This window comes from Arvicanthis niloticus, chromosome 1, assembly GCF_011762505.2.
Source record: "Arvicanthis niloticus isolate mArvNil1 chromosome 1, mArvNil1.pat.X, whole genome shotgun sequence".
Lineage (NCBI taxonomy): Eukaryota > Metazoa > Chordata > Mammalia > Rodentia > Muridae > Arvicanthis > Arvicanthis niloticus.
In genome coordinates this window covers 119,677,550-119,811,793 of record NC_047658.1, presented here as the reverse complement: position 1 = coordinate 119,811,793, position 134,244 = coordinate 119,677,550, and the positions used below count along the sequence as shown (strand labels likewise).

Sequence of the window (134,244 nt, the reverse complement as noted above, 5' to 3'; positions counted from 1 at the left end):
CATGTACATTAGATAAGGTTCTGAGTTCTCAGAGGAAAAAACTTAAACCAGAAAAGAAAAAAAAAAAAACTAAACAAATAAGCTGTGAGATCTGGAGTCAGGGCAATATCAGGTACTGGGGACATTGCCCTCCACGGATGCACCCAGCTAATGGTGAAGACGGCCAGAGGGAGGATTCTGTTTAAGCAATAAAAGCCATGATTTTGTGCTCAATCCGTGTGTCAGCTACACAGAACTTTCTCTGGCTTGGTGATTCATTCAGTAGAAGCAAAAACCAAAACTGCCAGACTTTTGTTACTTGAAACGAACTTTTATTAGATAATTAGGGTCTTGTTTCTCACAATAGAGAGATATACAGAAGAAAATAAATTAGGGATACCAACTCAAATGGTTTAAGAGGCTACATGGTCACATTACAGGGTGTCTGCAAGGTGGAGACCCTGGAACACCAGTAGTGTGGTTTAGTCCAAATTCTAAGTCTCCAGAATCAAGGAAAGCTTGTGGTGTATTCTGTATCTCCTTAGCCCTTGGAGATACCAGCTAAGCCTAGGAGTACACAACCTTCAAATTCCTTCCCGACTGTAATCCAGGACATAGCAGGTGCTCCACAACTTGCTTATAGTGGGTTACTATCTTTTTAGCTGTGTTTCAGTCAATCAACTAAATGAGCTGTTAGTGACCTCCCTAATCCCCAACCTAAAACATTATATTCGGACTATCTGCTTAGAGAGTTCATATCAATAAATATATGTAGAGGCAAATTCAACCATTCTTTAGCTGTCTTCCTGTACACATGTAAACATCTATTCTCACACACAAACTTTTTAGACTCTCCTATGTAATTATAATGTAGAAAACTCAAGTAGTTATTTTTCTTTTCCCAGACACCAACAAATTGTGCTGCTTTAAATGCTTAGTTTTCATTAAAACGATATTTATTTATTTATTTATTTATTTATTTATTTATTTATTTTTATTGTGTGTATGGGTGGTGTCTCTGTGTTAAGGGGCATTGTACACATCAGACTGAGACATCTGGTGTTTTCCTCTATTTCTGTCCATCTTATTGCCTTGAGACAGGGTCTCCTGCTGAGTTGGTAATTACGTTCACCTAGGTTGTTTGGCTAGCCATCTTTTGGGCTCCACATATCTCTACTGCCCATCTGAGGTTAGAGACATGTGAAGCCATGACCAGCTAAGGGGTAGTAGGGGGTACTTTATTACTTTTGAAAAGAAGATAGTTTTCATTTTGCTCTTTATTCTGAGATCCTCCTAAAATTTAGTATACATTCCATTAATTTCTTGCATGTTTACATATGCCAGGCTCTGCATAGCAGCCAAACATGTCACATTTATAAGATGGGATCTCTTCCTCCTTCTTTTTAGAAAGCTTTTTAAATCTTTTTAACATTTAAATTTTTTTAAAGTTGAGATGCCTTGAGAGATGCCTCAGTAGTTAAGAGCATTGGATTCTCTTCCAGAGGACCCAGGTTCTATTTCTAGCACCCATGGCATCTCACAACCATCTGCAATTCCAGTTCCAGGGGATCCTATGTCCTTATATGGCCTTAGCAGGTACCAGGCATGAGTGTGGTTCACAGGCATATAAGCAGGCAATATGCCCATACACATAAAAATCAAAATTATATGTATATGTTTGTATCTGAGTGTAGGTTTGTGCATATATGAGTACACTGCCTTCAGAGGCCAGAAAGGGACATCAGATCCCCTGGAGCTGAAGTTATAGGCAGTTCTGAGCCTCCCAGTATAGGAGTGGGAAATCACTCTCATAAGTACCCTGTTTGTTTATTTGTTTGTTTGTTTGTCTGGAAGATTGCTGTCTTCCTTCCTTACCTGTATGAAGTCCACCAATAAGTCCTTGATGGCCTTGTTCATCTCTGATACTGTTTCTCATTGTTCATTATTCTTTAGATCCTCCTGCCCAGCTTTGTATAAATTACCCTCCAATTCTGTATATTTTAAAATTCCATTCTATTTTCTCATAGTCATTTAAAACTTGGTGTCATGTGGTTCCAACATCCACATCATATCTGAGCTTGATTCTCAGTTTATTAGTGACCTATTAGTTCATTTTCATTTTAAAAATAATCTTTTTTGTATGCCTCCTAATATTTTGTTGAAATTTGGACAGATTCTTGGGGACTGAGAATACTCAGATACTTTCTATGAGCAGAGGCAGGAAGGGGTGTGTATGAATACCTGTGCTGTGGTTGCTCACTTCACAGATACCTGCTCTCCTTTGGTGATACCTGAGGGTACATGGGGTGGGCTGGTTCACAGAGGCTCGTTTCTGGGTCTACTTTAGCTTTGACTTGCTTCTTCTCTTTTTGTTGATTGCTATAAAGACACTCTTGCATCCTTAGCTGTTTAACTCAAGGTATTTTTCTTTTCCACTAAGGTATGTTGAGGTGAAAGAGGCAACCTTAAATGTTCAAATTGAACCTCAGTCTCAGGCAAGTACAATTAACCTGGGACTCAGGCCTGTGGCCTTTGCAAGTATATTGCACTTCTTTCAGTTGTATTGATGGCCTCCATGCTCATTTTCATCCCTTCCAGAGGCAGATTTTTGTTTATTGATTCTCTCTTCCAGGAGATGTAGATTTGTATCCACACCTTCAATCCACCTGCTTTTATTTTCCTTCCCTGGATTAAAATGTCTTGTATTTTCTTAAAGGTGAAGAGAAATGATCTTCTTTGTCTCATGTAGAAAAAGCTGACAGAGATCTGTGAATACATTTACTCTGGATCTCCTAGTCTCCACTACACTGTATTTTATAAGATTCCTGTAGGGAAAGCCTACAAGGAATTATGAATCTCCATTCTCTGGGTCTCTCAATCTCCATTACATCAAGTCTTCTTTCAAGCTTATGTCTTTGGAGATGTGAGCTTTGGTCCTGTGCGAATGGTCCTGAATGAACCTCTCTCCCTCTATTTTTATGTTAATGGTGTGTTTCCTTCAGACTTCATTCTCTAAGGGTTCCATGAACCAAGTCAAGATTGAACAATTGAGCTGAGAGAAAGGTCAGAAGAAACCACAGTGTGTTAATCACAGAAAAGCAAAATCAAGAAGGGAATGCGGAGAAGATTGCTCAAGAGAGATCATGGGTTGCAGAAGCTCTAGAGGGAGCTTTATTTTTTGAGATTAATCTCTCCCTCCTTTTTAGATGTAAATTTCAAAATGAGAACAGAATGTCACAGAGCTAACACTTGAAGAGATAAGGCTAAGGTAGGTGAAAGACATCAGGTCATAAAGTAAGAAATGCCTAGGAATGCCAAATAACCAAAATAAGAACACAAAACCCTCAGTCTAAATACCATAGACCAAAGGAAGATAACCATAAGGAAAAGATGCTGATCAGACTGGGATTCATAAGGAAATGATAAAAATCACTAAGTAGTTGTCTCCTAACTGTGAGAGGAAATTACACCAATCACTAGAAGTGACTAACATCTGTCTTTTTAAAAGTTAACTTACTAAGTTATTTACATTTCAAATGCTGTCTCTCCTCCTGGTTCCCCCTTCAGAGTTCCTCCTTCTGTCCTCCCTTCCCTTTGCTTCTGAGTGGATGTCCTGCCAGAAAAGGCAGTCCTCTGCTACATATGTGCTGGAGGCCACGGATCAGCCCATATATGTTCTTTGGTTGGTGGCACAGTCTTTTAGAGTTCCCAGGGGGTCCAGGTTAGTTGACACTGTTGGTTTTCTTGTGAAGTTTCCATCCCTTTAAGGATCTTCAATCCTTCCCCTAACTCTTCCATAAGAGTCCTTAATCTCTGTTTAATAGTTGGCTGTGGGTATCTGGACCACTTTCAGTTAGCTGCTGGGTAGAACCTCCCAGAGAACAGCTATGCTAGCTGGGCTCCTATTTGCAATCAGAACATGGCATAGTAATAGTGTAAGGGATTGGTGCCTGCCCTTAGGAAGGGTCTCAAATTAAGCTGGTCATTGGTTGGCCATTCCTTCTGTCTTTGCTCCATTTTTGTTCCCTTATTTCTTTTAGACAAGACCAATTTTGGGTTAAAATTTTTGTAGGTGGGTTAGTGTCCCCATCCCTCCATTGGGAGTTCTGTCTGGCCACTGGAAGTGGTCTCTTCAGGTTCTATATCCCAACTGTTGGAGCATTTTGGCTAAGGTCACCCCCACTGAGTTTTGGTAGCCTCCCCCATCTCAGGTCTCTGGGACTTCCTAGAAATCCCCCAAACCTCTGGCAGCTACATAATTGCATTCATTCTTATGGCTCTCTGGGCCTCTCTCCTGTCTCTCTCCATACCTGATCCCACCCCCCACCCCCCATGCCTCCTCCCTTTCCCCACTCCACTTAGATCCCTTCCTCTGCCTTCCATGACTATTTTGTTCCTTCTTCTAAATGGGGTTCATACATCCTCCCTTGGGCCTTTCTTCTTTAATTTCTTTGGGAATGTAGGATGTATAGTGGGTACCCTGTACTTTATGGTTAATATTCACTTATCAGTGAGTACATACCATTCATGTCCTTTTGGGTCTGGATTACCTCATTCAGGATGATATTTTCTAGTTTCATCCATTTGCCTGCAAAATTCATGATGTCTTCATTTTAAATAGCTAAATAGTACTCCATTGTGTAAATGAACCACATTTTCTGTATCTACTCTTCAGTTGTGGGACATCTGGGACATGGAGGTAACAGAGTGCTCAAAGCACCAGTGGCAGCAACAGCAACTTATTCTTGCCTGCCCATGGCAAAGTTCATCCCCTCCCACTCCTCAAGAACAAATGTGTTTTCATTATGTGTATTTTCTTTTCTTTTCTTTTCTTTTCTTTTCTTTTCTTTTCTTTTCTTTTCTTTTCTTCTCTCTCTCTCTCTCTCTCTCTCTCTCTCTCTCTCTCGCTCTCTCTCTCTTTCTTTCTTTACAAATCCTGGCTCATATGATTAAACACCATAAATTGCAGTCAGAATATTAGCCAAACTATTATGGGAAATACCAACCTGCTCATGCAGCCCATTTAGTATATGGTAGACTATGGAATGAGAAAGGCTTATCTGGCTTCCAAGGGGTGGGGGTGGGGGGACCCGAGCATGAGGATTTTAGACGTTTTCTAAGTTCTTACTGTTGATCTAGGTATCCTCTTCTTTCCTACCTATCGATTACTGCATTAAAAACTTTATCATAGAGAGGGAAATTCAGGATGCCATGGGGCCTCAGGAAGGAGATGTCTGTCCTTAGAGGGAACAGTCTCTGGCTGGCATTGAGGAGGTTAGTGTGAAGAGAAGAAAAAAAGTGATGAGCACTGACTTCAAGCTAGTCTTTCTTCTGTGTCTTTGTGAAAATGCCCTGCAGTATTTGTGGAGTTGCATAATGTCTGTCCAACTTTTACATCCTGTGCTGGTTCTACATATTCATTATAATGGTGTTGAGGATAATTCTACTTCCTGTTTAGAAAAGGTGTCCTTGTAGATTATTCTTGTCTTGTAGATTGTAAGAGGAACCACACTGAAAAGCAACATTATCTCTCCTGGTTCTTTTCCTTTCTTAGTCAGAACTTGATTAGATATATAATCTCATGTTTTTATATGATCATTTGCCTTTTCCTCTTTTAGTTCTCATTTGTTCATAGTACAGAACATAAGTATGTTCTCTCATGTCCTAAAGCATTTAATATTTAAGCACTATCTTGTTATGATTAAGCATCTTTTCTGGTGGTGTTTTTGCAACAAAGGGGAATTTCTCTTAGTGGGATCAATTGACGTTTAATCAGAGCTGGGAAGGCTTCTGGTTGCTAAGTGCCTATGTGACAAGCAGACAGACTTGATTTCAGTTTCCCCAGAACCCATATAAAATATCAATGCCCAGTGGTACATACCTACAGTACAGAGCTGGAAAGTCGGAGACAGGAGGGTCTCTGGAGCTTACTGTAGTTGTAGTCAAATAGGTGAGTGCTGAGAGCCAAGACTTCCCTCTGCCTGGGAACAAATGTCAGTTAAGTAAATTGCCTGAGTTAAGGAATACTTTATTGCACTCCTGCCAGGGAGAAAATATTAATCAGATAAGCAACTCTAGCTGAGAAATGTTTTAATTGCCTTCTTGCTTGTGAGAAAATATTTAGATAAGTAATTTGGGCTAGGAATTATTGTGGGCTTAGAGAACTCTGCAATTACAGGATGACCCTGGACCCTGACAGTTAGATGACCCTCCTGCCTGCTTGCCTTTATAACTGCAGCCTGAACAATAAAGTTTAAGCACTTGATCAGACATTTAGACAGGTGCTTCTTCTTTGTGTCTCTTGTCCCATCTTTCGCCCCCTTCCCTAGGGTCTCGTCGAATTCCCGCTGGCCGAGGCAGGTGAGCTCCAGGTCTGGAGTGAGTCTGCAGTATAATAACAAATAATTCACCATCTTATTAAGTGTAGATAGAAAGTGGGTGATCAGTACCAATGTCACTGCTGTGCAGTGAATGTTTGGGTCCAAGTTGAGGCAATGCTCTTCAGAGTGCATGAAGTTTACAGGAAGAAAAAGCACACAGCCCCTGGAGGCTGTCTGTGTCCAGATATCCCAAGGATTGTCAATAAAAACATCATGCAGCTGGTCATGTTGGTGAGGGTCTCCTTGTCTTGACCAGAAGGTATCTACATTCCAAATTTGAGGATGCAGGCTTGGAATGGACATGTTGTGGGTCTGTGCCAGAGATCCTGAGATTCCTCTTGTTGCTGTAGTAACTCTTTTGCTCCCTCTACTGGGAAACTTAACACGTTGTTCCCTTTAGAGGAGAACTGCTAAAAGCCTTTTGTTACCATCAGGCACTTTCAGAATCAGCTAACACAAACAACATATATTTTGCTAATTGTTCAACGTCCAGCACCAAAATCTATTCTTGTGTCTGGAAAATATTATACAATGATTAACATATTTTGGTTTAATAAACATTTTTCTTAATAATGATCATACAAAAAGTCATGTCATAAGTACTACTTTCTACAATGATTTATTAAATTTCTTTATATAGAGATTTTGTATTGGAGATTGATTCTGGGGCCTTATACAGAGAGGGCAAACACTGTACCCTGAGTTGTATCTCCAGCCTTCATTTTAATTTTTATTTTCAACCAGGCTCTCATTGAATTGTTCAGGCAGGTCTTATATTTACTCTCTAGTCCAGGCAGGCTTTGAACTTGTGAGGCTTAATTCTTGCAAATATCTAGTATTATAGGCATATACCACCAGGTCCATCTGATGTGAGGACCTGTTAGTCATTTCTACTAGAAGATATGAATGTGGACATTATGTCTACAAGTCACAATTAAATTTAAAAATTAAGCAATTTAAAATTTAGCAATAAGACTAAATTACTATTTTATGCTAAACTGTATTCCTTAGTGCATCTGTACCACATGCCAAGTGAAATCAGTCAGGCATAGAGAAACTAACACTGTGTGAACAACACGTCCTTGTATGCAGAATCTAATGAAGCAAACTTAGAGGAGAGAAAGAAGTCAAGTTATAGGGCCAGAAGTCCCGGGAGTATGAAATGAAGAACTACTTGTCCAAGGAACATAAAGATGAATAATACAGCAACATAAGATGAATAATGTTTAGAATCATATTATGTAGTCTGGTCATCATTTCCTAAATAAAATATGTTTAGAAACCCTTAAACTGTTAGATTTTAAATATCTCATTAAAATCAGTTGACTAGAATGTAAAATGATGGGTATTTTATTTATCCTCATAAGTCATCCCAGAGATAACAAAGCACTACATACATAATTATCGTCTGCCAATTAACAGAAGAATGATACACTTTTTTTTCATTTAGAATGTACCAGACTTTCTTCAAAATTTAACAAGTGTAAACTTGACTAAATCATTTTATTATGTAACAAAGACGAATTACCGGAACATGGTGAACAGCTTCAGAGATGAGGCTGCGTTGGAATGACGAGGTTGCCGTGCTGATCACTAAAGATCATTCCACTGAGCAACATGTTTCTCTTTTTTCCTTATCTTCTTTCTTAGGAAGTCTAGAATTTATTATTTTTGCACGCCACTCTGATTCTAGCATCTGGGAAAAATCTCTGAAACTGGAGAGTAAATCTCAGCCGAGTGACTGAATAAATGAAATGTTTCCAGGAGTCAGGACTTCAGTGGTGTGGCAGAAAATCTTTCCCTCCTACAGTTACTGCTGAACGGACGGAAGCACCACCGTTAGGGGTTGCTGGTGACATCAGGTTCATTTCTCGTTCAAATCACCCAGGACTGTCAGTCATACAGAAGAGGCAAGGGAAACAATTCACTCATTCTTGTACACCATTTCTCTAAAGGCACCCTGACCGAAGATGAACATGAGGGCATGCTTGAATGTTTCGGGCAGGCCTCGCTGCACAGGGATATGATTGGCCATGTGCAGAATTATGGATGTGTGGCTTCTAGATGCATGTTGGAGGATGGTGGGACGTGAGGGAGTCAGCCACTAGGTGGTAAATGACCATGGAGCTAGATTCATCTTAGTTCCTTGGTTTCTGTTTCCTACTTTGTGTCTGCTTCTCCATTTCTGAAGAGGAATAAATAAAATTTCCTCAAATTTGACAGACCTTCTTCTGCAGCCCCTAGAAGAAAATTCAGCTAAAACCAAGTTGAAAACTGTTGGCAATCAGGCACATCCATGGACAGCTAAAAGTAACTTCAGGAAAATCAGGCATCTTTATAGCTAGCCCACGAGGGACCCAGTCTAGAGACGAGTCACCTCATCTCTGGCGGCCCAAGAGGCAACAGCTTCGCTCCTGTGTCTGTCTCTTTGCACATGCTCTTGGCCTCTGTCGCACGTCCCTTTGCTCGTGCATCATGGGACCAATAAAAGCCTCGTTCTCCCTGCTCCCCACAACCCCTTCTCTCTTCTGTCTCTCAGAGGCTGCTTCTGTTTCATCCTCCCAATAAGTCTCTCACATGAAACCTGCTGCATGGTGTAATTTTTTTGGGATTCGTTGCTTACTTCTACCAAAAACTATCTAGAGGCAGAGCACCTGTCTCCCACAGCAGGCATACATTAGATATTACTCGATTCAATCCCATATAGTGAGTGTGTGTGTGTGAGAGTGTGTGTGTGTAGGTATGTATATAGATGTGTATAATATCGTATAAGTAGGTGTGTATGTAGATATGTGTTGATGTGTATAGGTGCATGTGTATGTAGATGTATGTAGGGTATATACGTGTATTTATGCATATGCATGTGTATGCACATGTGTTGGAGCCAGATGTCAACCTCAGTTGTTATCCCTCAGGAACTACCCATCTTGTGTTTTGAGACAGGGCGACTTGCTAGGATCTTGAGCTTCTCCAGAAGGTTAGGTTGTTTGGCTAGTGAGATCTAGGTATCTGTCTACCTGTCTCTGCCTCTCCAGGATTACAAGTACTCACAGCCATGCTTGCCTTTTTCATGTGGGTCAAACCCAGGTCCCCACTGCAAGTGCTTTATCAGTGAAACTTTCTTTCCAGTTCCTGGAAGTCCTGAACATGACAAGATAATTCATCCATGCCATCTGATAAAAACAACAAACAATAAACAAACACCAAATCGTCATCCATCTGCAAACTAGAATATCAATGCTATTCATCTGGACAGCCCACAGCCCGTATTCTAGAGCTAGTCTAGAAGGCCAACTTGAGAGACTTTTCTCTTTCTACAATCAAATGTGGGACTGTATTTTTTTCAGCTACACAGAATTTCAGGCTGTAAGAGGATCAATATGACAATCATTTGAAGAGAGTTGGCTTCTGTCATCAAGTTTACAGCACTGTCACACTCAATTTCTCTTCTGGCATGAGAGCATATTGAGGTTGGGGTCAAGGGTCTGTGAAAAAGTGAAAGAACAAGTGACATTCAAGAGGCCAAAACTGGCCAGGAGTTAGTCTATGTCAAGAATTGTAGGAGGAATGGCAGTGGAGACCTCTATGTAAATGCTGGGGGCAGTGCAGCTGCAAAGGCATCTCTTGCAGGAGGACCTAATTGAGGACTGCCTGAGAGACCAAGGATTGTCGACCCAGACAATGCCAGTCAATAGGGAACAACTGTTTAGAAGAGGTGCTTTCTTGGGACCAATGGGGCACGAGTGAAGGGTATTAAAGGAGCTTGCAGCAGTGTTCAGACTGGCTCCTGGAGTCTCTATCATTGTTTCCGTGTCACCTCACCTCCAACCCCCAAGGGCAGGCAGGGTTGGGCAGCCAGTAGTTCAGGGCACAGGCAGCAAAGAATCATACTTCCAGACTCTGGCCAGGTCTTTGTCTCTTTGGGTCTCATCATCTAGAGGATGTTTGGAACTTAGGACTTCCATTTCTCACATTCCTTTGTATGAATTTATTTTTAGAGTAGGGATGCTCTGTGGTCATTTAAAGTACAGTGGAGGCCTGTGTTGCTGTGCTCCCCTCTTTCCTTGGATGTAAAGTGACTGTTGGAACCCTGGTAGGCCGAGTAGTGGACTTCATTGGAAGATGATTCAAACATTTTCTATTGCATAGTAATCAGTTACACACACCTAGGATCTTAAAAAAGAAAATCACCACATCTTTATTGTTTGTCAGCCTCCATGTGTCAAGATAGGGTATGGTTTTGTTGAGTCCTGGATTGTAAGTCATAGGCTATGCTTGTGTTGTTGGCTAGATTGTGGCATCCTATGGAGATTCTGGTCCTCTTTGATGGTCACAGGACAGAATTCATTTCTTTTCTGCTTTAGAATGAATAATAGTGTATTTTCTTTGAGAAAGTAGAGACGCAAAGATGTCAAGTTCTTTGAGTTGTTTTTAATTGACACACATAATTATTCTAGGTTCGTGTACAATAATATCTTTTATGATAGAATCAAAGTCAACTGATCAGTGTGGTGATTAATCTTTTTTGTGAACTTAATAAGGTCTGGAACCAATGAAGAGAGATACTGAAGGGGAGTCTTTAAGGGAATTTCAAAGGAGGATTAACTGGGTGGAGAATACTCTCCCTGGTTGTAGGAGTGCATTATCTTCCCACAGAAATCCAGAAATAGAGGGGTCCAAGAAAGAGGTGCTGCCACCTGCTGGTATAATTTTGCACATCTGCTCTGTTATTGCTGCTGCTTCTGTTACTGGCTGCCAATAGAGCCCAACTTCTTTGGCCTTCCAACATAGACTAAAGACTAGCAGCTCTCCAGGAGTGTCCCAGGCTTTCAGTGCCAGATTGAGATTGTGGAGACATCCATGGCTAGTAAGCCCCAGAGCTGCTCATTAACCTTATTACCCCTGGATCCAGGGACAGATATGGGTCATAGCCAATAATAAAATAATAGTTTCTGCTGTGTCACTTGTGTGTCAGTAGGTGGCAGAGAGGAGAGAGGCTTTGAGGTTTGAACATCTGAATGATTACTAGCCTAACATTTCTTGAAAAAAAGTGAGCCTTAGACGACCACCAGTCCAATCCCAGGCAGGCCTGGGTGGGTTCCCAGGATGGGGAGCAAGACAGAAACTAGAACCCCACATTGAGGCTGAGAGACAATAAAGATGTGGGGTTTTAGGGGCTTTTGTTTGTTTGTATATTTTTGGTTTTTTTATTTGTTTGTTTGTTTGTTTTGGTTTTTTGTTGTTTTGGGTTTGTTTGTTTTTTTTATCCTAGCTTTGTGTAACTGATTACTATGCAATAAAAAGTGTGGTCAGGCCAGCTCTCCTATGCTCCTATCCTTGAGGGCTGCTCACTTGCAACTCCTCAAGTGTGTGCCTACTCTCCTGAGTACTTGAGCTAGCTAGGGGGCAGAGTCAGCTCTCCTGCTGTTAGCCCACCAGAGCCAGCTCTCCCATGATGCCCAGATGAGCCCTCAGACAGACATCAACATGTCCCCAGGCAGCAGCCCAGACCAGATACATCTGTTTGGCCTTGCTGGTAACAGACTCCTGCTGCTATAAGGCCTCAGATCCAGATGTAGTCCAAGGCAGCAGCACAGGCCAGGACCCCACCATGGTCCCAGGTGGCATCACTAGCTATTCATACCAGGCTGTTCCTCACTACCCTTGAGTCTCCAGTTCTGCCTCTCTTCATTGTGCCCACACCCTTCTGTTTCTCTTTCTCTTCAATTTCTCTTCCACTTACTTGCTCCTTTTGGTGACGTCAGGGGTCTGAGTGTATGAGCATCTCAAGAGTGGTACCAGGCAGGGATCATGTCAGTGACAGTCTACACCCCCATGCCTATGGAGCATCAGAATGATGGTCATTTCAGGCTAGCTCCATGTCCAGGCCCCATGACACTAGTCTTTTGGTCATCTTGGGCACACTCCTTGCACCCCCAACCCCAGTTATTCCTTGCAAGGTTTTTCTATCACAGGCTCACTCCTTCCCATTCTGGTTTAGAATGAATAATAGTGTATTTTCTTTGAGAAAATAGAGAAGCAAAGATAAATCGCTGGAGTATGTCAAGGGAATGGTCCTGTAGATCCAAAGCTATAGGATCTCCATGACAGACGGCAACAGGGTATCTGACAGGAGTCCCAGTGAGATTTTAGTATTGATAGAGTAGCAGAAGTCAGAAGTCTCATAGCAGACCAAGAATCATTGCAACGAATATTTTCAAGCAAAGAAGTGTAGACAAAAGGGTATACTGTAGGACACACTGTGACACACTACAGCTTCCACAATGAGATTTTTTTTTCTCTATTGGGAAGAGGTTGCAAGTGTGGAGGGCAGGTATAAGGGGAAGAAGGATAAGTGGAATTGTGGTGCATGATATGATATTCACAAAGAACCAATAATAGGCTAAAAATGTAACAGTGTCATAAGACCATTGGATGTTCATGTTTATTTTTTGCCCCCCCCCCACCTTTTTTGATTAGGGGTGTTTCTTGCTAACTAACTACCGAAGAAAGACTTAATTGTATTCTCATGGTGATCTATATTTTTGAGCTTCTCAGAAATCATTAAATATTTTGTAAGTTCATTGATCAAAGCATTTGAAAGTGTAGAATATTATTTATTTACCCATAGATCTTCGTTTTTAATCACGCATGCATGATTCCTCTAGCATGGAGTAGTTACAGAGCTGGGATAGCTGCTCTTACTGACATTCTACTGAACTTCACTTGAGCAGTGGCCGTGGGGAATCTGATGTCAAACTCTATTCATCGCCCTTGTTCCATCTCTGCCACAACCAGTTTTATGATTCATGAGTTTGGGAAGAACAGAATGTTTTCCTTAGTTTTATGATACTCATATCATTGTGGGCCAACATGAAATGTGCAGAGGTCCACTGATGCTAAGTCACTGATGCTATCATTAACAGAAGCAAACCAGCTCAGAAGAACACCTTTGTCAGTTTTCATAACAACGTGGTGGTTCACTCTACTCATTGGCACCTAATAGACATGTAAGCATAACGCACACTGAGGACCAGCATCCGAAATCAACTTCTCTGATATCCTCAGCGGGTTCAGCTCTTCCACTGAATGTGCATTTTAGATTTAGGATAAAATGTCAGTGCTGGCGTGGTGATATTTTATGGGAAGGGGGAGGAATCCACACAGTCTCCCAGAACTTATCCAATTAGTCATTTTCCTGGTTACTGGAAGTCTATGTAAAAGGAAGTGCAGGCACATCCACATGTCCACAGACTGAAAGTACCACTTCCTGTGCAGTGAGCACAGAAGAAGGAAGGGCTGGGGACAGTTTGAAGTTCACAAGAAGGAACCAAGGATCAGACTGAGAAAACCCAGAGTTAAGGTTCTTAGGGTTCCTGAGAGCTCAGCTGGACGTGACTGAGTGACAAGGCACACAAGCTCAGGTAGGCAACCCTGAAGAGGCTTCCCTCTAAACAGCACTCTATTTCTGGGACTGCATTATAAGAAATTGCTGATGCTTTTGAAAGCAATGGAAACACTGGGACACTTCAGAACTAAATGGGCAAATGAAAGGAGTATTGGGTTTATATATGTCCTGGCTGTTTCTAGTTCCATGATCTTGGTGGTCACTGTCTAAGATCACATGATTAACAAGAGGAGAGCTCTTGTACCTGCAAAGGCTTTTAGGCCATTCACTAATTGGGCAACCTAAGCGCTGAGAGTGGAAAACAGAAAACAGAGGCAAACTGAGCTCAGAAACGAATTCCACAGGCAACTTGGTCCTTCCAACTAACAAGGGCACAGTTCTGACTTTGAACCTTAGGTTACGACTCAACTCCAGGACTTCTCACACTGCATTCAACTGCTTCTCCACACTGAAGAGACTCAGACACAGGCTGTCTCTGGCAGGTGGGAAAATAGAAAGAGGAGCCAGAGTCAGAGACAGCTGAGATCCCGCACCCAACTGTGTGTAAGCAATTGCTTAATAATGAAAACCTTAATATATATTTATATATTTATATAAATATATATTTAGCATCAAGTCTATGTCATTATAAAACCATGTGTTATTTTCACACATAAATCAAAATTTACCTCTGAAATTCATTTTTGATTATGACTTTACTAACAAATAGAATTACTGTGAGGATCCTAAAATAGGATAAAATATGCATGGTAGATGCTGAAAACAGTGCTATGAGACAAACAATGAACAAATAGTTCTCAGTAGTTTGGGTAGTATGTAATGTGAATTGGAGAATTTTAATTATATCTCAAGACTGGTAGAATAACTTGAGGATCAAACTCATCAAAATAAGGGCCAGTGCACTTGAACATGATAGCAACTAGGAAATGAGTGCTACATTTTGAAAATCTTTTTGTTACAGTTACTTGTGTGTATATGTGTGTATGCATGCATGTGTGTGTGTGTCAAGGCAAATATGCAGGTCACAGACAGCTTGCAATGGATCTCTCCTTCTGCTCTGTGGGCCAGCAAATTGAACTTGGGCCTTCAGGCTTGAAGTCAAATGCCTTTGTCCTCTGAGCCATGTTGACAGTTCCATTCTACAAGTTTTATGTGAACATTTGTCTCTGCACACTAGGATCAGTGGGAGTTGTTGTTGTCATGTTCTGAATATGTTCATTGTCTAAAAACAACACTCTGTCTCAAACAGAAAAAAAATCCTCCTGAATCCAAGGTTTGGGTTTTCAAATTTTCTTTAGTCTTCTAGTTCTATCCCCTGTAGGATAAGTCAAGAATGAACTAAGGTACTCACCTATAGATTTGAGAGTGTGAAGCTGGGTGTGCAGTTCTTTGTAAGAGCTGAGTCCATTTTCTCTTCCAGCCGTGGGAGCTCCATCATGATTCCACAAGTAGTGACCAATGAGACTGTCACAGTCATCTCACCAAATGGAATCAGCTTTCCACAAACAGACAAACCCCAGCCTACCCAACAGAAGAAAGACAGCCTGAAGAAACATCTAAAGGCAGAGATCAAAGTGATGGCGGTAAATCCCACTCAGAACACCCTGGGGTGGGAGGAGGGCAGAGGGTGAGGCTCTATATATTAGAAACAGAGATAAATTTGTGGTGTGGAAGCCTTCAGTTTTGACAGAGTGATCACAGAGTGGTCTGTAGACTGGTGGAAGCCCCTTGGGAAGTTGCTTAAATCTCTAAGATATTCCACAAGTTGGCAAGTATTTCCCATTTCAATATACCTGGACTGTAATTCAATGACCTTATTCCATCAGTCATTGAAGTTTTGTTGATTATTATTTTTTATTTTTGGAAAGTTCTTGCTCATTATTTTATTTATGAATAAATAAATGTAGCTACATTTTATGTGCTCACTGAGTGCAGAACATCCTTTTTCTCTTTAGTGAGAAGAGATGATACAAAAAGACCATTGATTTGCTTCTCCATGCTCATCCAGGAGATACTAAAGGGACTTTTGGGTATAGGGAGATAAGAAGGAATTTATATTTTGTGCTATGAGGAAAGATGAAGGTATTTTGTCAGTGCTGTCTGTACGAAACACTATTTGCATGGGCCTTTATGTTACTCAGTCCCAGAACTTAGTGGAACTGATGGTCTTGTCTTGGGCATTCAATCCTCTGGAAGCTCATGTAACAAAATGTTTATAAATTTGCTTAATCAAAATTACAACAGTTGTGAGTCTGTGAGGTGAAGAAAAGTGTCAGGAAGATAAAATTTCCCTTTTAATATGGAGGCAAGGGATCACCAGACTGGACACCTGGACTGAAGCTTGACACAGAGAGAGGCTGGCCCTATGTGGTGTTCTGTGGGATCTGAGTGATGTGGAGTGAGGTTTCCACATTCTAGTGCTGAGTGGGAGGGCATTCAGATGCCTCTTCTTCCCACGAGAGGGAGCAGGAGACTTGTTACCCATGCGCTTAAGTACAGCCCAGCCAGGAGATGCCAGAAGAGGTGAGCATGACAGAAAGAACTGAAGGTGACCTGAGGTTCTAGCAGACCCTCATCCCCTCCAGAATGAACTTTCCTCTCTGACTGCAGAGCTTGCACAATGTCTGTGTGCTCACTGGGATGTTGTAGAAGATGTCAGTTGCATAGGCACCAGGGAAAAGTGGAGAGGTCCTTCTTGTCATTGCTGGTTTAATCGCCATCTCCCTTCTTTCAACAGGCAATCCAGATCATGTGTGCTGTGATGGTGTTGGCTCTTGGAATCATTTTGGCATCTGTCCCCTCCGACACAAATTTTACCTCAGTGTTTTCAGCCCTTTTAAAATCTGGTTACCCATTTATAGGAGCTTTGTGTGTAAGTAGACTTCTGTGGAGAATAAGATGGGGAGGAGAGACAAGGGAGTTGTCACCTAGCTGCATTTCTGTCTTTTTTTTCCTTTTTTCTTCTGTCATTTTTGTTCCTCTGTCTGTCAACAGAGAAGGCCTTAGTGTAGAAGGGCAGCAGTTATGTATGTCATCCTCAAGATATTTTCATGTAGTTCAAATAAGCATTTCTTGTTAATATCACCCTTGCATGACATCTCTTGAGCAATGATGAGTTTAGTGGCTTCCTGGCTTTAGGGAAGCATCTAGGAAGTGGGGTCCAGATGATCTAGAGCTTTCTGTATCATGCAGGGTTATGCAGTGGTTCACACTGCAGGAAGGAACACTTCCATTTTTAAGATCTGGCTTTGTTGGAGGCATTCAGGGCGATAGACTGGATATTCCTCTGAGACTGCTTCATGTCTGGAATCAGGAGGTCATGAAGGTTCTTTTCTCAGAGGACAGCTCTCCTCTAGACTGATGTGGTCAAATTTCACTCACAAGTGAGGTTTCCTGTCACTGTGGCTTCCCATCTGATTATTACAGCTCAGTAACATTTTTTCCCATTCTTACATTTTTTAATTTGATTAATCCATATCTCAACCTTTCCTTCTGTTCTGTCAATGATTTCTACTTTAGTCAGGCCAATCCATTGACTTCATCCATTGTCCATGAATATTCTTCTTTTGTCCCAGGGTCTAGGACCCTTAGTTGTTGTCCCTTTTTGGTCCTCTCCTGACTTCCTCATCTAGACCTCTTACATTTTCCTTATGGTGACTCTACTTGATGACTTTGATAGCTGTTGGCCAACATTTTGTGGAATGTTTGCAGATCTAATTGAGGCCAGAATGGTGAATGAATAGGTGATGAGAGAGGGGAGGCACCTTTCTGCCAGATCATGTGAAAGATGCATACTGTCAATACCATTTCACTGCTGAAATAACCCTCTGCATGAAGTTATGTTGTTTTTATTCTTCAAGTTTTCTTCTTCTCCATTCTGTGATCTTCTCATGCCGATCAGCATTGTTCCCATGGGAAAAGTTCTTGAGTTACTTTTAGTTTAACTTTAAGAACACACACTTAGAGCTATGCAGTAGCGCAACAGTAGAACACTTGAGTAGTATGTATAAGGTGCTGGGTTTAACCCCCAACATCACCAAGAAAAGGAATCACTTATGTGTATGGGCACATTGATGAATTCTGGAGGCTGAAACATCAGATGGTCTTGCATTTTAAAATTCATCATCGGAAACATTCTATTACTTAACTTCTGTAAGTCTATTGAGTCTGAGAACATATTTTGCTTGCCTTTCTGCAGTGTGTAAGAAAGACTTCATGCCATCCAGCCCTCCTGCCTTTTGTTCTCATTCACCTGGTGTCTGGAGCCACCAGCTAAGAGCAGATTTTCAGCTCTTGCACTGCAGTTAACAAATCGGATTCTGTTTTTCTTTAAAACAAGTAGATCTTATTTTCAAGCTCTTACAAAAATTGGAAGGATACATGTCAGAAGCCATTTTGGGAGCTAGTATTATTCTTACTCTAAAGCCAAACAAAGGCATCACAAGAAAAGGAAACTACAGATGAAATTCTCAAGAATGTAATTTCAAAATTCTTCATCAGAATAATAGCACACTGAGTATGACAGTACATGAAAATATTACTCAGCATGGTCAAGTTAGATTTGCTTAGAGATTTAAATGTGGTTTAATGTATGCCACCGAGTAAATGATATCCCTTTATTAATGGAGGCACAAATCCAAAACAGCAATTTCTTGGTATTTTTCATTCCAAACCATTATCTTGTATTTTTCTTCAAAGTTCAGACTCCCAAATTTTTCTTTCCCATAAAAACAATCATTTGCTATCTTTTAAGGTGCTCGTTAATTTTAATGGTATAGATTCAAGCTTGCATCTGTCTTTTCTCAAAACTTTCTAGGTATCACATGGGCAAGGGGAAAATCTACGCACCTACATGTGTCTTAAATTACTGGTCAGTTTTTACCAGGGCTTTTCCCATTGGAGTGCTTCATAGGCCCCAGATACTAACACTGCAGCCATTCTATACTTGCACTCAGGCTTGACAATGTTTTTCTCTTCCCCGAGCAGTTTGTCATCTCTGGAATTCTGTCTCTTATCACAGAGAAAAAGATGACTAAGCCTTTGGTGAGTACAAGAGCTATAACCTACAATTAATGGGAATGGAACTTAGAACACTTCCAAGCCAAAAAAAAAAAAAAAAAAAATTCAAGCTAGTTTCTCCACATTGAAAGTTAGAAGCTAATTTTAGAATAGCTATGTCTTAGACTCAGGAGCTCACTCTGAATTCTCTGTAACCTTGTACAGAGTGTGTTCTTCTTGCCCTGGTGCCCAAAATTAAAGCCTATATGATATTGACAATCAGTGCCCAAGAATCTCATGCAAAAAAAATCTGCTTCCTTATGATGCTGTCTATAAATAACAGGCTCTAGTATCATCAATTTAATTGTATTAAGGCATACCTAGGAGATTAGTAATCATACCCCTGGGACCATTTATAAGCTGAAAATTCAGATGGTTTAAAAGGAAGCAAAAGGAAAGAAACCTCTTCTCTTTGTCTTTCACTGACATGTGATCTTTTCTGCTCTGCCAACTCCTCTCTGTAAATGTAACTTTCATTCACCTGATGTAATTGTCATCTTGGAAGCTTACTGCAGAATAAGCTCACCTTTTCTAGTTCTTTCTGAACTCTGGCTGGTCAGTTCAACTCAGCTGTTTTGGCTCAAATTCCTCTGCAAATTGACTGATTCAATCTGGCCTCTAACTGAATTGCTTTGCTTGGCCTCAAACTAATTCTGGCAATTTGTTCTAATTTGGCTCCTTAATTCTCTGGCTTCAGCTGTCTCTGCAGACCTGCACTGAACTACATGAACTCATGAATAAACACAACTCCACTGCACTGCACTCACAGCATGGACTCCCTGCTGACTCTCTCTCTGCACTGCTCTTACATAGATTCTCTTTCTTGTGCTGTTCTCATGAGAGTTTGGCGTATGCTTTCTCTCTTTCTGTCAAATCTTTCTCTGATTCATCACTTTGTCTACCTCACAATTAGTCATCACTTTTAAACATGTTGCTTCACTCTACAAATTAATTTTACCTTTATTTAATTTTTTTATTTATTTTTAATTATTTTATTTAATTACTTTTATTTAATTTATGTACTAAGGACATGCCTGCATTCCAGCTAGTTTACACAGAGCTAGGTCTTTGGATATGATCACTTGCCAAAGCAGCCATATTGCTGAATTAAAATTCCTCTACACCTCTCCATGATCATGGCCTGATCCATGGCATGAGCCAAAATATTTCATTATTCCCTCAAGCTGATCACATGAGGCACTTTGTCAAAACAACAAAAAGTCTTCCACAAAAGTATTCAAATTTTATTTATCAGTGATGGAACAAAAAGGCTTATAGAAAAGGTACATCTGTTGTGAGTTTGCTGTATAATTTCACCCACTAAATGAAGAACTTAAGAAAACAGATTAGATGTTGTTCACATGAGGAGTTTTCTTCCACATTTAATCTATAACACATGGATTATGACACTTTTGTTAGGACTCACTTTCAGCATCCCAATTGTGACTATTTGGTCAAGAAGTTAAAGAGTATGACTTGCTAGTGTTCCAAAGCATCAGAACTAAGCGATCTATTTAATCCTGAAAAGAAAGGTGGCCTATTAGGTCAAATCATACTTTATCATATGACAGTTAGGTATACTCTGTTACTTTCATACATATATCTGTAACCCATAGAAAGGTCTTAGCTCAATTCTTACATTTGATAAGCCAAGGAAGAAAGGAAGCTGCTTCTGAGATCAGTTTATGCCGGGCGGTGGTGGCGCACGCCTTTAATCCTAGCACTTGGGAGGCAGAGGCAGGCGGATTTCTGAGTTCGAGGCTAGCCTGGTCTACAGAGTGAGTTCCAGGACAGCCAGAGCTACACAGAGAAACCCTGTCTCGAAAAACAAACAAACAAACAAAAAAGAGATCAGTTTACTTATCTCCCGAAATTGTGACTGGTGTAACATGAGATTCATAGTGACAGCAGAAAGTCAATGAGGAACTGACTACTTGAGAACACTAAGTCTAGGGATATCTGGTCTTGTCTTGACATTCATCCAGTCTTGACTGGTTTTCTTCTTCCTCTCATTGTTTGTGTTCATACTGTATTATCCCATGTCCTGTGTTGACAAAGGATAGAGTCTTATGTACTTGACCCTTAGCATAGCCAGTCCTATGCTTATACACACCCCAGAGCCTGGTTGATGCTACAAACCATGTCCTCACATTTATCTTCAGGTGTATGTGCTTTTGAGAGAGAGGTAGTGTGCCAGGTGGTGGGAGGATTAACTACTTTACCTTTCACTCCTATGTTCCTGAGGGTTCCATGGAGGTTTCTAAGTGTATGAGTCAGATTTACTTTTCTGCAACAAACACATGGGATGAATCAACTTATGAAGAAGAAAAGTTTATTTGGGCTCACATTTTAAGAGGTCCTCATGCATGGCTGTGTGAATTTGTTCCTTTGGAACCATTAGAGAGGCAGAACATGTTGGGAAACAAAGTATGACAAATCTTGAATCAGGCCACACTTGCTAATGGTTCTACCACTTCACACTAGCATTGACCTGGGAATTAGGTTTTCAACACATGATTTTTTAGGGGGTAGGAAGCATGCCAGATCCAAACTATATCACTGAAGGTATTGGTAGATAGGGAAAATTTGGGTTCTGCACTTTCACCTTTGGCAATAGAGATTTGGAAAATCTCTATTGGAGATTTTCCAGGCTTATCTCACAGGACACTACTTGGAGTCATGGATGAAGCTGTTAGAAAGCCAATATTTTCTTTCCTGCCTCTGAAGATTTACTTATCCAATCATAATTTACCTTCTGGGTTTATATGTTTGTAGACACTAGAGGGCACCGAGAAATAAACCATTGTAGTTTTAGATCCTGAAAGAGATAAGCAGCTGGGTCTATTATAATGTAGTGAATAAGAGGCATATGTGATGTCTGTTGTCATTCCAGGTTCACAGCAGCCTAGCCCTGAGCATCCTGAGTGTTCTCTCTGCTCTTACAGGCATCATTATCCTCTCTGTCAGTCTGGCTACTTTAGAGCCTGCCTTGCAGCAATGTAAGCTGGCTCAACAACTAGCCACAACCCCACATTATTATCATTTCTTTCGTCCTTTGCCATCAAACAAGAACTGCTTCATAGCCAAGGCTGCTCTGACTGTAAGTATTTCAAAAGAAAATGTTCGAGGTTTTAAAGACTTTTTTTGACAGCTGATTTCTTCTGTTCCCTGTTTCAAAACTCTCTGTTCATTCTCTCTCTCTCTCTCTCTCTCTCTCTCTCTCTCTCTCTCTCTCTCTCTCTCTCTGTGTGTGTGTGTTTTAGTTTATTAGTTTTTAAAACTAACATATAAAGTAATTGGTTTCATTGTGGCATTTTCATAGACTTTATTTTTATTCTTGTTTGCGTATTTAGGATAAAGCCAGAGCCATTGAAGACAGAGGCAAGAATGAACATATTGTTAAAATTCTACACAGAGGGAGTCATGTAGTAATAGCAAAATATTGAAAGAACTTGCCAAATTAAGTATAAAACTATAAAGATAAAACTATAAAGATCACCCCATATTTTCTAAGAATGAAGAAGATACTGCAGTTTTAGTGATGAGGTTGTCAAACCAAGACTCTTAGTTTATGTAGTGAGTGAAGCTAGGAAAGCATATCAGAAAGAGCAAACCAAACAAAACCCAGATGATCAGGAAATGCATGAACCTTGGTGCATGTGTGTGGTGCAGGCATGAGGGTGAGCTGAGCAAACCTCAGCCACACGCTGAGAAACAGTGTGGGAACTGAGGGGGTTGGGGGAAGTCAGGGCATCCACTTCCTCCAGTAATTACAGTAGCAAGGAGCACCAAGCCTGTGTGGAGGTGTGCTCACTGCTGCTTTCATTACATTTAGCATAAAGAGATGAGCTTGTAAAATGAGGAGAAACGAACTACAGAGAAACAGAGAAGATTAGCTGACAGTGATGTGAGGGCCTCCATCTTATCAGAAACATTCATTGTCTTGTAACCATAAAAGTCAGATGAGCAAGAGACAGTTGGATGAGTGACAGATAGTCAGTTCTCCTCAACCCCAGGCTTTCTCAGTTCCTTATGGAGCTGGGCCCAGGGAGTCTTCCTTAGTTATGAAAATCACAATAATAAAAATAATATCTGCACTAGTCAGAACCTCACTAACCCTCACAAATCTTTGCAGAGGAAATATTACACAGGTGTGATACAGAAGCTAGAAGAGCAGAGACTTGCCCAGCCCCACACTAAGCAGCAGAAGAGAGACAAGAGCAGGAGCTGTTGACTCTGCCCTGGGGTCACTACTCCTCTCTGCTCCCTCATTCAATGAATAGTCGGGATCCATGATCAAGAGGGATGAGAAGTGGCAGAAAATGGCTTTGTTGATTTAGTTTGTCCTCTTCACCCACTTCCTCCAAGGAATGAAGGGACCAGACACCAAATTTAGTCAATTTGTAGGTTTGGGAGGATCTATTTCCCTTCTCTGATGGTAGAGATGATTTCATCTCTACAATCACCTCCCACCCAGGTGTGAGGACTTCAGTTGGCTCAATCACACTGACCTCTCTTCTCCTGAACTTAGGGAGTCTTTTCACTGATGCTGATCAGCAGTGTGTTGGAGCTTGGCCTGGGTATCCTCATTGCCATACTGCGGTGGAAACAGAGTCGCTCTGCTTTCTCTGGGGTGAGTATGCTAGAGGCTTCTTGAACTTGCCTGGTGTTCCTCTGGGATATATTAGTCAATGCCACTAAGAATATCAGACAGAATAATCAGCAATATTGAAATGTACACTATGTGTTGTTGTTGTTGTTGTTGTTTTCATAGCAAGGGTCCTCAGTAGATATTGGAGAGAGGAGACAGAAGTAGAGATGACGAGGGACACCTGGACAAGAAATAGTTGTACATCACATATATCTTAGTTCTTTTTTTCCCAAAAAAATCAATCATAGATTTGAGGAAGTTAAATGTATCTCCTGGCAGTACAGGGAGTTTGCCTGTAGCTAAGGAACCCTGACTATACTGATCACTCAAACTAGAACACAGCTGCCTCTCTTCTGATCAGGAAAACTTCTCTAAAAATAACTATCCTCTAACCAACTTAACTCCGCGATGGCTAGTTGCACACTTGAATGTGTTTAGCCTTCTTTGAGATCTTAAAGATCTTCCTTATCTCAAAGTATTAAAGAAATGTTGTTAAATCAAGTCACACAGAGCTTAGCTCAACTGAAAACTTTTCGGCAGCCAAAGTCTTATTATACGTTGTGAATAAATACTATATGATGAACATGAAATAGTTTTGGGAACTTAATGGGGGCACCGTTCTCATCTTTAAATAAAGATGAAGCCTATATAAAACTTCAAAGGAAATTATATTTATAACTGTATCTATTTATATGTAAGTAGAGGTAAATAGCTACAAATCTATTCAGTTAAATATGAGTAAAGTCTGACACTTGATTTATTTTCTTTTTTCTTTTTTTTTTCTAGAATGTGGTTTTCTTATCTCAGGACTCAAAGAACAAATCCAGTATGTCTTCAGAGTCCCTTTGTAACCCTGCATATGAGAAACTACTGACTTCATAAAAATTAAGTAGAAATTATATAGCAGAATATCAGTCTTTAACACAATTTTAAAAAGCCATTAATTGTGTGACAGCAATGCTTAATATCTTAAAATGTGTGTGTGTGTGTGTGTGTGTGTGTGTGTGTGTATTAGTTAATAAGCAACAATGAAAACATGTTCACTGGCTGGGTTCAGTAGAATGCTCTTGATTTTGCTTCAGCCAAAGCATAGACCTGTAAATTCCAATTTATGTAGTGGTCAAAGAGCCCCAGAAGTTTCTCAAAAAACTAGAAGAATGTTTCATAGGCTCAGAGTGGAGCAAATGGGCTACATTTCTTCTTATCCTTTGCCCTTGGCTGCAGGAGGTACTGGTTAGCGCCTGAGATCTTATTCTGGTTCTGTGGCATGGGACTTTATGGTGTCCATTGTATTCATAAGTTCATGAAGACAAGTCACCTGTTATGAAATCCCAAAGAGCATACAAGATATTGGCCTCCATAGAAAGTCCTTATGTAAACCCATATTTTATTTGTATAGTTTTGTTTTTGCATTTAAGCACATGGCATATCACTTGACATAGACATGTCAAGATGAAGTTCCTTACTTACGTCCTAAGTGCAACCAAAAGTTTCACAGAAAATCTAACCAAGAATACTCAACATTTACTAAGAGGTTATCTCTATCTGATTTCAAAATAAAAAGGAACTGTTGTATTTTTAACTTTTTCCTGGTGTTTGTGCACATTTCTTCTATTTTGTTTTCTATTATAAATACTGTCTACAAAGCTGAAAGAAATAACATCAAAATTAAAGTGTGGATTAAACTGAATCTGAATGAGCATTCGATATTTAGCAACACTGTCTGGGTACCAGTTGGGATACTTGATTTTAGGATCAGCAGTGTTAACAGGATAATGGTCTTGATTTCAGACTATTCATAGTCAAATATGAGAGGTGGGTGTAAGAATAAACCTGGGATTGTACTGTACATGGAATTCACTCTATCTCAGCATAGAATAAAGTCTAATTTATTCTGCCCACAAAATGTAAGAAACAGGGAAATAGTAGGTAAGAGAGCAGAAGTGTAAGAAGAGGAGGGAGGAAGGGAGAGAGAGGTGTGGGGAAGGAGGGGAGAGAGAGACAGAGAGGGAGGGGGGGGGAAGGGATTCTTCTTTAAGAAATTTCTCCATTGTCAGTGAAACCTCACTGACTTACTGCTCAGGATAGAGTACCTAGGAACTACACTTGGTGATTTTATCTTCTTTATCGTCTCTCTAGCTAATTTTATTCTGATAAATTAAATGTTTAATTTGCTGAGTTGAAGGCTAATCATACTTGAGGGTATAGAAAGAAAATGCAGAAATTTCAACACCAAAAATTCATCGCATTTATTATTAATTATAAAAAGACATAAAATACTACACCCAAACACAGCCCCACTAAATGGTAAAATGGACAAAGATCGGGTTTGGCATACTACAATGTTATGTCAAGTTAGAGAAGTGAAGTGCCACTCATCATAGTCATGACATAGAGCATTTGCAGAGAGGCTCTGTTCAGTGAAGGGTATGTCCACTAGTGCCTGTGGAGAGATACAAAACATACATGAGCACATGAGGACAGTTGCCCATAGACCTGCATCTCCTTTGGCCTCACCTATCTTCATGACATCTAGAATTTTCTATGTTTGAGTCAAAATTTATAACTGCCAAATGTGAACACTTGGGAATCAAAAAGTTTTATGTTTGGAAAAAAAAAAAGCCAATGCAATACCTGTTAAAAGCTTCCTGATTAAGTTTTTTTCTTTTAAACTGACATAAATCACATGATTGTAAGTTTTCTATAAAATCACAGAATAACATAAACTCGGACTGTGTATCTTAAATGGCATGAGATACAGTGATCTGGGCTGACCCTGTGAATTAGTAGAGCTGAGATGTAGGCATCATATTTAGGGAAACTTAGAAACAAGGAAGAATCCCTGTCTAGGGCACTATTTGCTTTGATCCAGTCTTTCTTCTATCAGTTTGAATTTTAGTTTTTAGTTGTTATTTTAAACACCAGCAAATGTAATACAGGTTAACGATATTTACTGTGACACGCCCATACACAGTACGTTGTCTATGTCTGTCCTGTTTGTTTGTTTCTTTGTTTGTTTGGCTGTTTGGTTTTTGTTATTATGGTTGTTGTTTTTAAATTACCACTAACTAGAGTTATCTGGGAAGAGAAACCTCAACTGAGAAAATGTCTCTATTAGATTGGCCTTTAGGCAAGACTGTAGAGAACTTTCTTGATTGACAATTGATGTAGGTGGGCCTAGCTCATGGTGGACAGTGCCACTCCTGACCAGGTACTCCTGGATAGTATGTAAGAAAGCAGATTTAGCAAACAAGAAGCTAAGCAGCATTCCTCCATAGCCTGTGCTTCAGTTTCTGCTTCCATTGCCTTCCTTGAGTTAACTTCCTGATGGACTATAACTGTAAACTAAAAATAAACCCTTTCCTCTCCAAGTTGCTTTTGGTCATGATATTTATCACAGTAGCAGAAACCTTGATAAGATGTTATCAACTCACTCTTCTATGTTACCATAGAACATACCTTCCAGCCTCCTTTCCAGTCTCTAATTATTTCTTGCTGGAGACCAGCTCCAGCTGCAAGATTCAGGTACTGAGACTGGGAAGGGGCTTTCTGACCACCTGTTGACTTTCAAGCAAGTGGCCCCAAATATCTCGGGCATCTTTATACAACCACAATCCTGCTTCCCTGAGTAGTAATATCATTGGACATTTTATTGAAAGAAATCATAACATCAGCACTCAAAAACTTCCATCATTACAAAAGCCCCCAATAGTTTCCCTTCCTCCTTCCTCATTCCAGATGGGACAGTTAGCACTTAACCTTATTTTGCACTACATAGCATTATGTCAGCAAGCCAAAAATAAGTGTGTAGCCAGGTATGTCCTGTAGACACGGTAGACATGAGCATATACCCAGTTGGTAGCTGTTGAGTTATATTTTCCAAAACTTTACTTTAATAAGTGGACTTAAATGATTTAACCTCCATTCTAGCCCACCACCAACCAGGTGTAGCAGAAAGGAAAGGTTAATAGGGCATAGGAGGATATGGACCCATTTAGAAATAGTTCCTTTGAGCTAATCCAATCTCTCTTGTCAGGATATCAGCAGTTCAGTTCACATGAATCAGCAGGGATAGCTTGATCCACTTACAAAGACCATTCAGAATTTAGCAACAACAGTTAAATCAGGAAGAAGCTGTGAGGCTCTGCCATTTGGCTCAAGAAGCAGCAAGAAGGCTTCAGAACAGTTCTTTGGTGGCGTTTCTTTCTATGAAGTCACAACAAATGATGACCAGCACAGAGCGGCAAGGGGTACCAAAAGCACAAAGTATTGTCAACTGTCTGTTGGGTTCTATTTATACCCTTTCCAAACATCACATGCTCTCTCAAGTGTCTGCTCTAGGAAAATATCACATACCCCTTATCCAGGCTGCCTTCAGAAAAACACCAAGTGTCTGTTCTCAGCAAAACATCCTTTCATTTGTCTGTTTGAGCAAAAACATCCTTTCAAAATACAGTTTCTAGAAAAGTATCTCATGATCTAACTGAGTCTTCAAGGAAACCAGAAATTTACTCTTTAGGTAGGAAATGCAGTGAAAGAATTAATTTGTGGGTATAAGTCCAGTCATCACATAGCACCCCACTGTCATAATGCTTTTAAAATTGCAGACAGGGACATGTATATTGTACCAAGTCACCTTTCCTGATATGCACCTATCAATTCCTGATACCAGCTTTTCACCAACCATTTTTAAGTCTCTATTGATCAGACATAGCTTCCCCATTTTAAGTGACTGTTGATTGCACATAGCTTCACCACTTAAAGTCTCAGTTGATCAGATATATCTTCATCAAAACAGTTATACAAACAAGACTCACCACTCTCTACTACTGGAACAAGCTTATTCAATATGACTTTATCTGTTTCTCTAGTGACATGATTACATGTCCCCAAATACCCAGGATTAATGGTCATGTCTGGAGGATCTATACAGGCAAAAAGAGGAGAGGAGGGTTTTACCCCTTGAAAGAGTATTAACAAAAACAGAATCATCCACAAGGCTTTCAGCCTGCATGATCCTGGCCTTGTCTGTGACTGACAAAATGAAACTAAATTTTGCTATGAGTATAGGTAGAAAAAAAGAAAAGAAATCTTGTAGCACATACAATCTAGGGAATAAGCATAGAGGCCACCAAATTTACTACAGGCCCTTGGCAAGTGGGAAGAGGTTTCCATGGGCTTTGCCACAGTAGAATCTCAGGGGTCTCCGTGGGCCTTGCCACAGTAGAGTACATCAGTGAAGCACTCATATGCTGTTCCCTGGAGATGCTGCATGCTCCTTGCCAGTTTCTTTCTACTTTCATATCATTAAGTTTGTTTGTTAACTTCTATCAGAGAAAAATGCAGTACTGTGTTCTAATGTCTTTCTTATTTTATTGACTCAATGGCTCTATATTCTATACATTTTTGTACAAATGAGAGGATTCAATTTTTCATTGTCACTCCATTCTGAATGTATGCCATCAATCCCTTATCTGTTCACTTGTTTATGGGCTTTGAGGCAGCGTCATTAGCATGTAAGAAGTGGGCAATGATCGATGTCTTACAAATAGAGCACTACGCTTGCAGTTTCACAGATGCTCTTCTGTGAAGTTGAATGGAATAGTAGGAAGCAGATGGCCAAAAAGGACTCATGGTAACGTTTCTGTCATATACCCACATCAGAGCAAGTCAGTCTTTTTGAGGACTGTACAGAGTCTATGTACCAGACAGGACATTAAGTGCTATAACTTCACTATGAAAACATGGAAAGGTAAGAAGCAACCCTATCTATTCCTCCGTCTTTGCTTTGCTCTGAGAAGGAGCCCAGTGTGGAGAGTGTGAGAGTGCCTGGGCTGTGAGAAAGTCAGTGTACAGAAAACCAGAGGAAGTAAGGAGTGAAAAGTTCCATACCTAAAGCCTTGTTGTGAGTTTGCAATTTGGTTTTGTTTGTTATTTTTTTTTTTTTTATTAATCTGAGAAAAAATTACCCAGTCTCTTAGGCTTAAGATCATTGCTTTACCATCACTAACACAGTTCACATTGCAGAGGTCAAGTGTATAAAAATCATTCATGATTTTTGAGCTGATTTCTTAGAAAGACATAGGAATTAGGCTATAAGAAGATCTACAACACACCTTTAGTTAAAACAGACAGAAATTGCATATGATTCTATCTGTTCTCAGAAACCATCGATCTCTTGTGGCTGGACATTGACAATGACGGTAAAAGAGATTTGTAAACACTCTGCACTGACAAATGCTTTCCTTCTTGGTGCCAAAAGTATCAGTGGATATGCAAGGAATACACAGACAGCATACTACTGAGTACGAACTTCCTAAGGTGTGAGGAGGACTTCCAACCAGGGCAACTGGGTGATTGACTCTTGGCCTCCCAGCACAAAAGAAGCTGTTGGTCTTTGTGAAGGCATTCAACCAGGTGTTGGGGTAAGTGGGCATGAGACTGGAGCATGAGATCATTAGAAGAGTGATACTTGGCTCATCCACAGTGGCAAGGAAATTTACTTCTCTATAGCCTATCCTGATCTGAAAAAAAAACCCTTATTATGTGATTTAGTGTGTCTCAACCTGAAGGATGTCTGCAATCAAAATGAAGGCACTGGTTGGAAAAGAGTGGCATCTGGAAATCGGTGCTCAAATATGTGGGAGTGTCCTCATGGGACAGAACACTGAACTCTCAGATAATGATGGGGCTATTCTGCCTGAGGAATTGCCTCTCTCGTCTTTGAGGCAGATACATTCCCCGCCTGACTGAACTCCCACTATGCCCTCTACCCCTATGTTAAAGACTTAAACAATCCTGCAGGAAAAAGAAAACATAAACATGCCCTCTTCCCGATATTAAATACCTAATCAGGATCATGCCATATGCCAGTAAGTGGATCCTTCCTTTTCACCTAGGCATAAGTATGCCTAGCTGTAGGGTGCCAGAAAGTTCCTTGGCATCCAAATTTTTAAAAATTTAAAATAAAAAGAACATGATTTCAATAAACTTGTGGTGTATGGGGATATACCTCCCCATTTTTTTATTTTATGAAGATATTATTTTAAAGGTCCATAGGACCCTTCCACAATACCTTGTCCTTGAGGATTAAAAGGAATCCCAGTAATATGGGTAATATTAAATTGTTGACAAAAAGTCTCAAATGCTTGACTGCAATAGCCAGTTTCATTATCTGTTTTAATCTGATTTGGAACAGCCTGCATAGAAAGACAATATAGGCAATAACTAATTACATTTTCAGTTGCTTCTCCTGTTAAAGCAGTTTCAACTAGAAAGCCTGAGAGAGTGTCAATAGTCACATATACATATTTTAATAGTCCAACATCAGAAATATGAGTAACACCGGGTGGTGGTGGCGCACGCCTTTAATCCCAGCACTTGGGAGGCAGAGGCAGGCGGATTTCTAAGTTCGAGGCCAGCCTGGTCTACAGAGTGAGTTCCAGGACAGCCAGGACTACACAGAGAAACCCTGTCTCGAAAAAACAAAAAAAATTAAATAAATAAAAAATAAAAAAATAAAAAAAATAGAAATATGAGTAACATCCATTCGATATAATTGATTAGGTGTGAGTCCTTGAGGATTAACACCATTATGTGGTACAGGTAGAAACTGAGGACATTCAGGCCAAGTCTTTACAATTTGACGTGCACTTACTTTACACCAAATTTTGTCTCAAGATATTACTATTTTGATGATGTAAAGAATGAGATTGTTTGGCTAACTGTTCCTGTGTAATCGGCCTGGTATACAAGTCTGCTGTGGCATTTCCCTAAGGGGTCCAAGCAATCCAGTATGACCTCTTAAATGTCCTATAAAGTTAAGAAACAGTATGTTTTCTTAAATTGAGCTGTATTTGCATAAGTAATTGCAAAATCTGAGAACTAGCAGTATCTAAAAAAGGAACAGTTCCAAGTAATTGTGAACCATGAGCTATATATTGGTTATCAGTATACAAATTAAAGGCATTTTTAAAAGTTGGATATTTTATTTATTTACATTTCAGATGTTATCCCCTTTCCCTATTTCCCCACCCCAACCCCCCATCTCATCCCCCCTCCTTCTGCTTCTATGAGAGTGTACCCCCACCTACCCACCCACTCCTGCCTTCCTGTTCTTGAATTTCCCCACATTGTGGCATCCAGAATAAACAGGACCAAGGACTTCCTCCCCCACCGATGCCTGACAAGGCCATCCTCCCCTACATATATGGCTAGAACCATGGGTCTCTCCATGTGTGTTCCCAGGCTGGCTGTTTAGATCCTGGAAGCACTGGTTGGTTGGTATTGTCACTCTCCCCATGGGGCTGCAAACCCCTTCAGCCCCTTCAGTCTTCTCTCTAACTCCTACATTGGGGACCCAGTGATCAGTTCAATGGTTGGCTTTGAGCATCTGCCTCTGTATATGTCAGACTCTAGCAGAGCCTCTAAGGAGACAGCTATATCAGGTTCCTGTCAGCATGCACTTCCTGGGATCCACAACAATGTCTGCATTTGGTGACTGCATATGGACTGAATCCCCATGTGGGGCAGTCACTGGATGGCCTCTCCTTCAGTCTCTGTTCCACACATTGTCTCTGTATTTCCTTCCAAGGGTATCCCCCTTTTTTATTTCATAAACAAGACTGAGCCTGTCTTAGGTCATTCTGACAAGAGTGTCTTCCTTATCATGGAATATGCATTATCGAAAAATGCATTTCTGTCTTAGGTTGGTAAGGCTCTGTGCAGAATCTTACCCATCCTTGGCTTGCCAGCCTGTTAAATTAATAACTCTTTTTGTGAGTCCATTTTCAGTTTCAAGCCATGTACTTTGGCTGCCAACATGTTAATGCTGTTAAAGACAAGCTCCCTGGACTTTGTTTATTGCCTTGCTTGTTCTTTAACTATTTGTGTTTATTGTCTTGCTTGTTCCTTGACTATTTGCATCTAATGTATTGATAGTACCTCAACCTAGAACTGATATAAAAGCCAAAAAAAAAAAAAAAAAAAGCAAAAAAAAAAAAACCACCACAAAACTTAGAAAAAATCTTGGGAGTTGGGTATGTATTATCAAGATACATTGTATACATTTATGACCTTTTCAAAAAGCAAATTATACTTTTAAAAGAAAAAATTTAAACAACCATTCTATGCAGAAATAGCAGTAAGCTTTTCTGAAGGAGATTCAAGCAAGACAATGCCTATTGTCCACAGGTTCACACTCACAACCCAGATTTGTTTCTAAATATATAACCAGACTGTGTTTCTTCAGTTCCTATGTGTAATTGGAATATGTATACTGAGGAGTTGACAAAAATCTCTATATTGTTTCCCAGATTTGTGGTTTGAGGAATGTCATGTTTAGAAAGGCCAGTAGAAACCATTATATGTGCCTCTACTTGGGAAAATAATGAATCAAAATCAGTAATCATTCACTTGGAAAAGTTATGAAGAGAGTGCTGCCATCAAGAACATGAAAGATTCAGGGCAATAATTCAACCAACTCTCTATGTAACTTTCCTGTTTGGCCTGTGCAGAAGACAGACAGACTTCAGGACATGGCAGTCTAACTAGGTGGTGGATCTAGTTGTTGTTTCTGTACCATATATAATTTCCTTTTTTTCCCCTTGTAAAACAAACTAAGTTATCTCCTAGTACCACATGCAGAAACTGATCTAGCAAATGCTTTTTCCCCTCTAGAGCTGTTTTTAAGGCCCACCAGAACCAATTAACTTTCAGATGGCAAAACTATCAGTATACCTTTACTGTCCAGTCTCAAAAGTATATTAATTCTACCAGAAAAAAAATTCTTTTTGTGTATTGTGTTTTCTTAGACATGGATTCTTCTTCTGTATTGATACCAGATGTCAGTCTTTGTTCAGTGTTGCACTAATTCTGCTGCAATCACCTAAAATAAAAATTTAATATCTAAGGTGTTAGAGACTTCTAGTGACTGTACCCCTCACACATACATACATTTTGCACATATACAGTTGTCACACTTGACCTGGTGAATCATTCTTAGAGACCTCGGTACAATCTCAAATGGAGGCCACAAACACACACACACACTCATACCCACACCACACACAGACACACATGCACATGTGCACATGCACATAGGCACACACACACACACACACACACACACACACACACACTTTAGTTAATGAAATTCTCTGCTCCAACAATAAAAACATATTCTGTAAATTTCTCAGAGAAATTTAACAAAAGGAGAGACTATTGTTTTACTGCTTTTTTTCCTATGGAGGGATTATTTTTTTTCTATGGAGGGAGTTTTTGAGATTTCTATTATGTTAATTTGAGTACCTAAGTTGAAGTCATATAGTTCTGAAAAAAACTCCCAGATATTGAGTATTTGGCTCATAGCCACATCGTATTCATGCATTTAATATTGTGTAAACTGCCCAAATACATAAATTATAATTTTATAATTATATATAATATAATATAAATATAAAATAAATATAAATATAAATATATAATATTTAATTTTACAGAAAAAAGCATAGAACAGAACTTAAAGAAAAATGCTTAAATTTTTATTGACATAAAAATTAATAGCTTGGCTTAAACATGAGAATATTTAAAAATGAGAATAGTTAGTCAAATGCAACAATAACTTAAGAAATTACTGAAAGTGCTATAAAAATTAGTAACAAAAAAATAATAATAAAGATTGTGATGCTCAAATCCTACTAAAGCCACAGGAGTACTACCAGTGCCAGAGTGAAGTTGGCTAAGAGGGGCAGAAAGGAGATTCCATGTGGTATGTCTTTTGCCCAGGTTGAGATTGTCACTCTGAAAAAAGACACACTGACGGAATAGATAGGTGTAAAATGCACTAGAAGCGAATTTTTCCATAGCTCTAATCATCTAATGTTTCTGTATCAGGACACTAAACGCATTAGAGCAAGATTGGAGTGTCCCATCCTCCTCTCTTTTTAACATCCATTTGAAAATGATTGGTATAGTTTTCTTTAAATAATGAAATGAGTTGACTGGTGACGCACTCTGGGCTTGAGTTTCCCTTGCTGGTGAGGTTTGTGACTATTCCTCCCATTCTTTCACTTGTTATATAACCATTAACCATTCATATTTTAAATTTTTTATTGTAATCATTCTTGGGTGGCTTTTCACAATTTATATCTTTCAACTATTTGTTCTCATTTCTCTTAATTCTATAAACTGTTTGGTTCACTCTGTGACTTTAAGTGCTTGTAGTTTCTGTAGAGTTGGTAATGATGTCTCCTTGTTTCATAAGAGGTTTGGTAATTTTGATGCCATCAGTGATGCCTGATCTAGACTGGGGATGTCGTGATGAAAACATTAACTGTGAGTTCTTGATAGTAGGCCTTTTTTCTTTAAATTAGGATGAATTACATGATTGAAAGTAGATAAGGGTTGGGGATATGTCTCAAAGAAAGACTCTCTTCTTCTGCAAATGAGTTTGGCAGTAGTAGTAGTACGAAAAGGAGGAGGAGGAGGAGGAGGAGAAGTAATAGTGGTAGCAGTAGTAGCAGTAGCAGAAGAAGAAGAAGAAGAAGAAGAAGAAGAAGAAGAAGAAGAAGAAGAAGAAGAAGAAGAAGAAGAAGAAGAAGAAGAAGAAAAGGGGGGAGGAGGAGGAGAAGGAAGAGAAGAAGACTTTATTATTGTGGACTCAAATAGACCTCAATGTCTTATAGAATATAATCGTAATTGCGCTGTCATTCTCCACATTCCAAATTTTACTACTAATTTTATTTTAAACAAATTTTATGTTTATGGGTATTTTACACGGATGTCTGTCTGTGTGTGTCCTACATGTGCATCTACTGCCCACCAAGGCCAGAAAAAGACATCAGATCACCTGGAACTGGAGTTACAGTTGCTTGTGAGCTGCAATGTGGATGCCGGTAATAAAACTCATGTTCTCACAGGAACAATCAGTGCTCTTAACCTCTGAGACATCTATCTAACCTCCCATAAGAAGTGAAGAAATGTCTCTTACTTGCTCTGGAGATTCTATAAATAAGTATATTATCTGGTACCTCCAAAATACATTGCTAAACTTTGAATGTTCATTCAGTTTTAGTTTCACACATGCACACACACACACACACACACACACACACACACACACACACACTTGTCTTTCCTATGCTTTTTCTTGGCTGGTAGAGAACAAAAGAATAACAGACACATGTATTTATGTATCACAGAGGACTTGATCTGTGCATAAAAGCAAAACAACAACAACAAAAACCAGTACAAAAAGAACCTAAAATCACAACAAGAGTTTATTTTGAAGCAACAACACATACACTTCTTGAGACTTCATTGCAGTTCACTTGTCTCTATGCACCAGTGAATAAAATTGATATGATAAAAGACCCATGCTATAGCAGGGATTCTGAATAAAAAGATGGTTAATGGTTAACTGTTGCTGTTAATTGCAGGGGACAAGAAAATGTTGTCCCTTTGCTCTACTACAATGGCCTGAAACATTCTGATAGTTTTCTAAGAAATATCTGGGACTCTGGCTACTATTTGTATGTCTGATCTTTGGCTGAAGCCAAAGTCATGAAAATCAATAGGGTGCGACTAACATACCCATTCAACTCATACTGATATTCACTGTATAAATCTACATTTTAAGTAGCAAGCATTACTACCTTTTGATGTTTGGATTGTTTGCATTATCATGAAGACATACCCTCTGCTGTATAGTTACATTTGTTTGGGGGTATTTTGTTTTGTTTTTCTTAACAAACCTATTGTTCCTCATATGCAGGGTTACAAAGTGCCTTTGATTCCACGTTGGATTCATTATTTGAGCTATGAGGCAGGAAAATCACATTCTAGAAAAAAGAAAATATGTGGTTTCAGATTACAAACGAATATATATGTACATATTAATACATACATATGTGTGTGAATATAAAAAGGTAGATAAATACATAGACACATGTATATACGTGATAGAATTTCATTCAGTGTTGTAGTTGTCCCATGATGAGAATAGCACACTTTATGTGATGTACATATTTGATGTATATTATCTCCTCTCCTTTTACACACTCTAATTAAAGATCTGGTGAGACAAAAATTTTGGTTCAGTTACTGAAGCCATATACCCTGAGCTGGCTGAGAAGGGTTGCATGAAGTTACCAAACATTATTTCCTTAGTATCTTTAATGCAAGAAAAGCATGTAAGATCAGAAGGAAGGGAAACAGATCCTAAGACCTTGACTGAATATATTCCAGAGTGCAATTGGTCTTTATCAAGTCAAGACTGGTAAAGAGAGTAGTCAGTATAAGAAAAAGTATTTTTAGTTAGTGGGGAGGCAACCAGGCTCCAGCATCCTGAATACAGACAACTCCATCACAATGCCAGGAGATATATTTAACTTCTCAGAACCTCAGTTCCCTTGCAACAGGGAAGGGAAGAACCAGGTGGTTTGTCTTTTTTCATGTCTAGATAATCCTCACCAGCTACACAATTACCTTCTATTCTACATGATCATCTACTGTCCCACCTCCCTGTCCAAATCACCTGATAGTCATGTCATTGTGACTGAAGTCATTTTATCTCCCACCATGACAGCATAGATCAACATGTCCCAGAAGAACACCAAGGAAGATTCAAAAAGTCTCTATAATACTCACCCCAGGGAAGTCAAAGTGACACTGTTTCCACCGCAGCATGGCAATGAGGATAGCCAGACCAAGCTCCAACACACTGCTGATCAGCATCAGTGAAAAGACTCCCTAAGTTCAGGAGAAGAGAGGTCAGTGTAATTGAGCCAACTGAAGTCCTCACACCTGGGTGGGAGGTGATTGTAGAGATGAAATCATCTCCACCATCAGAGAAGGGAAATAGATCCTCCCAAACCTACAAATTGACTAAATTTGGTGTCTGGTCCCTTCATTCCTTGGAGGAAGTGGGTGAAGAGGACAAACTAAATCAACAAAGCCATTTTCTGCCACTTCTCATCCCTCTTGATCATGGTTCCTGACTACACTGTTCATTGAATGAGGGAGTAGAGAGTAATGACCCCAGGTCAGAGTCAACATCTCCTGCTCTTGTCTCTCTTCTGCTGCTTAGTTTGAGGCTGGGCAAGTCTCTGCTTCTCCAGCTTCTATGTGATCACTTATCACGTGAGGTAGTACTTCCTGTGCAGAGACTTGTGAGGATTAGTGAGGTTCTGACTATGCAATCTCTTTGTAAAAGTTAGCATTGATAGAACCTTCTTCCTTGGGATAAAATTTTTTTGTGTGTGATGGCAAAAAGGTAGAAAAGCAATCCAGTTTCTACTGTCTGCAACATCACAAATCAACTCAAAGAAAGGTCTAAGGAAATACACATATTCCATGACCTTTGTCCTGAGGTGTCCTTCATGAAGACAACTTGGTAGGAAGGATGATGAATGTTACATTTTAAGCTCTTCATTCATCTGCACACATACAAGCATTGTGAAACTGCATACAGTGTGAAACTATCCCATAACGCCATCTTACTTTTCGATCCATGAAAACTTCTTCCCAATATTTCAGGCCTCTAAAGTCAGGCTTAGTTATTCCAGATGTTAATTTACTCACATTATTATGTGAAAGCCTGAGGTTGACCAGACCTGACTATCTGACCATCTTGGAGCTGTGGGTTTTCTTACATTAATTTTGTCATAAGAGAATGAATATTATACAGGATCTACATTGTTACCTTACCCAAAAGTTCTCTCCATGTGATAGGGACCAAGTGTATGTTCTTCGATGTTTTAATTGAAGGCATGTTATTCCTGTTAGTCAACTTACATTACTTTCTTACAAAATGGAGGTCTCTCATATCACTGCTGGTTACTCTTCTCCATTTCACTGTATTTCTTTTCTCATTTAACAATCTCATCTCTTTGAGTGTAATGAAAGCAACAGTGAGCTCACCTCCATATAGGCCCAGTGCTGGCTACTTTGAGCACTTGACGGAGCAGACACCTGACACCCCCACTCTACTTCTGTTCTTCCCACAATCCATTTATTTCTCAGTGCTTAGTTAAGTTTTGCTCAGCTCACTTTACACCCTCTAGTCCACATGTGCCAGGGTTCCTTGTTGGCAAGTCCAGATCACCTGAGTCTTTTGGGTATGAATCTTATTGAGCTAAATAAATAAAATACAATCTATAAATAAAATTTATTTATAAGATAAATAAATTTATTTGTTTATAAAATAAATCCAATCTATATATACAGCCCTCTGGAAAAAGGTGTTAATGCTTTTAATCCAGCTTCATTTCTGGGCTAAAAATGATTTGGGGTTAAAAGCTTTAACATTGTTTACCTTTCCTTTATTCAGCCTTGACTATTCCCTAAGATCTCAAACAGACAGAGTGATTTTCAAAAGATAGAAAAAAGATGACTATTTCCCCATAACTAAAAATAAAAATATTCAGTGCGGCCTTTAGAAATACTTACAGCCAGAACAGATTCAGAGACAGTGCACTCATTCTCGTCTGAGTCATAGGAATGGCGATAGTAATGATACTCAGTTGGTCTAACTTCCTTGTTCTGTTTGCACTGCTCTGAGGCAGGATGCAAACCAGCCAGGCTGACAGAGATGATAATGATGCCCATGAAAGCAAATGAAACACTCAGGATGTTCAGAGTCAGGCTGCCATCTACCTGGAAGAAGCATCAGGTTTCACTTATACCTCTCTTCCAAAATAGAGCACCAATTTTTCTTATGTAGCTTCAATAACAGCTGAAAGATTAATAATTTATTTCTTTATTCTTCCTAATGCATAATTACAATCACTTGAAAAAGCAGATTCCCTGGTTTTCCATGCCTATTTGCCCTATGCTCCATTTCCCAGATGTTATTTGCTAGGTTACTCTACCCAACCACCGCCACCACATGTGACTAAGGATGTTGTCATTTGTGAAAACAGTGTGAGGCAGAAAGAAACAGAATGGGACTATATGTAGGTAAAGAGAGGCCACATTGGCAGAGGTTTTTGGAGTCTCAGTGATCTGCATTACGCCGTTCCAATGCTCACTTTGGATCTCTTCTCTATAACACTTATGGTGTCAGTGAAATAAAGAAACTTTTCTTGATAGTGGCTTCATTTCTTTTTCAATGTATTGAAAATGAAAATTGAGCTAAGATCAGTCTGAAAGCTACAGTTACATGTAGGTATTTCTTGGGCATACCCAACTGTATGGTACTTGAGTGTGATTTAATTTCAGGTCACTTATATTTTAGACAGATTATATAAATCCCTCAGAACTTGGTGCTTTTGGGTGCTTCTTTTCACAAATAGTGACTAAAATCAAACTCTTGGACACCTTAACCAATATTTGCAATCAGGATACTGATAGTGTGTGTGCTCTTGGAATATACCACATTCATCCTAACTGGCATTCTTCTTTAGTCTCCATACACTGTGTGAAAAGAACATTCTTCAGCATGGGTGAAGCATCTTTTGTGAGCCTTAATCTACTTACAGGCTACCTCTATTCTCAGTTGATTTTAGTCACGAAATTTTACCACAGCAGCAGATAAGTAATTAACATTCAGATCTTCCTAACTAAATCCCTAAGCTATTGCATCACGTGACACTCTCTCATGACTTCCTGAATCAACCTCTTGAGGAACATGTGATGACTGAATCTTTATAGACTAGGTGAATCTTTATATTGTTCAAAAGCTTCTTCCTATAGTCCAGCTTTCTTCTGACCAGGACTAGTTTTTCACTGGAAAAAGATAAAGTAAAAATATTCTTAGCTGAATTCTTAGCTAAAACAATAACTACTGAGACATTCAGAATTCCATCATTCTGCTTCTCAGTTCAAATTGTATAATTAATTTAGGCAAAAGCCTTTCCTTTATGGAGAAATAGAGAAAAAACATGAACATTTTTTTCTAGGGATTCTTATGAATTTTGGTAGTGAGATTGCATAGTATATTGACAACGAATAAAATTTTTAAAAATAAGGACATTAGCTTCAGTACTGAATAGTAACGTGTGTTGTTAGACTTTTCATTGCCATGACAAAGTGCCTCCCATAAACAACTCAAAATAAAAATATGTTTGGATCAGTTTCAGAGGCTCAGCTGACCATTGTGGGACTTAGGTGGCAGAGCAGAACAACTCACAACCTGGTGGTCAGGGAAGCCTAGTGAGAGGATACCTATGTTAACCACATTTCAATTTCTCCCTGTTATTTCATCTTAGCCTTTATATTAGGGAATGGAGCAATCACATTTTGGAACTGAAACATCCCAGAGTTATGCTTTATTAATCTTTGAGGCACTTCTCAAGCCAGTCAATTAGATGATCAAAATTCACCTCATTGCCTGCTGCCTACACAATGGCATCACAAGGGAGCAGGATTTTACCTGAGATTCCTTGTCACTGGTCTCAGATATCAGGCACATTATAATTTTGGCCACCATGATAGAAAGTGTGTGCTCCATATAAGGATATAAAGAACCCAGAATCCACTCACAAATCAAAAAAGTAATCACTGTAGGGTTTAAGTTGTAACTTCAACATGAAAAGCCCAGCCCCGAGGCATCTCTCTGGGTTTTGTGTTCATCAGTTCTGGGATATGGCTCTTGTACTCACCAGAGTTTTTGTTGACTTTGTCTCTGTGATGATGGACAGAATTCCAGAGACAATAAACTGCTCAGACAAGAAGAAAACATTGTCAGGTCACTTTCTATGTACAAGGTGACTGTGGTTTACTCTATGGTGTTTATGACAAACTCTCATGGACCAAATGACCAATGACACACAAACATAGGCTCACAGGTGTTTGTTTGTTTGTGTGTGTGTTGTCCATGCACTATTCAGAAAAGTCAAAGAAAACATAGATAAGAGTGAAATCTAACACATTAAAATTCATAAATACTTCAAGAGATAGCAGAAGGATGTTTTGTTAATTGCAAAAGAAAATATGGATTTAGATGATTTTAGAGTCTGAGGCATTGATCTACAAGGAGAGAAAATGGAAAATAGCTATGGGGGAGGTTGTCCCTTCTTTGATCAATAAAGTTATAGCACTCTGATTTGCACATAAAAACCATGAAAACTTCCTTCAGTAACTCTCACTTGAAATGTTGAAGTAATTTTTCATGTGTAATTTTTCAGCCTGTTGGTATCTTAGTAAGGAATTTTAGAACTTCATCCTCTAAGATACTGGCCTGTACCTTGCATTTCTTATCATGCTCCTGGCTGGCATTACATCATTATCTTGGCATCAAGATAATGCTGGCATCCAAAAATGATTTTACAAAATTACCTTTTTCACATTTTGCTAATAGTTTGAGAGTAATCTGCCCTGTTTTTGGTTTTTGTTTCTTTGAAGGAAGTAAGGGAAGATATTAACAAACACAAATAAAAAGAAATTAGGACTTTCAGTAACTGATTCTAAAGATCAAGATAAGTGAGGACAAAAGAAAGCATAAGTTTGCAATTCCAGAAGCCTTTAGTTGTGAGTTTTTAAAATCATGATCTTATCATGATATATTTTTCTATTATCCAATAAAGTGAATGAAACTGAGTAACAAACCTTTTAGTTTTTTTTTTTTTTTAAGTAGAAAATTTGTGATTTCTATTCTCCAAAGTCAAGCAGCCTGTCCATATAAATAAATACTGGGTCTTTATCTATGCAATGATAGGGATTGACCTCAGGGTCTGTGGAGTCTATGCAAGTGTTTTGCTTCTTAACTACACCCACAGTTTCAGAGATAGAGTCTTAATAAAGCTAAAAGAACTGAGTGTCTCTTCTAATGCAAGACATGCTCAGTGTAAAAAGCACCCAGTGGTGAGGAGAGAAATATAAAGTAACAGCACTGACCTAGACATCACCACATCAGCTCTATGATCAGTGTTATGTCATCAGTGATGTGTCGTAAATAATATGCATCCTTCATGGTACCTACAGTATGGCACGTCACTGCTGTCATAGTCACCTACACAGTCACCACTCCCTGCTTGATTAAAGATTAACAGGATATCAGACAAGGTCAAACTTAGAAATATTCACAAAAATCTAGGCCAGCACAACTCTGAAACAGTCAAAGTCACCAAGGACAAGGGAAGTCTGAGAAGGTCCAAATAAGGACGTCTAGTAAAGATTCTGGACACAGAAGTGGTGGAATGCACTGTCTTTGAATGGAAACTGGGACAAAAAACAATCATGGAAAACTGATAAAAGCAGACAATGATTTGGACTGAGAAGAGAAAATCAGAAATCATTGACACAACAGAAAGATTCAGCTGTGATGAATCAAGGCAGAGATGCAGGAGTGGGGAAATAACTGTAGTAAGCAGATTAGAAACCCCAGTGAGAGGAATCCTCACTTGTGAGACTTGTCCACATCAGTCTAGAGAAAAGCTGTCTTCTGACAAAAGGACCTTCATTACCTTTTGACCCCAGAGTGGAGCAGTTTCAGAAGAATATCCAGTCTGCCTCCCTGAATGCCTCCAACAAAGCCAGATCAAAAGAATGAAAGTGCTCCTTCCTGCAGCGTGATCCACTAGATCACCTTGCATGATACAGAAAGCTCTAGATCATTTGGATCTAGACTTTCTCCTAAACTCAAGAGATCAATAAAGTCATCATTGCTGAAGGGATGACAAGAAAGGGTGAAATTCTCAAGAAATGTTTATTTAAATTAGATGGAAAAATCTTTAGGATGACATAACTGCTGCCCTTCTACACTAAGGCCTTCTCTGTTGACAGACAGAAGAACAAGGTCTACCACTGACCTCCTTTTCATAGTAGACAGAAATGCAGCTAGGTGACAACTCCCTTGTTTCTCCTCCCCATCTTATTCCCCACAGAAGTCTACTTACACACAAAGCTCCTATAAATGGGTAGCCAGATTTTAAGAGGACTGAAAACACTGAGGTAAAATGTGGGACAGAGGGAACAGATGCCAAAATGATTCCAAGAGCCAACACCATCACAGCACACATGATCTGGATTGCCTGTTGAAAGAAGGGAGATGGCAATTAAACAAGCAATGACAAGAAGGACCTCTCCACTTTTCCCTGGTGCCCATGCATTGACATCTATAACATCCCAGGGAGCACAGAGACACTGAACAAGCTCTGCAGTCAGAGAGGAAAGTTCATTTTAGCAGGTATGTGGTTCTTCCAAGCCTAGGTCACCTTTAGGCATTTCTGTCCTTGAACCCACTGCATGCTCATGACCCTTCTTGGCATCTCCTGGCTGGGCTGAGCTTGAGTGCATGGGTAACAAGTCTCCTGTTCCCTCTTGTGGGAAAAACATGCATCTGAACTCCCTCCTGCTCTGAGCACTAGAATGTGGAAAGCTCTTCCCATATCATCCAGAGCCCACAGAATACCACATAGGGCCAGCTTCTCTGTCAAGCTCCACAGCACCTTCAGTCCAGTTGTTCATTCTGGGGATCCCTTGCCTCCATATTAAATGTAAAATTATGCCTTTCTGACACCCTCCTCTGTCACCTCCCAGACTCACAGCTCTTATAATGTTGATTAAGCAATTTTATAGACTGTTGGTTACATGTACTTCAAAGGAATCCAGTGGATTGTATGTATGCCCAAGGCAAGGCCATCAGTTCCATTTAATTCTGAGACTAGGTAACACAGTGGCCCATGCATATAGTATTATTACAGACAACATTGAAAAACAACTGCATTCTTTGTTACAGAAAAATTTTTTTCTTCTCCCTTTACCCCAAATTGTTGTATTAGTGAGTCTGGGATGAGCACCAAGTAGCAAACCAATGGTCTTTTCTATCATCTCTTTTCACTAAGGAGGAGAAGGGTATTCTACACTCAGAGAGCACCTAGAATGCAACTACAAATATTTTCATAAATAAAATACTTAGCAAGTACGTCCCAAAAATAAAAAAATGATAATCAACAAAACCTCAATGACTGATGGAATAAGGTCATTGAATTACAGTCCAGGTATATTGAAATGGGAAATACTTGCCAACTTGTGGAATATCTTAGAGATTTAAGCAACTTCCCAAGGGGCTTCCACCAGTCTACAGACCACTCTGTGATCACTCTGTCAAAACTGAAGGCTTTCACACCACAAATTTATCTCTGTTTCTAATATATAGAGCCTCACTCTCCGCCCTCCTCCCACCCCAGGGTGTTCTGAGTGGGATTTACCGCCATCACTTTGATCTCTGCCTTTAGATGTTTCTTCAAGCTGTCTTTCTTCTGTTGGGTAGGCTGGGGTTTGTCTGTTTGTGGAAAGCTGATTCCATTTGGTGAAGTCACTGTGACAGTCTCATTGGTCACTACTTGTGGAATCATGATGGAGCTCCCACGGCTGGAAGAGAAAATGGACTCAGCTCTTATGATGTAGTGTGCCCATTGTACATTGTACTGGTTTGATTTTGTTCAGTTTTGGATCTGTTTGCTTGGTTGATTTATGTTCTGTTCTCTCTCTCTCTTTTTTTTTTTTTTGCCTGTGTATGTGAGAGAGAGAGAAAGAGAGAGAGAGAGAGACAGAGAGACAGAGACAGAGACAGAGAGGTAGGAAGAAGAGAGAGAGAAAGAGAGAGAGAATGTAAATTTGGATAGGTGGAGAGGATCTAGGAGGAGGGAAATGGAAACCATGATCAGAATATATATCATATAAAATTTCAGGAAGTCATTAAGTGCTTTGTCTTTGAACATAAAATAACAACAATGAAAACAAACAGTGCTTTTCACTTCTGCCCCCACCTCCCAGACTGTGCAGCTTTGTGGGTCCTTGACCTGTCCTTTGGCAGAAGAAACTGGTGGTATAGGGAAATGACCACATCTCAGATTCAGCAGTTCTTTCCCCATAACGTTAAACACATCCCAATGAATTTAGATAATAAACACCTCATAGGAAGGGAAAGCCTGAATTCCTAAAGGTTTCTGTCTTCATGCCCAAACATTCACACAAAATTTGTTAAATGTAGCTCTGGCTCTTTCCCAATTTCACCTAGAACAAGTACATTGTCTTTATTCAATGACTTTCACTTTGCTACCTATGAAGTATTGGAAGTCAACCTTCAGTACTTTCCAATCCATGCTATGTACCACTCAAAACATGTAACCCCATTCATCTGTTTTGTGTGTCCAATAGGGCCAATTTTAGGAATACCACTTCACATTTCATCATATTTTAGTAGACAATCTTCTAATGTTTTTATTCCTCAAGCTAATCTTTTATGTTAATTAATAACATCGCAATCAGTAACAAATTCAGAATCAGAAGTTTGATGTAGATGAGGAAGTAATTCATGCTTTGTACAGCAACATCAAATCAATGTTGGATAAATAGCCAAAGTTCTTATTATTGACCAGTTGCCTACAGTTGGGTGCAGGACCCCAGCTATTTCTGACACTGGTTCTTCTTACTTTCCCACCTGCCAGGAGCAGCCTGTGTCTGAGTCTCTTCAGTGTAGAGAAGCAGCTGAATGAAGCCTTATCAGAAGTCCTGAAGTCCTAAGCTGTGGTTCAGGTTTTGTCAGGATCCTGACAATCATGTCACTGTTAGTTGGAAGGACCATGTTCCCTGGGGAATGGGTTTCTGAGCTCAGCTTGGCTCCCTTCTGTTCTCTGTGCTATTCACAGCCTTTGGGCTGCCCTATGAGTGAATGGCCTGAGAGCTCTGCTCCTTATATCAGTGATCACCAATATCATGCAGCTAAAATATCCAAGACTGAGGTAAGCCAGAAGCCCTGTCCCTTTGCCTATTTAGTTCTAAAGAGCCCCAGTGTCTCCATTGCTTTCATGAGCATCAACAAGTTCTTGTAACTCAGACCCAGAAACAGAGTGCTACACAGACAGACGCTTCTTCAGGGTTGCCTACCTGAGCCTGTGTGCCTTGTCACCCAGTCACTTCCAGCTGAGCTCTCAGGAACTTTAAGAACCTTAATTCTGGGTTCTCTCAGTCTGATCTTTGGTTCCTTCTTGTCAACTCCTAATTGTGCCCAGCCCTTCCTTCTTCTGTGCTCACTATGCAGGAAGTGGTGCTTACAGTCTGTGGACATGTTATTGTGCCTGAACTTCCTATATCAGAAACTCCCAGTAACTTCAGAAAAATCACCAATGGAACCAGTTTTGAGAGAGTGAGGGGTGAGGTAGTGAGTTCCAACACCCACCAGCTCAATGTAACATCCAAGTTCTCTTTCTTGAACTTTAGGGTTTTATGTGTTAATCAGAGAACAGCAACACACTGGGAAAAATCATTAGATTTCCTGAAAGACTCATCTTCCTTCTAAGTAGTATTTAATGAACTGTCTTGATTACTAACAGTATTATAAGTCATAGTAATATTGATGAATAAAACATTTCCCAATGTATCATAAAGTATGATAACAGTAATCATGACCTTGGGTTTTGATATGTTACTTTATTATAGGCTAATACATTACTGAACACATTGTAATATAGAACATCTGTAACAATCGATCATTTTACAGTATTTTTGGTACTTTGTTATTCATACATTTTTTTCAGTAACTCTTCAGCCTCTGGGGGAAAAAAGTCACAGAGGCTCAAGTAGGCAACCCTGAAGAAGCGTCCCTCTGTGTAGCACTCTGTTTCTGGGACTGAGTTACAAGAACTTATGTATGGTCATGAAAGTGACAGAGGCACTGGGGCACTTCAGAACTAAATGGGCAAAGGAGCAGGGCATCTGCACACAGTATTTCAGCACTTATCGGTTAATTCTACACTTTTTAGAGCCTTCCTCCTGTCTTCTAACCTTCTAGACCACTGGATTTCTCTAACAGTGGATGTGTCCAGGGAGTTCCTGGACACTTCTAGAAAAGTAATAGATCAGGAAAGGAACAAGTGGAGAAGTTTCAACACACTAGGAATGACTTCAACGATCCTGTACCACAAATACAGTCATGAAGACAGGTGTCCCTGTGGCTTCCTGGCTCTTGGGTGGGCACAGTTCAGGAGCTGACTTTGAATAATTAATTTCTGGGGAACCAGAGCCAGCTGCAGCAACTGGACATCCACACTCTGTAAACTTCCTTCATTCCTCTGAGTCAGCCAGAAGGAACCTAGGGAGTCAGTGTGAGTTGCTGAGCACATCAGAGGGTTGTCTTGTAGTGATTCTCCAGAGGCTTCACAGGAAACAGGAAAACCAAAAACAACAGCAACAAAACAATTCAGGAGGGACAAGAATAAAACTTAGCTCAGCCCCGTTTTGTTGTAAATGTGCTGGACCAAGACTTTAAAGTTTGACTTTAGCCATATTTAAGCACAGCACAATTTTGGAACAAAAGGTACTCAGAGAGCAATGAACTCAGTCTCAACCTCACAACAGTTTAACGTTACACTGAGATCAACTCAGTCCCAAGCTCACAACAATTCAACATTACATTGAGATCCTTTACAATGTACACCTGACTTTTTTCACGAGTATGGGTACTGTTGACTCAGAGATACTGCCGAAGATTTAGGCTCTAGGGAGCTTGACTGAGGTAAACATTATGCCTGCAGGTTTCAGCAATGGCCTGGCCCTAAGATAATGTAGACATCCCTTAGGCTGTGGGAAAGCACAAGTAGCATCACTCAGGACAGTGGGTTTTATGGTCTAAAAGCAGTGCTCAAGATTTAAGGTAAAGGTCTGCATTAAGTAAAAACAAATTCTAGGAGATGTGGGCAGATCCTGTCTATCAAAGAGCAAAGGATCACCAGGTTGTAAACCTACATCATTCCTGACATTCTCTGAAGAACAGCTACTCATCTCAATCCAATGAAGGTGTAAGCCACCTGTTTACCTATCCTGGCTTCCCCAGTGCTTGTCTGTGTGCACAAGGCCTTTTTGTCCTTTACAGTTGTGAATTCTACAGTCCCTGCATGAACTTTTCTGCTGAAGACACACGCTAAGACACATTATTTTATCATCTGGAAGTCATCTTTCTCAAGGCCAGAACAGCACAGAGAGAAAAGCCTGCTTCTATTCAGACTGAGAGACAGGTTTCTCTAAGAAATCTGTCCCAAACAACTGGAACAGGGGCTATGCTAAAATCTGTTGCCTGTACCTGGAATGTGTTCTTCAAGCTGGGTTGCTGTGTGGTCTCAGTGAGTGAGAAAGCCACACAGGTTTAAAGTGCCAGGGTGAGAAGTTACCCAAAGGGGCCCCACTCACTCAGAGGAGAGGGGGAGGGGAGATGAAGGAAGGGTTGTGGGAAGGGGTGTGCCTAGGAACAGGGCATTGAGCAGAATATAAAATGAATAACTTTTAAAAACATCTGGTCTTTCTTCCCCTTTTCCTGGATGCCTATTGTCACCGTTTCTTTCACATCATGCCCTATGCCCTCATCACTGTCCCAGAACCTAGTGAATTAGTGAGGTGCAGCTGCTCTCCTGAGCTTTAACCGTGGAGACTGTAGCCTCTTGAGGGCAAGCATACCCACTTTTGTCTGCAGGGGAATTTGCTAATAAATCAGTTGAATCTGTCTACCTAACATTCTTTCACCAGTCTGTTCTTCATTTTACATTCTCACAATTTGAAGTTTATGTAAAGACATTTAATAGGGTACATGAGACAATACATGTCAGACTACTATAACTAAGTCCTTCACACTGGACATAAGAATGATGGTTTTGCCAAGTTACCCCATACCTTCCCCACCCACCCATTCTCAGGATCAATCTTTCCTCTTTTGCCAAATTAGGGCTTTTGAACTTTATTTGGAAAAGGTACATCTACAGTCTGAGCAAAAAGCTGCTCTCCCTAGTCTGACCTAATTTCCATTCTGCCCTTACATTCTTGGTGGTCTCCAGAGTCTGAGCTCTGCTCCTCAACCTGAAGATAAAAAGACTAACTAACAATAATACACTATGACTGGTCATCTAGGACCTTCTATTTTAATTGCTCAACACATTTGCAAATGTTCCGGTCCTCTGCCCATATCCTCTGGGAAATGCCTCCTCAGAGTTTACATTCATTTAGACTTGCTATTTTCTCTTTTCCAAGCCAATGTGTGCAGTCTCTATTGGTTAATTATTTTCTCCTTGTTTAACTTTTCTCCACTCTAGCATCTGCGGCCTAATGTACTATGCTTTTCTGACCAATTGTTAGGCTTTCTACCTTTGATCCTTACTCCCCCCCCCTACTAAGTACAGGCAAGTGGAGTTTGACTGTCTTAATTCTATCTCAAAATAATTCTCCTGCTGTCTTAACCCTCTTCATTTAATGATGATCACTCTCATAATCATCTCTGAACAAAAGTCTAAAACTAGGTTTCAACATTTCCCCTGTTTCTGCTACTCTTCCATCATCTGGACTTCTGCATTACCGCTTCCCTCCCCCACAATGTTATTCAGTCACTTTTATTAAAGAATCAAGCACTCAATGTATCAGGCAAACTTCTGTTTGTTTAACTATCCTTTAAGGTGCTAACAGTTTGAACCAATTTCTTCTTTGGTCTTTTGATATAGGATCTCATGTAGCCCAGGCTGGGCTCTAACTCACTATGTAACAGAGGCTGGCCTTGTGCTGAGATTCTAGGCATACATGGCAATCTCTTCCAACTTTTGGTAGATATTTACCTAATGTGTTATACACAATCATTTCTTGTCTTTCCCGTTGACTACCTTCCAGCTCAAGTCTTCATCACTTTATTCTTCATTCATCACATGTGTCTTATGAAAGGATGTACACATTCATAGTGATCTTGATTTTATCTATCCATCTCACTAGACTGAATGATTTAATAATATTCTCTATTACCTACTACTCACCAATTGGTAAACACCGCTGAGCAACAACCATGCTAGTGAAAAGACTCATAAATCAGAAATCTGTCTTTTCATAAGGATATACATATACATACATATACATATACCATGAGAAAATAGCAAGTCTAAATGAATGTAAACTCTGAGGAGGCATTTCCCAGAGGGTTTGGACAGAGGACCAGAACACTTGCAAAGGTGTTGAGAGATTAAAGTAGAAGGTCCTAGATGACTAGTCATAGTGTATTATTGTATATATAGAAGCTGTGTGTGTGTGTGTGTGTGTGTGTGTGTATGCTAGACAGACAGACAGATAGGCAGAAAGACACACACACACCCAGAGACACACAGAGAGACACAGAGAGACACAGAGAGACACAGAGAGACACAGAGAGAGTTGTTTATGGTGACTCTTTTATCTAAATTTGGTTCAATTCTTGGCACACTTCCTCCTTTTTCTTTTGTTTCAGGTTTTTTTGTGTGTCATGGTATACAAGTAAAAACAGGTCACTTATATTTCCATGACTTTCCAGAAAGGATGTATGCAAGACTTACATCTTACACAAAACAATAAAACAGGAGTAGATTCTGGAACATTTTTTGAGATGTATCTTCTTTGGTTTGTGTGTGAAATTTCCAAATTAAATCAGTTCACTGTTTATCCTCTAGAACTCAGCATCCGAAGTGATGTCTGCCCACTGTAGAACCACAGTCACCCCTGTAGGGAGACACTGGGACTCCAACAGGACATAAAAGCTGTGTTATCTCCTGTCATCTTTCCGTGTTACAGAAAACAGTCTCCTAGACTGCCTCACTATGGGGTATGCATCTTGTCCTCGAGAGAGAAGCTCAGAATTGTGTTTTCTTCAAGTGTGCTTCCAGAGGAAGAGTGCAGACAGGATAAGAAAAATTGAATAAATTCTTTATAAATTTAGGAAATAGAAATTAGGCAATACGAAAGATGCAGCTGTGGATACAGCCTGGCCACTGCTGTGTGCTGTGACCAGATTCAGAGAACAAAGGGTTGAGAGCCTAGCATAAGCACTTTCAGTAACTGACTGGGACATCCCAACCATAGCTGAGTACTCACTTCCTGTAATGAGAACGAGGAAGCAACAGCACACAAAGAACAGAGAAAGAACTGCATGGAAGGAAAGTGGGAACTGAGCAAATTATTGCAATCTTCACGAGTGTGACCCATTACCAACAGGAAGCACTGCTGTGGTGTCTGACTCTATGGTTGGGTATTTGAGGAACCCCAATGAGGGAAAATGTTGTTTGTTTAGTTAGTTTTTGTTGTTGTTGTTTTATTTGAAACAACTTCAGATCAACCATTTTCTTATTGGTATTTTGTCTTATGCAGTATTTTTTTTTATTTTTACATGTATTCTTTTCATTTTATGTGTTTTTTGTATGATATGTGTATGAGCACAACTTGTTGGCCTGTGCTGGGACTGTCAGAAGAGGGCTTTTGATTTTCTGGAACCTGAGTTAAGATTGTTGTGAGCCACAATGTGGTTGCTGGAAACTGAAACCAGGTTTTGTTCAAGAGCAACAAGTGCTCTGGACTGCTGAGTCATCTCTCCAATCCAATATGTTATGTTTTCAATGTTTTATTTCTCAAAACTGTCTTGATATATCTTGATATATCTATATTTAAGATAATAATTTTAAGATAAAGTTTAATTTAAGATAATAAGTGAAGAAATAGCACCTGGCTTATGATTTTGGCAAGATTTTGGCTCCTGGAACACATGTAACCCTGGCTGCTTGGGAACATGCAAATAATTTAAACCAATCTTTGCCAAATTAATGCAGGATCTCGACTTATTCTATAATGAATAATAAATACTGACAGATACTTAGAATCAATTTATCTAGGAATTTACTGACAATTATTTCTCTTTGGGAAATTTAGCCTGATAGCAGAATCTTTGAACATTGCTTTGAACCAGAAAGGTAATGTGAACATTCAACTGGAAGGCAGTGAACCTTTAAAGCCAAACTTTAGTGATTTAGTTTCACAAGTTAGGCCTCATATTGAAAGATTCAACAATCTCTCAAAAAGAATGGCACTACTTGGAACCAAGTGTTCAAACACGTGAGCCTGTAGATGAAATTAAAGTTTCAATCTATAGTAATAAGTGATTTTTTTACGTCATATATAATATATACACATATATGAGTGCGTACTCCCCATAATCTCCACAACCACACTATTTATATACTATGTATATACAGAGAGGTGCATTAAATTTATATAAATATACACATGTATATAGGTATATGAATATGTATGTGTGTTTAATGATCAGGTCTTCTGATTTCAATCACTTCTCTTTACTGTAATTTTTTACTATATCAATTAAAGTATACACTATGTTATTATATGATGAGCATGCACACAGAGATTAAAATTGCTTGCTACCATTAGTACTTTAATACACCTGTTGTCTTACATACTTTACATGTCTGTTCATGATCATGAGTAGCAAAATCTACTTATTTAGCAAAATCCCCAAATAAGATGTGGACTCCATTTCTCACACTTTGGAGACCTTACTTCATTAACACAGTTTTTTTCTTCAATTTTCATTCAAAACTTCTTTGTCAATTTAATGCCCCTTGTACTTCCAATGAATGGAAGATCTTGAAGTGTGCTGTTGATCTAGTAATTGCTTAGCTTACATATTTTCAGCATGTCTGATATTCCCCCCAAAAGCCAGTGCAATGAAGTGTTAGTTTCCCAGAGAAATACTTTCACACACACACACACACACACAGAGAGAGAGAGAGAGAGAGAGAGAGAGAGAGAGAGAGAGAGAGAGAGAGGTAAATCCTTTCTCCAGGGTGGTTCTTGTATAGATTTTCTGGAACATTTTTCCCTTTGGGTTTTGATGGCAGCAATGGTTGAAGTGTCATGACAGGTGCTGTCACTGTCACAGCAGGATTTAGTAGTAGCACTACAAGTGCCTGTGGAATAAATCAAAATGTCCTTGAGTCACTGAGTATAGTCAGTGCTTTCATTTCCATACCCTATAGTGTCACTTTACTGGTGTCTACACTGTCAGTACAGAGTTGAATTACACATCAAACTGGGTGGTTTCTGGGCTACTTCTGTAGAGTGAAAAGTTATAAAGGCCATTTTATGAAATATGTGTAGATTCTTTGCCCTTAGACCTGGGCAGAAAAGTGCAGATTCCAGAACAAGGAACTGAAAATAAGATTTCAGGCCTTCACTTCCCCAGAGCACATTCCAGGTGGAGGACATTATTCCCTAAATCAAAGCTCAGGCAGTAGGCCCGCCTCTGGGTGGAAAAGGCCCAAGGCAGGAAGGCATTCCTGACCACAGATAAAGATGCAAGCCACCTAGGTGGGGCTATAGCAGGAAGAAGTAAAGATAGTTAATCTGAAATAGTTGATAAATGACAGGGTGGGACACAGTGACATGGTAAACCATTCAGGGTGGGTTTCTCTGGAATGTTTCACTATTGTTATGTTATATATCCTTGGCAACCCCTTACCCCCTTCACACTCCCCTGGTTTGTGGTTTTTCCCTTTAAAACCCTTCACGGACTGGACGTTGGGGTCGAACCCCACTCCTGCTCGAGTGGGTATGAGACTGCTGGCTGCCAGGTTTCTTCCCTAATAAACCTCTGCTGATTGCATCCAGGTATGGTTTCTTGTGATCTTTGAGTGGTCGTGATCTCCTGAGACTTGAGGAAGGGTCTCCTGAGTATGGGAGTCTTCACTTCTTGAGCCATCAAGTGTTGCAGACCTAGAACACTCATTGTGTGGCAGTGATTGAATAGAGTAGCTGGTGTCTGCAACTGCATCTTAGAGCATCAGTCTTCTGTGTGAATGGCTTACTTGAACCAAAGTGTCACAGAGAATGACAGTAGCATTCTTTCAAATTAGTTTGCTCCTGTTGACAGCTGCAATCCAAACCTTGACATGGTGTCCTTGAATGAAGTTCTGCACACATGACAGAGGCTCAGAATGACAGAAGCATCATGACACATGGAAATGTATTCTGACCTTTACAATCAAGGGACATGGGGCATCAGTAGAATGAAGATGATGTACATACTTAAGCAAAACATATGCCTAGGTGTGGGGAGCTGACAGAAGGCAGCTATCATCCTTGCAGCCACCTTGAGCCATATACCCTGATTAGAGATTTGATTACAATAGCCTGCAACAGCTGAGCACACTCTGATAACATCTTGTTTTAGATACCCAGGATTTTCCCTTGGGTGTGTGAGAATTAAAGGTGTGTGACTTAAGGGCGTGACTTAGATATCAGATTTAGAGACAAGACCTAAGGGCATGACTTAAAGGCGTGACTTAGAGGCGTGGCTTAGAAGTGAGACATATAAAAGGCAAGAGGCAGACAGAAGAGTGGAGTAAAACTTGGAGTAGGAATTAGGCATTGAGGAAGAAGGATTATTAGGTATTAGGCACTAGGCACTCGGAGGAAGAACTTGGAATTAGACATTAGTCACTTAGCACTTGGAAGAAGAAACTTGGAACTTGGAGGCACTAGGGACTAGGAACTAGGGACTAGGAATTCAAGACTTGGGACTTGGAGAAGAAGAGAGACTGAAGAATAAATGGGATTGAATCACACTCTGTCTGGTTTCCATTCCTCGAATCTGTCCTCACTCTCTCTCTTGCTGCACCCCGACCAGCGGACTGGAGCAGCTTGGGACAGTTCGAGCTCTAATGGTTTAACCCCCAAGGCTTTTGGCAGTGCGGGTTCCAACACTGATAGAGTGGTCTCCGACATTTTGGCCCCCAAACGCGGGGCAGAGAGGTTCTCAACACCTAGGTCACTGCTTTTGTGGGTTAACACACTAGAGGACAACAAGAACAGCATTCCTTAGCTCTAGGGAGCAGTTGCTGGGTTACACTAGCTTCTTATACAAGCTTTGAAGTAGCTTATCTGGCATACTGTATTCATGGTCTACTTCCTGGCTATTTTTCTCTTCCTATGCATTTTTCTTCTCCTACGTATGTGACTTTCCTTTCCCTATGTGACTTTCTTCTTCCTCCTTGTACAAGAGCATCTGCAGCAGTCCTTGGGTTAAGATAATGGCTAGGTGTGCACAAACTGGAAGTTTCTGAGAAACAACAGCCCAATCGACTCTGTGAACACAGTTTAGACAAGAGAATGGGGACTAGAAATGAAGAATTAGAGTGGAGGGAACAGGGCTGGATTTGATAAAAATACATTATATGCTGGTAGTGCATTCTCAAACAACAGCAACAAAATATTATTATGTGAAAGAAACCACTGCGCAGTGAAGACCCCCATACTCAGGAGACCCTTCCTCAAGTCTCAGGAGATCACGACCACTCAAAGATCACAAGAAACCATACCTGGATGCAATCAGCAGAGGCTTTATTAGGGAAGAAACCTGGCAGCCAGGGGTCTCACCACGCACTTGTGCAGGAGTGGGGTTCAACCCCAACATCCAGTCCGTGGAGGGTTTTAAAGGGAAAAACCACAAACCAGGGGAGTAGAGAGGGGGTGAGGGGTTGGCAAGGATATATAACATAAGAATAGTGAAACATTCCAGAGAAACCCACCCTGAATGATTAGTGTCATGTGGAAATCACCCTGCATTCTTCTCAAAAAATGTGGTTATCATGTCATTGTGTCCTATCCTGCCATTATCAACTATTTCAGATTAACTATCTTCCGGCTATAGCCCCATCTAGGTGGCAACATCTTTATCTGTAGTCAGGAATGTGTCTTCCTGCCTTGGGCCTCTCCCACCCATAGGTGGGCCTACTGTTTGAGGCTTGATTCAGGGGTGTAGAGTGAAAAATTATAAAGGCCATTTTATGAAATATGTGTAAATTTTTCGCCTTGGGCAGAAAAGTGCCTGCCAGCAGGTTTGGGCCCATCTAATTAGTTACTGAGGAGGGGGAGTTACAAGACAAAGGCCTGTTAAGAACATCCCAGAAACTGACTGGCCAAGGGAGGAACTACACCCTGCCCCCATGGTACAGCCTACTAGTGTTCAAAAAAGTAAAACAACCAATCCTGTGCACCCGCGCGAAAGTTCGCTTTTTCCCCACCCCGCCCATATATAAGTGCTAGACCCCTGAGCCACGGGGTCAGTCCCTCTATCCCCTATGTGAGATATGGGGATATGGGCTGGCCCAGAGCTCTGATTTAATAAACCACCTCATGTGCTTTACAGCAAGACGGTCTCTCCTGTGTCCTTTGGGTGCGTGCTATCCTGTGACTTAAGTGGACCTCCCTTCTGGGGAGTCCCGGACCTTTCAGGGGCAGTGTCCTTCACCTGGAATGTGTCCTGGGATAGTGAAAATCTTACATTCAGTTCTGCTTTCTGGAACTTGCATTTTTCTGCCCAGGTCTAAGGGCAAAAAAAAAAAAAAGTCTACATATTTCATAAAATGGCCTTTATAATTTTTCACTCTACAGCAGAAGACTCTAAACTCTTCTTCACCTGGGCTTCATCTATGGAAGACAGCATGCTGGGTGAGGTTGTGGGGCAGTGAGTCCACCAGATAAAAACAGAAAAGCTGAGTCTATAATGGTCAGCTTCATTCTGCGGCTGGATGCCCTTCAGGCTCTTTCTACAGCTCACTAGTCGACTTCCATTCTTAGGAATGTTTTTCTTTCCTTGATAAACTGTCTCTATTTCAAACAAGAGTCCCTGGTACAGTCCTTTGCTCTGCAACACAAGGATCTACAATTGGGTGACCTCTGAACTCAAAACAGTGGCTTGGCTCTCCTAAATATGTGTTCTTAAACTTTATGGGCTTTTGAAGTCTTTCTCTTGTTTTGGTTTCCCTCCCTCAAACTGTCCTAAAAGTGTCCTTGAGCTCCCTTCTGAGTCTGGCTCTAAACTCTTTTATTAATGAAACTAGGAAACCTCAGTTTTCCTGCTCACAGGGCCTCTTAAGACTGGGTAGGGTACAAGGTTAAGCTGTTGATGGTCTGCATTGAGCAAGGTAAGATACAAAGATGTATCCTTGTAAGCTGGTAGATATGTGTGACAGATTACAGAGCAATAGAGACTTACTAAGCATCACCAAACAAGGACTGCTACTCACCTCTCTGGAATTACAACAGGAAGCTTTACATCCAAATACATAGATAGACACAGCAATGCAGAATTCTAGCATATTTAAAATTAACATCAAAAAAATCCAAACCCTAGAAACAGATTCATACCAAAGAATGTGAAGAATGGAGATTACATGTTTGAACTATGCCCTTCTCCCCTGTAGCCGCCAGCAGCCACAGTGGAACCAGGTTCACCTGCAAGAGAGGCTGGAGATGGAAGATGGGACAGGAGGGTGGGAAGAGATGAAGCCAGGACAAAGTTCTCTGATGATTTTATTCATTATTATTTTAAATTTTTTATTTTAAAATTTTTATCATTTTAAAAATTTATTTTTGAGAATATTATACTTGAGTACTGTATTTACATCATTACCATCCCACCTTATCTTCTGTCCAACTTTTCTCATGATCTCCTACTTACTGTATATTCATGACCTCTTTCCCTTTAATTACTATTGTTAACTATGCATATGATTTTACACACACACACACACAATGTTGGGTTCATTTAATCTTGCTTGTATGTAAATGTGTTTAGAAATGACTACTTAGGATTGGCTAATGCATCATTGAGCTTCTTGCTAGAGGAGCCAGTAATTGCTTATAGTTTTCATCTAAGGATGAACACACAAGACATTCTCAAGGGTACAACAGTGGCACTTATTATCTTGAGGATAGCCAAGAGATGTCTAAATGGCCTTAAAGACACAACAGGAGAAAATCCACGCCTGGAACTGTAACCTAGCCACCTACCTGACTGGTGAGGTCATAGTCCCTGGAGGAGGAACTATTTCTGCCACTTTAACAAGCCTTTATCTTTTCCTTGTCCTTATTCTTTGCACCAAAACTGCCTCCCAAGGTACAGCAAAAAAGTCAAAAGACTAGTGTATGTAGTGAAAGTTGATCTCATTTTTCTACTTTTTCACTTCGATGTCCCATATTTATCCAGTAAATTAAAAGTCATCATGCTGAAGCCTAGAAAGCCAAATTTCTGCACCTACCTACTTCCACAATGCCTGTTCTCTGTGTCTGCAGAAGGCCAAGCTCTGGAAAGCATCCCCGCCCCGCCAGTCTTTGTTCAGAGCCAATGGCCACCCCACACTTGGCACCCCACTCAGCTTAAATTTGCATAATTCTTCTAGCACCTTTGTAAATCATAAAGGCTGTGATATGAATCTCTGAGAAAAACACAACCACTTCCTACATTTTTTATAAAAAACATTAACTGACTTTTGATTCCTCAACCAGGGCATGTATATTTATTGTGAAATATACTCAAAAAGAGTGGCTCCCATTAACAGAGTTTTTATTCCACAAAAAATAATAATATTGCTTTTTGTGATGATAAGTTTGGAGATTTCCTTTTTGTAAATCTCCATTAAGGGAATATAAACAAAGTACTATGATATTTCAAAATGTTGTATGACTCATTATTTTGTTTATTAAATATTAATAAAAGCAAAACTTAAAACTAAACAAAGCAGACATACCAAAATATAACAAATGTATGATATTAAAGATTTAACATATTCAGACTAATGTCATTTAGATGGCCTTTCAAATGTGTTTGAAATATTCACACATTGTAGTTACATATGTTTTCCTAGAGACATGTGTTTTTCTAGAGAATTGTGTATATAGATTTTAAATGTATTGTATGTACAGGAAACTCAACCATCAGAGACTTGTCATGAAGTCATCATTGTTACACAGCAACAATGAATACAGTGCTTTTCTGGGTCTAAGAAGCATCCAGTTTCATAGAAAAAGCTTATTCTCTAAGACAAACTTAACCACAGTCATTTCTTGCATAATCTCATTAGTCTAATGAACCTTAGATTCCTCACATAATCAAAACCATCTTCACATTACTTTGATAAAATATTTGATGTTGGGTGATTATGAAGAAGAGGGATTTATTTAACCCATTTTTGGTGGCATAACAAAAAGGATGACCACAGATACTGACAGCTCTAGTTATGATTATCTGGCTAAGTCACAGGTAATACTGGAAATGAGAGGGGTTACTGTTGCATGGTGAAATAGAAAGACTGAGCAAGGCCCAAGGTTTTCTTGATATCACAGTTTACACTCTCATGAACTAACCAGGGTCACATAACAGTACTTGAAGTCCATTTAAGGGCAAGGTTTCTCGTGACCTAACCAAGTGCCTAGAGTTGTGGTTCTCAATTTTCCTAGTGCTGCAAACCTTTAAGAGAGTTCCTCATGTTGTGGTGACCCCCAACCATAAAATTTCTTTCTTCTTCATAAATGCTATCTTGCTATTGTAAGTCATAGTGTAAATAACTGTGGTTTTTTTTCCTGTTCTTTTTCATGACAGATTCATTTAACTTTGCTGCACATGAAAACAAAACACAAAGATAAGAGTATGTTGAGAAAGGAAATATTCACAAGACACTTGTTGGGGAATTCTTTCACTCCCAAGTACAACTCCTTTCTACCAGAGCTGTTAGCTAATATCTTCATCCAATGACCCCACATCATTAGATAGTTTCAGCTGTAAATTTGATGCCATACGTACAAACCTGGGATGGCCTAGTGCTGCACCTTGGATGTGCATTGTGACAGAGACAGTTACAACTGATCACCAGTGGGTTCTGTGGCCAGTGGCAGTGCTTCTAGTACTACAGGAGAGAATATCACACCACAAAAGTTGTTCCTAAACATCTCAAATGATATCCCACTTGCCTGTTACCCTCTCTACCCACCCATCCCATGGTATTCCACTTCCTGGTTATCTCTCTACCACCACCCCCATCCCCCATCCCCCATCCCCCATCCCCCATCCCCCATCCCACATCCCACATCCCCCATCCCACATCCCACATCCCACATCCCACATCCCACATCCCACATCCCACATCCCACATCCCACATCCCACATCCCACATCCCACTGTGTTTTCAAATAGTCTTAGGTGACTCCAGTAACAAGGTCATTCAACCCCTAAGATGGTCTCGCCCCACAGGTTGAGAACTGCTGTTTTAGAAGTACTTCAGCATTTTTTTTTTATTAGAATCAAGCATCTATTAACATGATCCCATGGGGATCAAACTTCATTTGTATTACTTAACAAACAGTTCTTAGAAGTTTACATTAATGAATCATAGTACAGGCCACAGATAGAATGATGAAAAATGATTTATAAAATCTCCTCCCCTAGGAGCTTGATAAACTCAGAAATTGGGAACAAACTCAGGGAAATCTTAGGAAATTCAGTGAACTAATAAGGAAGCATGCCCTTAGAATCTTGGATAATCTGTTCTCTGGCTGGTAAAGCAGAGCCCCTGGAGAGCTCAGAGGTCACCAACAACCCCAAACATTGGAATGAATAGAAGGTTAATGGAGATGGGAGCATCTGAAAGGAGAGCTGATGAGTGAGCAAAGACATCACAATGAAGGAGAGTGAGGTGATGGAGGGAAACCTGCACATCTAATGAAGTAGTAACCTCATCTACTATTTGACTTGTGAAAGAAATTCATGGGCAGGGACATGGGTTAGGTACAATGGAGTGGCTTTGATTCTAGATAATGCAGAAATGCAGGATCTGTGCAGCTTCTTCAGCCATGATAGTGTTAGCAGTAAATGAAGCTGTCTTACAGGTCTGCTGTAGGAAGCACCCATAGGAGTGGGGTCAACATTGATAACTGGATGTTCAGTAGTGTTTCATGATTCTAGTCTTGATTTTCTCTACACTCCTGAGAATAGATAAGGGATCCTTCTTGGTTTGAGATCCAGCAACACACACAAGCAGCCACAGCAGTGCTGGCTTCCAAAGTACAGGTTCCCAAAGCAGCTGCAGAGCCAGACAACCAGGTCCATCATCTAGAATCAATCAAGCTATTCTCACCTGGAATTTAGACTGTGTTTTTTCTCCAGAGTGATACAGACTGCACACATACCATGAGACTCTGGAGGTTGCCAGAGGCCCAGGAGTTGAGGGAAAGAGCACTGCTATAACTCTGACAATTTTCAAATACCAGTATGCCTATCAAAGTTGAGACAGGATCCATGGAGAGGTAGATGCAATTATTATTTAGGTTCTTGAGCTAACAGGGTGGAGAGCCAACTTGAGTGCAAGTTGTAGAAACACCATTCAGCAATGACCCTGAATCCTGATATCATTGGTTGTGAAGCATGGAATTGTTCAGATATTTTTCCAATGTGTATATGTGTGTGTATGTTGTTGGAGCTTTGCTCCTCTTCCATATGTATGTATATATTAATGTGTGTATGTATGCACTTATAAATGTATGTATAAATATATGTACTTATGATGTACGTGTGTATATATTTGTATTTATGTATGTAATACGTGAAGTTGTTGGAGCTTTTTGAAACTTGCTTCATTTACTAAGTGCCCTAAGTGTTCAGTTTCACCTCAATTCCTCTCAAATTTCCCTCAAAGTTTCAATTTTCAGTTTCAAATTCCCCTCAACACTGATTGTGACATCCTTTGGAACTGCTCAGTGTGTCCCACACCCATGCATGCTTTCCCTATGGGAGTCAATTCTCAGAACTGGTGCCCCAGTGATTTATAATTATTTTCATGTTATTTGTGCTTCTGTTGGATCTGGAAAAGCTTTCAAAAATGAGGTACGACATTTGTTTTACAATCTTAGGAATGAATGCCAATGGTGTAGAAAACAAATAGACAATGCTTCTGTTTCTACTTGCAAGACTTTTTAAAAATGGTGTTTGGATTTCAATATCTCACACTTCATTGGCATTCCCTATAATCACAAAGGACAGGCAATTTTAGAGAGAGCACATCAAACTTTAAAGACTCAAATATTTAAGTTACAAAATAAAGATTATAAATATTCATCTCATCATACTTTAAGCCATGCTTTACATATTATTGATCATAAAATATTATAGAACAAAACATAAGTCTTTTCGTTTTTTTTTTTTTAAAAAAAACATCTTTTAAATACAATTTATTCCTCAACCTCTAATAAAATAAAAATATGTACTAACCAGATAATGGAAAGGATCCGATGTCAGATGATTTATTCCAGGAGAAGCTTTGCTTGTGTGTCTTCACAGGACTCTGATTAACCTTTATAGGTACCAGACTGGTTGATTGTGCAAGACTTCCCCCCACTGACTAAGAAACAGAAACTTTTGCTTCTGACATTTCTCCCCACCCACCTCAGCCATCATACATGAGTGAATATGTACTCTGAGGATTCAAAGTAGAAATTACTGTTTTTATATAAAGCTTAGACTTGTGATTCTTTTTAAAAATTTTTATAGGATTACTTTTTAAGATAAGTAATAAAATAGTTGATTCTCTCTTTGTGAGTGCACATTGCAACCTGCTAGTAAGAAAAACTGGCTGAGAAAATTACAATGTCTACTTATACTCTGTTAATCTATAACAAGCTACTTAAACACAAATGAATATGGGTTCTTGGGCATTATTTGTTTTTACCCCTAATATGTAAAACATTTGATCAACTGAAGGTATGAGGAAACAAGGGTTTTTTTTCTACATATATTTACTGTAATTTTTTTACTGAAAGAAAAATAGAATGTAATCATAGTATACATTTTATAGTACTTAAAAGATTTTGCTGGGATATGCTGGGGGCTAGCCCCGGGGTGGGGGCATTATTTTCTTTCTTGTTGGTTCTTCTTGAGGCGGGGGGTGGGGGGATGGTTGGGAAGGAAGAGAGTCGGTATGGGATAAGATTTGGTCTTAGGAGATTCTGGGGTGTCTTTTGAGATATTTAGGGTTGCTGTATAATAAAAGTTTACTTATCTAAGTCACTATGCTATTGTAGCTGACCTGCCTTCTGTGATCCTCTGAGGCCAGAAACTGCAGTTTCTGGCACTTAGCACCTCATCCTAAAAACAGCAAAGGATTCAGTAAATAGCCTTTGTTCTATGTCAGCAGGAACTGCTGGGCTCTAACAGGCCTGCTAGTCTGAAGTCACAGAAAGAAAAGACACTTAGAGAAGTGATTACAGAGTTTATTACTAAGTGTAAAAAGTTTCCTATGATAGCTATCTAAGGGGAAAAGTGGAAAGGTCCTAAGTGAGGAAAAGGAAAAAATTCTAGTAAGGGAAAAATTCTTCTAAAGGAAAAAATTCTCCTAGGTGGGGGGAGGGGGAGGAAAGGAAGGGGTGAATCTCTCTTTGTCTTTGTCTTCAGTACTTATACATTTTTCAGAACACATAATCACATGTTGCAAAGTTCATCACAAATTCACACCAAAAATCAAATCATAAATTGAAGTAGAAGTTTACAACAGAGAATGTTTACATGCATATCCACTAGGAGTAATTATCTGGCTAAACATATCCATCACCTGTCTAGCTCCACAGGTTCACTGAAGGTTTAAAATTATAAGTTATTAGTGACTTTTTGTATAGATAAACCCAGGCAATATTTTATCTTCTGTCCTAGACCTATAAAAAAAAAAAAACATCAGTTTCCTTTTTATGACCTTTGGTTAATTGTTTTTACAACCTCTTGGAATGTGCTCTGAGTAGGAGAAAGTTTGACTACTATCTAAGAGCACTTAACTGGTGACACTTGGGAGACTGGCAGAGTTCTCATTGAAGTTTTGACTATCAGAAAAGGACCTAATAGCAGTCCCACTATAAAAGAGCTTAATAATCATTGATATGATTTTAGAAATTCTTATAGGATCATCATTAAGACTTAAGAAGTCATCTATTTGTCTATCACTACAAGACAGTACATCTTCATGGATCTGCAGAGATCTGCTTCAAAGGAGTGTGTTATTGTTTAGTGATTGTTATATATTTTTTGAAGTGTTTATAAAAAGATAAAGAGATAAAGAGAGTATGTGCTGTGGGTGTGTGGAGAAGTATGGGGAAGGGGATGTCTCAATGGGCCCACGGGTATAGTATAGAATAGAGTTTATTGGGGCATGGGGAAGGGAGCCAGGAGGGTACCAAAGGCAGAGAGAGAGAGAGAGAGAGAGAGAGAGAGAGAGAGAGAGAGAGAGAAGCAGAGGAGTAGAGAAGTAGAGAAGTAGAGGCTGGCCATGACCACATGTAGAGAGAGGAGGTGGGGGAGAGGACAGAGAGGCAAGAGGGTAAGAGATTAAGAGTGTAAGAGTATAAGAGATTAAGAGAGTGAGGAGGGTGCAAGCAGCCCCTTTTATAGTGGACCAGGCCTACCTGGAGGTTGCCAGGTAACTGTGAAGGTGGAGTTTAGACAGAATACTAATATTTTTAATAATAATAGGAAAAGCATATTAATAGCAGAAATCTTTCCTAAAATGAATCACTTACAGCCTTGCTGAATAAGGGCACACCTGTCACAGAATATATACTAATCCAAGGCAAGCCATTTCAGGATGATCACCTGCTAGTTATTAGCTTGTCCCATTATGGCTCCTGGCAGAGATATATAAGATGTGGGAGAAAAAAATAAAGTTGTTGGAGCTTTGATCCACCTAACAAATGTGTGTATGTGTATCTATATATGCATATATGTATATATGTGAAGTTGGTTGTAGCTTTGCTTTATCCATCAAATATATGTATGTATGTATGTATGTATGTATGTATTATGTATGTATTATGTAATGGGTGAAGATGTTGGAGCTTTTTGAGGTTTGGTTCATCCACTAAATTTGTGTGTGTGTGCGTGTGTGTGTGTGTGTATGTGTGTGTGTGTATACTTGTCTGGGTTTGTGTGATTTTTTTCCCACCTTTTTCTTGATGGTTCTAGAAAGTTTCACTGGACCCAGAGTTTTTTCTTCCGGCCCCAGAGAGTCTTCTACTAGCCCCCCAGAGAATCAGGTTTTGTTCCCACAGAGAAAAGTCTACTGAATGACCAATTGCCTACTCTATGACCCACTCCAGTTTACCCTAGAAGTCAAAGCTTGTCTTTGCCAAAACAGAAGGTGCATTACCAATCCCCCTCTACGAAACCAGTGTCACTCTAATTCCAAAACCAGGTAAAGACACACATACACACATACACACACACACACACACAAATGAAAATTAAATGGCATTTTCCTGATGAACACAGATCTAAAAATGCTCAATAGAATACTGACAAAACAAATACAAACATATATAAAAAATGATAATCTACAATGATGACGTTGGCTGTATCCATAAAACATGAAATGGCTCAATCTTCACAAGTTGGTTAATATAATTAATCATGTAAATGAACTTAAAGAAAAAAATACACAATCATATCAAGAGATGTGAAAAGGCCATTTGAGAAAGTCCAACAGATCTTCATGATAAAATTTCTACAGAATGTAGAGCAAGCAGGAACACATCTCAATATAATAAAAGCTTTATATTAGAAACTCATAACCAATATCATTGCAAATGAAGAAAAGCTTGAAGCAATCCCACTGAAGTCAAGAAAGAGGCAGAAATTCTATTATTCTTATCCCTTTTCAGTATTGTGTTCTGAATACTAGTTGGAACAATAAGGCAAGTGAAGGAAATTGAAATGAATACAAATAGGGAAAGAAGACAACAAACTGTTGCCATTCTCAGATGGCATAATACTATATAATAGAGATCCCAAAAATTGTACTAGAAAGTTTCTCCAAATGAAAAACAAATTCAGGAACATAGCAAGATATGGAATCAACTTACACAGATCAGTATCTTTTCTACACAGCAAACATACACAGAAGGAGATCACTGATATACTCCCATTCACAATGTCCTCAAAGAAAACAAAATATGTAGTAATAAACATAACCAAGGAAGAGAAGGAGCTCTGTGAGGAAAACTTCACAGTTCTGCAGAAAGATACTAGAAAATGTAAAGACAGCCCTTACTTGTGGACTGGTAAAATTAACTTTGTAAAAATGATCGTTTAACCAAAATCTATTTACAGATTTAAAGAACTCCCAATCAAAATCCCCATATCATTCTTCACAGAAATAGAAAACTATCCTAAAACCTATATGGAACTACAAAAGAACCCAGATAGACAAAAAAATCCTGAACAAAAAGAGAAATGCTGGAAAGATTATCATTCCAGATCTTAAGATATATTACAGAGCCATGACAATAAAAACTGAATGATACTGGAACAAAACCAGACGTATAGACCAATGGAATAAAAGTGAAGATTCAAATATGAACACACAACTTCAGCCAATTAATACCTGACAAAGATGACAAAAACATAAACTGAAGGAAAGAAGGTATCTTCAGTAAATGGTGCTGCAGATGCCAAAACGTGCTTCCTGACAGGAGCCTGATATAGCTGTCTCCTGAGAGACTCTACCAGAGCCTGACAAATACAGAGGTGGATGCTTGCAGCCAACAATTGGACTAAGCATGTAGACCCCAACAGAGAAGTTACAGAAAGGACTGAAGGAGCTGAAGGTATTTGCAACCCCATAGAAAGAACAACAATATCAACCAACCAGACCCACAGAGCTCCCAGGAACTAAACCACCAACCAAAGAGTACACATAAAGGGACCTATGTCTCCAGCTACATATGTAGCAGAGGATGGCATTGTCTGTCATCAGTGGGAGGAGAGGCCATTGGTCCTGTGAAGACTCAATGCCCCAGTGTAGGGGAATGCTAGAGCAGTGAGGGGGATAGGACAGGATAGGGGGTGTGCAGAGGGGAAACCAGGAAAAAGGATAACATTTGAAATGCAAATAAATAAAATATCCAATAAAAAAATGGTGCTGGGAAAACTGAAAGTCTACATGCAGAAGAATGAAAATAGAGCCTTATCACGTTGCAAAGAAACTAATAGCAAATGGATCAAAGACCTAAACTTGGAACCTAAAACACTGAAACTGCTAGGGAAAAAGAAATAGCCAGTAACCTGGATGATATAGGTGTAGGAAAGGACTTCTGAATAAGTTTCCATGTGTTCAAGCTTTAAGACCAGTAACTGAACACCAGAGCTTCATAAAACTAGAAAGCTTATACATAGCTAAAGAAACAGTCGACCAGGTGAATAGGAAGCCCATAGAATGGGCAATAACACCACCAACTATACATCTGACAGAAAATTCATATATAGAATATATAAAGAACACAGAAACAAACAAAATCAAATTATCTATTGAAGAAATGAGCCTGAGACTTAATATAAGTCTATCAGACTAATTGAGTTCTCCAAAAAACAATAACAAAAAAATGGCTAAGAAATATTTCAAAAAAATGTTCACTGTTGCCAGCATTAGGGAAATGTAAATCAGTACAACTTTAAGATTTCATCCTACTTTGCTCAGGATTGCTTTGGCTATCCTGGGTTTTTTGTTTTTCCATATGAAGTTGAGAATTTCTCTTTCAAGGTCTATTTAAAAAACTGTTGGAATGTTGATGGGAATTGCATTAAATCTGTAGATTGCTTTTGGCCAGTAGCCATTTTCAGTATGTTAATCCTACCTATCTGTGAATATGGTCATGGATTGGCAGGATTAATATAGTAAAAATAGCTGTCTTGCCAAAATCAACCTATAGTTTCAATGCAATCCCCATCAAAAGTCCAATTCAATTCTTCATTAAGTTAGAAAGAGCAATTTGCAAATTCATTTGAAATAATCAAAAAACCAAGATAGTGAAAACTATTCTCAACAATAACAGAACTTTTAGCAGAATACCCATACATGACCTCAACCTGTACTACAGAGCAATAGTGATAAAAACTACATGGTATTGGTACATAGACATGCAGGTAGATCAACAGAATAGAACTGAACACTCAGAAATGGACCCATACACCTATGGTCACTTGATCTTTGACAAAGAAGCTAAAACCATACAGTGGAAAAAAAGACAGCATTTTCAACAGTGGCGCTGATTCAACTGGTGGTCATCATGTAGAAGAATGAAAATTGAGCCATTCTTATCTCCTTGTACAAAGCTCAAGTCCAAGTGGATCAAGGACCTCCACATAAAACCAGATACACTGACTCTAGGAGAGAAAGTGGGAAAGAGCCTCAAACACATGGGCACAAGGGAAATTTTCCTGAGCAGAACACCAATGGCTTATGCCCTAAATCAACAATCTACAAATGGGACCTCATAAAATTGAAAAGCTTCTGTTAGGCAAAGGACACTGTCAATAGGACAAAATGGCAACCAACAGATTGGGAAAAGATCTTCACCAATCCCACATCTGGTAGAGGGCTAATATCCAATATATACAAAGAACTCAAGAAGTTAGACTTCAGAGAACCAAATAACCCTATTGAAATGGGGTGCAGAGCTAAACAAAGAATTCTCAACTGAAGAATACTAAATGGCTGAGAAGCACCTTAAGAAATGTTCAGCATCCTTAGTTATCAGGGAAATGCAAATCAAAACAACACCAAGATACCACCTCACACCAGGCAGAATGGCTAAGATCAAAAACTCAGGTGACAGCAGAAGCTGTCGAGGATGTGGAGAAAGAGGAACACTCCTCCATTGTTGGTGGGATTGCAAGTTGGTACAACTACTCTGGAAATCAATCTGGCAGCTCCTCAGAAAACTGGACATAGTACTACCTAAGGACCAGCTATACCACTCTTAGGCATATATCCAGAAGATGCTCCAACATATAACAAGGACACATGCTCCACTATGTTCATAGCAGCCTTATTTATAATAGCCAGAAGGTGAAAACAACCCAAATGTCCTTCAACAGAGGAATGGATACAGAAAATGTGGTACATTTACACAATGGAGCACTACTTAGCTATTAAAAATAATGACTTTATGAAATTCGCAGGCAGATGGATGGAACTGTACAATATCATCCTGAATGAGGTAACCCAGTCACAAAAGAACACACATGGTATGTACTCACTGATACTTAGATACTAGGCAAAAAGCTTGGAATACCCATGATACAACTCACAGACCACATGAAGCTCAAGAAGAAGGAAGACCAAAGTGTGGATACTTCAGTCCTATTTATAAGGGGGAACAAAATAATCACAGGAGATAGAGTGTGGGAGGGACATGGGAGGAAGAGAGAGGGGGAATGAAAAGGGGGGGCAGGATCAGGTATAGGAGAAGATGGGGGTGATGTACAGAGCGTTAGGAAATTGAGCAGAGGTGTGTAGCAATGGAGGATAGGAAACCTCAGGTAGCCCTCAGAAAGTCCCAGATGCCAGGAAAGCTCAGGCTGACAGGCTAGCAGGCTAGCAGGCTGGGGGAAGGGTACACTCCCCACTGACTACCTTGCCAAAAGAGAAAAGGGCCTAGCCAGGGAATTGGAAATCCAGCTTTTGATACAGCCCAAACCTAAGACAATTTCTTAGTTCCATGAATGACACTTTTTTTCTCACTTTGTTTTTGACTAATAACAATTATCAGAGACCCCTGTCTCCAGACCTGCTGTGCTCCATGCTAGACAATTCACATGGAGAAAACAATATCATTTCATATGTGAAGAGGATAGTCTTTCAGGATAGTCCTAGCCCAAGGACAGGATTAGCCTGGTTTACAGGGAGAACAGAGGTTGTTTTAAAAGAAAATTTTATGGGTTCCATGAATTATAGATACTTTTTCCCTAGCCTGAGTAGCTAAAGTTGCCCCTCTGGTTTGCCAACCAGAGGCCAGTTAATCCGTAAACAAAGAATGCAGAGTTACAGGACAATGGGCTACCAGCCATCCCAGGAATGAAGATAAGAGATAAACATCTGCCTGCAGGAACTGCTCCCCGCCCCCATGGACTGGTTTGGCCAGATGTTCAAAAATTGGAAAACAACCAATCATGTGCACCCACTCGAAAGTTTCTCCTTTTCCCCACCCCGAGCTTATCTTAACCCTAAACCCTGGAGCCACGAGGTTGATGCCCCTGTCTCCTACATTGAGACACGTGTCGGTCCGGAATGTTCCGCCATTAAACTACCTCGTGTTCTTGCAGCAAGTTGGTCTTCCGTGTGTCCTTTGGGTGTGCGCCATCCTGTGACTCGAGTGGGGTCCCCTTTGGGGGCTTCCCAAGCCTTACACAACAAGTGCTCTTAACCTCTGACTGTCTGTCTGGACTCTGTACATTTTTTTTAAACCTATTATTTTGGGTACAACTATAAAAGGTATTTTAATATGTCAGTCAATTTTTATTTTATTTTTATCATTGCAAATATTTGGGTGTCGGTATCATGGGCTGGATCTGAAGCTTCAAGGCACATCTTTGTAAACCCCACACGACATTTCTTCCCCTAATTCACTGCACCACCACCAAGATTCTCCCAGCAACTGCCTTAAACATTATATCCAGTCAGACATGATGAACCAGTAGCTCAGCTACAGGTGTGAAAGTCAGGTCCTTCTAATACTCATAGCTATGGCTTTAGGAAGATAGAATTAACCCCTTTACATCTTAGCAGAAGGCATAGTTAACAAAAGTATTCCCTTTTGATAGCAAAATAAACCAAAACACATACCAGGCTCTTTGTAGTTTTTACTCCTGCTGCAATTGACAGGGATCCTGAGGTAAAGAACTGGTCATGAGGAGAAATGTCCAGGTTAAAACTCTTCATAAACAGTTGGTATAAATCATAGCATACTATTCCTTATTTCTAAATCAACTGCATCTAATAAAGTGGTCGACTGTCTGAAAAGCAGCCATTTTCTATGTCACCCACCTTCCCCATCCCCACAAGAGCAGAGAGGAAAAGTAAAGTGAGTTATGGAAGAACCATCAAGGTTTTTTTTTTTTTTTTTTTTTTTTTTAGATTATTTCATTTGTTTATTTTAGATGTTTGAGGTAAGGTCTTGTTATGTATTTCTGGTTGGCCTGGAGCTTGCTACATAAACCACGCCCAGACTTGTTCTTGAAGCAAATCTTCTGTTTATGCTTCCTGAGTGAAAGGATTATAGGCAGGAGCCATCAAGTGTGTTTCAAAATTTTAATAATATTTTCTATAGGCTTCCAGTATAGAGGAAAAAGCAAAGGTCCCTCTTTGCTGTACTTTCCCTCCCTTAAAAATTTATGACTAGAATGATACTCTTTCTAATTCCACTGACAAAGCTGTCTGCACTCTTATTCTGGACACATTTATTTAATATTAGGACACTTTGAAATTAGATTTCATAGACTTGAAAAGAAACTGAGGACTTTTTAAATTTTTAAATTATTGTGTACTTTCACATACTGTTTATTAAGGGTTTAAAAATTATTCAACTCTTGCTCTCCTGGATCTGAGTCCTGGAGCAGACCTCTGCCCGGTCTGCTCTTGTGTAGACACCGGGTTCCGCTGGAGACATCCTGGAGTCTCCAGGGATACCACAGCCATAGGTAGGAAGACACACACTGCCCTACGCCCATAGCACTCAGATTCCAACAGATACACCCCCCCACCCCACCCCCCCACCCCTGCCGCCCCTGAGGAATAGCACTTCCCTTCCTCCCCTCTCCTGGATCTGAGGCCTGGAGCAGATCTCTGCCCAATCTGCTCTTGTGTGGACACCAGATTCTGCCCGAGACATTCTGAAAGGTCCACTCAACCCAGAGCGGCAGAGGTACCACTGACCCCAGAGAGGCAGAGGAATAACTGAACTCAGAGCAACAGACAACATATTCTAAGATATCCTAGAGGAGCCACTGCACTCAGAACAGTAGGCACCTTATCCTGAGACATCCTAGAGGAGACACTGCACCCAGAACAGCAGACACCTAGCTGGTCTGCTACCTTGGAGACACCTTATCCTGAGTCATCCTAGAGGTACCGCTGTACTCAGAGCAGCTGGAGAAAATCACAGAGACATCTGAACCCCAAGGAGATCAGACAGAAGCAAGATAACTAGAAAGGCAACCTTCAGTTAGAGACAGTGAGTACATGTGGCTCTAGAGTTAACCAGATGGCAAAAGGCAAGCGCAAGAATGTAAGCAACAGAATCCAAAGTTACATGGCATCATCACCACCCAGTTCCCCCATCATAGCAAGCCCTGAACACCCCATTACACCGGAAAAGCAGGATTCAGAATTAAAATCACTTCTCATGTCAATGATAGAAGACTTTAAGAAGGACATAAATAACACTCTCAAAGAATTTAAGGAGAACACAGGGAGACAGATAGAAGCCCTTAAAGAGGAAACACAAAAATCCTTTAATGAATTGCAAGAAAACACAACCAAACAGGTGAAGGAATTAAACAAAACCATCCAGGATCTAAAAATGGAAGTAGAAACAATAAAGAAATCACAAAGGGAGACTACCCTGGAGATAGAAAACCTAGGAAAAAGATCAGGAGTCATAGACACAAGTATCACCAACAGAGTACAAGAGATAGAAGAAAGAATCTCATGTGCAGAAGATACCATGGAAAACATTGACGCAACTGTCAAAGAAAATGCAAAATACAAAAAGCTACTAACCCAAAACATAGAGGAAATCCAAGACATAATGAGAAGACCAAACCTAAAGAAAATAGGTATAGATGAGGGGGAAGACTCCCAATTTAAAGGACCAGTAAATATCTTCAACAAAATTATAGAGGAAAACTTTCCTAACCTAAAGAAAGAGATGTCCATAAATATACAAGAAGCCTACAAAACTCCAAACAGTTTAGACCAGAAAAGAAATACCTCCTGCCACATAATAATCACAACATCAAATGTACAAAACAAAGAAAAAATACTAAAAGCAGTAAAGGGAAAAGGTAAAGTAACATATAAAGGCAGACCTATAAGAATTACACCAGACTTCTCACCAGAGATTATAAAAGCCAGAAGATCCTGGACTGATATCATACAGACCCTAAGAGAACACAAATGCCAGCCCAGACTACTATACCCAGCAAAACTCTCAATCAATATTGATGGAGAAACCAAAATATTCCATGACAAAACCAAATTTACACAATATCTTACCACAAATCCAGCACTTCAAAGAATAATTGGTGGAAAACTCCAACAAGGAGGGAAACTACAACCTAGAAAAAGCAAGAAAGTAATCTTCCAACAAAAGAAGATATCTTCTTTTATCTTCCCTAAAAGAAGATAGCTACACAAAAATAACTCCACTGCCAATAACAAAAATAACAGGAAACAACATTCATTTCTCCTTAATATCTCTTAATATCAATGGACTCAATTCTCCAATAAAAAGACATAGACTATCAGACTGGATACATAAACACAACCCAGCATTTTCCTGCATACAGGAAACGCACCTCTGTGAAAAAGACAGACATTACCTCAGAGTAAAAGGATGGAAAACAATCTTCCAAGCAAATGGTCCGAAGAAACAAGCTGGAGTAGCGATTCTAATATCAAATAAAATCGATTTTCAACCAAAAGTAATCAAAAAAGATAAAGAAGGACACTTCATATTCATCAAAGGAAAAATGTACCAAGAGGAACTTGCAATTCTGAACATCTATGCACCAAATGCAAGGGCACCCACATACATAAAAGAAAGTTTACTGAAGCTTAAAGAATACATTACACCTCACACAATAATAGTGGGAGATTTCAACACCCCACTCTCAGCTATGGACAGATCATGGAAACTGAAACTAAACTGAGACACAATGAAACTAACAGAAGTTATGAACCAATTGGACTTAACTGACATCTATAGAACATTTCATCCTAAAGCAAAGGAATATAGTTTTTTCTCAGCACGTCATGGTACCTTCTCCAAAATAGACCATATAATTGGTCACAAAACAGGCCTCAACAGATACAAAACATTGAAATAATCCCTGGTACCCTATCAGATCATCATGGACTAAGACTTGTCTTTAATATGGACAAAAACAATGGAAAGCCCACATACACATGAAAACTGAACAATGCTCTACTCAATGATGACTTGGTCAAGGAAGAAATAAAGAAAGAAATTAAAGACTTTTTAGAATTTAATGAAAATGAGGATACATCATACCAAAATTGTGGGACCCCATGAAAGCAGTACTAAGAGGAAAACTCATAGCTCTAAGTGCACACAAAAAGAAACTGGAAAGAGCATACACTAACAACTTGACAGGACACCTGAAAGATCTAGAACAAAAAGAAGCTAATATACCCAAGAGGAGTAGATGGCAGGAAATAATCAAACTCAGGGCAGAAATCAACCAAGTAGAAACAAAAAGAACTATACAAAATATCAACAAAACTAGGAGCTGGTTCTTTGAGAAAATCAACAAGATAGGTAAACCTTTACCCAGACTAAACAAAGGGCACAGAGACAGTATCCAAATTAATAAAATCAGAACTGAAAAGGGAGACAACAACAGAACCCGAGGAAATCCAAAAGATCATCAGATCGTACTACAAAGGCTTATACTCAACAAAATTGGAAAATCTGAATGAAATGGACAATTTTCTAGACAGGTACCAGATACCAAAATTAAATCAGGAGCAGATAAACCATCTAAACAGTTGCATAACTCCTAAAGAAATAGAAACAGTCATTAAAAATGTTCCCACCAAAAAATGTCCAGGGCCAGATGGTTTCAGTACAGAATTCTTTCAGACCTTCAAGGAAGACCTAATACCAATCCTCTTCAAGCTATTCCATCAAATAGAAACAGAAGGAACACTACCCAATTCGTTCTATGAAGCTACCATTACGCTCATACCTAAACCACAGAAAGACCCAACAAAGAAAGAGAACTACAGACCAATCTCTCTTATGAATATTGATGCAAAAATACTCAATAAAATTCTCGCAAACTGAATCCAACAACACATCAAAACAATTATCCATCAAGATCAAGTAGGCTTTATCCCAGGAATGCAGGAATGGTTCAATATTCGGAAATCCATCAATGTAATCCACTACATAAATAAACTCAAAGAAAAAAACCACAGGATCATCTCACTAGACACTGAGAAAGCATTTGACAAAATTCAACATCCCTTCATGTTAAAAGTCTTGGAAAGATCAGGAATTCAAGGCCCATACCTAAACATAGTAAAAGCAATATACAGCAAGCCAGTAGCCAACATCAAACTAAATGGAGAGAAACTTGAAGCAATCCCACTAAGATCAAAGACTAGGCAAGGCTGCCCACTCTCACCCTACCTATTCAATATAGTACTGGAAGTCCTAGCTAGAGTGATTAGACAACAAAAGGAAGTCAAGGGGATATAAATAAAAAAGGAAGAAGTCAAAATTTCACTATTTGCAGATGATATGATAGTATACTTAAGTGACCCTAAAACTTCCACCAGAGAACTCCTAAACCTGATAAACAACTTTAGCAAAGTGGCTGGATATAAAATCAACTCAAACAAATCAGTAGCCTTCCTCTACTCAAAGGATAAACAGGCTGAGAAAGAAATTAGGGAAATGACACCCTTCACAATAGCTACAAATAAAATAAAATAAAATAAAATAAAATAAAATAAAATAAAATATCTTGAAGTGAATCTAACCAAGAAAGTAAAAGAACTGTATGACAAGAACTTCAAGTCTCTGAAGAAAGAAATCAAAGATCTCAGAAGATGGAAAGATCTCCCATGCTCCTGGATTGGCAGGATTAACTTAGTTAAAATGGCCATCCTGCCTAAAGCAAACTACAGATTCAATGCAATCCCTATCAAAATTCCAAATCAATTCTTCATAGAGATAGAAAGCGCAATTTACAAATCCATTTGGAATAACAAAAAACCTAGGCTAGCAAGAACTATTCTCAACAATAAAAGAACTTCTGTGGGAATCACCATCCCTGACCTCAAACTGTACTACAGAGCAGTAGTGATAAAAACTTCATGGTATTGGTACAGAGACAAACAGGAAGATCAATGGAATAGAATTGAAGACCCAGAAATGAACCCGCACACCTATGGTCACTTGATCTTTGACAAGGAAGCTAAAGCCATCCAGTGGAAAAGGGACAGCATTTTCAATAAGTGGTGTTGGCTCAACTGGATATCAGCATGTAGAAGAATGCAAATTAATCCATTCTTATCCCTTTGTACAAAGGTGAAATCCAAGTGGATAAAGGACCTTCACATAAAACCAGATACACTGAAACTAATAGAAGAGAAGTTGGGGAAGACCCTCAAATACCTAGGCATAGGGGAAAAGTTCCTGAAGAGAACACCAATGGCTTATGCTCTAGGATCAAGAATTGACAAATGGGACCTCATCAAATTGCAAAGCTTCTGTAAGGCAAAGGACACTGTCAATAAGCCAAAACAGCAACCAACAGATTGGGAAAAGATCATTATCAATCCTAGATAGGATAGAGGGCTAATATCGAATATATACAAAGAACTCAAGAAATTAGATGCCAGACAACCAAATAACCCCATTAAAAATGGGGTACAGAGCTAAGCAAAGAATTCTCAACTGAGGAAACTTGAATGGCCTTAAGAAATGCTCAACATCCTTAGTCATCAGGGAAATGCAAATCAAAACAACCCTGAGATACCACCTCACACCAGTCAGAATGGCTAAGATCAAAAATTCAGGTGATAGTAAATGCTGGCGAGGATGTGGAGAAAGAGGAACACTCCTCCATTGTTGGTGGGTTTGCAAACTGGTACAACCACTCTGGAAGTCAATCTGGCGGTTCCTCAGAAAATTGGACATAGCACTACCTGAGGACCCAGCTATACCACTCTTGGGCATATACCCAGAAAATGTTCCAACATATAACAAAGACATATGCTCCACTATGTTCATAGCAGCCTTATTTATAATAGCCAGAAGCTGGAAAGAACCCAGATGCCCTTCAACAGAGGAATGGATACAGAAAATGTGGTACATTTACACAATGGAATATTACTCAGCTATTAAAAATAATGAATTCAAGAAATTCTTAGGTAAATGGATGGATCTAGAAAATATCATCCTGAGTGAGGTAACCCAATCACAAAAAACCACACATGGTATTTACTCACTGATAATCGGATATTAGCCCAAAAGTTTGAAACAACAAAGATTCAACTCACAGACCACATGAAGCTCATGAAGAAGGAAGAACAAATGTGGATGCCTAGGTCTTACTTAGAAGGAGTAACTAAATACCCAAGGGAGCAAATATGGAGACAAATGGTGGGACAGAAACTGAAGGAGAGGTTGTATGGTGACCATTCCAGCTGGGTATTCATCCCGTGTGCAGTCACCAAAAGTAGACACTGATATGGATGACAGGAAGTGAATGCTGACAGCAGCCTGATAAGGCTGCCTCCTTAGAGGTCCCCCAGAGTCTGACATACCCAGAGGCAGATACTCACAGCTAACCATTAATCTGATCAAGGGTTACCAATGGAGAAGTTAGAGAGAAGACTGAAGGAGCTGAAAGGGTTGGTGGCCCCATGAGGAGAGCAAGAGTAGCAACCAGCCAGAGCTCCGCAGGGTCTAAACCACCAGTCTAGGAGTACATGGGGAGGGACACATGACTCCAGCTGTATATGTAGGGGAGGATGGCCTTGTTGGGCATAGGTGAGAGAGGAGATCTTTGGTCCCAGGAAGGCTGAACACTGACTGGGGGGAGGGGGATCTGAGGGCAGAAGGTGGGAGTGGGAGGTAGGTGGGTGCACACCCTTATAGAAGCAGAAGGAGGGGGGATGGGATAAGGGGTTCCTGGGTGGTGGGGGGAATGGGGTAAGGGGATAAAATTTGAAATGTAAATATTATATCCAATAAAAGAGGGGGAAATAAAGAAAAGCTTTTAGAACCAACATCTTTAATAATACGTCAGCCCTCTTAAAAAATCATCTTGATACTAAAATTTGTTTTGAGAATTGTATATTGCAGAATACACAGCCTTGGTGTATCTACTCATCAAGCAAGCTGAGCAGACCTGCTCAAATCTCTGAGGTCCTGAAATTCTATCTGGATGCAGTGAAGACACAGCGTCAGAGGCTTATCAATTTACTCTTCCCCCCACCCCTCTTCTAATATCTCAATGCCCGTAATCAGCTTGAAGAAGTTAATGAAGAGTCAGCACCCCTATTCCCTGGGCTTGGGGACTAAGGTGGTAAATATTGGGCTGTCTTTCTAGGGAAAAGTAGTGGTTTTTTGGGAATAGGGAGGATTAGCTAGGATTTATTGAATAGCCATAACCTATTGGTAGAAATCTGTACAATTATTATCAAGATGAAGTTATAACTTCTTAAATGGCACAAATTTACTTTGATTACAAATTTAAGGTTTTCATTGGTACGAGCTTCTTATTGATATAAAAGTGAGATAAATATTGAGACTCTCATAGGCATTGTACCTGTATAGAATACAAGGCTTAGACCCAGTCCTTCTTTAACTTTTTTTAACTGATTTGAGATGGTTAGCCTGTGAGTTAAGGGACTATAGCAAATTCATGGCTTGGAGTTTATTGTTAGGGTGTTTTCTATGTTTTATTTAGAAATAGCTGAGAGGAGTTAACAGACAACAGTCCAGGTTACCTTACATGGATAGTTGGTTTTCAAAACGTCAGAAGTCCATAGAATTGACGTTACAAATATTTCTATATTAATGTTCATTTTGATTAGAGACCTATCTGCTCCTGACAGCTTCCTGCCATGGATTCTAAGAAGAAATTGAGCATCCTTGGAGTTACTCCAGTTGTGCGGTGACAGCCACTAGGCAAGAATTGCCTTTTTCCATCTACAGACAATTCACTGTCCAGAAAAGGACACACTTGCAGAATAGTCGACTGATTATATCTGCCTAGACAGAGTAATCAGCCCTTAATAATTCTGTACCACTAAGGTCTGTCAGATGATTCTGGGCCAGAAGGCTAAAGATTTGATGCACCAATGTTTGATAGTATTGGGGCTTTCCAGGTGTTCAGCGGTGTCTGTAAATTGACTAAGTTTTAGAAGCTATGCTTTGTGCTTCCCACAATTTTAGTTAACTCAGCCATTCTGGGTTTCTGACGGGGTTGAAAACTTATAGTCTCATAGCCAATCCTGGCAATTTACCTTGAGAGAAAAGATTTGAGTGGATGGTTTTCAGCTGACATTCATTCTAAAGCCAAGGAAAAAACCAGGTTCAGAACTAAGTGTTTTAGTTAGAAGAGATGACTGAGGTTCTGGTTAGTCAACAAAATGATGGACTGGGTATTAGGACTATCTTGTATCTCACTGGTACAAATTGGCATAATTATGCTCTAATTGTATTTTGAGAGAAAAGTTTTATTTTAGCAGGAAGGGTGATATGTAGGAGGAGCTAAGGTAGGAGGAGTACTGAGAGGAGGAGAAGGAGTAAGGAGAGGAGGAAAAGAAGGAGAGGAGAAGCTAGGTGGTGTGAGAGAGGAAGAGGGAGGAGACAGGGAGGCAGATATTCACGTGTCTCCACCAGTCAAAGATAGTTGATATATCTAGGCTGGGTATCGAGTTACACTTCTGATTGAGCATTACCAAACTTATAAAGCCTTTGATTAACATTTTTAAAATGTGTATAAATGTTGGGGGCCAACTTTTAGCAGAAAGCGGCTATCAGCTTTGCAGCCATCTTGAGCCATATACCTGACATGAGACTTGAATTACAATAGCCTACAACAGCTGAGAACACTCCGATAATCTTGGTTTAGATACCTTGAGATTAAAGGCGTGTGAGATTAAAGGTGTGTGACTTAGAAGTATAGAGATCAGAGTTAGAGACAAGACCTAAGGGCATGATTAAAGGTGTAACTTAGAGGCGTGGCTTAGAAGTGAGACATATAAAATGCAGAGACAGACAGTAGGATTCAGACATTAGGAAGACTATAGAAGACAGAACCAGACATTAGGGAGACTAGAGAGAGAGATTCATATACATCAGACATTAGGTAGAATCTGCCCTCACCCTCGCTCTTGCTGAAACCCGACCTGCAGACCGGAGCAGCAGCTTGGGCCGGGATACAGTGGCCGCCCAAACGTGGGTCGGCCCGGGCCTCAACATTTTGTCTGGGCTGCAACATTTATTTTGGCCGCCCCAACTTGGGGCTAGTGCGGTCCCCAACATATAAATGCAAAAAGGAAAAGGGGGCATGGGATAGGGGTTTTGGGGGGAGGGATGGGGAAAGGGGATGGCATCTCAAATGTAAATAAAATATCCAATAAAAAAATTATTCAACTCTCATCTAATAAAAAATTTTAATAGCAACGAAGACTAAACTTTCCAATCCTTATAACAAGATTTTTGCCAGCATGACACCAAAGTGAAGAAACTGAGGAAGTTAGTCAAACAAAACAGAAATGAAATGATCCCTGTTAAAAAATACATATTAAGGACCGGGCAGTGGTGGCGCACGCCTTTAATCCCAGCACTTGGGAGGCAGAGGCAGGTGGATTTCTGAATTCGAGGCCAACCTAGTCTACAGAGTGTGTAGCCCAGAGTGTGTAGCTACAGAGTGTGTAGCCCAGGACAGCCAGGGCTACACAAAGAAACCCTGTCTCAAAAACACACACACACACAAATACATATTGAAAAATGTAAGTAAAATAATAGCAACAAATTATATTATATATTAGATGATAACTAGATATGTGGCAGGAATTTCCCTGTCCAATCTACTTAAATATTAGTGCAGCAGGAGGCCTGTGATTGGACAGGGAAAAGGGAGGCGGAGCTAGGAGTTGCAAAGAGAGAGATGAAGGGAGAGAGAAAGGGAGAAGAATCAAGCAAGTCGAACAGGATGACTCAGAACCGGTGTGGCTTAAGTAACCACAGGCAGTTATGAATATCTTATAGGGTTAGAATAATTGGGATAACTTGTCTAAATTGTGTGGGCATTTGTATATTGAGATTCTATTGATATATAAATCTGACTGGTTAACTATAAGCTTTAAGAGTTTTGATTTTGCCGGGTATTGTGATATCTAACTGAGAGGTTGGCAGCAGGTGGAGGTAGTGACCACACCAACATCTTCGGGTCCCCAGGCTGAGGGTCTGAGAAATGGAAACACCTGGCTGGGGCCATGTGGCCCGCAGGTGTTCAGCTTAGTGCCAGAGCTAACTGGGAGCTGTTGGGGTGTGGGGGTGGGGTGGGCTAGCCCTGTGGGACCAAACTGGACCTGAGAGTTACCAGCGATAGTGTGGGAAGCCTGCCAGGATCATTTTCTTACTTCCCACAACAATAGAATAATGTAGCTCATTTGAGTCTTCCAACTTGGCCATTATTTTCAATTTAATCAAAATGACTGCTCCCAATTTGATTGAATTGACCTTTTTAGACTATTCCGCTAAATATACAGATGTCTAGATTTGCTTTCCAAATTTGAGTTTAGATGATTTAAAAGTTAATGAGAATATCAGTAGGACCCAATCACTGAAACTAAAATTAACATGTAGATGAGAGGCTGAGGGGTGGGATGTCAGTCCATTGCTCTGCATGCAGACTTGAAACCTTGAAGTGAATCTTCAGTCATGAACTATGGGAGTTGTTTTTCAAGATGGTATTGAGTAGGAAATAAAGATTGAAGCAGGCATTCACAGAGAGTAGATAAATGAGATTCTGAGTTCTTGTTCATGGACTGAATACATCATGAGAAAATTAATCTTCCTTAGTCTCATTTTATTTTTATTGATACAGTAAAGATAAAGGCAAATTTCTCAGAAGTTGTAGTGATTGGCTGAGGTGGAACATTACATACAAAAACATTTAGAAACATGCCGGATTAAAGTACAATGTAAGCTATTACTGGTATTATTGGTGGGATTATTATTATTACCATTGGTATTATTATTAATATATAAAATGTCATGAAACTTTGAAAAAATGTGACAGCCTTTAGCATTCTTCAAATCTTAAACACCTGTTGTAAAATAAGAAGAGAAAATTAAAGTACCAGGTCAACTAAATAACGAAATTTTCTCACTCTCCAGTTCATCAATAAATGGAAACCTTGCAACACTTGAATAAGACTCTAAACTGTAAAATAACAAATAACCAAGTTTATGCATTTTGCTTTCTATTTGTAAGTTCATAACATATAGGTGAGTAAATGTTTGATTTTTATATTTAATTGACACTTTGAACTAAAAAAGAATTATCTGATATTTATTTATAGAGGAAAGTTTTTTAACTTTCAGAAATTCTTATTCAAATTTTGATTAGTTATTTTATTTACAATTGAAACAAAATTTATCTACAGTTTTCCTATTCTCTTAAGCATTTATGGAAATTTGATTAACTAGATGCTGTTAATCACCTGCTCACCTTTGTCCCCTCTTCTTTACCAATAACACCTTTGTTTCCTTCATTCTTTCATGGGCTTCAGAGTTTTGGGATTCCCTTCTTAGCTAGAGAAGCAGATCTCAATTTGCCCAAGTTACTGATAGAAAGACAGTTATCCTTGGTTTGAGAATATACTTGTAAAAGTTTTATGAGCAATGAAACAGATACATTGGTAAGTCATATCACTCTTTCTAACCAACCCTAGGGATGACTAGCCATGAGGTTCTGAGGAAATCAGTTATGTCAATATTTAAGTAACTTTTGGGGGAGTACATAACTACATGCTGTCACAATATATCTTAAGTGATATATAAACCTTGCTTATATGAGTAACTTGTGAATATTGTAATGTGGACAAGGAATTACTGAATCAGGTTTAAATAGCTGTTCTCAAACTCATAGACTACTTGAAAAAGTTGAGAGAAGATTTCACCCAAAGTTAGTATAGTCAGAACAGGGTGTTATTATCTCCAGCTATGTAAGATTGTATGTTACTCACCGTTATAGGTCCCCAAATTGGGACCAGTAAGATCACTGAAAAGATTGGTCCATAAACTTGCATGTTTATCATAATTATTATTCCTAAGCTGAAGTTTATGAGAGCAATCATAACTTGTACAGCCTAGACACAAACAAATAAAACCATTATCCCCCACAAAACGATGCTCATGCTACGTACTATCAACTTCTAAATTACCTCCACCTACTCCTGTCATACATAATTCACACATAAATTTTGAAATATTTGTTCTTCTGTGTGTCTCTTGTCTCTTGTCTCTTGTCTCTGTCTCTCTCTTTCTGCGTGTCTACACACACACACACACACACACACACATTTCAGTAATTTCAAACTTAGAGGGTATCTGTGATGTTCTTTCCAGAGATACTTTTTTGATCCCCGTGATACATCTCTACCTTTGTTGTTATCCTTTCTCACATGCTTACACAAGAAAGACTCATGAATTAGGAAGAAATTATACCAGCAAGAAACAATTTGAGGAAATAAAGCCAGATGCAGAATGAGGTAAAGAAAGAGCATACGTGATCTTTGGGAGCTTGAAGTTTGAAGAAGGAATGTGAATACAGTAACCCAACAATGGGGAATTTGAGTATAATTGTGTCCATAATAAAGACTTAAAGAACATATGTTAAAGAACATAAAAACAACATATGAAGATGTGTGGGAAGTAAGAAGAGCAGTGTTAGAGGGGAATGAATGGGACTATATGGAAAGATTGGAAAAGAAACACATATTTATTATCATACTTAGTGTCTATGTAACGATAATCCTTAAAAAAAAAAAAAAAGAAGCAATGAATTTGAAATGGAGGTGACAGCTTGGGAGGGTTGGTGGAAGGAAATGGAGGATGTAAAGTGTGTAATTCTATTTTAATCATTTAATTAATTTTAATTAATTTTTAAATTAATTATTTTAATTATTTTTTAATTATTTCAATTTTGTAAAATTGAAAAGAACAGATCTAAAACAAGTTAGTCCTCTACATTTGATTTGTGAAAACCAATCTAACAAGGTCAGAACTTAATCCCAAGGGAAAAAAAAAGTAGAATGAAAATCACTAGAATTCGAAACAAGGAATCAATGGAAAAAAAGCTTACAAAACCAAAGGTTTATTTTTCTTTAAACACAAATGAAACCGATTACTTGCTAGTCAAGCTAACTGAGAAGACAAGAGGTTAATAATTCCAAGAATCATTCACAAAATAGGATATGTGTGAATCCCAAGAGAAGAGGCCAACTAAGTCAATAAAATAGAGGAAACAGAGACTTCCTTAAGAATATAATGTACCATACCTCAGAAAAAGAAATAGCCACTCATGCCAAAAAAAAAAAAAAAAAAAAAAGAATAATTTAAGCTTCCCAGTGGTGGTGCAGGCCTTTAATCCCAGCAATCAGGAGGCAGAAGAAGGCAGCTTCTGTGAGTTCAAGGTCAGCCTGGTCCACAAACTGTGTTCCAGGACAAGAGCCACCCAGATAAACAGTGTCTCAAAAGACTAAAAAAACAAAACAAACCCCCCCAAACAAACAAATGAACCTAAAAAATAGAATAATTTGAAAAGATTTACTACTACTTGATATTATTATGATTTATTTTAAATTGGTATTTATAGAAATTACTAAACGAGTAGAAGAAATAGCACTAGGCTCAGAGCACTCATCACTGGGACTGTATATACCTTTATCTCCCCTTCAATTTTATGGTAAATGTAAAACTTCTCTCAATTTAAATTTTCCTCAGTGTTTTTAAGATAAGCATATTCTATGTTAACATAAAACATGTCATGAATAAATGATGATACTATAAGAGTTAGAAAAGTGAGGTAGAAAAGAAACAAGTGTCTGTCTAATGGCAACTGCCCAGTGATTAGAAGCTTGGCCCAGTGAGGTCCTTCTTCATTTGCTGGCCTTTAACTTGCCTAAGATGTTATTTTTTGAAGTTCTCTGTTATTTTTAGGCATGTTCTTCTGGAGGTAGAACAGAAATCCCCTACTCTCCACATAGAACTCTATGTGGAGAGTGGGGGATTTCTCATCATCTGAGTAGCAGGATAAAGAAAGGCATAGCAATGGTATAGAACAGAATGAGTTTGTCAGCCAGAGGGCCAGGCCACAGCTGTAGCTTTATAGCTTTTTCTCTACACTGAGTTAGATATGATCATCTTAGAAGATTCACAGCCTAGAACATACCTCCAGTCTCTATATTTTAAAGGTAATTAACTGAAAGTCTGATGTGATCGACTAACATGTCATTTTTCAAATGATAAATATAAAAATTAAATGCTATTTCCCCTGGGATGTGTTGCATGAAGCTACTGAGGGAGAGAGCATGGGATGTCAACTTTTTCTAAAAAAAAAAAAAAAAAAAAAAATCATTTATATAGTTACAAAACCATTCTCCCTTGAGACCCAAAGATGTCTTACCCCGAGGACTTTGGGTTCCCCCTTCAAGAATTTCTCTTTGTTCTCATTCCACATTTGTGATTTTATAACAGACTTCTCCAAGAGCTGATCACCTCCAGGAACCACTGCCATGGTGGCCTGTGCTAGTCCTTGCATGGTTTCCAGGGCAGCAGAAACAGTATTGAAACAAGAATGAAAGTTTGGATCAACTTCAGAAAATGATTCAATACCAGGTTCTTGCTTAAGGGTAAATTCCAAACAAAATCATTCCATGTTATAATAATAATAATAATAATAATAATAATAATAACAACAACAATAATAATAACGTTGTTCTGCGCTCCTCCCGTGTCCCCTTTTCACCCGTGGAAGAGAAACACGAGAGGCAGAATTCGGGTAGTTACCACAGCGAGGGTTTAATCTGTATCACAGACGTGAAAAACGCGGAAGGGCCAAGGACAGGAAGAGGTCCAGCTTAAATACACCCTAGAGTGACGTGTTCACTTCTGATTGGCTGTTCACTCATCACCCAATATTATGCCTCGGGATTGGCCAGTGACTTTGGCAGGCTTTCTGCCTTTGCAGCTGCACAGTTAATTGTTTACCAGTGGGGAGGACACGATGTCCGCGCCATCTTGGAATGGCGAATGTATAACCACTGACCACGGCTTCCTACATTGAGTTCTCTGTATTTTATCCTGGGTATTCTGTACTTTTTTGTCTAATATCCACTTACTAGTGAGTACATACCATGCATATCCTTTTGGGTCTGAGTTATCTCATTTAGGATGATAGTTTCTAGTTCCATTCATTTGTCTGCAAAACTTATAAAGTTTTTGTTCTTAATAGCTGAATAGTATTCCCTTGTGTAAATGAACCACATTTTCTGTATCCATTTTTCCATGGTGGGACATCTGGGTTGTTTCCAGCTTCTGGCTATCAAAAATAAGGCTACTATGAACATAGTGAAACACATACCCCTGTGGTATGGTGGGGCATCTTTTGGGTATATGCCCAATGGTGGTATAGCTGTGTCATCAGGTAGATGTATTTCCAAATTTCTGAGGAAGTGGTTGTACCATTTTGCAATTACACCATCAGTAATGGAAAAGTGTTCCTCTTTCTCCACATTCTTGACAACATGTGCTGTCACCTGAGTTTTTGATCTTAACCATTCTGATTGGTGTAAGGTGGACTCTCAGGGTCATTTTGATTTGCATTTTCTGATCACTAAGGATTTTGAACACTTCTTTAAGTGCTTCTCGGCCATTGGAGATTCCTCTGTTGTGAATTCTGTTTAGCTCTATACCCCAGTTTTTGATTGGGTTGTTTGGGTTTTTGGAGGTTAGCTTCTGGAGTGGATGTGTACTCAGAGGATTCAAATTAGAAATTACTGTTTTTTTATATAAAAGTTTAGACTTGTGATTCTTTAAAAAAATTTATAAGATTACTTTTTAATATAAATAATAAAATAGTTGATTCTTTTCTTGTAAGTGCACATTGCAACCTGCCAGTAAGAGAAACTAGCTAGAAAATTACTTTGTCTACGTATACTCTGTTAATCAATAACAAGTTACTTAGATATGAATGTATGTGGGTTCTTGGGCATAATTTGTTTTTCACCCCTAATATGTAGAACATTTGATCAAGCAAGGGTATTGGGAAACATTTTTGTTGTAGGTATATTCACTCTAATTATTTACTTAAAGAAATATAGAATGTAACCATATTGTAATTTATGTAGAGCTTCTAAGATATTGAAGGGATATATAAGCTTTGGGAGAAAAAATGAAGTGATTGGATCTTTGCTCCACCCAGCCAATGTGTATAAGTGTATGTACATATTCATATATGTACATATGTAAAGTTGGTTGTAGCTTTGTTTCATCCACCAAATGTATGTATGTATGTATGTATGTATGTATGTATGTGCGTACGTATATAATGAGTGAAGTTGTTGGAGCTTGTTGAGGCTTGTTTTAACTACCAAGTGTGTGTGTGTGTGATTCTTTTCCACCACTTTTGTGCTGGCCTCAGAAAGTTTCTCTGGACCCAGAGTCTTCTCTCCAGCCTCAGGGAGTCCTCCACCAACCCCAGATAATCAAGTTTTGTTTTCTCAGAGAAAACTACTGAATAACCAATAGCCAACTCTATGCCCCACCCCTGTTTACCCTGGATGTCAAAGCTGGTCTTTGCCAAAATGGAAGGAGCATTCCCAACCCCCCTCGATGAAGCCAGTGTCACTCTAATTCCAAAACCAGGTAAAGACACACACACACACACACACACACACACACACACACACGAAAACTACATGTCATTTTCCTGATGAACACAGATATAAAAATGCTCAGAATATTTACAAAAAGAATACAAACATGTATTAAAAAGTTTACCTACCATGACCACATTGGCTGTATCCATAAAACATGGAATGGCTCAAACCTCACAAGTTGGTTAATATAATTAATCATGTAAATGGACTTAAAAAACAATTACACAATCATATCAAGAGATGTGAAAAGGCCATTTGAGAAAGTCCAATAGATCTTCATGATAAAATTCCTACAGAATGTAGGGCTAGCAAGAACACATCTCAATATAATAAAAGCTATATTTTAGAAACTCATAAACATCATTGTAAGTGAAAAAAAGCTTGAAGCAATCCCACTGAAGTAAAAAAGAGACAGGAATTCTATTATTCATATTCCTTTTCAGTATTGTGTTCTGAATACTAATTGGAACAATTAGGCAAGTGAAGAAAATTGAAATGAATGAAAATAGGGACAGAAGACAACAAATTGTGGCCATTCTCAAATGACATGATACAATACAATAGAGATCCCAAAAATTGTACTAGAAAACTTCTCAAAATGAAAAACAAATTAAGGAACATAGCAAGATATGGAATCAACTTACACAAATCAGTAGCTTTTCTACACAGCAAACATACACAGAAGGAGATCACTGATATACTCCCATTCACAATGTCCTCAAAGAAAACAAAATATGTAGTAATAAACCTAACCAAAGAAGAGAAGGAGCTCTGTGAGGAAAACTTCACAGTTCTGCAGAAAGATACTAGAAAATGTAAAGACAGCCCTTACTTGTGGATTGATAGAATCAACTTTGTGAAAATGAACATTTAACTAAATGCTATTTACAGATTCAAAGAACTCCCAGTCAAAATTGCCATATCATTCTTCACAGAAATAGAAAACTATCCTAAAACCTATATGGAACTACAAAAGACCCCAGATAGACAAACTCATCCTGAACAAAAATCGAAATGCTGGAAAGATTACCATTTCATATCTTAAGATATATTACAGAGCCATGACAATAAAAACTGAATGGTACTGGAACAAAACCAGATGTGTAGACCAATGGAATAAAAGCAAAGACTCAAATATGAACACACACAACTTCAGCCAATTAATACTTGACAAAGATGGAAAAAAAAAAAAAAAAACATAAACTGGAGAAAAGAAGGTATCCTTGTAGGACCATGAAGGACAGCCTGGTTTCTGTTCCAGTACCAGTTGGAAATCGCCAGAGTCCCTGCAGGGTTCCCTGCAAGGCAAAGCTGGCATTTTGCTATGCTCCCAGACTCCAAGTTCCTGACACGAGGCTGCAGACCTCCATAGATTTGGGTCCTTTCATCAAGTAGGGCAGTGCTCCCAGCCCCTCCACAGGTAGACAGAGTGACTATAGGCCATAGAGCCTCAAGATAGATCTCCATATTAATGAGGTACCTAAAGGCCAGAGGGGCGTAGCCAAGTAAACATTCCTTTCCAGACCCTCCTCCTTGCAAAGCATATTTAACCTCAGGCCTGCCCTGAGGAATGGGGGTATAATTTCCCATCTACTTTTCACCATGACAATAAACATCTTAAGACCATGGACTGTTTCTCTTCTTGGGGATCCCATGAGGAGCAGTGGAGAAGGCCTTAGCCTATAGAGCCACTGTCTAATCTCCTGTAGAAGACTTCTCTGCATTCCCAGCCACAGAGACTAACTTAACCCAAGCCAGGCAAGCTAGCACTAGCGAGCAAGCCAAGAACTGTCATCCCTGCCCAACACAGCCAGGGCTTCTCCCCCTCTCCCCTTTGGCTGCTAGCTAATCCATCCCTTACGCCCCCACTTCATTCTCGGCCCTTTTGCGGGGGGTGGGGGGGGAGGGTCCAGCGGTGCCTGTGGGCCCAAGAGCCTGAGAACCAGATGAGCTAGTCTTAGGGAGACCTCAGACTGCACTCCCGCACCACCAAGTGGGGGTCCTATGGCTTCACATAGCCTGATGCCCGCCCAGTGCCAGTGTGGAAAGAGCACTGTCAATTTCCCGTGCTTCTGTCTCCACGAGTGGCCCTAACCCTCAAACAGACGTGGAAGACCCACACAACAACCCAACAACTGGACGGAGACCCACAAATCAATCCAACATATCCTCAATAAATGGTGCTGGAAAAACTGAAAGTCTACATGCAGAAGAATGAAAACAAGGCTCTATTACTTTGCACAGACACTAATTGCAAATGGATCAGAGACCTAAACTTGAAACCTAAAACACTGGAAGTGCTACAAAAAAAAAAAAAAAAAAAAAAAAAAAAAAAAAAAAAAAAGTCAGTAACCTAGATGACAGAGGTGTAGGAAAGGACCTTCTGAATAGGTCTCCATATTTCCAAGATTTAAGACCAACAACTGAAAAATAGAGTTTCATAAAACTAGAAAGCTTCTGCATAGCTAAGGAAATAGTCAACCAGGTAAATAGGAAGCCCATAGAATGGGCAAGAACGTTGTCAACTATACATCTGACAAAAAATTCACATACAGAATATATAAAGAACACAGAAACAAACAAACAAACAAAAACAAATGATCTATTAAACAAATGAACCTGAGACCTAATATGAGTCTATGAGACTAATAGAATTCTCAAAAGAACAAAGAATGTCTAAGAATGTCTAAGAAATATCTCAAAAAATGTCCATTGTTCTCAGCAATTAGGGAAATGCAAATCAAAGCAACCTTAAGATTTCATCTTACATTGTTCAGGGTTGTTTTGGCTCTCCTGGGTTTCTTCTCTCTCTCTCTCTCTCTCTCTCTCTCTCTCTCTCTCTCTCTCTCTCTCTCTCTCTCTCTCATAAAGGACAACATTTAATTGGGGATGGTGTATAGATTCAGAGGTTCAGTCTATTAACATCAAGGAGGAAAGAATGGCAGTGTCCAAGCAGACATGGTGCTGGAAGAGATGAGAGTTCTACATCTTGATCAGAAGGCAGCCAGAAGACTCTTCTGCCCTGGGTGGAGCTTAAGCATAGGATCTCAAAGTCCACTCCCACAGTGACATACTTTCTCATCAACTCCAAAAAGGCCATACCTCCTAATACTGCCACTTGCCACGGGCCAAGTATATTTAAACCACCACACTTTTCAAGATCACTGTAAAGGCTTTACCACATTGGTTACATTCATAGGTTTACTTTTTAATATGTGTTCTTTTATGTAGTTGGAGGTGACTTGATTGTGAATAGGCTTTACCACATTGACTACTTTTTAAAGGTTTCTCTCTAGTATGAATTCTTTCATGTTTTTGAAGTTGAACATGAGAGACAAAGAATTTACTACAGTGCTTACATTCATAATATTTCACTCCAATATGTGTTGCTTTATGTATTGGAGACTAGCGTTACATACTAAGGCTCTACCACATTCATTACATTTGTAAGGTATCTCTCCAGTATGAATTCTTTTGTGTATTTTAAGATCATTCTGACCTACAAAGGCTTTACCACATTGATCACATTCATAGGGTTTGTCTCCAGTATGTGTTATCTATGCACTTGAAGATGACCCTGTTGTGAAAAGGCTTTACCACATTGATTACATTCATAAGGTTTCTCTCCAGTATGTTTTCTTTTGTGTACTTGGAGATAATTATGATATGCAAAGGCTTCACTACATTGATTACATTCATAAGGTTTCTCTCCATTATATAATATAATATATAACGTATAATTATATACGTTCTATAATGTATATAGAGAGTACTGTGTTGAGAAAAGGCTTTATCACGTTGATCGCATTTGTAGGGCTTCTCTCCAATATGTATTATTTTATGCATTCGAAGATTACACTGAAGTGCAAAGGTTTTACCACATTGATTACATTCATAGGATTTCTCTCTAGTGTGAATTCTTTTATGACTCTGAAGTTCATAATGGTATGTAAAGGCTTGTCACATTTCTTACATTCATAGAGTTTCTCTCTGGTATGTGTGCTTTTATGAATTTGGAGATTACTGTGTCATGAATAGGCTTTATCACATTGATTGCATTTGTAAGGTTTCTCTCCAGTATGTGTTCTTTTATGCATTTGAAGATGACACTTTTGTGCAAAGGCTTTATCACATTGATTACATTTGTAGGTTTTTCTCCATTATGAATTCTTTCATGACTTTGATGTTGACCATGAGAGGCAAAGGATTTACTACATTGCTTACATTCATAGGGTTTTTCTCCAGTATGTATTCTTTTATGTATTTGGAAATAACTTTGATATGCAAAGGCTTTGCCACATTGATTACATTTATAGGGCTTCTCTCCAGTATGTGTTCTTTTATGCACTTGAAGATAACTGTGATAAGCAAGGGCTTTACCACATTGATCACATTTGCAAGGTTTTTCTCCAGTATGCGTTATTTTATGCATTTTGAGATGACTGTGTCATGTAAAGGCTTTACCACATTAATTACATATGTAGGGCTTCTTTACAGTATGTATAATTTTATGCATTCCAAGATTATGATGATATGCAAAAGCTTTACCACATTGGTTGCATTTGTAGAGTTTCTCTCCAGTATGTATTATTTCATGCATTTGGAGACTGTGATATACAAAGCCTTTACCATACTGAATGACTTCATAGGGTTTCTCTCCAGTATGAATTATCCCATGCCTTTGAGGATAACTGTGACATGCAAAGGCTTTACCACACTGAGTATATTCAGAGGGTTTCTCTCCTGTATGACTTCTTTCATGCTTGCAAAGATAATTGGAACATGTGAAATATTTACCACATTAACTACACCAATGAATCTTTTTATCTGTAGAAATTAATTTTATAATTTGGTCTAATTGTAAAGAGAAATCACATTTTAAGTTTTTATCACTTTGTTTGCAGTCATGTTTCCCCCTTCATTATGGGTTGTTTTGCATCTTTGAGGATACTTATAATGGTAAGAGTGTTATTACTTGACTAACACATGTAGCATCCTTTTTCTCTAAGAGATTTTTCATATATTTGAAGATAAATGGAAGAGGTCAGAGCTTTACCACACTGAGTACATTTATAGATTTTCCTATGTTGTGAAATACATTACACTTGCATTCTACAATGGCAAAGTGAACCAGGACAAACAGAAAAGAGTTTCCACATTCCCAGCACTCATCGGGATTTTCTGCAGTGAGTTTATGGATATATTCTCAATGAAGTTGGAAAGCCAACTAATTATAAATTTGTATCACACTGAGAAAACCTGCTCAACTGGGAAGACATATATTTTAATTCTGCTGGGAGAGAGAGGTACATTGTTTCTTTCAATATCCCTATGTTCACATAGCTTGTATCCACTGTGACACAGGTTATATCTCTCATGTCTTCTAGAACTTTGACAATGTTCTTCAATATTATGGTCTTCCCAGTTGTAGCCTATAGCATTGAGGTTCCTGTAGGTCTCCAACATCACATCTTTGTAGAGATTCTTCTGTGAAGGATCCAGCAAAACCCATTCTTCTCAAGTGAAGTTCACATGCACATCATTATAGGTCAGTGCATCCATGTTGCAACTTCAGAGCTTCCTGAGCACGCTCCACATCATCCAGCGGTAGGACAGAGAGCACAGCACACAGGACCATTCAAGCCTGCTCAGCTACTAAGCAAAACCTGCATCGTGGCTGGGTTTCTTGTTTTTCCATATGAAGTTGAGAATTTCTCTTTCAGATCTATAAAAAAATGTTTTGGAATTTTAATGGGGATTGCATTAAAATCGTAGATTGCTTTTGGTTGGTAGCCATTTTCACTATGGTAACTCCACCTATCCACGAGCATGGGAGGTATTTCCATCTTCTGATGTCTTCTTCAATTTCTTTTTTTGGGGACTTGAAATTCTTGTCATACAGCTCTTTCACTTGCATGCTTAGAGTTACACCAACATATTTTATATTATTTGTGGCTGTTGTAAAGAATGTTGTTTCCTTAATTTCCTTCTTGGCCTGTTTATCATTTGTAAAAAGTATGGCTATTGATTTCTTTGAGTTAATTTTGTATGCAGCCACTTTTCTGAACGTGTTTATCAGCTGTAAGAAGTCTGTCAGAATTTTAGGGGTTGCTTATGTTTACTATCATATGACCCACAAATAGCAATTTGAGTTCTTCCTTTCCAATTTGTATCTCCTTTATCATCTTTAGTTTTCTTATTGCTCTGGCTAGAACTTCAAATACTATATTGGATAGATAGGGAAAGAATAGTCAGGCGGCCTTGTCTTGTTCCTGATTTTAGTGGAATTGCTTTAAGCTTCTCTCCATTTAGTTTGATGTTGACTATTGACTTGCTGTGTATTGCTTTGACTATGTTTACATATGTGGCTTGTATCTCTGATCTCTCTAATACTCTTGACAGGAAAGGGTGATGGATTTTGTCAAAGGAATCCTGAACAATAAAACTTCAGGAGGATTCACCATTTTTGCCCACAAGCTGTACTAATAAAAACTGTATTGGTATAGAAACAGACATGTTGATCAATGGAATCAAATCAAAGACCCAGACATAAATCCACAAACCTATGTACAATTGATTTTTATAAAGAAACCAAAACCATACAATACACTCAAGAACACATCTTCAAAAACTTGTTGATTTGATCTTTTTTAATCTTCCCTCCAGCTAATTTGAATCTGATATTCCTGCCAAGTAGCCCATTTCCTTGTCCTTGGCCCATGTCAAATTCTTGCCAAGCAGCCCCAAAGGCTCTCTGCCTCTTCCCCCTTTTTATTTCATTAACAAGACTGAGCCTGTCTTAGGTCATTCTGTCAAGAATGCCTTCCTTACCCATCATGGAATATGCATTATCAAAAGCAATGCATTTATGTCTTAGGTTGGTAAGGCTCTGTGCAGAATCTTACCCATCCTTGACTTGCCAGCCTGTTAATTTAATAACTCTGTCTGGGGGTTCATTTTCAGGTTCAAGCCATACACACAAAACTTTCAATTCAAAATTTATCCTGTCTACAAGTCATGCAGGCATGGAGGAGAGAGCAGAGATTGAGGGAATGGCCTACTGATAACCAGCCCTATTTGAGACCCACCTCATTGGCAAGGACCAATCCCTAACTCTATTAATGATGATCTGTTATGCTTGCAGACAGAATCATGTTGTCCTCTGAGAAGTTTCACCCAGAAGCTCATATAGACAGCCAGAGCCAAATAGTGGATGGAGCTTGGGTATTTTTATGGAAGAATAGGAATAAGGATTATAGGTCTTGAAAGGGATAGGAAGTCTACAGGAAGAACAACACAGTAAAGTAACCTAGACCTTTAGGGCTTTCTGAGTCTGAGCCACCAACCAAAGAACACCACTGGCTGGAGCTAGGCCTTCTATCTCATAGTTAGCAAATGTTCAGCTTAACCTTCATGTGGGTCCTGAACATCTGAGTTGGGGGGGGGCGGGGTGACTATGCCAAAAATTGTTGTCTATACTTGAAATATGTTCTACAAGCTGGGCTGCCTTGTCTGGCCTCAGAGCAAGAAGAAGCACCTAGCCTCTCAGAGACTTGAAGTGCCGTGTGGGTTTGGGGTGGGGATAACCAGGGTCCACCACATGTCCAAAGGAGAAAGGGAGGGCAGAAGAATTGTGGGATGGAGTGTCCTGGAGAGTAGGGTCACTGGGTGGGATGTAAAGTGAATAGGTAAAACATAATAATTATAAAATTAAATTTAAAAGTAAAAAAATTGAGTGTCCTATTCTCATCTCTTTTTAACATCCATTTGCAAATGATTGGTATAGTTTTCTTTAAATATTGAAATGAGTTGACTGGTGACACACTTGCTGGAGAGGCTTGTGACTACTGCTTCCATTTCTTCACTTCAACCATTCATATTTTAAATTCTTTTATGGTAATTACTCTTGGGTGACTTTTCACAATTTATACCTTTCTACTATTTTTTCTCATTTCTTTTAATTGTGTAAACTGTTTGTTTCACTATGCAACTTTAAATCCTAGTAGTTACTGTAGAGTTGGTAATGATGTCTCCTTGTTTCACAAGAGGTTTGAAATTTTTGATGCCAACAGTGATGTCTGAGCTAGAATAAGGATGTAGTGATGAAAACATCAACCAAGAGTTCTAGATGGTAGGCCTTCCTTCCTTGAAGGAGGAGGAGTTACATGATTGACAGTAGGTATGGGTTAGGTACATGTCTCAAGAAAAGACTCTCCTCTTACACAATTGCCTTTATACAGAAGAAGGAGAAGAAAAAGAAGGAGGAGGAGGAGGAGGAAGAAGAAAAAGAGGAGGAGGAAGAAGAGGAGGAAGAGGAGAATATATATTTCATTCTGGGCTCAAATAGACCTTAATGGCTTATAGAATATGTTCCTAAATATATTGTCATTTCCCACATTCCATATTTTACCATTAATTTCATTTTAAATATATTTTATGTTTTATGGGTATTTTACATTGATATATGTCTGTGTGTGCCCTACATGTGTGTCTACTGCCTACCAAGGTCAGAAAAGGATGTCAGATCACCTGCAACTGGAGTTACAGATGCTTGTGAGATACCATGTGGATGCTGGTAATAAAACTCATGTCCTCACATGACCAATCAGTGCTCTTAACTGCTGAGACATCTCTATAGTATCCTCTAAGAAGTGAAGAAATGTTTCTTATTTGCTCTGATAATCCTAGAAATAAATAAGTTATCTGGTACCTCCAAAATACATTGCTAAACTTTGAATGTTCATTCATATTTAGTTTAATTTCAGACACACACACACGCACAGTGACAGAAATATATTCCTAGTTGTCTTTCCCATGCTTTTTTTGGTTGGTAGAGAACAAGAGAATATCAAACAAATGTGTCTATGAATCAGGGGACTTGGTCTGTGCATAAAAGCAAAACAACAACAAAAATCCTTACACAAAGAACACACAATCAGAAAAGACTTTATTTTCAACCAAGAACATGAATACTCCTTGAGACTTTATTACAGGTCACATGTTTCTATGCACTAGTGAGTAAAACTGATATGATGAACATGACCCATGCCATCACAGGGATTCTGAATACAAAGACTGTTAATGGTTAACTGTTGTTAATTGCATGGGACAAGAAAATGTCCCTTTACTCTACCACAATGCCCTGAAACATTCCTGTTGTTTTCTGAGAAATATCTGGGACTCTGGCCACTAGTTGTAGGTCTGACCTCTGGATGAAGCCAAAGTCATGAAAATCAATAGGGTGTCACAAACACACCCATTCAATTCATACTGGTATTCACTGTATAAAGTCTACATTTTAAGTAGCAAGCATTGCTACCTTGTGATGGTTGGATTTTCTGCATTATCATGAAGACATAATGTCTGCTGTATAGTTCCCCACTTGTTTTGGGGTGTTTTGTTTTATTTTGTTTTGTTTTTCTTAACAAACCAATCGTTCCTCATATGCAGGGTTACAAAGCGCCTTTGATTCCACGTTGGATTCATTATTTGAGCTATGAGGCAGGAAAATCACATTCTAGAATAAAGAAAATATATGGTTTCAGATTACAAATAAATATATGCATATATTTATACATACATTTGTGTGTGCATATAGGAAGGTAGATAGATACATAGACACATGTATATACATGATAGAATTTCATTCAGTGTTCTAGATGTTCCATGATGAGAATAGCACACCTTCTGTGATGTACATATTTGATGTATATCATTTCCTCTAATTAAGGATCTGGTCAGAGCAAAGCTTTTTGGTTCAGTTACTGAAGCCATACACCTTGATCTGGCTGAGAATGATTGCATGCAGTTAACAAACATTATTTCCTTAGTATCTTTAATGCAAGAAAAAAAAATAAGATCAGAAGGAAGGGAAACAGATCCTAGACACTGACTGAATACATTCCAGTGTGCAACTGGTCTTTATCAAGTCATGACTGGTAAAGAGAGTAGTCAGTATAAGAAAAAGTATTCCTAGTTAGTGGGGAGGCAACTAGGCTCCAGCATCCTGAATACAGGCAACTCCATCACAGTGCCAGAAGAGACATCTAACTTCAGAGAGCCTCAGTTCCTTTATTTTCAACAGGGAAGGGAAGAACCAGGTGGTTTGTCTGTTTCCATGTCTAGATGATCCTCATAAGCTACACAATTACCTTCTACATGATCATCTACTGTCCCACCTCCCTTTCCAAATCACCTGATAATCATGTCACTGTGACTGAAGTCATTCTATCTGCCACCATGACAGCATAGATCAACGTGTCCCAGAAGAACACCAGGGAAGATTCAGGAGGCTTCTTGAATACTCACCCAAGGGAAGTTCCAGCACCCTCTTTTGACCACAGCATGGCAGACAGCAAAGCCAGACCAAGCTCCAACACACTGCTGATCAGCATCACAGAAAGAACTCCCTAAATTCAGGAGAAGAGAGGTCGGTGTGACTGAGTCAGCTGAAGCCCTCACACCTGGGTGGGAGATGACTGTAGAGATGAAACCATCTCCAACATCAGAGAAGGGAAAGGATCTTTCCAAACCTACAAACAGGCTAAAGTTGACACCTTGTCCCTTCATTCCTTGGAGGAAGTTCGTGAAGAAGACAAACTAAATCAACAGAGCTATTTTCTGCACTTCTCATCCGTTTGGGGTATGGATCCTGACTACACTGTTCACTCAATGAGGGAGCAGAGAGGAGTAGTGACCCCAGGTTAGAGTCAACAGTTCCTGCTCTTGTCTCTCCTCTGCTCAGCGTGAGGCTGGGCATGTCTCTGTTTCTCTAGCTTCTGTGTTCTGTCTGCTCACTTATCACCCATGGTAGTACTTTCTTGTGAGGGTTAGTGAGGTTCTGACAATACAAGTTATTTGCAAAAGTCAGCACTGATAGAACCTACTTCCTTGGGATGTATTTTTGTTTGACTTGTTTTGTTTTGGAGTGTGTGTGAGTGTTTCTCCCTGTCCCTGTCCCCCTCCTCCCTCTCTCTGTCTCTCTGTCTCTGTCTGTCTCTCTGTCTCTCTTCTCTCTCTCTCTCTCTCTCTGTCTCTCTCTGTCTCTCTCTCTCTCTCTCTCTCTCTCTCTCTCTCTCTCTCTCTCTCTCTCTGTGTGTGTGTGTGTGTGTAATGGTAAAAAGGCAGAAAAGTAATCCAGTTTCTACAGCCTTTGACATCACAAATCAACTCAAAGAATGGTCTAAGTAAAGAAAACACAGCCCATGATCTCTGTCCTGAGGTGTCCTTCATCAAGATGACTTGATAGGAAGGATGATGAATGTGACATTATAAACCCTTCATTTATCTGCACACATACAAGCAGTGTGAAACTATCCCATGATGCTATCTTACTTTGTGATCCATGCAAATTTCTCCCCAATACTTCAGTCTTCTAAAGTCAGGCTTAGTTATTCCAGATGTTAGTTTGCTCACATTATTATGCATCTAATTTACACATTCTTTCTTCTTGTGGTTTTCTTAACTAAGGAAGAAACACTGGGCCCATATCCATAAGGAATCAGAAAGCCTCAGGTTGACCAGAACTAACTATCTGTCTATCTTGGATTTGTGTTTCTTTTCTTTCATTTTTTTTTTTTATTTTACTTTTATTCTCACAAGAAAATGAATACTATGCAGAATCTTCATTGTTATCTTACCTAACATTCTCTCCACATAATAGGAGCCAAATGTATGTTCTTGAATGTTTTAATTGAAGGCATGTTACTCTTGTTAGTCAAATTGCATTAGTTTCTTCCAAAACGATGGAGGTTCCTCATATCACTGCCAGTACTCTTCTCCATTTTGCTGTATTTCTTTTCTCCTCATTTAGTAATCTCATCTCTTTGAAGGTGATGAAGCAACAGTGAGCTCACCTCCGTACAGGCCCAGTGCTGGCTACTGTGAGCACCTGAGGGAGCAGATATCTGACACCCCTGTCCCACTCTTGTCCTTCCCACAATCCATTTCCGAGTGCTTAACTGAATTTTGCTCAGCTCACTGCACTCCCCCCCACTCCACACATGCCAGGTTTCCTTGTTGGTATGTCCAGATCACCTGAGTCTTTTGGGTATGTGTCTTATGCTAAAAACATCTCTTTCTAATCTGTACATGCAGCCCTCTGGAAAAGGTGTTAATGCTTTTAAACCAGAATTGTTTTAGAGTTAAAAAGGATTTGGGGTTAAAAGCTTTAACATTGTTTACCTTTCCTTTACTCAGCCTTGACTGTTCCCTAAGACCTCAAACCAGGTAGAGTGGAAGATTTTCAAAAGATAGAAAAAAATCCATTATTTCCCCATGACTAAAAATATTCAGTGCAACCTTTAGAAAAACTTACAGCCAGAGCAGATTTGGTGATGGTGCACTCATTCCAGATTGAGTTGTAGTAAGAGGAATAGTAATAATGGTCACTTCTTCTAAGATCTTCCTTCTGCTTGCACTCCTCTGAGGCAGGATGCAAACCAGCCAGGCTGACAGAGATGATAATGATGCCCATGAAAGCAAATGAAACACTCAGGATGTTCAGAGTCAGGCTGCCATCTACCTGGAAGAAGCAGCAGGTTTCACTTATACCTCTCTTCCAAAACAATGCAGTAATTTTCTTTATTTGGCTTCATTAGCAGCTGAAAGATTAATAATTTATTTCTTTATTCTTCCTAATGCATAATTGCTACCAGTAGAAAGTTCAGAGTCCCTGGTTTTCCATGCTTATTTTTTTTTTCTATGCTCCATTTTCCAGATGATATTTGCTAGGTCACTTTACCCAACTACCACCATATTTATTGGGCTCTAAGAATACTTAGAATCACACAAACTCAAATCTACATGACAATTGGATGGATAAACAGGATTTCAACAGTGAAAAAGAAAATATTTCCCTGGCAAATTCTTTACCTATGACTTTTTAATGGAATCCTATAAAGTAAAACTTGAAAAGTCTCAAGACAGTGTGAAAAGAGGAGGAGGTGCAGACACCAGCCCTGTTCCCTATTCATCAGCATTCTCAGTGCTATAGTTTGGATTAGACAAATTTGCTGTAGAAGGATATGTAAGAACCTTCAGCAAATGCCTCTTGAGCAAAGGTTTGTCTGCAGGGAAGAGCCTATGAAGGGAATAGATCAGAACATAGGACCTTCATCTTACTCTCTTTGTTCCCCTTTGGTGCCATATGACACACATCTTTGCTTTCTTAGCATGAGGCACTCATTGCCTCTCTACAAGCTCAGAACAAGTAGATTCAGCAGAACTATACACTGCTAAACCTCTGAAATATGAGCCCAAATGGACCATCCCTCTTTGTGAGCTGAGCTATCTCAAGAGTTGAATTTGGATGCACCTAATACTGTCAAATATATTCAGAATGAGACATCCTTTTCATACCCCACCTGTGGATGCATCAACCACACAGAAAAGGCAGGTGAGGCCCTTTATTCCTTACATTCTACCTCTCTCAAAAGCTTGTATACCCAAAGATGGGTGTGGGGGCTTTGTTCCCAGTGTCTGGTAGGTTTTGGATTTTGGAATGCCTAATGATTAACTATAACTAGGGCTGTAAACAGAAATCTAGGCATGTGACTAAGAATGTTGTCATTTGTGGAAACAGTCTAAGGCAGAAAGAAACAGAATGGGACTATATGTAGGTAAAGAGAGGCCACATTGGCAGAGGGCCTTGGAGTCTCAGTGATCTGCATTACGCCGTTCCAATGCTCACTTTGGATCTCTTCTCTATAAAACTTATGATGTCAGTGAAATAAAGAAACTTTTCTTGATAGTGGCTTCATTTCTTTTTCAATGTATTGAAAATGAAAATTGAGCTAAGATCAGTCTGAAAGCTACAGTCACATATAGGTATTTCTTGGGCATACCCAACTGTATGGTACTTGAGTGTGATTTAATTTCAGGTCACTTATATTTTAGACAGATTGTATAAATCACTCAGAACTTGGTGCTTTTGGGTGCTTCTTTTCACAAATAGTGACTAAAATCAAACTCTTGGACACCTTAACCAATATTTGCAATCAGGATACTGATAGTGTGTATGCTCTTGGAATATACTACGTTCATCCTAACTGGCATTCTTCTTTAGTCTCCATACACTGTATGAAAAGAACATTCTTCAGCATGGGTGAAGCATCTTTTGTGAGCCTTAATCTACTTACAGGCTACCTCTATTCTCAGTTGATTTTAGTCACACAATTTTACCACAGCAGCAGATAAGTAATTAACATTCAGATCTTCCTAACTAAATCCCTAAGCTATTGCATCACGTGACACTCTCTCATGACTTCCTGAATCAACCTCTTGAGGAACATGCGATGACTGAATCTTTATAGACTAGGTGAATCTTTATATTGTTCAAAAGCTTCTTCCTATAGTCCAGCTTTCTTCTGCTCAGGACTAGTTTTTCAATGGAAGAAGGTAATGTAGGAAAAGCTGGAATTATTAGCTAAAACAAATGACTACTGACACTTTCAAAATTCCAACATTCTGCTTTTCAGTTAGAATTGTATATTCAATTCCAGCAAAACCATTTTTTATGAGGATGTAGATTAAAGACTTTTCTCTTTTATATATATATATTTTATTTACATTTCAGATGCCACCCCCTTTCCCCATTCTTCCCCCCCCCCAGAAAATCCCTATCCCATGCCCCCTTTTCCTTTTTGCTTTTATACATTTTTTAAAAATGTTAATCAAAGGCTTTATAAGTTTGGTAATGTTCAATCAGAAGTGTAACCCAATACCCAACCTAGATATATAAACTATCTTTGACTGGTGGAGACCTGTGAATATCTGCCTCCATGCCCCCCCTTTCTCTCTCTTTCTCTCTCTCATCACCTAGCTTCTCCTCTCCTTCTTCTCCTCTTCTCCTTACTCCTTCTCTTCCTCTCACCTTAGCTCCTCCTACATATCACCCTTCCTGTTAAAATAAAACTTTTCTCTTAAAATACAATTAGAGCATAATTATACCAATTTGTACCAGTGAGGTACAAGATAGTCCTAATACCCAGTCCATCATTTTGTTGACTAATCAGAACCTCTGTCATCTCTCCTAACTAAAGCACTTTGTTTTGAACCTGGCTTTTTTTCTTGGCTTTGGAATGAATGTCAGCTGAAAACCATCCACTCAGATCTTCTCTCTCAAAGTAAATAGCCAGGATTGGCTATGAGACTATAGGTCTTCAACCCCATCAGAAATCCAGAATTACTGAGTTAACTGAAATTATGGAAAGCACTAAGCATAGCTTCTAAAACTTAGCCAATTTATAGAGACCTCTGAACACCTGGAAAGCCCCTATACTACCGAACGTTGGAGCATCTAAAGACTTTTCTCACGTGAACATTTTTCTCTAGAAATTCTTATGGATTTTAAGTGGTGAGATTACATCATATACAAATATAACTCATGAAAAATAAGGACATTAGCTTCAGTACTGAAAAGTAAAATTTGAAAGCTTTTGTGTTGTTAGACTTTTCATTGCCATGACAAAGTGTCTCCCATAAACAATTCAAGATAAAAATATGTTTGGCTCAGTTTCAGAGGCTCAGCTGACTATTGTGGGACTAGGTTGGCAGAGTAGAACAGCTCACAACCTGGTGGTCAGGAAGCCTAGTGAGAAGATATCAGTGCTAACAACAGTTCAATTTCTCCCTTTTACTTCATTTTGGTCTTTATCTTAGAGAATGTTGTCATCACATTTTGGAACTAAAACATCCCCAGAAGTGTGCTTTATTATGTTTTTAAGTGCTTCTCTATCCAGTCAAGTTGATGATCAGGAATCACCATCATAGCCTGCTGCCTACACAATGGTATTGTAAGAAAGCAGGATTATATACAAGGGATTCATTGGCACTGGTCTCAGACATCAGGAACACTATGATTTTGGTTACTCCATATAGGGATATCGAGAACCCAGAATCAGTTCAGAAATTAAAGAAGTAATCACTGTTGAGCTTAGCTTGTAACATTCAACATTGAAAAACCTGACCCTGAACATCCTCTCTGGGTTTCATGCTCAACAGTTCTGTACTCACTTGTACTCACCAAAGGTTTTGTTGACTTTCTCTCCGTAATGATGGACAAAATGCCAGAGACAATAAACTGCTCAGATAAGAAGAAAACATTGTTAGGTCACTTTCTATGTACAAGGTGACTGTGGTTTACTTTATGGTGTTTATGACAAACTCTCATGGACCAAATGAACAAGGACATACACACTTGTGCTCACTAGGGTGTCTCTTTGTCCATGTTTCAGAGAACACAGGAAAAGTAGATAAGAGCAGAAATCTATCCCATTAAAAATTATAAAATCTATAAGAGATAGCAAAAGGATATTTCGTTAATTGCAAAGGAAAAGGTGGATTTAGATGATTTTAGAGTCTGAGGCATTGATCTACAAGGAGAGAAAATGAAAAAGGAGATGGGCAGGGCTTGTCCCTCCTTTCATCAATAAAGTTATGTCACTATGATTTGCACATAAAAACCATGCAAACTTCCTTCAGGAACTCTCACTTGAACATGTTGAAGTAATTTTTAATGTCCAATTTTCAGCATGCTGGTATTTTAGTGAGGAATTTGGAACTACATCCTCTAAGACAGGCGCCTGTACATTGCATTTCTTGTCATGCTCCTGGCTGGCATTACATAATTATCTTGGCATCAAGATAATGCTGGTGTCCAAAATGAGTTTAGAAAAGTACCTTGTTCTGATTTTGGTAATAGTTTGGAAGTGATCTGCACTCTTTGTTTGTTTGTTTGTTTTAAAATTTTGTTTTGTTGCAGGATATATGGGAAGATATTAGCAAATACAGAACAAAAGAAACAGGACTTTCAGTAACTAGTTCTAAAAATCAAGATAAGTAAGAACACAAGGAAGCATAAGTTTGCATTTCCAGAAGCCTTTAGTTGTGATTTTTTTTAATCATAATTTTATCATGAAGGGTTTTTTTCCTATTATCCAATAAATTAAATAAAACCAAGTAACAAATAGTCTTTTGGTTTTTCTTAAAGTAGAAACTTTGTGATTTCTATTCTCCAAAGTTAAACAGCCTGCCCATATAAATAAATGCTGGGTCTTCATCTCTGCAATACTAGGTATTAAACTCAGGGTCTGGGAGGTCTATGCATGTGTTTTGCTGATGAGCTACAACCATAGTTACAAAGATAGAGTATTAACAAAGGTAAAAGAACTGAGTGTCTCTTCTAATGCAAGACATGCTCAGTGTAAAAAGCACCCAGTGGTGAGGAGAGAAAAATAAAGTAACAGCACTGACCTAGACATCACCACATCAGCCCCATGATCAGGGTTATGTCAACAGTGAAATGCTCTAAATAATATGCATCCTTCATGGTACCTACAGTATGGCAAGTCACTGCTGTCATAGTCACCTACACAGTCACCACTCCCTGCTCAATTAAAGATTAACAGGATATTAGACAATCTCAAACTGAGAAATATTTACAAATATCTAAGCCGGCATAACTCAGAAATTGTCAAAGTCACCAAGGACAAGGGAAGTCTGAGAAGGTCCAAATAAGGATGACTACTGAAGATTCTGGACACAGAAGTGGTGGAATGCACTGTCTTTGAATGAAAACTGGGACAAAAAACAATCATGGAAAACTGATGAAAGCAGACAATGTATTGGTCTGAGAAGAGAAAATCAGAAATCATTGATACAACAGAAAGGAAGGTTGAGCTGTGATGAATCAAAGGAAGACATGTAGGAAGGGAAAATAAAACTGTTACAGAGCTGTAGTAAGCACATTGGAAGCCCCAGTGAGAGGAATCCTCACTTGTGAGTGAGACTCATCCATATCAGACTAGAGAAGTTATGTTCTGACAAAAGGACCTTCATTACCTTTTGACCCCAGACTGGAGCAGTTTCAGAGGAATATCGAGTCTATTGCCCTGAATGCCTCCAACAAAACCAGATCAAAAGAATGAAAATGCTCCTTCCTGCAGTGTGATCCACTAGATGACCTTGCATGATACAGAAAGCTCTAGATCATTTGGATCCCACTTCCTAGACTTTTTCCTAAACACAAGAGGACACTAAAGTCATCATTGCTCAAGAGGTGACATGAAAGGGTGAAATTCCTAAGAAATATTTATTTGGATTAGATAGAAAAATCTTTAGGATGACATAACTGCTGCCCTTCTACACTAAGACCTTCTCCAATGAGAGGAGAACAAAGTCTACTACTGACCTTTTCACAGCTAGGTGACACCTCCCTTCTCTGTCCTCCCCATCTTATTCCCCACAGAAGTCTACTTACAAACAAAGCTCCTATAAATGGGTAGCCAGATTTTAAGAGGACTGAAAACACTGAGGTAAAATGTGGGACAGAGGGAACAGATGCCAATATGATTCCCAGACCCAGCACTGTCACTGCACACATGATCTGGATTGCCTGTTGAAAGAAGGGAGATGGCGATTAAACCAGCAATGACAAGAAGGACCTCTCCACTTTTCCCTGGTGCCCATGCATTGACATCTATAACATCCCAGGGAGCACAGAGACACTGAACAAGCTCTGCAGTCAGAGAGGAAAGTTCATTTTAGCAGGTATGTGGTTCTTCCAAGCCTAGGTCACCTTTAGGCATTTCTGTCCTTGAACCCATTGCATGCTCATGACCCTTCTTGGCATCTCCTGGCTGGGCTGAGCTTGAGTGCATGGGTAACAAGTCTCCTGTTCCCTCTTGTGGGAAAAACATGCATCTGAACTCCCTCCTGCTCTGAGCACTAGAATGTGGAAAGCTCTTCCCATATCATCCAGAGCCCACAGAATACCACATAGGGCCAGCTTCTCTGTCAAGCTCCACAGCACCTTCAGTCCAGTTGTTCATTCTGGGGATCCCTTGCCTCCATATTAAATGTAAAATTATGCCTTTCTGACACCCTCCTCTGTCACCTCCCAGACTCACAGCTCTTATAATGTTGATTAAGCAATTTTATAGACTGTTGGTTACATGTACTTCAAAGGAATCCAGTGGATTGTATGTATGCCCAAGGCAAGGCCATCAGTTCCATTTAATTCTGAGACTAGGTAACACAGTGACCCATGCATATAGTATTATTACAGACAACATTGAAAAACAACTGCATTCTTCGTTACAGAAAAATTTTTTTCTTCTCCCTTTACCCCAAATTGTTGTACTAGTGAGTCTGGGATGAGCACCAAGTAGCAAACCAATGGTCTTTTCTATCATCTCTTTTCACTAAGGAGGAGAAGGGTATTCTACACTCAGAGAGCACCTAGAATGCAACTACAAATATTTTCATAAATAAAATACTTAGTAAGTACTCTTCAAAAATGAAAAAATATTAAACAACAAAATCAATGACCCATGGAATAAGGTCATTGGAGTACAGTCCAGTTCATCGGCATACAGGAAAATATTTGCCAGTTTTAGAAGGCTTTAGTGATGTAAGCAGCTTGCCAAGGGGCTGCCACCAGTCTACCGGCCATTCAGTGATCACTCTGTCAGAACTGAAGGCTTCTAACCCCCAAAGCTATCTCTATTACTAATATATAGAGCCTCACCCTCTGCCCTCCTCCCACCCCAGGGTGTTCTGAGTGGGATTTACCGCCAACACTTTGATCTCTGCCGTTAGATGTTTCTTCAGGCTGTCTTTCTTCTGTTGGGTAGGCTGAGGTTTGTCTGTTTGTGGAAAGCTGATTCCATTTGGTGAAGTCACTGTGACAGTCTCATTGGTCACTACTTGTGGAATCATGATGGAGCTCCCACGGCTGGAAGAGAAAATGGACTCAGCTCTTATGATGTAGTGTGCCCATTGTACATTGTACTGGTTTGATTTTGTTCAGTTTGGTTTCATGCCTGTTTGGTTCATTGATTTATGCTTTATTCTCTTTTTTATTATTTTTGCTTATTTGTGAGAAAGAGAGAGACAGAGAGAGAGGATTTGAGTTGGATGGTTGGAGAGGAGCTAGGAGGAGATGGGCAAGGGAAACCATGATTAGAATGAATTTTCAGTAATTCATTAAGTGCTTTGAATATAAAATAACAAAAATGAAAACAATGCTTCCTGGTTCTGCCCCTACCTATCAGACTATATACCTTTGTGCTTCCTTGACTTGTCCTTTGGCAGAAGAAACTGGTGGTATAGGGAAATGTAAAACCACCACATCTCAGATTCAGGAGTTCTTTCCCCATAACATTAAACACATTTCAATGAATTTAGATAATAAAGACCTCATTGGAAGGGAAAGCCTGAATCCCTACAGGTTTCTGTGACCATGCCCAAACATTCACACAAAATTTGTCAGATGTAGCTCTGGCTCTTTCCCAATTTCACCTAGAACAAGTGAATTGTCTGTATTCAATGACTTTCACTGTCCAGTTACTTTGCTAGCCATGAGGTATTAGAAGTCAACCTTCAGTGCTTTCCAATCCATGCTATGTACCACTCAAAACATGTAAACACTTTTGTTTGTTTTATGTGCCTTATGGTGCCAATTTTAGGATTACCACTTCACATTTTATCATATTTTAGTAGACATAACCTTCTAGTGTTTTTATTCTTCAAACTAATCCTTTATTTTAATTAAAAACATCACAACCAGTAACAAATTCAGAATCAGAAGTTTGATGTACACGAGGAAGTCATTCATGCTTTGTACAGCAACATCAAATCAATGTTAAATAAATAGCCAAAGTTCTCATTATTGCTCAGTTGTCTACACACAGCTGGGTGCAGGACCCCAGCTGTCTCTACATCTGGTTTTTCTCATTACTTTCTTTCTCACCTACCTGGGGCAGCCTGTGTTTGAGTCGCTTCAGTGTGGAGAAGTAGCTCAATGCAGTGGTATGAAAAGTCATGGAATCCTAAGCTGTGTGTGATTCAAGTATTGCCATGATCCTGACAATCATGTCACTGTTAGTTGGAAGGACCATGTTCCCTGGGGAATGGGTTTCTGAGCTCGGCTTGGCTCCCTTATGTTCTCTGTGCTATCCTCATCCCTTAGGTTGCCCAAGAATGGCCTGAGAGCTCTGCTCCTTATGTCAGTGATCACCAAGATCATGTGGCTAAAATATCCAAGACTGAGGTAAGCCAGATGCCCCATCCTTTTGCCTATTTAGTTCTAAAGAGCCCCAGTGCCTCCATTGCTTTCATGAGCATCAGCAAGTTCTTGTAACTCAGTCCCAGAAACAGAGTGCTACACAGATGGAAGCTTCTTCAGGGTTGCCTACCTGAGCCTGTGTGCCTTGTCACCCAGTCACTTCCAGCTGAGCTCTCAGGAACCTTAAGAGCCTTAACTCTGGGTTCTCTCAGTCTGATCTTTGCTTCTTACTTGCGAACTTGTAACTGTTCTGAGCCCTTCCTTCTTCTTTGCTCACTTTACAGGAAGTGGTGCTTACAGTCTGTGAACTATGACTATGCCTGAACTTCCTATTTCGGAAACCCCCAGAAACTTCAGAAAAATCACTAGCAGAACCAGTTTTGAGAGAGTAAGGTGTGGGGTAGTGAATTCCAACACCCACCAGCTCCATGTAATGCCCAAGTTTGCTTTCTTGAACTTTAGTTATTTGTAAGTTAAACAGAAAACAGCAACAAGCTAGGAAACTCCGTAAGATGAGAGAAAGTTTTTCTGAATGACCTGTCTTCCTTCTAAGTAGCAATTAATAAACTGTCCTGATTACTAATGATATTACAAGTTGTAATATTGATGAATAAAACATTTCAAAATTATAATAAAATATAATAATAGTAACCATGACCTTGGGCTTTGATATATTACTTTATTATAGGCTAATACATTACTGAACACACAGTAATATATAATCAATTATAACAATTGACAGTTTTACAGTATTTTTAGTACTTTTTTATTCATATTTTTTTTCAGTAATTCCTCAGCTTCTGAAAAAAACTACCTGCACACAGTATTTCAGCACTCATTGGTTAATTGCTACTACTTTTAGAGCCTTCCTCACCTCTTCTAACTTTCTTCTAGACCATTGGACTTCTCTGACAGTGGATGTGTCCAGGGAATTAATGGACATTTCTAGAAAAGTAATAGATCAGCATAAGAACAACCCGAAAAGTTTCAACACACCAGGAATGACTTCAACTATTCTGTACTCCAGATACAGTCATGAAGACAGTCATGAAGTCATGAAGCTCTCAGGCTATTGAGTGGGCTGACTTTGACATAATTAATTTCACAGGGGAACCAGAGCCAGCTGCAGCAACTGGACATCCACACTCTGAAAACTTCCTTCCTTCTTTCCTCTGAGTCAGCCAGAAGGAACCTAGGGAGTCAGTGTGAGCCACTGTGCACATCAGAGGGTTATGGTGTGATGATTCCCTGCAGGTTTCATAGCAATTTAAAAAAAAAAAAACCCACCCATCAACAACAACAAAACAATTTAGGAAGACACAATAATGAAACTCAGCTCAGCCCCATTTTGTTTTAACTGGTACCAGACCATGACTTCTAGATTTTGGCCCTGATTGTTTTACTTTAGCCATATTTAAGCACAGCACAATTTTGGAACAAAAGGTACTCAGAGAGCAATGAACTCAGTCCCAACCTCACAACAGTTTAACGTTACACTGAGATCAACTCAGTCCCAAGCTCACAACAATTCAACATTACATTGAGATCCTTTACAATGTACACCTGACTTTTTTCACGAGTATGGGTACTGTTGTCTCAGAGATACTGCCCAAGATTTAGGCTCTAGGGAGCTTGACTGAGATAAACATTATGCCTGTGTGTTTCAGCATTGGCCTGGCCCTAAGATAATGTAGACATCCCTTAGGCTGTGGGAAAGCACAAGTAGCATCACTCAGGACAGTGGGTTTTATGGTCTAAAAGCAGTGCTCAAGATTTAAGGTAAAGGTCTGCATTAAGTAAAAACAAATTCTAGGAGATGTGGGCAGATCCTGTCTATCAAAGAGCAAAGGATCACCAGGTTGTAAACCTACATCATTCCTGACATTCTCTGAAGAACAGCTACTCATCTCAATCCAATGAAGGTGTAAGCCACCTGTTTACCTATCCTGACTTCCCCAGTGCTTGTCTGTGTGCACAAGGCCTTTTTGTCCTTTACAGTTGTGAATTCTACAGTCCCTGCATGAACTTTTCTGCTGAAGACACAAGCTAAAACACATTATTTTGTCATCCGGAAGTTGCCTTTGTTCTCAAGGCCAGAACAGCACAGAGAGAAAGGCCTGCTTCAATTCTGTAGGAGACTGAGAGATGGGCTTCTCTTAGAAGTTCATCTTAAACTTCTGGGGCAGGGGCTATGGGAACAACTGTTGCCTGTAGGTGGGATATGTTCTTTTAGCTGGGTTCCTGTGTGGCCTCAGTGGGTGAGAAAGCCACACAGATTTAAAATGCCAGGGTGAGAAGACACCCAAAGGGACCCCACTCACTCAGAGGAGAGGGGGAGGGGAGATGGAGAAAGGGTTGTGACGGGGGAGGGGGGTTCTGGGAGAACAGCAGTGCGCAGCATGTAAAGTTAATACGTTTTTAAAAATCTGGTGTTTTTCTCCTTTTTCTGGATGTCTATTGTCACTGTTTCTTTCACATCATGCCCTGTGCCCTCATCACTGTTCCAGAACCTAGTGAATTAGTGAGGTGCAGCTGCTCTCCTGAGCTTTAACCATGGTGATGTGTAGCCTCTTGAGGGCAGCACACCCACTTTTGTCTGCAGGGGAATTTGCTAATAAATTAGTTGAATCTGTCAACCCCACATCCCCTCACCACTCTGTTCTTCATTTCACACTGTCACAATTTGAAGTGTATGTAATAGAGTACATGAGACAATGCATGTAAGACTACTATGACAAAGTCCTTCACATTGGACAGACGAGTGGTGTTTTGCTAGGTTACCACATACCTTCCCCACTTGTCCATTCTCAATATCAATCTCTCCTCTTCTCCCTAGGGAGAAACAACTGCTCTCCCCAGTCTGACCTAATTTTCATTCTGCCCTTATATTCTTGGTGGTCTCCAGAGTCTGAGCCCTGCTCCTTAACCTGAAGATAAAAGACTAACAATAATATACTATGACTAGTCATCTAGGACCTTCTATTTAATTTCTCAACACCTTTGCAAATGTTCTGGTCCTCTGTCCACACCCTCTGGGAAATGCCTCTTCAGAGTTTGCATTCATTTAAAATTGTCATTTCTCTTCTCTTTCCAAAGCCAACATGTGCCGTCTCTATTGGTTAATTACTTTCTCCTTGTTTGACTTTTGTCCACTATAGCATCTGCTGGCTATGTACTATGCTTTTCTGACCAATTGTTAGGCTTTCTACTTTTGATCCTTACTTTCCCCGTTTAAGTACAGGCATGTGGAGTTTGACTGCCTTAACTCACCTCAAAATAATTCTCCTGCTGTCTTAACCCTCTTACTTTAATGATGATCACTCTTATACCCATCTTATACGCATCTTTAGAACAAATGTCTAAAACTGAGTTTTAACCTGTCTCTACTACCTTTCCACTACCCAGACTTCTACATTACTGCTTCTGTCTCCCACAATGTAATTCATTTACTTTTATTAAAGAATCAAGCACTCAAGATATAAGTCAAACTGCTGTTTATATAACTATTCTTTAAGGTGTTAAGAATTTGAACCAATTTCTTCTTTGGTCCTTTGATGTAGGATCTCGTGTAGCCCAGCCTGGCCTCTAACTCACTATGTAACAGAGGCTGGCCTTGTGCTGAGATTCTAGGCATACATGGCAATCTCTTTCATCTTTTGGTAGATATTCACCTAATGTGTTATACACAATCATTTCTTGTCTTTCCCATTGACTACCTTCCAGCTCAAGTCTTCATCAGTCTATTCTTCATTCATCACACGTGTCTTATTGAAGGATGTACACACTCATAGTGTCCCTGATTTTACCTATCCATCTCACTAGACTTAATGATTTAATAATATTCTCTATTACCTACTACTCACCCATTGGTAAACACGACTGAGCAACGACCGTGCTAGTGAATGTGCTCATGAATCAGATGATATCTGTCTTTTTATGAAGCTTTATATCTTTGATAAACCCATTATTATTGAGGGTGCAAATATTTCTGCATAGAAAATTATGTATCACACACAGAGACAGACAGACAGAGAGAGAGAGAAAGACAGGGAGAAACAGAGAGAGAGAGACAGAGAGAGAAAGAGAGGCAGAGAACACAAGAGAGAGAGAGGGAGTTAGGTATGGTGGCTATATACCATGTACAACTATAGCCATTGAGGATTCTAAAAGGAACTAAGAGCCAAATATTACCGGATTATCTAAGTTTGTTTCAATTCTTGGTACACTTCCTCCTTTCTCTTTTGTTTTATTTTGTGTGTGTGTGTGTGTGTGTGTGTGTGTGTGTGTGTGTGTGTGTGTGATTATATACATACAATAAAAGCTCATTTATGTTTCCATGACTTTTCAGAAAGGATGAGTATAAGATTGTGACATAAAACAAGAAAACAGGAGTAGATTCTGGAACTACTCAGAAACATTTTTTGAGGTGTATCTTCTCTAGCCTGTGTGTGACATTTCCCAATTAAACGAGCTCACTGTTTATCCTCTAGAACTCAGCATCCGCAGTGATTCCTGTCCACTGTAGAACCACAGTCACCTCTGTGGGGAGACAGGTGGCTCCAACAGGTTATAAAAGCTGTTTTCTCCTGTCATCTTTCTGTGTTACATCAGACAGAAAAGAGTCTCTTAGACTGCCTCGATATGAACTAAGCATCTTGTCCTTTAGAGAGAAGCTCAGAATTTTGTTTTCCTTAAGTGTGCTTCCAGAGGGAGAGTGCAGATAGGATAAGAAAATTGAATGAATTATTTTTCATTTTATTTTTAATTGATTAATTAATTTTAAACTCCAAATTTTATTCCCTTCCTGGTCCACCCTCTTACTCTTCCACATCTCATATCTCCTCCCCACACCCCTGTCTCCACGAGGATGTCCTCACCACCCACTGCACCAGACCTCTAAACTTCCTGGGGCCTCCAGTCTCTTGAGGGTTAGGTGCATCTTCTCTGACTAAACCCAGACCCAGCAGTCCTCTGCTGTGTATGTGTGGGGGGCCTCCTATCAGCTGGTGTAAGCTTCTTGGTTAGTGGTCCAGTGTTTGAGAGATCTCAGGCTCCAGGTCAATTGAGACTCCTGATCCTCCTACAGGGTCACCCTCCTCCTCAGCTTCTTCTAGCTTTTCCCTAATTAAACCACAGGGGTCAACAGGTTCTGTTCATTGGTTGAGTGCACATATCTGCATCTTACTCTTTCAGCTGCTCATTGGGTCTTCTGGAGTGCAGTCATGCTTGGTCCCCTTTTGTGAGCACTCCATAGCCTCAGTAATAGTCTCAGGCCTTGGGGCCTCCCTTGAGTTGGATTGTCACTGAAACTTCTTTCCCTTAGGCTCCTCTCCATTTCCATCCCTGCAGTTCTTTCAGACAGTAACAATTATGGGTCAGAATTTTGATTGTGGAATGGCAACCCCCTCCCTCACTTGATACCCTGTCTTCCTGTTAGAAATAGACTTCACTCTGCCTACTGTCAGGCATTTCATCTAAGGTCCCTCCCTTTGAGTCTTGAGAGTCTCTCACCTCCCAGGTTTTTGGTAGATTCTGGAGGGTCCCCTCAACCTCCTACTTCCTGAGGTTCCCTGTTTTCATTCTTTCTGCTGGCCCTCAGGGCTTTAGTCCTTTTGCCACACACAATACCAAATAAGGTTCCCCTCTTCCTCCCCCCCACTCCCCATCTACTTTCTTTCCCTGATCCCTCTCTCCCTCCCATTTGTGACTGCTTTCTTATGACAGAGGCGTCCTCACTTGGGCCTTTCAACTTGTTGACCTTTTTGAGTTCTGTGGACTGTATCTTTACAATTTTAGGAAATGCAACCTTGCAGCAGTAGGAAAAACACTTCTCTTTCTCTTTCCTCTACTTACCTTTTCAACTATTGTATTCTTTTGGTAAGGAAAGAAGTAAAAACCCAAATGCTTCAAATGGAGAAGGAAAAATGCAGTATTTCACAATAACATCATTTTTTGCTCATAATGTCTGTTACATATTAGGCAATACGAAAGATGCAGCTGTGAATACAGCCTGGCCACTGCTGTGTGCTGTGACCAGATTCAGAGAACAAAGGGTTGAGAGCCTAGCATAAGCACTTTCAGTAACTGACTGGGACATCCCAACCATAGCTGAGTACTCACTTCCTGTAATGAGAACGAGGAAGCAACAGCACACAAAGAACAAAGAAAGAACTGCATGGAAGGAAACTGAGAACTAATCAAATTATTGCAATCTTCACGAGTATGACCCATTACTAACAGGAAGCACTGCTGTCTAACTCTATGGGTAAATGTTATTTGTTTGGTTGGTTTGGTTTGGTTTTTGTTTTATTTGAAACTACTTCAGATCAACCATTTTCTTATTGGTACTGGTCTTAAATCAATTGCTTTGCATTTTTGTCTTATGTAGAATTTGTTGTTTTTTATATGTATTTATTGCATTTTATGTGGTTTTTTTTTTTTTTTTTTTTTTTTTGTAGAATGTCTGTATGTGCACTACTTGTTGGCCTGGCTGCAAAAGTCAGAAGAGGGCATTGGATCCCTTGGAACCTGAGTTAAGATTGTTGTGAGCCACAGTATGGATGCTGGAAACTGAAACCAGGTTTTGTCCAAGATCAACAAGTGCTCTGGACTGCTGAGTCATCTCTCCAATCCAATTTGTTATGTTTTATGTTAATGTTTTATTTCTGAGAAATGTCTTGATATATCTATATTAAAAGTTAATTTAAGATAATAAGTAAAGAAATAGCAGCAGAATTATGGTTTTGGTAAGTTTTTGGCTTGTGAAACACAGCAATACCTGCAGAAATATCCTGGCTGCTTGGGAATATGCAAATATTTTTAACTATGCTATGCCAAATTAATGCAGGATCTAGACTTACTCTAAAATAAATAATAAATATTGACACATACTTAGAATCAATTTATCTAAGAATTTACTGACAATTATTTCTTTGGGGGGAATTTAGCCTGATAGCAGAGTCTTTGGATTTTGCTTTTAACTAGAAAGGAAATGTGAACATTCAACTAGAAGGCAATGTAACCTTCAAAGCCAAACTTCAGTGATTTAGTTTCACAAGTTAAGCCTCATATCTGAAAGATTCAGCAATATTTCAAAAGAATGGCACTACATGGAACCATGTGTTCAAAGATGTGAGCCTTAGGGGAGGTTACAGTGTTAATCCAGAGTAATAAGTGATGTTTAGGTCATATGTAATATATACACATATGTGTATGTATACTTTCTATACTCTCTAAATGCACACTATACACATACTATATATATATAGATAGATATATATATATAGAGAGAGATGATATATATTATTGATAATATATATTACATATAATATATATTGAGATGATTATATATACATATATATATATATATATTGAGAGAGAGATGCACTACATTTATATAAATATACACATGTATATAAAGATATGGGTGTGCCTTTTGGACAGGGACAACAAAAGGAGAAGATGTAGCTACTAGTGTCTCCTGGTTTCTATGGAGGATTTAAAATAGATATTTAAAATAGATTCTAGATGTTGCGCCCAGAGATTGAGTTACCATTGTTTCTGACCTAAGTTTATGTGGTGTTTTTCTTCCTATGGTGGTTCTACTGGGTTCCAGAGGGAAAGGTACTGCAGCAAAAAATGAGTTTGCCAGATGAGCACCACAAAGGCCATGGGGGTTTTGAAGCATGGGGCTGGTGTGGTAGTGACCTGCCAGTGGGAATTTAGCAAGCTGAGTGGAGAGATTTTGGAGCTCTGAGTCAGAGAGTCTCCATGAGATAAGAACAGGCTGGCCATTGCCATCAGTGCATAGCCTGCAAACCTGCTGGGTCAGAGAGTAGCTGGACATAGTGTGGGATGTTGCCATTCTTTTTAACATTTCCTGCAATAGGTGACGGACCAATGTGTTCAGCAAGAAACCCCTATAAATTTAAGATTATTAGCCTGAGAGTTAGAGTTTTACTTTTTAAGTGAGTATCTGGGGAAGCACAAAGATGATTCATATGGACTGTGGGTTCAAGTGCAGGAACCTTGAAACAAGAAAGATGTTCTGAGGTCCCCTCCTGTGGAAATAGTCAAGATAACTACTTAGTCAGGAGGAGGAGGGAAGTTGCCTACTTCTTAGGACAGAGAAGAATTGAACTGTGAATTTATAAAATTGGGATGATTTGCTTTGGGGCAAGATTTACATACAGATTTTGTCCAAAACATGTGGGGATTTTTGCCTGGGATTCAGAACTAGAATATGAAAAATTAGTCACTGACTCTAAGTAGAGAGAATAACTACTTGCTATGACAGCTATTAATTAATAAATGTCTGTAGCTCCAGGTAGAAAGCACAATAGATAGATATTATAACAGGTATTAATAAAATTAATTTCTGTGGCTCCAGGCAGAGAGCTGAACAGATAAATGGTATAACAAGATGGGAGCTCTAGGCAGAGAGCGGAACTGTAAGATGGTATGAAGATAGTTTGCTTTAATATGTCCTACAGGAGACTCAAATTCTGTCTACCATGGGCTCCACAAGAATTTTGGTTTTAAATCCTGCTTTGACTAGTTCTTGAGTTTTGTTATTATATTATTCTTCTGGGAGAGAAGTTAATATAAAGACTTTTCTGGTTACTGACTCAAAATATGCTGATTTGGGAGAAAGGTTTTGTCTTTGCATTTTAAGAAAAGGTGATTAGTATCTATACACCTTCCAGAGTAATATGATCAGATTTGATAGAGGGAGACCCCCAGAGGACTCGATTCCAGAGAGTCAAACCAAAAAAAGTCTTGATGATACTAAAATTTTATTTTGAGATTTGTATATTACAGAATATACAGCCTTGTTGAGTCTCATTGTCAGATGTGCTAGACTGACCTGCTTGAACTCCTGATGTCTTGGATTTTCAGCCAGATCCAGTCAAGACCCAGACATCAGAGACTAAATCAATCTTTGGTGTGATCTTCTTAAGGACAACTAAATTCCCCATTTTCCTTCCCTTTCCTCCCCCCTTCAAATATATCCCAATGCCCATATTCATCTTGAAGAAGTTATGAAGAGTTGTTGCCCCAGTTCCCTGGGCTTTGGGGATGGAGGAGGTTTTTCTAAGGTTGTCTTTCTAGAGAATTTAGAAATGGCCATAATTGGAACAGGGAGGAAATGGCTAGAATTGATTGTATAGCCATAATCTCATTTGGTAGAAATCTTTATAATTGTTACTAAGTTGAAATCATAGTTTCTTATTTTGATACAGAATTTATTTTGGTACAGAATCAAGGTTTCATTGGTATAAATTTCTTCTATTGATACAAAATTTTATAAGTACAAGGCTTGGACCCAGTTCTTCTGTAAATGCCATTATAAACTGATCTGAGATGATTAAGCCTGTGAGTTAAGGGCCAAATAACAAATTCATGGCTCTGACTTGATTGTTAGGGTGTTTCAATATATTTAATTAGAAATAGCTGAGGGTAGTTAATGGAAAAGTCCAGATTACTTTACATAGATAGTTGGTTTTCAAAAACGTCAGAAATCCACAAAATGTGACATTTAATGTTATGTATTCACTTGTTGTTGAGACAAATCTGCTCCTAACAGCTGCCCATTTGTGGATTCAAAGAAGTAGCTGCACGTTTAAACCTCCGGGTGAGGCTGTACATGGTGGCTAGGTCACCACTGGACAGAAATTGCCAATCTTTCCTGCAGACCTGTACTGTTCTTGAGAGGACACAATTTACAGATTAGGACAGCATAGCTTTGCTGAGACAGAATAGGCTAGTCCTTAATGACTCCTGTTTTCAAAGGTCTGTCAGATTATCCTGGGCCAGAAGGTTGAAGACAGATGCTCCAACTTTCTGATGTACTGGGGCTGTATACGTAGGCAGCTGTCTCTACAACTTGTCTCAGTTCTATAAGCTGTGTTGGGCTTCCTATATCTTCAAATAACATTGTTAATTCTCAGATTTCTGACAGGGTTAAAAGATTACTTATAGTCTCATACGCAACCCAGGCTATTTAACTTTGAGAGAATGGTTTTCAGATGGCATACATTCTAAAGCCTGTACTTAAGTCAGGTGTAGAATTATGTCTTTTAAATTAGGATAGATGACAGTGTTCTATTTTGTTGACAAAAATGGTGAACTGGGTGTTAGGTCTATCTTGTATTTTATAAATTACAAAATGGTAATAGCTGTGCTCAATTTATATCTGAGATAAAAGAGTCTTTTAAGTGGACAGAAAGGGGGAAGTTTTGTGGATGGCTCAGTGCTGCCTAAATTTTGATGTTAATTTCTGATCTCCTGGGAGGGAATGTGGACAAGGAGTGAGTCACATACTAGGTGACTTCTTGTGAACCAATCCCCTAATGAATAAAGTAGCCAATTACTAGGCAAGTAGGAGGGACTTCCAGGTTGGATAGGGGAAGAGAGGAAGAGAAGAGAGAGAGGGTCCTTTTGGATGGGGACAGCAAAAGGACAAGATGTAGCTACTAGTGTCCTGATTTCTATGGCAGATCCACCAAGATTCACCACCAGAGGATTTAGATTTAAAATACAAGATTAAGATTCTAGTTGTTTTGCCCAGAAATTGAGTTCCCATTGTTTCTGAATCAAAAACAAGACAAAAAACAATATATGTATGAGTTTGTGTGTATTTAAGGATCAGGTATTATGATTTCAGTCAATCCTCTTTATTATAATTTTTTACCATATCAATTAAAGTATACACTATATTATTATATGATGAATATGCACATAGAGATTGAAATTAGTTGCTATCATTAGTAATTTAATACACATGTTATCTTACATACTTTATGTGTTTGTATATGATCAAAAGCAGCTAACTCTACTTATTTAGCAAAAGACCCCAGGAAGTGTGAACTCCTGTCTTCATTCTTTGCAAAGAGACCTCACTTCACTAACAGGTCTGTTTGTTTGAGTTTGCTTTCAAAACTTCTTTGCCAATTCATTTCCACTTGTACATACAATGAATGAAGGATGTTAAAGTGTTGTTGACCTAATAAATGCTTGACTGACATACTTACAGAATATATGATATCCTCCCCCAATAGCCAATGCAATGAAGTATTAATTTCCCAGGAAAATGCACGCATGTGCACGCGCGCACACACACACACACACACACACACACGCACGCACACACATACACATACACACATCAAGTTTAGACTATTTCTCCTGGGTGATTCTTGTATATATTTTCTGAAAAATTTTTCCCTTGTTGTTCTGATGGCAGCAATGGTTGAAACGTCATGGCAGGTGCTGTCACTGTCACAGCAGGATTTAATGGTAGCACTACAAGAACCTGTGAATGAATCAAAATGTCATTGAGTCACTGAGTATAGTCAGTCCTTCCATTTCCATACCCTATAGTGTCACTTTACTAGTGTCTACACTATGGCTACTAAGCTGATCAAACATCACACTAAGTGGTATCTGGGCCACTTCTTGGACCATCAGGTGTTGCAGACCTACGACACTCTTTCTGTGGCAGCTGAATACCTGGTGTTCTCAACTGCATCTTACAGCATCAGTCTTCTGTGTGAATGGCTTACTTGAACCAAAGTGTCACAGAGAATGAGAGCGGCATGCTTTCAAATTAGTTTGCTCCTGTTGACAGCTACACATCCAGACCTTGACACAGTGTCCTTGAATGAAGTTCTGCATACATGACAGTGGCTCAGAATGGCAGAAGCTTCATGACACATGGAAATATATTCTGAACTTTTCAATCAAGGGACATGGGGCAGCAGTAGAATGAAGATGTTGTTCATATTTGAGCAAAACATGTGCGTAGGTCACTGCCTTTGTGGGTTAACACAGTAGAGAGCAGCAGGAACAGCATTCCTGAGCTCTAGGGAGTAGTTGCTGGGTTACACTAGCTTCTTATACAAGCTTTGAAGTAGCTTATCTGGCATACTGTATTCATGGTCTACTTCCTGACTATTTTTCTCGTCCTGTGTATGTGACTTTCTTCTCCCTATGTGACCTTTTTCTTCCTCCTTGTTCTACAGAAGTCCTCGGGTTAAGACAATGGCCAGGTGTGCACAAACTGAAAGTTTCTGAGGAACAACAGCCCAATCAACTCTATGAACACAGTTTAGACAGGAGAATAGGGACTAGAAAGGATTAGAGTGGAGGGAATGGGGCTAGATTTGATAAAAAAAAAAAAAAAAAAAAAAAAAAAAAAAAAAAAAAAAAAAAAAAAAAAAAAAAAAAAAAAACCTTATATGCAAGTAGGACATATACAATGTGAAAGAAGCCAGTACACAGAAGACTCTAAGCTCTTCTTTGCCTGGGCTTCATCTAAGGAAGACAGCATCCTGGGTGAGGTTGGGGGGTGGGGGTGGGGGGCAGTCGGTTATCCAGATACAAAAAAATAGGTCTAGACTATAATGATCCTATAAAAGGTGCTTCATTCTGTGGCTGGATGCCTTTCTACAGCTCACTAGTTCACTTCCATTTTTTAGGAATGCTTTTCTTTCCTTGATAAACTGTCTCTATTTCTAACATGAGTCCCTGGTACAGAGCATTGCTCTGGATCTGGAAGTGGGTAACCTATGAACTGAGAGGGGTGGCTTAGCACTCCTAAATCGGTTTTCCCAGACTTTCTGGGCTTTTGAGATCTTTCCATCTTCCCTCTGCCTGGAGGATAAAGGAATTTTTCAGCTTGTCTGTCCTGTTTTGTTTTGTTTGTTTGGATTTCCCTCCCTCAAATTGTCCTGAAAATGTCCTTGAGCTTTCTTTTGAGTCTGGCTTTAAACTCTATTATTAATGAAACTAGGAAACTTGTTTTTGTGCTCACATGGCCTCTTAAGACTGAGCAGCTGACAAGACTAAGCTGTTGATGGTTTTGATTGAGCAACGTAAGATACAAAGATGTGTCCTTGTAAGCTGGTAGATATGTGTGACAGATTACAGAGCAATAGAGACTTACTAAGCATCACCCAACAAGGACTGCTACTCACCTCACTGGAGTTACAACAGGAAGCTTTACATCCAAATGCAGAAATGGACACAGCAATGCAGAATTCTAGCATATTTAAAATTAACATCAAAACATCCAAACCCTAAAAACAGATTCATACCAAAGAATGTGAAGAATGGAGATTACACGTTTGAACTATGCCTTCCTCCCCCTGACTACCATGCCAATAAGGTAAGGCTCTGTCCAGGGGTTTAGAAATACAGCTTTTGATACAGTCCAAACCCTAGACAATTTCTTCGTCCCCTGAATGTCACTAATTTTGTCACTTATTTTTTTAAACAATAAAAATTATCAAAGACCACTAACTCCAAGACTGATGTGTTCTGTGCTAGACATTTCACATGGAGAAACCAATAATATCATTCCATATTTGAAGAGGATAGTCTTTCAGGATAGTCCCAGCCCAAGGATAGGGTTAGCCTGCTTTACAGTTGGAACAGAGATTGTTTATTAGATAATATAGGCAAAATATCCTGGCCTGTGCAGGCTGTCCAAGTTATTATGAAATCTTTACATGTAGAAGTAAGATCCTGAAGAATTCTAGTCTAAGAGACTAAAGATGCTTCAGTGTTTGCCTAGAAAATAGAGGACAGAATGATGAGCCAAGGAATGTGGACAGAAGGTGGAAACACAAAAACCGAGAAAGTTACTTTTTCCTGATGCTCACAAGTTAGACAACAGCCCTGTCAACAGTTGATTTTATGCAATTGAGACTAATTTTGAACTTCTGTCACCTTGTAATAGCATATATATGGATTACACACTATTTTGGTTGATTATCACAATTATGATAAACCATTGGAAAGTTGTGCACCACACTAGTATTCACTGTGTTTGGCTTTGTCTGCATCTTCACCAAGCCACAGGATCAAAATGGAAGAAAAAGGGTGGTACATTTATGCTGAATTCACCTGCCTTGAACTGGTGCCTAGAATTGGCAGCTTTGAATATTCTTAGTGATCAGAGATGGTCCTTCTCCTGAGATTAGTCCATTGATCAGGAGCTTGGCACATGAGAGATACTGACTCAGTGGACTGTGAGAATATTTGTATTGGTTGTTTTCATCCTTGCTCCTGCTTCAACAGATCCCTTAGCCTCTGGGTTCAGGCCTTGTGGTAGGCACGAGTGGAGAACAGCAAGTAGGAGAGATAGCAATTTCACAGATCATATAATTTAATTTACATAAACAAGAACAGGTTAGGCATGGTGGCTTACCACTATAATCCCAACATTGAGAAGACAGGCTGGATTTTAACTCAGGTGTAACCTAGGCTATATAGTAAGACTCCAATCTCCAGCAATACCAATCACACCTACTGAAAATATCAACAAAGACTAAAGAAAGTAAAGATAGACTTTCACCATAAGTAGCAGATGTGTATGTGTTTATAATACACTATTATAAGCTGCAGGAATTACCATATTTCTTGATCATGTTGGCTGACCATTGGCAATTTCTTGTGGCTTGCTCTGGTCGTTCAAGTTATATACACACCATTTGCTCTTTCTTACAAAAAGCTTATACCTTTAAACCCATTTTACAAAGATTATAAGCTCTACAATGTATCTTTTTCTCCCAAGAGGATTGGCACCTCCCACCATTAGGAACTTGGTATTATTTTGAATCTTTCTGGGGCACAAACTGAAGATCAGACATGACATATGGCTCCCTACAGTGGAAAACTAGCCACGTTAGTGGTTTTCTTTCTACTCATTACAGACAAAAAGAAAAATAATGAGGTTTCACCTGATCCCTAAAGTGTTGTCCTACTTTGCTATCTTTTCAACATCACAAATTGATCTATTTTCCTATTCTCTTTTATTTTATCCAATAATTTATTTTTTATTTACTTTACATCTCAATTACAGCCTATCCCTCCTCTTTTCCCAGTCCCTACCCTATAAACACTTCCCCCCATTGCTCCCTCTTTTTCTCCTTAGAGGAGGGGGAGCCCCCTTAGGTACCACCCCCGAATTTGATCTTATGATCAGAATGTTGACTGTTGCTTTTGCAAGAGTCAGTGAGCCCTTGCCTCTACCATCCAAGTGAATACTTACCCTGGTGATTTCATAATCATAATGAAATATAACAATAAGCACACTGAAGAAACTAATAAGGCTTGTAGCTGCAGCCAACACAGAGCTGATAGTGTTCAAAGTTAGACTACTGATGACCTAGAAAGGAATGGGGATCAGTTATCAGTGGCATCCTTTGTATAGCTCCATCAATATTTGAAGTACATCATTTCATCCTCTTCTTGCCAAAACTAGACTCTGTATGTTTCCTTATAGTAGCTTTACATCCAATCCTTTGCCAAAATAAAAACACAGTAACTGTTATTTCTAAGACTAAATCTTCCAGATGATTCTCAAGGACACAAATGCTCTTCAAATTTGCTAGTAAAATTTTCAGTCTTTAACACATTATCTGGAAAGCCTGTGTGTCATTTTTCATCACACTGTGCTGTGAATGCCTAATTGTTCTTGTGTAAATTCTGATGGCCTCTTGCATATTTCCTCCTATGCTGTAGATATAGCTCTGCAATTCTCGTCTTGTGGTTCAGTTAAATAAACTTCATTGTGTGAAGTAAAATTCAGCAAACTGGACGTCTGCTGCCTCTAGAACATGAGCTGAATGTTAGTGGTCAGAGTTGATGAAAGATGCTAAGAAGGCAGAAAGGATTTAGCCCGGGGTTTAGAAAAGTCACCTTGATCTTCTTGCTACACAACTTGCTACACAAAGTCAACTTGCTACACAAGTTGATTGTTGGGAGCCGACTTTAGTAGAAAGTGGCTAGATCAACTTTGCAGCCATCTGGAACCATATACCCTGATGAAAGACTTGGTTGTCAAAAGCCTATAACAGCTGAAGCACACTCTGATAAATATATTGTTTATCCCACATAGCTTGTTTTGCTGATTAGTGACCTCAGCTGTATGGTGCACGTGGTAAAGTGTTTTCACCTGTGTTCTCCTGCTTGTGTATATAAATACCTCAGAATTCCCTTCAAAAGAAGAGACTCGATCACACCCTGTCTTGTCTCCATTCTTCGCGTCTCCTGCCCCTGCAGCCTCTCTCTCTCTCTTGATCAGAGCACTTAGCCCCAAAGCGTTGAGCAAGAGTACAGGTTCTCAACAGTTGATGTTTATGTGTTCCAGGAAGCAAAATTCAAATGAATTCTTTTAGAGAATGAAATAACTGGTGAACTCTTGGCTAATGCCTTTATCAGCTTTATGATGGACATATCATTGTAAATGTCATTTAAAGCCATTCACTATTTTATGTTTACAAATGACTTATCTGACTATATGTACATGCAGCATGGGCATGGCCCTGGTACCCACCTAAGCCAGATGAGGGCCTGAGATCCCATGGAATTGAAGTTATGTATGTATATCTGTGAGCCACCATGTGGTTGCATAGAAAAAAATCTGGGTCCTCTATAAGAACAAGTGCTCTCAACCTCTGACTGTCTGGACTTTAAAACATTTTTATACTATTATTTTGGATGCATCTATAGATGGTATTTTAATGTCACTCAATATTTTTTTTTTATTTTTACCATTGCAAATATTTGGGTGTCAGTATCATGGGTTGGATCTGAAGCTTCAAGGCACATCTATGTAAACCCCACACAACATTTCTTCCCCTAAATCACTGCACCACCACCAAGATTCTCCCAGCAACTGCCTTGACATTATATCCAGTCAGACATGATGAACCAGTAGCTCAGCTACAGGTGTGAAAGTCAGGTCCTTCTAAGACTCATAGCTATGGCTTTAGGAAGATAGAATTAACCCCTTTACATCTTAGCAGAAGGCATAGTTAATAAAAGTATTCCCTTTTGATAGCAAAATAAACCAAAACACATACCAGGCTCTTTGTAGTTTTCACTCCTGCTGCAATTGACAGGGATCCTGAGATAATGAACTGGTTATGAGGAGAAATGCCCAGGTTAAAACTCTTCATAAACAGTTGGTATAAATCATAGCATACTATCCCTTACTTCTAAATCAATGTGTCTAATAAAGTGGTCGACTGTCTGAAAAGCAGCCATTTTCTATGTCACCCACCTTACCCATCCCCACAAAAGCAGAGAAGAAAAGAAAAATGAGTTAATGGAAAAAACATGTTTTTTTAATAGATTATTTCATTTGTTTATTTTGGATGTTTGAGGTAAGATCTTGTTATGTAGTGCTGGTTGACTAGCAGCTTGCTACATAAACCATGCCAGGCTTGTACTTGGAGCGACTCTCCTGTTTATGCTACCTGAGTGAAAGGATAACAGTCAGGAGCCATCAAGTGTGTTTCAAAATTTTAATATTTTCTCTAGGCTTCCAGTATAGAGGAAAAAGCCATGGTCCCTCTCTGTTGTACTTTTCCCCTTTAAAATTCTATGACTAGAATAATCATCTTTCTAATACACTGATAAAGCTGTCTGCAGTTTCTTACTCTGAAGACATTTATTTAATATTTAGAACATTTTGAAATTATATTTCATGGATTTGAAAAGAAACTAAGGACTTTTTAAGTTTAAATTATCAGGTCCTTTCACATACTTCTTATTAAGGTTTTTGAAAACGTATTCAACTTTTATATAAAAAATTTTAAGAGCAATGAAGACTAAAACTCTCCAATCCTTATAACAAGATTTTGCCAACGTGACTCTAAAGAAGTTAGCCCAACAAAAAAAAAAAAGAAATTATCCTTGTTGAAAATACATATTGGAATCTGTAAATAAAATGACAACAAATTAAATTATATAATAGATGATAACTAGATTGTAGTTATAGATGTAGCTCATTTGAGTCTGCCAATTTGGCCATTATTTTCTATTTAATTGAAATGACTGCTGTTAATTTGACTGAGTTGAACTCTTTAGACTATTCAGGTAAATATATGGATGTCTGCTCTTGCTTTCCAAATTTTATTTTGTGAGATTTAAAAGGTAATGGTAGTGTCAGTAGGACCACATCATTCAAACAAAAATTAACATATAAGATGAGAGGCTGGAAAGTTGGATATCAGTCCATTGCTCCTTGTGCAGGCCTGAGACCCTGAAGTGGCTCCTCCATCAATGAACTATCAGAGTTAGTTTCCAAGATGGCAATGAGTAGGAATTAAAGATTGAAGCAGACATCCACAGTGAGGAGATAAGTGAGATTCTGATTCTGAGTTCTTTTTCATGGACTGAATACATCATGAGAAAATTAACCTTTCTTAGTCTCACTTTAATTTTCATTTATACAATAAAGATAAAGGCAAATCTCTCAGAAGTTGTAGTGATTGATTGAGGTGGAACATTACATACAAAAATATTTATTAATATGTCCAGATTATAGCACAATATAAGCTATTAGTGGAATTATTGGGGGAATTATCATTATTATTATCATTTGTATTAATATACAAGGTGTCATGCAACTTTGAAAAATATGACAGTTTGTGGCATTCTTCAAATCCTAAACACTTGTAAAATAAAAAGGGAAAAATTAAAGTACCAGGTCTACCAAATAACGAAATTTTCTCATTCTCCAGATCATCAATAAATGGAAACCTTGCAACACTTGAATAAGACTCTAAACTGTAAAATAACAAATAACCAAGTTTATGCATTTTGTTTTCTATTTGTAAGTTCATAACATATAGGTAAGTAAATGTTTGATTTTTATATTTAATTGACACTTTGAAATAAAAAAGAATTATATGATGTTTATTTATAGAGGAAAGTTTTTTAACTTTCAGAAATTCTTATTCAAATTTTGATAGTTATTTACAATTGAAACAAAATTTATCTACAGTTTTCCTATTCTCTTAAGCATTTATGGAGATTTGATTAACCTGATGTTGTTAATCACCTGCTCACCTTTGTCCCCTCTTCTTTACCAAACACCCTTGTTTCATGCATTCTTTCATGGGCTTCAGAGTTTTGTGATTCCCTTCCTAGCTAGAGAAACAGATCTCAATTTCCCCAAGTTAATGATAGCAAGACAGCTATCCTTGGTTTGAGAATATACTTGTAAAAGTTTTATGAGTAGTGAAACAAATAGGTCGGCAAGTCATATCGCTCTTTCTAATCAACCCTGTGATTGACTAGCCATGAGCTTCTTAGGAAATCAGTTGTGTCAATATTTAAATAACTCTTGTGGGAGTACAAGACTACATGCTGTCACAATATATCTTAAGTGACATATTAAATAGTTCACCTATCTTATATGAATGGCATGTGGATATTGCAAAGTGAACAAGGAAATATTGAATCAGGTATAAATATGCTGTCTTCAAATGTATAGACTACTTGAAAGAGTTGAGAGAATATTTCACTCGAAGTTAGTATAGTCACAACAGGGTGTTATTATCTCTAGTTATATGAGACTGTACGTTACTTACCATTATTGGTCCCCAAATTTGGGCCATTGAGATCACTGAAATGGGTGGTGTAAAAAATGTAGTTTTCATCATTATTATTCCTATGCTGAGGTTTATGAGAGCAATTATAACTTGTACAACCTAGACACAAAAAATTAAAAGCATTATCCACCAGAAAAATGGTGCCCATGATAAGTATTACCACAGTGCTGTTACCTCCCTTCATAATTCACAGATAAATTTTAAAATATTATTCTTTTCTCAATTGTCTTCATATACAGATGGGATGTAGTAACTTATAAATCATACCTTGGACTCTCTCTCTCTCTCTCTCTCTCTCTCTCTCTCTCAGTCTCATCTCTCTCTCTCTCTTACACACACACACACACACACACACACAAACACATACATTTCAGTAATTTCAAACTTAAAGGAATTTTGTGAAGTTCTTTCCAGTGATGCTTTTATGATGCCCATGATGCATCTCTACCTCTGTTGTTATCCTTTGTCATATGCTCACATAAGAATAGTGAATTAGGAAGAAATTATACCAGTAAGAAACAATTTGAGGAAATGAAGCTAGATGCATAATGAGGGAAATACGAAGAGCACACGAGATCTTTGGGAGCTGCGAGTTTGAGGAAGGAATGTGAATACAGTGACCCAACAATGGGGAATTTGAGTATAATTGCATCCACAATAAAGACTCAAAGAAAATGAAAACAACATATGAAGATGTGTGAGAGGAAAGAAGAGCAGTGGTAGAGGGGAATGAATGGGACTATATGGAAAGATTGGAAAAGAAACACATATTTATTATCATACATTGTGTCTATATAACATTAATACTTAAAGAAAAAGAAACAGAGGAGACAGGTTGGGAGGGTTGGTGGAAGGAAATAGAGGATAGAAAATGTGTAATCATATTTTAATTAATTTTGTAAAATGGAAAAGGACAGATCTAAAATGAGTTACTCCACTACACAAAGCACTAAGCCCAGCGTGCTCATCCCTGGGAGTATGTATACCATTAGCTCCCCTTTAATTTTACTGTAAATGTAAAACTGCTCCCAATTTTTTAAAAATTATTGATAATTTTAAAATAACCATATTCTATGTTAACATAAAGCATATATTATGAAAATAATTTCATAAGAGAACAGTGGAGTAGAAAAGAAACAGGTGTCTGTCTAATGGCAACTGCCCAGTGATTAGAAGCTTGGCCCAGTGAGGTCCTTCTCCATTTGCTGGCCTTTAATTTGCCTCGGATGTTATTTTTTGAAGTTCTCTGTTATTTTTTAGGCACATTCTTCTGGAGAAAGAAGTATATGGAGAATGGAGGATTTCTCATCATCTGAGTAGCAGGGTAAAGAAAGGCATAGCAATTGTATAGAACAGAATGGGTTTGTCAGCCAGAGGGCCAGGCTACAACTGTAGCCTTATAGCTTTTTCTCTACACTAAGTTAGATATGATCATCTTAGAAGATCCACAGCCTAGAACATACCTCCAATCTCTATATTTTAAATGGTTTAAACTGAAACTCTGATGTAATAGACTAAGACATCAATTTTTAAATGATAAATTTGAAAATTAAATGCTTTTGGCCTTGGGATGTATTGATGTGCCATGAGAGGGCATGACATGTCCTTTTTTTTTTTTTTTTAATCATTTATATATTTACAAACTCATTCTCCCCTGATATTCAAAAATGTCTTACCCCGAGGACTTTGGGTTCCCCTTTCAAGAATTTCTTTTTGTTTTCATTCCACATTTCTGATTTCATAACAGACTTCTCTGAGGGCTGATTGCCTCCAGGAACCACTGCCACGGTGGTCTGTTCTAGTCCTTGCATGGTTTCCTGGGCAGCAGAAACAGTACTGAAATAAGAATGAAAGTTTGGATGAACTTTTGGAAATAATTCAATGCCAGGTTCTCACTTAAGGGTAAATTCCAAATAAAATCTTCCCATGTTATAATAATTAACAACAACAATAGTAATAGCAGCTTAGATAAGATGAAAACAGTTGTTTTAATCTCTTGTTAAGAGATTTTCCAATTCTATTTCCAATTTTATTTTAAATGCTCTTCCTTTTCTTTCTATACCCACAAATACTTTGGGCTTCACTTTTCAAGTTAGTAGTTGGAGCATTTGTGCATGTTGACTTCATCTTTAAGAGGTGCACCCCACTTCATCATCTCATCTGGTTCCACAACAAAGAAACCCATCACATCTATGCAGTCTCCTCACAGAGTCTCCTCTGCCTGTAAACTACTCAACCAACCTGCAGTGCAAGGGGAACTTAAGCAGTCCCTGGTACTTCCCTCTATTCAGAATTATGGTTTCTTTAAAAACCCAGGTAGTTAGGATATGTGAACATGTTTTTGTTTTGATCCCACGTGTGGGATGTGGGGCTGCTTCAGATGTCCACAGCTGCTAGCTAGGATGGTCTAGTGTTGTAGAAGGGCTGTGATTTTTGCCAACTGCAAATGTTTGGGATTCTAGGGACTCATGAAAGGGTATATATGTGAGAGGGCGGAGCCCTGAGCAACCTATGGTGGCTGCTGTTCCCCCAACCTCACACTACCCCAACTCACCCATCTGCTGGTCACCTACTACTGCTAGTTCCTGCTGTTTCCTGTGCTGCTTTTGCTATTGCTGGATTGCTGGGCTGCTGGTTGCTTGTTAGAGATATATTGTTAGAGATGGAGATTGAATTTTCTCAAGGAACTTGATGCCCCTAATCAGCAGGAAGTTGTCTAAAGAGATGTCAACTCCCTTTCCCCTCTAAACTTCTTTCCTATCTAATGTTGGAGGGTTGCAATGGATTAGGGTGGAATTTGCACAGAAATGTGTGGTAGATATAAGAACCCAATAAAGTAGCAAAAAAAATATATATGCCTACACTTCCCTTTCATGTTCAAGAAGGAAAAGGTATTCTTAAGAGAACCCAAGGTGAAGGGTTTAGTCCAGTGAAAGCACAACTTACTCATTTGTTGTAAAGAACCTCTGCAATGCCTCTCAGAAATACCTTCAGACCTCTTCAATGTGCTGAACTCCTTGGTTGTTTATTCATTCCCCCCTTGGGGCATATTTACTAATGTGCAAGCATTAAAAACAGAACTCTAAAGGGCATGACTCTCTTTGGTCAAACCAAAAATAGAAACAAACAAGCCTAAATCTCAACAGTTTTTGGTAATTGACAGTGATACAAAAATGAAGTCTGAGCAGAGAAAAGCCTGTGCCTAAGATCCAATAATCTGAAGGATGGAAAGATGGCTCAGTGTTTAAGAGTACTGGATTTTCTTCCAGAGGACCCAAGTTCAATTGCTAGCTCCTATATGGCAGCTCATACCCATCTATAAATATAATTCTAGGGCATAAATGCCTTCTCTGGTCTCTTTGCACACCAAGCATGCATGTGGCATACAGACATACATACAGACAAAACACCTATACACATGAGAGATTGAATAATCTGGAGTTTTCTCCTAGCTTTCATTAAGATGGGAATTCCTGGTTACATTCTTTAGATCACTTTGACTTCATCTGTGCAAGAGTGCATTGGACACAATTGCTACCCAGCTTCTTTCTGATCTTCACACTTCTAAGAGTCTTCTCAGTGTCTTCCATTTGATGGACATCCATATCCAAGGCTTCAGATCTTGGCCTTTGAGTCCTAGTTCAGATCACAGTCCATTCCAAGAGCAGACTAATCATGTCAGGCTGAGTGTTCAGCCTCCATCATTGGAATTTCCACCAAATTCTGCATGGAGCAGATATTGTCTTAAATCATGGATTATCAGAATAATATGTAGGTGACAGAGATTAACATAATAGAAGTTAAGAGTATGTGAAATGATCAGTCAATACGCTAAATACCAATTTCAGGTTTTTGATACCCCGAGTATAGAAAAATTAAAACAACTTCATACAATGCTCAATTGGGGCCTTGCTAGAGCCTTTATCTTTTCTTTTACTTTCTGTTTAATAATGTTATTTTATTCATTATTATTTTAAATTTTTTATTTTAAAATTTTTATCATTTTAAAAATTTATTTTTGAGAATATTATACTTGAGTACTGTATTTACATCATTACCATCCCACCCTATCTTCTGTCCAACTTTTCTCATGATCTCCTACTTCCTGTATATTCATGACCTCTTTCCCTTTAATTACTATTGTTAACTATGCATATGATTTTACACACACACACAATGTTGGGTTCATTTAATCTTGCTTGTATGTAAATGTGTTTAGAAATGACCACTTAGGATTGGCTAATGCATCATTGAGCTTCTTGCTAGAGGAGCCAGTAATTGCTTATAGTTTTCATCTAAGGATGAACACACAAGATATTCTCAAGGGTACAACAGTGGCACTTATTATCTTGAGGATAGCCAAGAGATGTCTAAATGGCCTTAAAGACACCACAGGAGAAAATCCACGCCTGGAACTGTAACCTAGCCACCTACCTGACTGGTGAGGTCATAGTCCCTGGAGGAGGAACTATTTCTGCCACTTTAACAAGCCTTTATCTTTTCCTTGTCCTTATTCTTTGCACCAAAACTGCCTCCCAAGGTACAGCAAAAAAGTCAAAAGACTAGTGTATGTAGTGAAAGTTGATCTCATTTTTCTACTTTTTCACTTCGATGTCCCATATTTATCCAGTAAATTAAAAGTCATCATGCTGAAGCCTAGAAAGCCAAATTTCTGCACCTACCTACTTCCAAAATGCCTGTTCTCTGTGTCTGCAGAGGGCCAAGCTCTGGGAAGCACGCCCCCCCCCCCCACACAGAGTCTTTGTTCAGAGCCAATGGCCACCCCACACTTGGCACCCGACTCAGCTTAAATTTGCATGATTCTTCTAGCACCTTTGTAGATCATAAAGGCTGTGATATGAATCTCTGAGAAAAACACAACCACTTCCTACATTTTCTATAAAAAACATTAACTGACTTTCGATTCCTCAACCAGGGCATGTATATTTATTGTGAAATATACTCAAAAAGAGTGGCTCCCATTAGCAGAGTTTTTATTCCACAAAAAAATAATATTGCTTTTTGTGATGATAAGTTAGGAGATTTCCTTTTTGTAAATCTCCATTAAGGGAATATAAATAAAGTACTATGATATTTCAAAATGTTGTATGACTCATTATTTTGTTTATTAAATATTAATAAAAGCAAAACTTAAAACTAAACAAAGCAGACATACCAAAATATAACAAATGTATGATATTAAAGATTTAACATATTCAGACTAATGTCATTTAGATGGCCTTTCAAATGTGTTTGAAATATTCACACATTGTAGTTACATATGTTTTCCTAGAGACATGTGTTTTTCTAGAGAATTGTGTATATAGATTTTAAATGTATTGTGTGTACAGGAAACTCAACCATCAGAGACTTGTCATGAAGTCATCATTGTTACACAGCAACAATGAATACAGTGCTTTTCTGGGTCTAAGAAGCATCCAGTTTCATAGAAAAAGCTTATTCTCTAAGACAAACTTAACCACAGTCATTTCTTGCATAATCTCATTAGTCTAATGAACCTTAGATTCCTCACATAATCAAAACCATCTTCACATTACTTTGATAAAATATTTGATGTTGGGTGATTATGAAGAAGAGGGATTTATTTAACCCATTTTTGGTGGCATAACAAAAAGGATGACCACAGATACTGACAGCTCTAGTTATGATTATCTGGCTAAGTCACAGGTAATACTGGAAATGAGAGGGGTTACTGTTGCATGGTGAAATAGAAAGACTGAGCAAGGCCCAAGGTTTTCTTGATATCACAGTTTACACTCACATGAACTAACCAGGGTCACATAACAGTACTTGAAGTCCATTTAAGGGCAAGGTTTCTCGTGACCTAACCAAGTGCCTAGAGTTGTGGTTCTCAATTTTCCTAGTGCTGCAAACCTTTAAGAGAGTTCCTCATGTTGTGGTGACCCCCAACCATAAAATTTCTTTCTTCTTCATAAATGCTATCTTGCTATTGTAAGTCATAGTGTAAATAACTGTGGTTTTTTTTCCTGTTCTTTTTCATGACAGATTCATTTAACTTTGCTGCACATGAAAACAAAACACAAAGATAAGAGTATGTTGAGAAACGAAATATTCACAAGACACTTGTTGGGGAATTGTTTCACTCCCGAGTACAACTCCTTTCTACCAGAGCTGTTAGCTAATATCTTCATCCAATGACCCCACATCATTAGATAGTTT

At 39.1% G+C, this 134,244-nt stretch overlaps 4 protein-coding genes and 3 pseudogenes across 6 annotated transcripts in view; 2 read left to right on the top strand and 5 right to left on the bottom strand.

Annotated features, from left to right (window-relative positions):
- Positions 1-11,286: 11,286 nt before the first annotated feature.
- On the top strand, positions 11,287-11,397 carry LOC117701887 (small nucleolar RNA SNORA17; annotated as a pseudogene).
- A 2,226-nt stretch (positions 11,398-13,623) lies between these two features.
- LOC117719710 (membrane-spanning 4-domains subfamily A member 6D-like) lies at positions 13,624-25,058 on the top strand. 2 transcript variants are annotated; one of them, XM_076917489.1, is made up of 8 exons: positions 13,640-13,783; positions 14,164-14,310; positions 15,188-15,350; positions 16,505-16,639; positions 18,754-18,810; positions 21,719-21,925; positions 23,357-23,458; positions 24,263-25,058. In XM_076917489.1, exons 3-8 carry the CDS (start codon positions 15,204-15,206, stop codon positions 24,356-24,358), a joined length of 744 nt encoding a protein of 247 aa, XP_076773604.1. In that variant the 5' UTR covers positions 13,640-13,783; positions 14,164-14,310; positions 15,188-15,203; the 3' UTR covers positions 24,359-25,058. The 2 variants fall into 2 exon arrangements, with proteins under 2 accessions (XP_034373815.1, XP_076773604.1); XM_034517924.2 differs by lacking the exon at positions 14,164-14,310 and having other exon boundaries at positions 13,624-13,783.
- A 10,678-nt stretch (positions 25,059-35,736) lies between these two features.
- Positions 35,737-62,426, bottom strand: LOC117718075 (membrane-spanning 4-domains subfamily A member 6B-like). Of its 2 annotated transcripts, none has more exons than XM_076917482.1 (7): positions 62,304-62,426; positions 44,626-44,788; positions 43,312-43,446; positions 41,077-41,133; positions 38,924-39,130; positions 37,124-37,225; positions 35,737-36,315 (listed from the first exon to the last, which is right to left on the bottom strand). In XM_076917482.1, the coding sequence occupies exons 2-7, from the start codon at positions 44,770-44,772 to the stop codon at positions 36,229-36,231; spliced, it is 735 nt and encodes a 244-aa protein (XP_076773597.1). In that variant the 5' UTR covers positions 44,773-44,788; positions 62,304-62,426; the 3' UTR covers positions 35,737-36,228. The 2 variants fall into 2 exon arrangements, with proteins under 2 accessions (XP_076773597.1, XP_034371472.1); XM_034515581.2 differs by lacking the exon at positions 62,304-62,426 and adding an exon at positions 46,307-46,459.
- On the bottom strand, positions 52,891-85,448 carry LOC117723181 (membrane-spanning 4-domains subfamily A member 4D-like; annotated as a pseudogene).
- Positions 85,449-91,005: 5,557 nt separating this feature from the next.
- Positions 91,006-93,129, bottom strand: LOC117723109 (uncharacterized; annotated as a pseudogene).
- Positions 93,130-96,497: 3,368 nt separating this feature from the next.
- Positions 96,498-108,907, bottom strand: LOC117717927 (membrane-spanning 4-domains subfamily A member 6C-like). The gene is made up of 7 exons (XM_034515437.2): positions 108,765-108,907; positions 107,140-107,302; positions 105,827-105,961; positions 103,592-103,648; positions 99,884-100,090; positions 97,876-97,976; positions 96,498-97,084 (listed from the first exon to the last, which is right to left on the bottom strand). The coding sequence occupies exons 2-7, from the start codon at positions 107,284-107,286 to the stop codon at positions 97,078-97,080; spliced, it is 654 nt and encodes a 217-aa protein (XP_034371328.1). The 5' UTR covers positions 107,287-107,302; positions 108,765-108,907; the 3' UTR covers positions 96,498-97,077.
- Positions 108,908-118,793: 9,886 nt separating this feature from the next.
- The window catches only part of LOC117723952 (membrane-spanning 4-domains subfamily A member 4D-like), an 18,025-nt gene continuing 2,574 nt past the window's right edge, over positions 118,794-134,244 (bottom strand). The window contains exons 2-7 of the mRNA XM_034523555.2: positions 129,720-129,879; positions 128,023-128,142; positions 125,506-125,562; positions 123,690-123,806; positions 121,612-121,713; positions 118,794-119,948 (exon numbers count right to left, since the gene is read on the bottom strand). Of these exons, the coding sequence (XP_034379446.1) occupies positions 119,808-119,948; positions 121,612-121,713; positions 123,690-123,806; positions 125,506-125,562; positions 128,023-128,142; positions 129,720-129,854 (672 nt within the window). The 5' untranslated portion in view covers positions 129,855-129,879 and the 3' untranslated portion in view covers positions 118,794-119,807. The remainder of the gene's footprint in view (positions 119,949-121,611; positions 121,714-123,689; positions 123,807-125,505; positions 125,563-128,022; positions 128,143-129,719; positions 129,880-134,244) is intronic.

Coding starts and splice junctions, on each gene's coding strand:
- LOC117719710 (XM_034517924.2), top strand. CDS start 15,204: ATGATTCCACAAGTAGTGACCAATGAGACTGTCACAGTCATCTCACCA. Junction 15,351..16,504: donor CAGAGATCAAAGTGATGGCG/GTAAATCCCACT, acceptor TTCTTTCAACAG/GCAATCCAGATCATGTGTGC. Junction 16,640..18,753: donor CATTTATAGGAGCTTTGTGT/GTAAGTAGACTT, acceptor TTCCCCGAGCAG/TTTGTCATCTCTGGAATTCT.
- LOC117718075 (XM_076917482.1), bottom strand. CDS start 44,772: ATGATTCCACAAGTAGTGACCAATGAGACTGTCACAGTGACTTCACCA. Junction 43,447..44,625: donor CAGAGATCAAAGTGATGGCG/GTAAATCCCACT, acceptor TTCTTTCAACAG/GCAATCCAGATCATGTGTGC. Junction 37,226..38,923: donor TCTCTGAATCTGTTCTGGCT/GTAAGTATTTCT, acceptor TCCTGAACTTAG/GGAGTCTTTTCACTGATGCT.
- LOC117717927 (XM_034515437.2), bottom strand. CDS start 107,286: ATGATTCCACAAGTAGTGACCAATGAGACTGTCACAGTGACTTCACCA. Junction 100,091..103,591: donor GAAAGTCAACAAAACCTTTG/GTGAGTACAAGT, acceptor TGCTTCTTCCAG/GTAGATGGCAGCCTGACTCT. Junction 97,977..99,883: donor TCACCAAATCTGCTCTGGCT/GTAAGTTTTTCT, acceptor TCCTGAATTTAG/GGAGTTCTTTCTGTGATGCT.